This window comes from Martes martes (genome assembly GCF_963455335.1).
Source record: "Martes martes genome assembly, chromosome: 15".
NCBI lineage: Eukaryota > Metazoa > Chordata > Mammalia > Carnivora > Mustelidae > Martes > Martes martes.
The window spans coordinates 1,827,346-1,949,241 of record NC_137903.1 but is presented as its reverse complement, the minus strand read 5'-3'; the positions used below and the strand labels follow the sequence as shown (position 1 = coordinate 1,949,241).

Here is a 121,896-nt window from a genome sequence, read left to right as displayed (position 1 = left end):
TGTGGCTCATGTGGCTGAGCTAAGCTCATGTGTCCTCTCCTCAAATACTGGAAATGTATGGCTGGACTTGACCCCTCATTAAAGCTAAACTGACTTCCCCACAGAGAAATTTCCATGTGCCGTGTCTTGGTGTTTCAAGTTCAAAGCTGGTAGTCAGTCCTTCTCTGCAGTACAGCTCAGATTCCCCCACTCCGTCTTGAGGAGATGACCTGTCCGTTTCCAACCCCTTTATCCAGCCAACAGTAGTCTCCCATCATTTTATATTATCAACTGATTCCGGTCTCACGAGTGCCATTGTCCTTCCACTCCAGAATGCCTGCCCGTGGTGTTTCCATGACCTTACACGTGCCCTGCTGCTCTCTGAAGGCTTCCAACGGCTCTTCAGTGGCCCCAAGAGAATCAGAGCTTCTCGCGGCTGCCGTCAGCCCCACTGCCCGGGGAAAGCTGCCTGTCAGTTCTCAGCTCTCTCCATTCTCCCTCACAGCCTGTTGGGGAGGAAAGCTTCTTCTCCTAATTTCTGGTGACTTACTCTCCTACCTCGAGGTCCTTGTCCAAGCCCCTCCACGGACATGAACCCCCCCTTACTTCATCTCTCTATACCTCCACGCCCAACCCTTCATTACATGGCCCCCTAAGGCCACATCCTGCAGTCAGAGTCCAAGATGGGTACAGCTGCCCTCCCTAAAACCCCCCTCCCCTGCAGCCCCCCTGCAGCCTCCCTCCAGGCCCCCTCCAAGGACGGCTGCATTTTGCAAGGAATTATCTTAGCTGCCTTGTTAGATGGTAAATATCCCAAGACGGTCTCTACTGAGACACATATCCCCAGTGGCTCGCCCAGGGCTTGGCACCCTGCGAGCACTGACTGTGAACCAGCCACGTGCAGGATTCCTACGCACTGGGTTCCACCGAGGGCTTGCTGGGGAGAAAGGAGAAGATGCACATGGGAACTTCGTTCCACGATTCATTTAGTGAACTGGGGCAGGTGATTTAACAACAGGCTGCGGGATGAGGCTGGGAGGGTAGAGTTCTTGCTTCCCCTCCCAGGAGCCAGCTGTGTCATGGATGCTTGTAAATTTTCCAAAATAGCCATCTGCTGTTGGGCGAGCTGGGTCTGGAGCTGGAGATTGGCGTACATGCACTCCAGGAGTCCCAGGCACTCCGTGGGCTTGTGGTCAACTCCTGAAGGGAAAGCAGAGGAGTGCACCGGGGGCAGGAGGGAGACTCAGAGACTGTACCCCCGTGGGGAGGGCTCCGGTCTTCCCCGCACAACTCAGCCCACATACATCTGTGCTCGGCTGTCACCTACCCGGCCACGCTATTTTAACTGGAAAACTGTCACTGGGATTTGTTACCTTTCTCCTTTGCTATATTTTTTCCCATAGTACTTGTGATCATACAGCCTGTTCTGCAATCACTTATTTAATGGTTGTCTAAACCCCTCTCACTCCGGGAAGGCAGGAAGCTCTGATTCATTCACTGTTCTATCCCCAGCACCTCGAAGCGTGCTGGTGTCTATGTATTCAGAACATATTGATGATTGAGTGAGACGATCTGTGATCCTTCCACAGCCTGGTGCAGCGCGGGGTCAGCGGGGACCCGCAGTCCCTCCTGTTGTCTCACGTCACTTTGCTACTGTTCTCAACGACTACAGCCGGCTCCTGGGTAACTCTGGCAGTGATATGCCTATTTCTTCTGTATTTATTGGCCTTGGCCCCTTTGCTAAACTCTGAGGTCAGCAAACACTGTTGTCATGACCTGTCATATAATCTAGTGCCTGGTTAGGCTCCCTGCAGGTGTCCGAAACACCCACGGATTTCCCCACGGGAATGTGAGCGACTGCCTACCGTTTTCTTCCCTGGCCGCTTTCTAACTAAAGTTACTAGCAAGTAACACAATTTTCCTTCCAGTCCCGCCTAGCCCAGTAAATATGCGAATAAGGAAACCAACACAAATTGGCAGAATCCGGAAGAAAATGCAATCAGTTGACCTGAATAATCAGCAAACTGCCAGCGACCCGGGGTTGGTACCAGATCAACCGGGAAAGAGCTCAGGCCACTTCCTGCGTGCAAGCCCTCCCCCTCCAGCGCTGGGTCCCTTGGGGAACCGCCCCCCCCACCCCCGCATCCTTACCTGAGGGCGGCTTGGTTTTCTGGATGTTCAGGGAAGTGGCCGGTGGGGAACTTGCTGGAAGATTAATAAAGCTAGGGGAGGGTTTGGCTCGACAAAGAGGCACAGCATTACTTTCCTCTTTGGCTGGAACAAAATCAGAGGCAACTAATCAGAGTCATTTCTCACAAGGGATGGCGTTTCTAACTTGATCCCTGCCTTTGGTCTATGAACACAGGTACCAAGGCCCTGCGCTGAGTAGCTCCAAAGGAAGTGACGTAAGACAAACACAAAAGAAAGCACAGTGGGAGTAAGGGAAGCCAAGCAGGGATGGGCTCAGCTAACATCTGACAAGTTCTCGTGGATGTGTGCCACATGCTTACTCCTGTGCTAGACACTCGTGCATCACAGGGTCTCGAACTCGTGGCTTCCCAGGGACTCTTTGGGAGACGAATAGCACACCAATGATGAAATGTGAGATATAACCACTCACGGACCGGGGCGCCTGGGTAGCTCAGTGGGTCAGGCCTCTGCCTTCGGCTCAGGTCATGGTCTTGGGGTCCTGGGATCGAGCCACATATTGGGCTCTTTGCTCAGCAGGGCGCCTGCTTCCCCCCACCCCTCTGCCTGTCTGCACTGAACATGGAGCCCGGTACAGGGCTCGATCTCACGACCTGGAGATCACGAGCTGATCCTAAATTAAGTCAGATTCTCAGCCGACTGCGCCACTCAGGTGCCCCGAAAATGAGGCCTTTTATCTTGTAGTTATCCTAAGTCTGTGACTGGACGTAGAAATGGATGCTTTTGGAAAGGAACAAGAGCTCAGGCCAAGTCCGGGAGTCAGGGAAGACCCCAGGCCGGAGAGGGTATCTACCGGAAAAGATACCTCAAGTGGGGAGGAAAGAGGCTCGGGAGAGCAGGTGAGCCACGGGGGCCCTTCACAACAGCGAGTCTGAGACTTCAGGCTTTCTCCTGAACCCGGTGGAAAGCCACTGAGCCTTTTAGGATCAGAAAATGTGATAAAAATTCTATCTTATTAATCTACAGGAATTAAAAGAGGCTGGATGTGAAAGTTCTTGAACGGGGAAATAAACTTTGGCACAAATAATTACGTTACAAGGAAAAATGCATTTGTAGGGAGCAGGTCATGAGTCCCACAGAAGACATGTGTTAATTTTGTTTAGTGAGCAACACTGCCTCTGGAAAAACTACTCTTCTCAGATTCCAGGCCATTCTGGCGGGACCACACCAGGCCCTGCTCCCCAGGAGGAAAGGGCGTGGGACCCAACACAGGCCGACCACGGTATCTCATCCTCCTCGGCAATGTGGCTGATCCAAGCGTAAGCACGAGGGGCCAGGTGGGAGTGCACATATGGATTCTGCTGTCCAAGCAGCTTGCTTTCTTCTGATCTGCTATGCTGGGAAAATGTGAAGTTGGGGCAGAGGAAAGCTACTGAATCTGGCCAGCATGCCTTAAGGAGCAGACACAAGCAAGAGAGCACAGACAAGAGTGCAGCGGAGAGATGGACGGACAGACGGCTGCAGGCACCATGTCCCTCAGTGCGGTCCCGAGGCCCCCGCTCCTGCAGGGCCTTCTTCCCATTCTGTGACCATCTCAGCCTCCCTCTCAACTGCACAAGCCTCTGAATTTCCTTGTTTACCCAAGGGAGTCTGAGTTGGGTTCCCATCAGATTAACGTAACTCACATTTTGGACATACTGAATGAGTGGAGACGAGACAGTCCAAGTAGAAATGCCTAGAAAAACAGCCAGAGGTAGCACTGAGCTCAGGGGAAAGGTCAAACTGCCAGGCCAGCCCCAAAAAGGGGATAAAGAAGGTGCAAAAATAAATCAGCTCTCTAGAGTGAAAAAACAGGAGAGCAAAAATGGGACCTTGGGGAGCTCTTCCTCGGGAGTTTGAAGATGAGAAGGAAGCGGCCAAGCATACAGAGGCGGCGGATGGAGGGGCAAAGCGGCTGGGTCTCCGAGAGAGCCCGTGAGTCATTGCCAGGCCGAGATCAAGGGGGACAGAAAGAAGGAACCCACCGGTTCACTTACACACCTAGGAGACAGCTCGATGCCCGTGAGCGTCCACCACTGACGATGCCACAGCAAGCAGACCCACGTGGTTGCGACTCTCAGGGAGCTGACAGCCCTGTGGTGTAGACAGCCACTAAGCGACTGAGCACGTGCGTCATTCCACCCGGAAGTGCGAGAGAGCACCTAACCTAGAACCCATCCAGGCAGCCAGGCCAGGGACTGTGTTCCCCGAAGCGATCCTGTCTCAGCCGGGATCTGGGGATGAAGATACAGGACGGCGGTCTTCAGAGGAAACAAGCCTGGGGCAGAGGTGTGACACGTAGGTTGAATGAAGGAAGACGTCATGTTCTTGTCCTTAACTCCAAGTGCAACAGAGGAGGGGCCCCCCGGCAGGGGGCAGGGAGTCCTCACAGCCAGGTACCAGGCTGAGGTCCTCTCTACTTGGAGACTCACTGGGCCTATGAAAATGCAAGTCTGTTGGGGCGCCTGGGTGGCTCAGTGGGTTAAAGCTTCTGCCTTTGGTTCAGGTCATGATCCTGGGGTCCGAGCATCAGGCTCTCTGCTCAGCAGGGAGCCTGCTTCCCTTCCTCTCTCTGTCTGCCTTCTTCTCTGCCTACTTCTGTTCTCTGTCAAATAAAATAAAATCTTAAAAAAAAAAAAGCATATGAAAATGCAAATCTGTTTTATTCCGTACTACTCCTGGTGAAGGTGAAAGAAATTCGTCTTTGGGGTTTTTTTAGGCTGCGTTTGTGCATTTTCCAAGCCCTGCTGTAGGCCCATCTCCTTTCCCCCACGTCTCATCTGTCATTTGAAGGCTCGTGCAGGTTGGTACGAAGAAAGAAGCTGAAACTAGGAGTCTCGAGATTATTGTCACCATTGGAAAAAATCTAATGTTAACTTCCATACAAATGCACTTCTCCACAATTCAGTCCCTTCCTAGGTATAGGAGGATTTATTTTCCACCAGGTTGGAAGGTGTGAAGGTAGGAGGACTACTGACACACAATGCATGTGAAGGAACCACACCTCTGACAACACAAAGGGGAAGGAGGCTGGGAAGCAGCATCGGGACGCAGAACATAGAAAATAAAGGGAACAGGTGCTTTACGGACATTATCTATTTCTCACGATGACCATAAGAAGTAGGTAGTTTTCTCCACGTTTTATCTGAAAAAAACTTAAGTTAGGAAATTTGTTTCGGATTCCACAACTAGCCACGTGGCAGTGCTGGGGTTAAGTCCGGGCCTGGGGGCTCCATGGTCATGCTCTTTACCAGCCCCGATGACTGTGAAGGGAGTTAGGACTGTTCTGTCTAAGCTGTGACACAGCCGGCCTCTCCCGTGGGAGTCATCTACTCCACCCACAGTTAAGTGGCTGGCTCTGCAGTCAGCCGGCACCAGGAGTCTCCCAGTCCACTGAGTGGGACCGAGTGGGACTTGCCGCCCCCCCAAACGGAGTATCTGTTTACTCTTCTCAACACTAGGTCTCCTGGAATCCCTGCACATGAGGTCGTGTTCTAAGCAGTAAGACGGAAAACAAAGGAAGAATAATGTATGCCCTCAACGTGCCGTCGAGCAACCATCATGTAACAGATCCAGTTCTAGACACTGGGAATACAGCAATGTTCCCATTTATTTATTTATTTATTTTTAAAGGAAGGTCTACGCCCAGAATGGAACTCAAACTCATGACCCTGAGCTCAAGAGTCACAAGCTCTGCTGACGGAGCCTGCAAGGTGCCCCAGCAACGTTTCCATTTAATGGGAAACCGTAGAACAGCTACAAATACGTTCCACTTAAGGGAGAGAACAGGAAAAAAAAAAAATATATATATATACAACTAGAATCACTTTCCCAAATTCTGAGCAATTAAGGAGGCCTGGCTTTGGTGTGCGTGTTGGGGGGCGGGTGCAGGGCCTCGGACACACCTTTTCCGTTGGGACGGCCAGCACGCGGCTCCATCGGGACACCAGCAGGTGTGGTGCCTGGGGAAGAATCACAGCGTTACGCGCCCGACAACCCGCGCTATCGCTACTAGCGACAGTTCAGGCTCTCGCCGGCGCACCTCGGGAGGGCACGCGGGCAAGAAGGTCCTGGTCCGTGTCACGGCCAAATGGGCGCGACCGCGGAGTGGTCGGCGCTCTCACGGTCCCTGCGCTAGTTTGGAAACAGGCCCGTTAGCATTGCGCCCTCCCTTCAGGACAGAGCAGCCGTGAACTACGCCCAGACCTGCGCCAAGAGCCTCCCGCGAGCGGGGGTTCCACCAGGGCTCCGTCCCGCAGCAGCAGCCCCCTTCCTGCCCTGCGAGGCCCTGGCTCCCCACCATCTCGGTGGGCCGGGAGTGGGGCGCAGGAGGAGGGCGCGGGGGAGCCGGGACGGGAGCCCCGGGGGCGTGGGCGTCGGCGGGAAGCGCCTGCGGAAGGAGCGCGAGGGGCGCGCGCGGGGACCCGCCGCGCGCCCCGAGAAGGGCTCTGCCACCCAGCCGGCCCCAGAGACCAAGCTCCCGAGGCGGCCCGCGCCGCTGCTCCTCCCGCAGCTAAGGCTGGAAAGGGCCCCCCGCGGCCCCAGCGCACCCCACACGCCGGCCGGCTCGGGCACCTCACCTGCGCTGTTACTCTAAAGCCTCCCGCCCGGCACCCACCCTCGTAGTTGACACACATGCGCGGTGGCGCGCCGGCCAACTGCCCCGGCCTCCGCGCTTGCGCCGACCTGCGCGCCGCACGCGGCCGGGAGCGGCCACCCTACTGCGCAAGCGCCCGCGCCCTCCCCGTGCCATCACCGCGCGCTCTCCATCTAGCTTGCCCGGCCGTTCTGGCGTAGAGGGCGGGGCTAAGGAAGCCGATTGGCCGGTCTTCGTGCCGGTCAATGAGCTGGCTGCGGTGATTGGCAGCGACCCGGAGGGTAGCGGGTTAAGGTGTGAGCCTTGAGGAGGCAGCGTTTTCTGGGCTTCTCTCTGCTTCTCTCTCTCCAGAAGGTTCTGCCGGTTGCCCCAGCTCTGGGTACCGGGCTCTGCATCGCGCCGCCATGATGGGCCATCGTCCGGTGCTCGTGCTCAGTGAGTTGGGGGGAAGCCGGGGCAGGGACCCCCTTTCCGCCCCTTCCTTCCGCACTTCGCCGTGGGGCCCCAGCCCGGTCCCGCCGGGGTCCGGCCGCGCAGCTTTCCCGTCGTCGTGCGGCCTCGGAAGCCCTCTCTGCCGCTCCCCCGAGTGCCCCGAGCCCGGTCCCTTGTCTCCCTGCCCCTGGCCGAGCCGCCGGGCTGCGGGCACTCGCGCTCCCCGCGCCGCCGCACCCCTGCTCGCGTGGTTTTCGGTGCGGGGCTGGGGAGTGGGCTGTGGCTTGGCCTGGCCTCGGCGCCGTAGCCGCGGGGCCCCGCCGGATCGCCTGGCTCGAGCGTGCGGTCCTTCCTGGGGGCTTAGCAGCCTGTCCTCGTGGGATGGGGGAGCTAGGTGACGGGGGTGAGCTGCCGAAAAGGGGGTCTGCGCACAGCCAGTGGTACCCGCGGTCAGTCTCAGTGACAGCCCCCCGGGGTCCCCTCCAGCGACGCGGTGCGGGGGTCCGGCCTGGATGTAATTGGTCCCGCGGCGTCCTCTGCGCTGCGATCTTTCCTGCGGAGTTTTCCTGAATTCCTGTGTAAGGAGGGCCACCTCCATTGTCTTCCCTTGGGCTGGTCCCATTTTTCGGGTAACTTCTGTACCCCAGGTGCAAGCTCTTGTCCCTCCCTTAAGATTTTCGGTATACAAAATGCAATAACGCGATTTTCTCCGTTTTCCCTGTACCTAGGAAATAACTGTTCTCAGAAAAAAAAAGATTCACCCAACGGGGGCAAAGCCGCGTTCCTTCTGATGAGCCTGCCAGACAGTCCATGCAGGATTTTAGTTACCGCGGCCTGAAACGGGAATCTAAATTCTGAGGGTTCTGAGCCTGTAGATTTGATGGGACTGGGTGAAAATTCTACCCATTTAACTCGTAGGGAGTGTGTAATTTGAGAGAGGAGGGAAATCAGCATTATGTTGGTTTGGTTGGAGCCACTGGCTTGTCTCCATTGGGAGGGCCCAGGGGTGAGTGGTGCCTTGTGAAGCCTTTTTCAGGTCTGCGTTTATCCCTGGCACTAGTGGCTAAAACCGAGTAGGCCCCCTGTCAGAATATGTGCTTAGCTCTGGCTGATGGTAGGTGTCCCTGAGACATTCCTATCATATCCAAGCGTGGAGTGAGTGTATCTTGTACACCGAGCCCCTCTCAGAGCATATTCTCATTACACAGCACACCGTGGGGGCACGTCAGTAATCACGCTGGGACTGTCAGTGTGATTCCCTCTGCCCAAGTAGGAAGATAGGAACCCCCAAACTCCTTCCCTTTTTACATAAAGCAGTGATTGATGCTTTTTTTAGGTCAGTGGTCCTTTGAGAATCTGATAGCTCTAGAGTCTCTTCCCAGACAAGAACACAGTATCTCTCTATTTTCTCCTAATCTCCAGGAGTTCACCATGCCACTAGGGCCCATTCGTGGACCTCAGGTTATGAATCTGCTGTAAATACGTGAATGTTTGGTTCGTGGGAAGGCGATGACCAGGGTTCCAAAGTTGAAGGGTTAGGGATTGTTTGTATGCCAGGGGTTGACATAAAGAAGTAGCCACAAGTATGTATACTTACTTTTTTAACAGTTTTTTAAGGTATGTCGACACAATAACCTACATGTATTTGGAGGGTACGGTTCGATGAGGGTTGATCTTTGTTACATCTGTAAAACCTGTGTGTGTTTTTATTTTCAAAGGTCAGGGAATGGGAGTTTCTGTACAGTGGGTGAATCTTGGTCTGTTGCATTTTATTTTATCTGTTTTAGGCCAGAACACAAAGCGTGAATCTGGAAGAAAAGTTCAATCTGGAAACATCAATGCCGCTAAGGTAGTGTGCCTTTTAAGTAGTTTAAAGTTGATTAGTTTGCCTCCTGCCGCCTTCCCTGGTACTTTTGTATTCATTTGCAATTAGGCAGAAGAAAATGTCTTTTCAGGCCATTTCTCTTATGGTGGTAGGTAGAAGGATTCCATCCCACAATGAGTTAGGCCTAACATCGGGGCATAATTCTGTTAATGTATATTGTTTTGTAACCTGCTTGTGTCCACCTGCCATTCCCCATGAACTTGAGGGGAAGGACTATCTTCCCGTTAGCATTCCTAGTGCCCACTGTAGGTCCTGGCGGGGTGCTCAGCACATGCTTCCGGATGAAAGAATGAAACCGCCCCGGAGCTGATTTAGCGCAGCGTGGAGGCCCCTGTCGTGGGAAGAAATGCTAACGCGTGGACCCGCAGTTCCCTGAGTCATGGGAGCCTGAAGCTCCAGAGGCCACGTCCCCTTCTGCGAAAAATTCTTTCTGGATCCACCCTGAAACCGCTCCCGGGGGAGAAACAGCAGCCCCTGGGCGTGTGACGTCCTGTACCCAACGTGCCTTCTAACCGGTGGTACGTGTCTGTCATTCTCTTTTTGATAGACCATCGCAGATATCATCCGCACATGCTTGGGACCCAAGTCCATGATGAAGGTAGGCCTTTCCCTTCCCGAACTTTCTGACTTCAGGTTTCTCTTGTCTGTTACCTGGAACAGGTGTAACTTAGGTATGACTTCCTTTTGTCCTAGATGCTTTTGGACCCAATGGGAGGCATTGTGATGACCAACGACGGCAACGCCATTCTTCGAGAGGTGTGACTTTTTGTTTCGCGTTCCAGTGTTCGCTTCGGCAGCACATATACTAAAATTGGAACGTTTTGCTTTCTAACAGTTTTATAAAGGATCCGTAGAATTGTATATACATGATGGTTAGTTTCTTAGGACTGCTGTGGCTTTAAACAGAAATTTATGTTCTCATAGAGTGGAGGCTAGAAGTGCAAAATCAAGGTGTCAGCAGGGCCCTCCTCCTTCCGAAAGCTTGAGAAAAGAATCTGTCTTTGGTGCTACTAACATCTGATGGTTGACCACGGTCTGTGACATGCCTTGGCCTGTGGATTCAGTCTCCCTTTTTTTTTTTTTTTTTTTAAGATTTTTATTTATTTGACAGCAGGCACAAACAGGTGGAGGGGCAGAGGGAGAGGGAGAAGCAGGCTCCCTGCTGAGCAGAGAGCCCGATGTGGGGCTCGATCCCAGGACCCTGAGATCATGACCTGAGCCGAAGGCAGACACTTAACCCACTGAGCCACCCAGGCATACCTTGTCTCCTTCTCAGTTGTTATAGGTCATTCTCCTGTTGTGGCTCTATTATAAGGACAACAATGGTTGGATATAGGGTCTGTCATAATATCATGCAAGATCTAATTTGTAGATCTTGATTACATCTGCCAAGACCGTGTTTCAGTAACGTTCCCACTCACAGTTTCCAGAGGGTAGGACTTCAGCCGTCCTTTTGGGAAACACAGTTCAGCCGTAACAGTGGGGCTCCCAGGAAGTAAGCTACGAAAGAGGCTATTCTGTCTTTGAGAAACTTGAGTAGTTGAGTTGGGACACATTTTTCCCTAAAAAGAGGGGGACTTGGAGAGAGGATTCACTTAGATATTTTGGAGACCCCTTAAAATCATTTAAGCTGTAGTAAAACGGTACTGGATAAGGGAGAGAATATAACAGCTCAAGAGTCAGGACCAAGTAGAGTGTGTTCCAAGGTCTTTGAGTAGTGCTGATTCCGTGGCAATCTGTGTTTTCCTTCTCAGATTCAAGTCCAGCATCCAGCAGCCAAATCCATGATTGAAATTAGCCGGACGCAGGATGAAGAGGTTGGAGATGGGACCACATCAGTAATTATTCTCGGTAAGAGGATGACAGCAGTGCTGATAAGGGAAGCTCAATTGAAACATGAGGTTTTTTTTTTTCCTTTTTTTTTTTTTTTTATTTAAGATTTTATTTATTTGGAGCACCTGCCTGGGTAGCTCAGTCATTAAATATCTGCCTTTGGCTCAGGTCATGATCTTGGGGTCCAGGGATCCAACCCGACATCGGGCTCCCTGCTCAGCGGGAAGCCTGCTTTTCACTTCACTCTTGCTTCTGCGTGTGTGCGCTCTCTCATCCTCTCTCTCTGTCAAGTAAATAAATAAAATCTTTAAAGATACATATGTTTATCTGAGAGAGAGACAGAAAGAGATCACAAGCAGTGGGGAGGGGTACAGGGAGAAGGGGCCCATGTAGGACTTGATCCCCATGACCTGAGCTGAAGGTAGGCGCTTTATCTACTGAGCCACCCATGTGATCAAAACATGAAGTTTTTTTTTTTTTTTAAGATTTTATTTATTTATTTGACAGAGATCACAAGTAACCAGAGAGGCAGGCAGAGAGAGGGGGGAAGCAGGCTCCCTGCTGAGCAGAGAGCCCCATGTGGGATTCGATCCCAGGACCCTGAAATCACGACCCGAGCCAAAGGCAGCGGCTTAACCCACTGAGCCACCCAGGTGCCCCAAAACATGAAGATTTTTATCAGAAATAACATCTGTGTCCTATTTTGAGAAGGAAATTATTGCTAATTACAAATATTTAAATAATTAGTTGGTAATTTTTTGTGTGTTTTCTCCAAGTGAGCATAAAACATTTATCATAGTGTAGGATGAACTAAAAACCTGGTTGAACAAAATACAGTGGGTTCTTGTCATTCACGGTAAGTTGCATTCTAGAAAGTCACCACAGACGCTGAATTAGCAAACGCTAAATCGTCTCTCCTGGAGTAGACGCATGTCAGGCTCCTATGAGCCTCTTCACATACACTTTTTAATAAATATATATCTTAATTTATTCGTTTGGGTGGGGGGAGCAGGGGAGAGGGTGAGGGCAGAGGGAGAGAAACCCAAGCAGAGTTCCTGCAGAGACGAAAGCTTGGAGCCTGATAGGGTGCTCGATCCCACGACCGTGAGATAATGACAGCTGAAACCAAGAATCAGGTGCCCTTATACCTTACTTAATGTGAGGGGTTTTTTGTTTTGTTTTATTTATTTTTATTTCTTTTTAATTTTTTAGAAAGGTTTTATTTATTTGGGAGAGAGAGAGTGATCGAGCACAAGCAGGGAGGAGAGGTAGAACAGGCTCCCCGCTGAGCAGGAAGCCTGATAAGGGCCACAGTCCCAGAACCTTGGGATTAGGACCTGAGCCAAAAGCAGATGGTTAACTGACTGAGCCACCCAGCCTCCCCTACTTATTTTTTAAAGTAATCTCCCAGTTCACTAGGGTGGCTCAGTTGGTTAAGTGTTTGCTTTTGTCTAGGATCATGATCTCAGGGTCTTGGGATCAAGTCCTGCATTAGGCTCCTTGCTCAAAGGGGAGCCTGCTTCTCCCTCTGCCTGCCGCTCCCCCTGCTTGTGCTCCCGTGTGAGCCAGTGCTCTCTCTCTCTGACAGATAAATAGAATTATAAATAGAATAAACAACCAACCAAATAAATAATTACTCCCAGCATGGGGCTTGAACTCAAAACCGTAAGATCAAAAGTTGACGCTTTTCCAAGTGAGCTAGCCAGGCGCCCCACGGTTTGTTTTTTGTTTTGTCTCTGGTTTTTTTTTTTTGTTTTTTTTTTTTTAAGATTTTATTTACTTATTTTGCAGAGAGAAAGAGATCACAAGCGGGCAGAGAGGCGGGGAGGGGGGGTTGCATTGCAGGCTCCCTGCCGAGCGGAGGGCCCAGTGCGGGGCTTGATCCCAGGACCCTGAGATCATGACCTGAGCCGGAGGCAGAGGCTTAACCCACTGAGCCACCCAGGCGCCCCCTCGGTTTTTTTTTTTTTTTAAGACACCCTGTGGATGCTCCTGTGTGGCTCAGTCACTTAAGTGTCAGACTCTTGGTTTCAGCTCAGATCATGATCTCATGGGTCCTGAGGTCAAACCTGGCGTCAAGCTCCGTGCCGAGCAGAGTCTGCTTGAGAGTTTCTCTCTCCTCCCCTTTCCCCTCCGCCCACTTGCACAGGGGCATGTACACGCCTCTTTTTCTCAAATAAATAAATTTTTATTTATTTTTTAAAGGTTTTATTTATTTGAGAGAGCAAGGGATCACGAGTGGGGGGAAGGATAGAGAAGAAGCAGAGTTCCCACTAAACAGGGAGCCCGGGGCGCCTGGGTGGGGCAGGGCATCGCATCACGTGACTCAAGTGTTCATCTCAGCACGTGTGTGTGAGGAACCGTGAAAATGCCCCGATTTGGGCCTCAAAAATAACATTTTATCTTATTGATTTATTTTAAATATTGTATTTGTTTATTTGACAGAGACAGTGAGAGAGGGAACACAAGCAGGGGGAGTGGGAGAGGGAGAAGCAGGCTTCCCACTGAGCAGGGAGCCCGATGCAGGGCTTGATCCCAGGACCCTGGGATCATGACCTGAGCCAAAGGCAGATGCTTAGCAACTGAGCCATCTAGGCGCCCCTACAAATAACATTTTAGCCAGTTGTGAGGTTGACGAATGTTGACAGTGAGTCTTGACCATACATGTTTTAATAATTGGTCTTTCCGTTTTCTGTAGGATCATAAAGGATCTGAAAATGTGACGTTGCCTTTATTTCTCTGTGTGTTTTAAGTCGATGGAGAAATGCTTATAATCAAGGCATTTATTTTTTAAAATCTGATTTCAGTAATACATTGTTGAGGAAATGGGAACTCTTTTTTTTTTTTTTTAATTAACATATAATGTATTATTAGTCCCAGGGGTACAGGTCTGTGAATCGTCAGGCTTACACACTTCACAGCAGTCACCACAGCACATACCTTCTCCAATGTCCATCACCCTATCCCTCCCCCTGCCCCCCTGCTCCCCTGCAACCCTCAGTTTGTTTTTTGAGATGAAGAGTCTCTTATGGTTTGTCTCCCTCCTAATCCCATCTTGTTTCATTTTAAGGAAATGAGAACTCTTGTAACAGATGTCAGTTTATAATGTTGGCCCACATGCCTAGAAGTAGGGTGCATATAACAGAATAATTGTATGAACTTTTAAAGTGATGTTTTCGGTTATTTTTAGGAAGTACAGAGTTGGGTGGAGATGTAGTGCCGTCACCACCAACTAAGCCCTTGGTTATTTTTTGAGGGAGCGTGAGTTGGGGTTGGGGGGAGCAGAGGGAGAGAGAGGAGCTCCGGCAGACCCCCTGCTGATTGGAGCCAGATCCAGGGCTCCATCCTCTGGCCCTGAGATGACCCCAGTGGAAACCCAGGGTCGGACGCTTAACCGGGAGAGCCACCCAGGTGCCCACTAAGCACTTGTTCAGACCCGGTTCTTTTTGAGGAGTGAAAATTAGGTGTGGCTAGTTCTGTGCTTGGAAGGAAAATTCGGAGGATGCAAGAGGGAGGCCGACTGCATCTGCTTCCTCACCGTTGTGTGGCTGCAGATGAGCAGTAGTCACCAGGCAGAATTTCCTGGCTAATGACCTAGTTAAATCTCCCGGAGAGATTAGGGGGTTAAGTATCCACGAGTCTAGGTAGCTCTGATAAAACCCTGCCGTTTCTAGAGTCATTTTTCTTCGAAGCTATCCTGACTGTTCTCTAACAGGCCATACCCTTTTCTAAGTGAACTTATTCCAGCATCTTTTAAAATGCTTGAGTATTTCTGGAGGCACCTGGGTGGCTCAGTCAGTTAAGTGTCTGACTTCTGGTTATGGCTCAGATCATGATCTCAGGGTCGTGGGATCGAGCCCCGCATTAGGCTCCACTCTCAGTGCGGAGTCCGCTTGTCCCCTCCTCCCCTTCTGCCCCTTCTGCTACATGTGCACATGCGTGTGTGCGCTCTCTCAAACTGAATAAAGTCTTTAAAAAATAATTGCTTGATTATTTTAACGGGTATTTTGGTCACTTAGGAATTGGTGTAAGGTATTAAATTCAAACATTTGAGCACATGCCAAAGTACATTTGTTTTTGTTTTTGTTTTTAAGATTTTATTTATTTATTTGGCAGAGACACAGTGAGAGAGGGAACAGAACACAAGCAGGGGGAGTGGGAGAGGGAGAAGCCGCTTCCCGATGAGCAGGGAGCGGGATACAGGGCTCGATCCCAGGACCCTGGGATCATGACCTGAGCCGCAGGCAGACGCTTAAGGACTGAGCTTCCCAGATGCCCCTCAGAGAGTACACTTGTGAACCTTGACACATTTGTGTACATTTTTTTTTCATTTGTGTACATTTTAACAATCAGTGTTAGTGGGCAGGTAGTACAAGCAATTTGTACAAAAGACTTTTTTTTTTAAATTATTATAAAAAGTACATTTGTCTCTCCAAACTTTTTTATTAAGAAACAGGCTTGTGGGGCGCCTGGGTGGCTCAGTGGGTTAAAGCCTCTGCCTTCGGCTCAGGTCATGATCCCAGGGTCCTGGGATCGAGCCCCGCATCGGGCTCACTGCTCTTCAGGGAGCCTGCTTCCTCCTCTCTTTCTGCCTGCCTCTCTGCCCACTTGAGATCTCTGTCAAATAAATAAGTAAAATCTTAAAAAAAAAAGAAAGAGGCTTGTGTGTATGTATGTATCTGTATACGTATTTGTGTGTATTAGAAAGTAAAGACAAATTTTTTTTAGTAAGGGGATGTTTCACAAATAATCTCTCAGAGAGTAAATTTTGTAAATTTTTGTGGTTATGCTTCCAGGTATAAGGTTTTTATGTGTATTTTTGTTTTTAGTACAAACAGTTTCTCTGCCTCCTAGGTGTTGAGATAATCATAAACAAGTCCGTTTTCCTTTATACGTTTTTCCTTCTAGAGTCTTTGGGGGGAAAAATGTCTCCTTTTGCTTAGAAAACTGGTCACAAACGCTGATCTTGAAAGATCAAGTGAATAAACTGTGTGTTCAATCTTTGATCATTTATGCATGTCTAGTGAGGGTATTTTCTTTATGGATTGCCTTGTATAAAGTGTAAAATTTGGATTACAAAAAAAATTTTAATAACAGACCATTGGCATAGGTTTTGGGACCATCTATTTTAGGGAAAACGATAAGGTATTTTTAGAAGTCTCATGAAGTTGCCTTGAAATCTCAGTACTTAAAAAAAAAACACCACGATGGCTTGTGTGTCTCTTTTCAGCGGGGGAGATGCTGTCTGTGGCCGAGCACTTCCTGGAGCAGCAGATGCACCCGACGGTGGTGATCAGTGCGTACCGCAAGGCTCTGGACGACATGATCAGCACCCTTAAGAAGATCAGGTATTGAGATCAGAGACCTACCGTCCGCCGTGGGGACCTGGAAGACGGAGGTGTTCTGCGGTGGTGCAGGAAGGCTAGGCGCATCACCGGGGCTTTACACCATCCTGTGTGCGAGGGAGAGCGAGGAGGAGAGCAGAAGGACAAAGGACAATGACACAGGGCACAAAGCGGACAAAGGGAGTTGGGTTCAGTTCTTCTGAATGTCTCGGGTTACATGCGGTTTGCTTGTTCCGCTGTTAGGGGCTGCCCTGGAAAATGCACAGCAAAATAGACCTACGTTCTCAAAGCGTAGATGCCAGTGGGGGGAACTAATTATTCAGGATTTAATACTAAAGTGTCCTACCGTCACGTATGATTATGACTCACGCAGTTAATTCTCTAGTAAAATGCTAGGGAGGGTGGTAGCCGGCAGTTTTGCATTAAAGTCAGAAGGAGTGGGACTGAAAATTCTGTTCGGGTCCCATCTCGGAATCGAAGAACTTGCTGTTCGTCTGCTGTGTACTAAGAGGGTAACGATAGGAGTGTGGAAAGGCAGGACTTCTAAAATCAGAGGATGTTAGGTCGTGACATGATGCAGAATGTCTTTGGTTTAAAAATTCTGTGTAAAACCTATAATGATCTACTCTGACGTGGTTGGGTGTTTGGTACATAAGCCTCAAGTAACTTGGCGAGCTGTGTATTGTAGTGCCTGCTAAGAAACAGTGTATGTTAAAGTCTTTCTAGCACTTTTAGGGAATGTGGTGTTTGCCTGAAAGTATTGTTATGAAGTAAGCTGTAAGAATGTAGAGATAACCAAAGGATTTATTGCGTTTGTGGAGCTGAATCGATAGTTCTTATCAAACAATAATTGTCTGAATATCTTAGGTGATACTTGTAGAGCTGTTGTTTCTTCTCTAAAATCCATAATTCTTGGGGCGCCTGGGGGGCTCAGTCAGCAGAGCATCTTCCTTCGGCTCAGGTTATGATCCCAGGGTCCTGGGATCAAGTCCTACATCGGGTTCCTTCCTCAGCAGAGAGTCTGCCTCTCCCTTTGCCCCTCCCCCAGCTCATGCTCTCTGTCTCAAATAAGTATTTAAAAAAAATAAAATCCAGGGACTCCTGGGTGGCTCAGTGGGTTAAGCCTCTGCCTTCGGCTCAGGTCATAATCTCAGGGTCCTGGGATCAAGCCCTGCATCGGGCTCTCTGCTCGGCGGGGAGCCTGCTTCTCCCTCTCTCTCTGCCTGCCTCTCTGCCTGCTTGTGATCTCTCTGTCAAATAAATAAAATATTTAAAAGAAAAATCCATAATTCAACAACTATATAATGATAGCATATCATATGCCTTAACACTGTTACATGAAAATCTGGCTTAGATGGTATCCAAGGTCTTGTAGAACTTCAGTTTTATGGCTGCAGATAGTCTTACCACATACAAGTGTATGCTGCTGTTAGGAAAGACTGAACACAAACGCGCCGTGTGGTTCACCGCGGAATCAGCTGCTTGAGGATAGTGCAGGCCGAGGGGGATTACCAGGACGAGCTCTCGGCATTTACTAGCGGTGGGATAAGGTGTCAGAGGTAAAATGTGTTTTGACCCAAGTTATAAAAGTTGAGTTTATTTGGTTAAAGCAGAAGGTAAAGAACAGATCATTTTTCTGTAAACTGTTAAGTCTGGAGGGTCATCAGGCATGAGGAGAGACTGCTCAGATTTGAGATCGCTTCCAGGGACAGGTTAGTTGCAATCTTGTCAAAAGGCAGGGGGAGGGACAGTTCTGCCTGTTGGCCCCCCCTGGTCCCCAGGCTGTAGATGAGGGACCTCCTCGACCGTCCAAGCTGTCCGCTGAGCACACTGCCTGCCTCTTCCTCCAGTACCCCTGTGGACACCAGTAACCGAGACGTGATGCTGAACATCATCAACAGCTCTATCACCACCAAAGCCATCAGCCGGTGGGCCTCGCTGGCCTGCAGCATTGCCCTTGATGCCGTCCGGACGGTGCAGTTTGAGGAGAACGGTCGCAAGGAGATCGACATTAAGAAATACGCCCGGGTGGAGAAGGTGAGCTCGTCCGCCGCGCGCGCTTGCAGGACGAACTGCTTCCGAGCGTGAGTCGGCTCACTTGGGAGGACCGAGTGTCGTGTTTTTATAGTTAGAACATTTGCTGCCCAGAAAACTGCAGCTTGAAAAGAAGGTACCCAGGAGGTGTTCCCAAAATAGTTCTGCTTTTGGTGCTGTTCCTCCACAAGGCTTATGGGGACTGGAGAAGGGCTTCTCGGTGTCTCGGTGTCTGGGCCTCTTGGTGAGGCTGTGACCCAGGCCCCAGAAAGCGCTCCCCAGCTCCGCTCCTTGAAGGACCAAAAGTAGCATTAATAGCCATGGGCCTGTAGGTGGAGCCCCAAGCCTAAAACATCCGTGGGAATCTTCCAGGAAGTAGGAGAGAATCTTTTTGAGTCACTGAATTTCTTAGGGTCTCGGCTGACCTTCAGATCCGGGTCCTGGTCCCGTGATGGGTGTGCCTCCTGGAGGGAGAAGTGTGATTACAACTATCTTTTTGACGTTCGGGGGAAAAAAGCTATGTCAGAAACCTTCAGTAGTGCTCATTCGGGAAAGCCGAGTGTCTGGGAAGGGAGTTGAGAACTGGCTGCTCTTGGTTGTGGATGAAAAGTGGGTCTTTTGCTCAGATACCGGGGGGCATCATCGAAGACTCGTGTGTCCTGCGGGGAGTCATGATTAACAAAGATGTGACCCATCCCCGAATGCGGCGCTACATCAAGAACCCACGCATCGTGCTGCTGGATTCCTCTCTGGAGTACAAGAAGGGAGAAAGCCAGGTGAGGCTCCTGGCCCGCTTCCTCGCAGCGGGTGTAGGACCGTGACTGCAAATAGGGACACGGAAGTAAAGGCATGTTTGTTACCCTGCCTGCTGCGTCCGCAACCTGCGTGTATAGTTTCTGCTTCCCACGGGAATTCTTTCCCAGTGTTCGTACTGATTTCAGTTCACAGATGAGGGATCCAAAGCTCAGAGAAGGTAGATTAATGAGGAACACAACCGTCCTGACCAGGTCAGGGTCTGAACGCAGCTCTGTTGGCTTTGTTTCCATACTGCCATGCCGCCTCTCTTAACACGAGTAGAACATAGGGTCGGGGGTAATTCGTCTTGGGAACGCCAAGGAATTTTCAGAGGGAGGAGGTTCACCAGGCTTTTACTATGTGTGGTTAGAATAAAGTAACTGAGGGTCATTAACACAGGCATTGGGAGGAAGGTGTATTTTGTTGGTGGGAAGAATTAAGACCCAGATACTATGCACACTGACGGGCCGGAGGGAACATTGCACTGAGGGTCCGGGACCTCAGGCCACAAACGCCCCTGATTGCCTTTGCCTTTGACTTCTACTTAATGTGTAATTAAACGAAGGTGTTCACACAGAACTGTACTCCTGAAACCAATAGTACATTATGTGTTAACTAAAAAGAAGAAAAAAAATGAAGGCATTCAGCTCCAGTGCTAGAGCTGAACTGGCTTCCGAGCACTGGGCTCCTGGCTGGCAGGCCTCTTGCCAACCTGTAAATCCTCGGCTTTCCCCACCGCACAGACTGACATCGAGATCACGAGAGAGGAGGACTTCACGCGGATCCTCCAGATGGAGGAGGAGTACATCCAGCAGCTTTGTGAGGACATTATCCATCTGAAGCCCGATGTGGTCATCACAGAGAAGGGCATCTCAGGTAGGACTCCATTTGCTTTCCCTCCTGGTGAGTAGAAGAGGGTGGCTGCCCGCCCCCGCCCCGTTGGCATGGACCGCAGGTAATAGCGATGGTGTGGGGTACGTTGGGGATGACACCGGTTCCGAACCCAGGATTCCGGCTTCCAGTCTGACATCTCTGCTCTTGGGTTTACAGATTTAGCTCAGCACTACCTCATGCGGGCCAACATCACAGCCATCCGCAGAGTCCGGAAGACAGACAACAACCGCATCGCTAGGTGAGTTGGCCACGTAAAGATGAGATTCCTCCTTCCCATGTGTTTCCCTTTTGGAGCTTTATAATGTGGTTCCTGTTAACCTGAAAAGGTTTAATGTAGGACACAGTCAGCCAGATCGGGCATAGATGGGCATAACCTGGGTTTAGCTGTGTGCTGTCTCCAGAAAGGCTCCGGACCAGCAGCTGCTTGCTGCTGGCCAGCAGTGACCGGCTCAGGCTTAGACGTCTGTGGTCCCTGTCTCAGGGTCTGTCACAGCCTGTCTGCAGTAGCTCGGCCTAGAGCACGGCCGTCGGATTCCCTGACTGGATCTTCAGCTGCTGTTCATGCAGCTTACGACTGACTCGCTGTTTGTAGATTCTGTGTTCACGTACCATTCGTTTCTGATACTAATTTTTATGTTAAAAAGCTAAGTCTACCCCAATGTCAAGTACCAGATCCAAGTCAAGTTTTACACTTCCGCCAGCTCTGAAATGGCTCTGAGTGCACCCGGGTATAGAGGGCTGACCGTGGGCACGTGAGTGGGGGGAAACGGGCAGGTGAGTTCTGTGCTCAGTGGAGCGGAGTCAGACGTACACTCACGGACTCACTTTCCTCCCTTCTTGACTGGGCGCTGTCTTGAGTGCAGCTCCGTTACTGGCCTGGAGTTCTCATCAGGCCGTGTGGGATGCATCGCATCTGGAAAGGACCGTAACGTGGCACACACACTAGATGCGTCCGAGAACGCACTTGTCCGGTACTGAGGAGCCACAGAATATCCTCGGATTAAACCGCACCTGGTTGTCTCGTTGTTCTGGGTGTATTTGCAGTTTATAAGCCCTGTCAGTGCAAGGACACGTCACCTACATGTGTTTGAGAATCTTATCGCTGGGCAGCCAGGAGCTCCCGCGTTACGTAGCAGTGTTTCCAGCAATCCACTTTGGGCCTTACCCCCAGCCACTGACCTTAGGGGCCGGGAAGATGAGTAAAAGCACCCGAAGTCACATGCCCCCCAATCTAATCAACAGAGCCTGTGGGGCCCGGATAGTCAGCCGGCCGGAAGAGCTGAGAGAAGAAGATGTTGGGACAGGAGCAGGCGTGTTGGAAATCAAGAAAATTGGAGACGAGTACTTCACATTCATCACTGACTGCAAGGACCCCAAGGCCTGTACCATTCTCCTGCGAGGGGCCAGCAAGGAGCTGCTCTCCGTGAGTCTGCCTCGGGGGTGTGCGCGCCTGCACTGGGTCGTTCCGTTTCTTGAGAGAGCCCCCCAAGACCTAAAATCCTTCTGTTGCCCATTCATAGCCAATTTAATTTTTGATATGTGGCCACAAATACCTTTTTTTTTTAGTGAAAAATTTTTTTAAAGATCTTATTTGGGGCGCCTGAGTGGGCTTAGTCGTTGTATGTCTGCCTTCAGCTTGGGTCACGATCCAGGGTCTTGCGGTCAAACCCCACATTGGGCTCCCTGCTCGGGGAGAAGCCTGCTTCTCTCTCTCCGGCTCCCCCTGCTTGTGTTCCCTCTCTCACTGTGTCTCTCTCTCAAATAAAATCTCTTAAAAAAAAAAAAAAAGATTTTATTTGACACAAAGAACACAAGGAGGGGGAGCAGCAGGCAGAGGGAGAGGGAGAAGCAGGCTCCCCGCTGAGCAGAGAGCCTGATGCGGGGCTCGATCCCGGGACCCTGGGATCATGACCTGAGCCGAAGGCAGACATTCAACCAACTGAGCCACCCAGGTGCCCTGAAAAACAATTTTTTAGGGGTACCTGGTTGGCTCCCTGGGTAAACACGCAGCTTGATCTAGAGGTCATGAGTTCGAGCTCCACCTTAGGTATAGAGATTACATATGTATGTAATTTTTTAAAAAATTCCTAATTACAGAAAAAACATAAAAGTTACCATCTGAACCATTTTTGAGTGTACAGTTCTGTACACATTTACATTCTCGGGCCATAGATCTTCAGAACCTTATCATTTTGCCAGGCATACCCCTTCAGCAGTGACTCACCATTTCCCCAGTAACCACTGCTTCCTTATTTCTTAAGCTGATCTTACAAATACCACTTTTGTCCCGGGTTAGGTAACTTACCCAAAGGTGCACAACCAGTGCCTGCAGCGCCCGGCCCCCGCAGCACCGTTGGGACGGGACGGAGCGGGGGACTGCTCTGTGTCACCTGACTTCACTCCCCACCCTCTCGTGCACCTGTCGTCCCTGTGCTTCTGCGAAGCGCAGGGCGTCTCTCTGCCCCGCAGGGTTCTAGGGACCTTTCCAGCTGCCCTCCTTGATGGTTTACCAGACGTGGCAGTTAGGGAGCCCTCGAGTGCCTCTCATGTGTTCCTGAGTCACCAGCCTTGGGCTTCATGTCATCCGTTTGCTTTCCCAAGGAAGTGGAACGCAACCTCCAGGATGCCATGCAAGTCTGCCGCAACGTCCTCCTGGACCCCCAGCTGGTTCCGGGGGGTGGGGCCTCGGAGATGGCCGTGGCCCACGCCTTGACAGAAAAATCCAAGGCCATGACTGGTGTGGAACAGTGGCCATACAGGGCTGTTGCCCAGGCCTTAGAAGTCATCCCTCGTACCCTTATCCAGAACTGTGGGGCCAGCACCATTCGTCTGCTTACCTCCCTTCGGGTGAGTTCCTTCCCACGCTTTGCTCCTGACGGGGTGGGGAGAGCTGCTTGGTTCACATCTGTGCGTCTGGCTCTCCTGACAGCTTGTGCCTTCCGGTGTCCTCTCTCTCTCTCTCTGAACACTCGACGTGTTTGCAGTCATTGTCATCACCTTGTCTCATGTCACTGTTTTTGCCTTATTACCTGACGTTCCTGCCCACTTGTTTCTGGTGCTTTCCCTTGAGCCGTTGATGCTTCTTCCGACTCCAGGCCAAGCACACCCAGGAGAACTGTGAGACGTGGGGTGTAAATGGTGAGACAGGCACCTTGGTGGACATGAAGGAACTGGGCATCTGGGAGCCGTTGGCCGTGAAGCTGCAGACGTACAAGACGGCAGTGGAGGTGAGGCGCCTTGAGTGCCGCTGGGCCGCGGGCGGGCATGTCCCTGGAAACCAGCGCGTTGGGCTCAATCTTGAAGGATGGGCTTAGAAGACAGAGTGTTCCCCGAAGGTCTCGCGGGGTATCCTTTTCTGTACTCATCTTTAGCTCATGCAGAAAGCAAGGTGACCCCACAAGATGCGGCCCTTGCTGAGGGAGAGCTACGTTTTCCGTGCCAGGCTCGGTGAAGGTAGATGGCAGATAAAATGCTAACTATGTGGGAGGAGCTAGGTGTTGGGTTTTAAAGAAAACAAGCGCTCTTCCGTTCTCTGCTGACCTCTTTGGGGCTGTGGTTTTTCCCTAGACGGCAGTTCTCCTGCTGCGGATCGATGACATCGTCTCGGGCCACAAAAAGAAGGGGGATGACCAGAGCCGGCAAGGTGGGGCTCCCGATGCCGGCCAGGAGTGAGTGGCGGGCGCCGCGACCTCAACGCACAGAGCCGGCAGAGGCTCCCTCTTCCCTGAGCCAGACTGCCAGGGACACTGTGGATGTCTTTGCTTGGCAGGGATCGGGTTGAGGGGCAGCCCGGCCCCTTTTCTGTCCCAGCTCAGTTTGCAAAAGGCGCTGACGTGTAATTCTCTATTGTAAGCTTTCCATTTAATTTAGTTTGCTTCCGATGATTAAATCTAAGTCATTTGAGACAGTGGTTATGTGTTTTTCAATGTTGAGTCCTATCTCTGTCTCCTGGCAAAGGGGGAGGAGGAGAAGACCTTGCTGGGGGGGGAAGGGAGACGGGAAGGAGGGAGGTATGTGCCTCCCTGAAGGTGTTTTTCAGACTTCCCAATAGACGCTGGTCGGGAAGACTCTTGGAATTCAAAGGGTCGTACTTCCCAGCTGGAAGAAGCACCGCCTTGCATTCAGGACCCAGAGAACAGGAAGAACCTGTCCAGCCCCTGGGTGTTCCCGCGGGGGTTGTGTAGACAGCAACACCCAGTGCGCACTAGGGCTCAGGCATTTGCCCTAAAGAGCCTGAACCTGGGGTTTTTCTGTTGTTCCCTTTAACTTTCAGAATCCCTCCTGTCTTACCTGGAATGCTTTTCTTCCTGCCTGCCCTCTGTCCCCTGGCCTGCTGGCGTGTCCTGGTGCGCTCGAGTCGCGCCTCCGTGCTGGCGGACACGGAAGGTTTAATTGTGTCCCATGCCTTGTTCTTATCGAGAGAGGAAAACAATGGCGGGGATGCGGGAGGCCGGCGGGGGCTAGCCTGTGATTTCTTCAGTGTCCTTCCTCTTGGCTCCTGGGCCCTCCACACCCCCTTTGTCCTCATGAGTCATACAGTTAGCCCTCACCTCCTCCCCGGCCGCAGGCCTTAGTCGTGTTGGGCCGAGTGCTCGGTAGAAGGAGAACAGCACACGGTGCCTCCTGCCTAACGACACGCTCCAGTCCGCGCGTGTACTGCCCCGTCTCCACGGGGGCTCAGATCAGTCACATCCCCCTTTCCCACTGGGGCATCCGTCTGGCACAGATAAAGTCGAGTCAAGGGCCGCAAAGCCGGGAGAGGGCAGGCGAGTTTGCTGTGGGCGGTCTGGCTCTCAGCAGGAGAGGCCGTGCCCACGGCAGGAGGCCCAAGGGGGCCCCGGGGGGCCCTGGTCTGCTCCCGCGGCTCTGGAATAAGCCTGCCCTTCCTGTGCTGAGGGCCCCGCCTCTGTTTAATCAATCATTCTTTCAGCGCTCTAGGACCTTAGGGGCGAGGTAGACGACGGGGTCTTGAAGTGGTGCTCATGAAGAGCCTGTGGGTCTTTGCTCCCCTTTGCGATTTTCCCCGACGTCCATTCTGGCTGCAGTTGTCCCTGCCGGGCGTCGGGGTGAACGCTGGGGGAGCGTGTGCCGGCCTGGCCGCTGTGCTCAGACCCTTGTCCCCGTGAGCGCCTCTGAGCCGGACTCGTGGCGAGCTCCTCCTGTCCCAGCCTCTCCCTGCCGTGCAGGCTGCTTCCGTCACCACCCTGTGGGCCCCTGACCGTGACCGCAGCTTCGCCACCTCCTCGACTGGGCATGCCGCCCCCCTGCTGCCAGACTCCTCCAACCGGCCACATCCCGTTTTCCTCCTGTAAAGCAGCATTTTTGTGAGTGGTGGGGAGGTTTGAGTCCCCGACCACTCCGGCAAGACTCCAGTTTCTACTTTCCCCTGTCTTGGTAGCTCAGACGATACAAGCACTTGTCTCAAAATTGAGTGTTTTTTTTGTTTTGTTTTTTGTTTGTTTTTAGATTTTATTTATCCATTTGAGAGCGAGCATGAGGGGGAGAAGGTCAGAGGGAGCAGCAGACTCCCCGTGGAGCTGGGAGCCCGATCCGGGACTCAACCCCGGCACTCTGGGATCATGATCTGAGCCAAAGGCAGTTGCTTAACCAACTGAGCCACCCAGGCACCCTCAAAAATGAGTTTTTTGAGAAAACTTGAGTTCCTCTCAGAGGAGCCATTTGGGGGAAAATAAAATTAGATCCCTACTTCATTCCTGGTTTCCAAAATTACTTACAGGCATTTGAAAGGTTTCAATATAAAAAAGTGAAACCAGAAGAAAACCTGACATTTTAGAATACATCAGCGTGGGGGAGAATAATGGACATTGTGAAAAAGACAGAGTGGAGGCGGTGGGGGATGCGGTGATGTTGGTTCCCGTACAGAAGTTAACTTGAAAGAACTAGCACTTGGCGGTCAGGAAGGTGGGGCCTGCAAACAATCAGGCCAAGGTGTAACTACAGAGGAGTGACGAGCCTCCCTCCTGGGGACAAGCAGGCGGGCAGCGGCTGAGAGTGTCAGACCCTCCCGCACACAGCCTGTCGGCCGGTCCGGGAGAAACCTCACACACAGTCCGTGGGATCAGCCACGTAGCTTCCATATTTGGACTCAGATGCATATGAAATGCTGTCGGTACAGGGGTGTTCATGCCACAGTCTGCCACCGCGTATTGCTGCAAACCACCTCGGCTCTGGGTAGATGTATCCGGGGGACAGGCCCCCGCAGTGAGACACGCAAGTGGAGAATGCGCCGGGAGCAGAGGGCAGGCGACAAGGCACACGTGGGAAAGCACACGGCAGGCGGGGTTTGCCGCCGTCGCACGGCATCACACGTATGTGTACGTGTGCGGCACGCGGCACGCACAGAACAGCTCGGGTTTTGTTCTGCTTTCTTCAGTAGGCTCTGCACCCAGCGTGGGGCTCAAACTCGTGACCCCGAGACCAAGAGTGGCCCGCTCCCAGCAGCCTGCTGGGTGCCCCTGCTTGGTGCTCCTTGGGAAGGACAAGTCACAAATGCCACAGTGGTGGTCTCGGGAGGGAAGGGTGACACCTCCCTTACCTTAGGAAGTCTGAGTCAGGTGCATTTGTTATTAGTCAAAATAATTTTAAGGAAAAACACGAAAACAACAAAAAGGGGGTTTATTCAGCCAGACATAAACTCCTTTTGACAAATACGCTGTTTCCACCTCTTAGTTTGGAAGTATCTTACAAGGCAGAGCTCTTGTAGGTCAGGAAGGGCATGCGCGGGCTCCGCAGTCACGGACCGACCCATGGGGGCACCCCGTCTCCCCCGAGTTCTGTCCAATTCCTCTCCGCCTTCCCCACAGCACAGCGTATCGGGGTCCCCTGGGATCTTGAATCCCGACATCGTGGCCCCTTACAGGGAGCCAGCGTGGCGGTGGGGTAGGAGAGGTCCGGGTGTCTGCTGGGGGCGCCGCTGGGGACGACGAGCCGCCCACCTCCCCCACCTTCCCCCGCCTTCTCTCTCTCCCGAGCCTGGATCGGGGTTAAGGGAGGCGGCCCCTTTAAGGACTGTGCGAGGCCCCGCCCTGCGCGGAGGTCAGCTGAGTGAGCGCGTCACATGACTCTGGGGTCTCTTCCGCCCTCTGAAGTTGGGGCCCCATGTGCGGCAGTGAGGGGCCCCGCTGGCGCTGGGGGCGCGGTGCCCCCGGCCCCACGCTCCTCCTGAGCCTGCTGGCGTCTGCAGCCCCGCTCGGCCTGCTGGGGGACGAGACCCGCCGGGTGAGGGGCTAGAGCCCTGGGCGCTTCGGCAGACGCTGGCCTGGGAGGGCACCCGGGCAGCAGGGGGCGCAGGGGGCCGCTGGGGCCCACGGAAGCCGGTTGTGGAGGGCGGCGGCCCTGTCTCTTGCCCTGATGGCCCGGAGGGACCCAGGTGGGCCTTTTCCGCACCGCCCCCCCAGCCCTGCGCCCTCATCTGCCCGCCAGGGTCAGGGCGTCCGGGGCTCTGTCCACCTTTGTGCTCCTTGCCTCCCCCCATCCTTCCCAAGCGGCTTCACCCTGTGTCTCTTTCCCAATCTCATGATCCAGGTGTCCCTGGAGGTCATCCCGGACTGGCAGGGCCCCCCCCAGAACCTGCTCCACATCCGGGCGGTGGGCGCCAACTCCACGCTGCACTACGTGTGGAGCAGCACGGGGCCCCCGGCAGCCCTGCTGGTGGCCACCGACACCCCCCACAGCACCGTAGCCGTCAACTGGAGCCGCCTGCTGTCCCCGGAGCCGGACGGGGGCCTCACCGTGCTCCCCACGGACAGCATCCGGTTCTCTTCTGCCGTTGTCTTCACCAGGGTGAGGAGGCTGGGGAGAGCCAGGGGGAGGAGCAGAGAATTCCCTGGGGCGGGGGGGGGGTACTGAAGACTGTAAAAAATGGGACCCCGGGGGTGGGGGTGGTTCGTGTAAGGCGGGACACAGCAAGCCCCTCCCACGTCACCCCGCCCCCCAGCTGTTTGAATTTGACAACATCAACACATCGGAGGCGTCCGCCAAGCCTCTGGGAAAACCGTATCCCCCGTATTCCCTGGCTGAGTTCTCCTGGGACAACATCACCGACTCTCTGGACCCTGCCACCCTGAGTGCCACGTTTCGAGGCCACCCCATTCGTGACCCCACCGGGGCTTTTGCCAACGGCAGCCTGGTCTTCAGGGTAAGGTGTGGGGACTCAGAGGAACCCGGAAAGCGGGTTTGTGAGAGGGGGGAGGGCCTGCAGACACAGGCCCCTGCTTCCCATGCCTCCCCCACTCCAGGTGCAGGCCTTTTCCGGTTCCGGCCGCCCGGCCCAGGCCCCGCGCCTCCTGCATTCGGCGGACACCTGCCAGCTCGAGGTGTCCCTGGTTGGGGCCGCTCCCCGGGGAAACCGTTCCCTGTTTGGGCTGGAGCTAGTCACCCTGGGCCAGGGCCCCGACTGCCCTTCCATGCGAGAGCAGCGCTCCATCGACGATGAGTACACGCCTGCTGTCTTCCAGGTCAGGCTTCCAGCGGGGTGGGGGCCGCAGGAGGAGCCTGTGGGGCCAGAGGTGCTGATAACCACGTACCAACCAACAACGTAGTTTAGCAGCTTTAGGTGCTGGTCACTGTGCCAACGAGTGTGGCTGGAGGAGGAGACAAGGGAAGGAAGCTGGGCCTGGGGGCTGGGGAGGGAGCTGGGCACAGGCTTGCAGGGGACAGGGCTGGGAGGCACCCGGTGCTCCCCATCCAGCTCCCCCTTCTACAGAGGAGAGACTGAGGCTCTGTGCAAGTGGCCTTCGGTCCTGGAGGTGGGCGCAGGCCCCAGGCCAGCTAGTGACAGCTGGAGGCCGGAAGGGTCTGCACAGGGTGTCGTCCTCATCCTGTTGTTTGTCTTTCTCCCCAGTTGGACCAGCTGCTGTGGGGGTCCCCCCCGTCGGGCTTCATGCAGTGGCGGCCGGTGGCTTTCTCCCAGAGGCAGAGGAGCCGGGATTCGGCCCTGCCCTGCCAAGCTTCCCCACTGCACCCCACCTCGGAGTACCCTCTCCCCCAGTCCCCCATTGTCCGAGCCTTCTTTGGGTCCCAGACCAACTTCTGTGCCTTCAATCTGACCTTTGGGACTTCCACAGGCCCTGGCTACTGGGACGAACACTACCTCAGCTGGTGAGGGCCAGGGTGGGGCCGGGGCCTTGGGCGTAGACGTGGGGGAGCCCAGCCTCCTGGTCTTCCCACCTAACCTGCTGGCCTGTCTTTCCCACTCTGGTTGCCCTAGGTCAGTGCTTCTGGGCGTGGGCACTCCTCCGATGGACAGCTTGTCCCCGCTCATCTTGGGCATCATGGCGGTGGCCTTGGGGGCCCCAGGGCTCATGTTGCTGGCAGGAGGGCTGTTTCTGCTGCTGGGCCACAAGCAGTGCTCCGAATACCAGCCTATCAACTGAGGCCAGCTCACCGGGGCGGGGGATGTGCACTTCCGGGCCTGCCTCGCCGGTCTGCCAAATGGAGGGTCAGTGGCTCCCTTCTCCATCCGGCTTCCCTGCAGGACCTCAGAGACCACCCCCAGCTTCCCGAAGGCCCCCAGGGGTGGCTTCCTTCATCCTCCGGGGAGGGACCAGCAACAGGGTGATTGCTAGAATTGGGGGGGTCCCCTTGGCAATGCCTTCCCGCCCCTCGAGCCCTGTTTCCCGGGATGGGACTCGGGCCTAATGAGAGGCCTTCTGACTGGTTGGCCACCTTGGAAGGGACAAAATAGACTCCTTTTCCCCCCTAGGGCTTGTCTGTCAGCGTGTGGGTGTCATGGGCGGTGGGGGCGGGGGCTGGTTCCAGGAACCGAAGGCTGAGGTGTGGGCATGGGAGACTCTGTGTGGCCCCCTCTCTTCCCTCCAGCACGCCCCTCTCTGTCCTGTGGGGCAGGGGGTTCTGGACCAGTCGGCTCAGACCAGGAAGGGACACCCGAGAGTGGGGTTCAAACATGAACAGTGAGGGAGGACCGCGGCGGTCATTTATTGTCACACACATGTTCACACAGGGTTCACATCGGCCACCGCACCCAGCAGGCACCCCAGCCACCATGTGCGTGGGCACACGCGCACACACACCCCTGCCCCTCTCTGGACGGAGGCTTCCCCTCCCCTCTGCAGTTTGGAAGTGGGGGGTTAGGGGGCCTAACTGGGTCAGAAGGGAGCAGGCAGCAGCTCTGGGTTGGGGCAGCTTTAATCATCTTGACCGAAGCTAAAAGTCCTACAGGGGCCCGTGGTGGAGGGTCCTGAACCCAGGCCCGCAGGAAGACTTCTGCCAAACGTGCAAGTCCCATGCGACTGGATGCCCAGGCTTTACCTTGGGCACGGGCAGTAAGGCCAGTCTCCCTGCGACCCGTGGCACAGAGATGGTCAGTCAGCGGAGGCTCTGCCTGCGCGGCCTCACGGGGCCTGGAGCGTGGGGCGGAGGCCAGCACGGGGTCCTGGAGGCAGCGCCAGGAGTGTGGGGGGCGTTGCTCAGGAGGGAACCACACCCCTGCTCCCTGTGCCAGCCCCTGCCCTCAGCCTGCAGAGGGGGCATGGCCGTCCGCCTCTTCCCCTGCAAGAAACCAGCCGAATTCCCTCCCGACGGCCGAGGGCTCCCGAGGTGAAAGTGGGGAGGGCAGGGGACAGACAGGCAATCCTGGGGCTTGTCCCCCGAGGCACTGAAGCCGGCGGGGGGCGGGGGGAGCCGAGTGGGGGCCTCAGCCCCAGGGACGAGGCCTGAGGTCCAAGGCCGAGCGGGCGTGGTCAGGGTAGTCCAGGCGGCTCTCGGCAGCGGCGAGCATGCGCTCGGGCTCCACCACGAACATGTAGTACAGGTTCCACACCAGCATGGACAGCAGCGGCAGGAACGTGAGGCCGTAGCCAAAGCCTCGGAAGGAGCGGCCCACGGCGAAGGTCAGCCAGTATATCAGCCTGGGGGCGGCAGGAAGAGGAAGTACGTCAGCTGGCTGGCTTGCGGGCTGATGGGGGCAGCAGACACGACACAACGTGGGCCCTAGTGTGGACATCCCGCATCTCCAGGAGGCCCCCCGTCACTCCCTCCCTCTCTGCTGACTTTGCAAATTTAAGTCTAAAACTTCAGCGCAGGCGGGATACCTTTCTGTGGTTTGAAATGCAAAGGCACCGGCGAGTACCGTGAAATGGCCCATCCCGGTCCTCGGCCCTCAGCCGCCCGCCTCCCCCCCACCCCCCTCGGACGTCCAGTAACCCCGAGGCCTGTGAGTCAAGGCTTTATGTGCAGATGAGCAACCAAAGATGGATGTTCTTATCCCGTTTTGAAGTTCGGTAGCACACCGGACAGACCCTTCTCGCCACTGACTGTGTCCTGGAGGTTAGGGTTGTAGCCATACATAACCCACTTCCTCATCTCTCACAGCCAGACCGTACCCCATTGTACTGGTTTCTCATTTTGCAGGTGAAGAAACAAAGACTCCAAAGGGGTTAAGTAGAACGGGTCCAAGGTTGCACATCAGAGAAATAGTAAAACTGTGATTTGAACCCAAGCCTGATCGTCACCCTCTCTCCTGCCATGTTAGAGGACAGAGGGGAGAAGAGTAAGGAAGCCGCCTTCAAGGGGCGTGGAGCGAAAGGGATAGGCCTTTCCGCTCTTGGAAGATCCATCCCAAATACACACCCCTAGTGCCAGGAGGACAGGAGCTGCCTCTTGTCACGTGAAGGACCACTTGCCACAAAACACCCCTGCCTCCGCTCTCGCCCGTGGGACGGGGAAGAGCCTCGGCCCTGGGCTGGCAGCGGGACGCTAGGTTCCAGCGGCTGAGCCCTCCCCGAGCACCAGACTCCCGCAAGCTCTCTGCGTGAAGTCCCTTGTTGAAGCCCCACGCTCCGCAGAGGGTGAAGCCAGGCACAAGCGTTGAGCACCTTGCTCGCGGGAGGGAAGGACGGGCCCTGGGGGGACACACGGAGGGGCTGCGTTCCAGGCCCCATGGCTGCTGGCGGGCCTCCCCTGATCTGCTGGGCTTCCCTCTCTGTGACCCGGGTGAGAAGGGCCAGACAAGCGCCATGTCTGCTTAAGCCAGCTTCTGTCTGAGGCCGGCGCTCCCCGAGATGGACACGGGGACACGGGAGGGTGAGTGACACAGCAGGAACACGTTCATCTGGGGAAACATCTGGGAGAAAACAGGCTGCAAGACGGCCGGGAGGCTGGTGGGACAGCCAGCCACTGGACTCCAGTCAGAAGAACGGCACACAGACGCCAGCTCAAGAGCAAGAATGTTCTAGCAGTTGAAGGGACTGGGGTCCTGCATGAAAAGTAACAAAAGGAGGGACGCCTGGGGGGCTCAGTCATTAACTGCCTTTGGCTTGAGTCCTGATCCCAGTGTCCTGGGATGGAGTCCCACGTTGGGATCCCTGCTCAGCGGGGAATCTGCTTCTCCCCCTCCCTGTCACGCCCCCTGCTTGTGTGCGCCTGCTCGCTCGCTCTCTGACAAATACAAGCTTTAAAAAAAAAAAAAAAAAGAAGTAACAAAAGGAAATACTTTAGGGAAAAAACGAAAAGATCTGTGTGTGCCTTCAGAAATTCAAAAGTGCTTTCTGGGTTAGCAGCAGTTCACGTGGAAAGGCCCCAAAGGGTTTCAGGTGACTTCCAATGAAAGCGGAGGAACGAGAGCCAGCGTGGCTCCACGTGTATGACCAGGAGGCCAGTGCCAGTGACCACCGACAAGCAGGAGGCTCTCTGGCCAGAGGGAAGGTCACAGGACACTGCGGCAAAGGAAACCGTGGGCGGGGGGCAGGGTGCTGGAGTGGGGACATGGAGTGCAGGTGTCAAATACCTGAATGGTCCCGGGCAATTCCAGAGCCAAAGTCAGGACAGTGGTTTATAACGCAAAGAAAAGACTCTCTAGTAACCAGGGCCTTTACACAGACACGGAACTGAGCATCGGTCACAGGGGCTGTCTAACCAGAGGCCAGTGGGTGGGAGGTTGATCGAGGTGACACCTGGCAGCCTTTCCAGATTTGGGTTGGTCCTTGGCTCCCTAAAACAACTTCCTTTGGGAACACAGAGCGGATCACCTGCTGCCAGGTGAGGTCAGGTGCAAGGAAGAAAGCGGACTCACCGATCCAGGGGGCACATCCGGGCTAATGCGAATCCAGAGGGCTCCCTGCCCCCATCTCCCCAGGCCAGACAAAGTGCTGGGGTCCCTCCAGCCCCACCCCCTCCCCCAGCCCCACCCCTCGGCCAGCTCACCGGGAGACGGCAAAGAGACCAGTGAGCAGGGGGAGCAGTTTGAGGGTCTCCTGAGGCAGGTAGGTGGAGAGCACGGCCAGGTTGAAGAAGTACAAGATGAAGAGCTGCACCGACTGGGCCACGTAGCGCCGGTGGATCTCCACCTCCCGCCGCGGCTCCCCGAAGGGCCGCAGGGCGGAGAAGCACAGCAGGCTCAGCCCGTACACCAGCAGCCCTGGCGGGTGGGAGAGCGCGCAGGGTCGGCCCGGAGCCGCGGGCGGGAAGCCGGGGAGGGCTCGCGGGGGGGCCACGGACCCCGGTGTGGGCCGGGCGCAGGGGCCCCAGGGAAGGGGAGCTCCCGCCCCCGGCCCCGCTCCCTGCTCCCGGCCGGCTCACCCAGTATGATGGGGAAGGTGGCAAAGACCCCGCAGCGCAGCGTGTAGATGAGGCGGGAGCTCATGGTGGGCAGCCGCGGGGCGTCGAAGGGCAGGAAGGCATAGGCCCCGTACAGCAGGCCGGGGAAGAGAACGAGCGCGGCTCCCACCGAGGCCACGGCCCTCAGCCCCTCCCGGCCTCCGCAGCCCCCGCAGCCCCCGCAAGTGTGGCCCGGCGGCCTCACCATGGCCTCGGCCCACTTGCGCTCACAGGGCTCGGGCTGGGTGGCCCGGGCGGGCAGGCAGGCCCGGCGGCACTCGCCCTCGCCGGCCTCACAGCGCCCAGCCGGGTCCTCCTGGGGCCGCCGCTCGATGCACTGGAGGTCGATGGGCACGAAGGCCCGGGCCGCCTTCTCGGGCAGCAGGTTGGCATCATCTTCGGACAACTCCTCTAGCTTGGTGGGTGGCTCTGACCGGAGGGGCTCGGGCTTGATGTCCCGCCACCCAGGGGGGTCTGGGAACAGGGCACTGGGCGGGGGGCCGGTCCCCCAGGGCAAGGTGGCCGCCTCGCTCACTGTGCTGTCGAGACCATCCTCAGGTCCCTCTCCGGCCGTGGTAGACCCAGCTGAGGACCCCACCTTGGAGGACGCAGTTCCATGGGACTCGGCCTCACCTTCCCCTTCTGGCTGCCGGCCATTGGGGACCAAGGCCTGGGGTGGGCTCTTCTCCAGGGCCTCAGACCCCTTCACTTCCAGCAGGGCCAGGGTCTCGGGTTCTGTCATCCTGGGGCCTCACTCCTGGGGTCTACCATGAGGGCCTATCACCCTGGAGGGCACGGAAGAAAGCTCTGTCAGCGGTGTCTGGTTTCTGGCGCTCGGGACAGGTTGATGGAATTGGAACTGTCTGGGGCAGCTGGTCTCATGGGCTTTAGCCTCTTCTGGGACCTCAGGGAGAACATGGGGCCAAGAAAGGTGTTGAAAAGAAGGAGGTGGGAGGGAAGTGAGCAGCTGAAATGGAGACACCCTTTTCGCGTCAAATGCTACCCAGCAGGAGAGGGTGAGTCAGGGGGCACAGGCGCTGGCAGCTGTGGCCTCGGCCAGCTCCCACCCACACCTTCTACTCCCTCCACCAAAACCCCTGGGGTCATAGCCACCCTCATGCAAAAACAGGAGGAAGAAGGGGTGTCTACAGCTTTGCCAGGAGCTCCCTTCCCACCAGGGGCCTCCCTGCCCCTCCATCTTCAATCCTCCCCTTCTTCTTGTCGATCCCTGCTTGGAACTCTCCTGGTAACTGATACCAGTGATCTGCCTACAGCTGTGTCCCAAGGATCCGGCAGCGGCCGAGCGCCCTGCTCTTTCGTCTCCAAGGTGGGCACCTGGGCAGTCTCCACACTCTTCACCGGCCCCTGTCCTCTGTCCTCCATCTCCAGAGGGCCTGGGGCTGTCCCTTCCGAGATCTAGGTCTAATCATGGCTGTTCCCCATGCCTCCTCTCCTTTCTCCCCTCCCTGTTTCCTCCATCTCACTCCTGCTGGATGGGGTTGGGTCCCTTCCCTCCACCTCCTCAAGGGCCTTCTGCCTCTAGCCATGTAGACCCATGACACCCTCTTACTTTCCATCTGAAGAGGCAGAGGGTCCCCAACGTCTGGGAAGGAGCTGCCCGGCTCCCTGCTGGCTCTGCAAGTGTTCCTCTCAGTCTCTCTCCCTTTACCTGTGTCTCCAAACCTGTCTGACCAGAGCAGGTGGGGCCCAGATTAAAGGGGCAGGACCCGCCCTGCTGAATCTGCCGACAGAAAAAGCATTGTCGGAGGACATCGTCATCCTTTCTGAAAGTGGGGGTGCAGCTGGGCGTAAAGGTGAGTGTGCGGTCCAGGCACATGGGATGTGTGGGAGCCTGAAGCTCGGCAAAGCAGAGGGTAAAGAGTGGGTCTGTACATGAAAGGGGGCTTGGAGTAGGTTGGGAGACCCAGAAAAGAAGTGGAATTTCTACCGTTATCCATGACTATTTGTGGAGCACCTGTTTCTAGCCAGGCACTATTCTAGGCACTGACATAGGAGACAAGATGACAGGCAAGGTCCCTGCCCTCCAGAAGCTTGTTGTATTGGGGTCCCAGGTAATGAAGAGCCTAACCTGTCAGACAATAGAGTAGAGAAAAACCTCTTGGCCAAGATGACATTTGAGCTGTGACCTCATGGGAAATGAGGAGTGTCCTAAGGAGGGGACAGCAGGGGAAAGACCAGCCGAGGCCGTTTCAGGAACAGAAAAAAGGTCGGTGCAGGAGATGGAGGGGGAAGGGAGGTTATGTTCCCATTACAACTCACAAAGACCCCAAAACACCTTGCTTTGTAGCCTAGGTGTAAGGTTAGGAAAGCAATCAGAATCCAAGGTGACCTTCCAAGGCAGAGGGCGCGTGGCTGCTCACTCCCGCGGGGCCTTACCCCCCGAGCCGTGGGAGCTCTGGGAGGGCGGGACAGGGTCTGGGCCGCCCGCCCCGCATCGTGCGGCTGAGTGTGACTGTCTGCGGGGCTGCTGAGAGACGCGCGGCTGTGGGTCTGTGCGACGCGAGCCGGGGAGCCGCGGGCGCGGTCAAGGCCGGCGTCTCGGGGGGCCGTTCGCGTGCCGCCTTTCGAAGGAAACTTTCAGGTACACTTTGGTTTGTTCCAGTGACCGCGGGGGGTGGGGGGCGGGGAGGAGTCGGCAAGGATCCGAAAGAGACGCGGCTCCAGCGGGGGGTTGGGGTGAAGGGTCGGAAGGACGGACCGAGGGGCCACCGCAGGACAGAGCGGAGCCTCGCTCCCAGCTGTGGGCCCATCTGCCGCCCCCCGGCCCGGCTCCAGCCCCTCGCAGCGTCCGCTGTCCGCCCCGGGCGGCTCTGTCAATAAAGTTTTCCGCAGGGGCTCGCAGAAGCCGGAAGGAGGCCGCGCTGCCCAGAGTTAGTTCGGGCAACTTCCCGGGAGGGAAAACGAGCTTCGCGAGATTTGGCAGCATCCAGGCCGCGGGCCCGCCGCTGGGCAGCTGCTATCGCGAGACTTGGAGGGTGGAGGAGGAGCTGTCGCGGGCAGCCGCCTCACAGCGATGGCGGCCGAGCAGGGCCGGCGGCGGCGGCGGCTGCGGCTCTGGCCGGACACGGCAGTGGTGGCGGTAGCGGCGGGCGGCGGGGGCCTGTGACCGGGAGCCGCCCCGGACCCGGGCACCATGAGCCAAGGCCCCCCCCCAGGGGAGAGCAGCGAGCCCGAGGCGAAGGTCCTCCACACCAAGCGGCTTTACCGGTGAGGGGCCGGGGCGTGCGTGCGGCCGCCGGGGGAAGTGGGCGCCGCGGGGGCGGGGCCGCGGCGGGCGGGGCCGGGGTGCGGGGGGGCGCGGGAGGGCGCGGCCGGGCGGCGAGCGGGGTTGGCGCGGGGCCCGGCGGGGGCCGAGGCCGGGGGGCGGCCGGGCGGCCGGGGGGCGCACGTGGAGGAGGCCCCTGGCCCGGAGCCTGGGGCGGGCGCCGAGCTCTGCGGGCCGCGGAGGTGAGGGTGGGGTCCCAGGCGGGGAGAACCCGGAAGGGAGCGGCGCTCCGAACCCCGCAGGACGGGACGGAGGGGAGCGTCCCGGCCTGCAGTCCGGAGAGCCAGGGGCTCCGTGTGACCTTGGGCCTCGCCGTCCGCATCCTGGAGAGGACAGGCTTGGGTCGGGTACGCCCTGAAGTCCCTCCGGCTCCCGTTTTGCGGAGTTTGAATGAAAAGAGAGGCTGAAGACGAGTTGCGTCGTCTTGGAGGGGCCACGAAGGGCCGAGTCCGGAGTGTTCCTAGGTCACGGGAGCTCATTTCAGGGCACCTGGGCCCTCCTGATCACGAGCCCTGCTTCCTCCCAGCCTCCTGACTACAGCCCCTTGCCAGGCAGCGTCCGTTCCCAGTTTCTGGTTCCCGCAGCGCCACTCGCCCTCCGCAGGTCCTGGCTGCCGCCCCCATCCCTCTGCTGAGGCCGCTGTGCGCTCTTCCCACGCAGGGTCGAGGATTTTTTCTTTTTGGGGGGCAGCTGGAACGTGGTTTCTAGAACTGGGGCAGGATGGGGTGAAGCGTGAGACGAGGTTGAGGTTGCTGCTTTCTAGTAGAGGGTGAGGTTTGTAGAACAGGGGGCCCTCCGAGCGGTGGCCCCATCTTGGCAGTGCGGGAGTCCGGAGCCTGTTCTTTCCCTCCCCCGAGTCAGCATCCTGCCTTTCTGGCCTTGTAAGTCAGAGGCAGAGGGGAGTATAGGCTGCTCCAGAAATAGCAAAGTGATCCAATCCGGCAGCCCCTGGGCGCCCACTGTGGGCTGCCCCCAGCCGTCTCAGGGCGGGTGAGGAGCCGGCTGTGGCTGACACGTGTGCCTCGTCACGCTGCCGAATGTCAGCGCTGCCCGTCGGAGCGTGGGCCCTGCCTGCGAGATCCCGTACTTGTCTCCAGCTTTCAGCAACAGCCTGGTCATCCTTCTGATCGTTCACAGGCCTAGTTCTTCCTCAGCCCACTCCAGTACCTCACGGGACTGACGAGGTGATGTGGGTGCACATGTGGCTTACGTGCGCGTGCGTCCCTCTGCCTGGGACTGTGTGTTCTTGGCTTTGAGCGGGGTGGAAACAGGAGGCAGCAGGTCGCTGCTTTTATTCCTTATGAACGCAGTGGTGACTGTTGGAAGGAACCGGGGAAGGAAGGTCTGCTTTCTCTGCCCCAGGTGAATGTGTTGTTAGACTACGAAACTGCCACTCTGAGCTTCAGTAAATTTGGGAAATTCTCACCGTCCGTTTATAGACGGAGATTCTGAAATGTTTTAAGCCCCTCAGAAGAAGAGGCAGCAGTAGGAGGGCTGCTGGAAGGGCCACAGACACCAGTTAATTAATTAGGCTGATTAGCTGTTTTTAAAAAGTCATTTTTCGGGGTGCCTGCTGGCTCAGGAGTGCATGCAGCTCTTGATCTTAGGGTCACACCTTCAAGTCCCATGTTGGGTATAGAGATTACTTAAAAAAAAAGAAAGAAAGAAAGAGGAGAATCTGCAGTTAGAACTTTCCAGAGTAATGACTATTAAGCTTTCTTGGATTGAGAACGAAGGAGAGCTGCGGAGCCGGTCCATAAAGACATGTGCACACGCTCCTGAGGTCTGGCGTGGCACGGAAGTTCGAAAGCCCTGCCCTGGGGAACTAATGGGGCCTAGAATAAAGTCACTGATGGCCGTCTGACGGCCCTGGCATGGAGGGCCAGGCTGGCTAAAAGGGCTTGGCTCCCGTCTGTAGGCAGCCCAGAAGGCATTTGCAAAAGTGCTGAGCTCTCAAGATTGCCTGTGAGAAGGCCTGGAGTCCCCTCCCGCCTGCTCCTCTGGGTGCTGGCGGTCACTTTGCCCTGGGCAGGGCAGCCTCTGTTGGCGTCCCACCTGAGCCACCACAGGGAGCCAGCCTGCCGTGGCCCACTGTACCCAGCCCAGGGGCCCATGTCTCAGTGTTCTGAAACAGTCACCAAACCCTCCCTTTCTTGGTTGCTTGTGTGCCTGGAGCTGTTTCTGAGTTTCCCTGTTTCCACAGCTGTTACCTGCCTTCCTCTGGGTTTCCCCTTCTAGAGATGACACGTACCTCTGGCACTTCTTAGCCATCCAATGGTGGCATTTCAGTGGCCTTTTCTCGTGGTGTCTGGAGTCTCCTCCTGGCCTTACGACAAGAAAGATAGAGGCTGATACTTGCTGAGTCTGTGCACGTATGAGGCACCATTACGAGTGCTTTATGTATTCGCTAATTTAACCCTCGTGCAGTGGGCCGTAATAGTGCTTCCATTTTGTAGATGGGAGAACCTGGGACACAAGGAAATTAGCTCTTTCGCCCAGCACCCAGAGCCTCTCAGAGCAAACAAAGAATCCAGGAGACCTTGCTACTACACAGGATGCAGTGCGGCCCCCCTCCCCGTTCTTCTATACCCCACTAATTCAGAAATAGAAATTTATGCTAGGAAGGCCTTTCCTTTGTGTCAGGGACAATAAGTCCTTGGACAATGATGAACTCGTGTCCCGTTACTTGCTGAGCAGCTGCCGTGCGCCGGGGCCGCCCGCGAGTCCTTTCAGTTCGTCCTCACACAGTCCCCTGCGGCGGCTGCCGTGCCTGTCCCCATTTTTATGGACAGGGAAACTGAGGTTCAGAGAACTTAATTTGCCCAAAATTACAGACGTAGACACAGCCAGGGGTCAGAGTCTGCATTTCCTGTTGGCGTCCCAGCATAGGCTCTTTCCATTAAGAGAATCCAGCTTTCCCTATCACAGGGTTTCTCTGCCTTGGCACCTCGGACACTTGGGGCAAGATATGTATTGTGGTGGACTGTCCTGTGTATTGTGGGGTCTCTGGCAGCACCCACTGAAAGCCAGTAGCAGCTCCCCTGTCCCCCTGAGGCCCGTCGCAAGTAGTGACAGAACTGTCCCCCAGGGGAGAGGGCTATTCCTGGGGTGCGTGGCGACTGTTCATCTGGTTTTGTACAGCTTAGCCTGCCGCCTTCCCGTTTCCCTGCCCCTAATTCTGTAGCTTCTCTAGGATCAGTGCCTCCCCCACCCCCCTACCCCCACCCAGCCTGCCTGGACATACACAGGGCTCAGGGCTCTCTGCCTGTGCTTCCCTCCAGGGCCGTGGTGGAGGCTGTGCATCGACTTGACCTCATCCTTTGCAACAAAACCGCTTATCAGGAGGTGTTCAAACCAGAGAACATTAGCCTGAGGAACAAGTAAGCCGGAGACTCTCAACGACAGAGACTTAAGCTTTCTCTGCCTTTCTCCCCCGAAACCCTGTCGCACACAGACGCGTGTTCTGTCTTACCTCCTGAGCTCATGGTACGGTAATGGGCTGAGAACTCTGGCCTTCCTGAGAGAGGACGTGGGGACCCTTCACTGTCTCTGCAGCTTCTTCCTCTAGCAGCCTGGTGCCGCTGGATGGCACTGAGTTGGGGGAACCGGCCATGCTACCAAATGGCAGGAAAGAAGGATGGGGTTAAAGGCAGGAGAAAAGGAGAGAAGTGTGCAGGGCGCAGAGGAGATTATTAAAGTTCCTACTGCTCCCGCCTCTATCCTTTGGAGTTTCCACTGCTTTCCAGGACTGCTGTTTGTCCGGGGTCCTGCTGCAGACTGACCCTGGACGTCCCTTGGAGGCATGGGGATTTGTGGGGCGGGGTGTGGCAGATGCCTCCCTGCCCCAAGGATGGTCAGCCTCCCGTGCTGCTCTGTGCCCTCAGGCTGCGCGAGCTGTGCGTCAAGCTTATGTTCCTGCACCCAGTGGACTATGGGAGGAAGGCCGAGGAGCTGCTTTGGAGGAAGGTGTACTACGAAGTTATTCAGCTCATCAAGACTCACAAGACGGTAAGGGGGGGGCCCAGGTTTTGAGAAGAAAGGTGTCCAAAGAGGGAAGCTGAGAACGGAAGAGACAGTTAGGAAGGTGGGCCAGGACATGGTTGGAGGTAGCGGAGCCACGGAAAAGAGGCAGGAAGGAGGGAGGGGTCCGATGTAATTAGGATTGGCCGGGGGAGCCTCCTCCCAGATGGGAAGATGAGAGAGGTGGATCGGAGGGTGTGGGGTGACTCGTGAGTGAAGGAGGATGTGGGCGAAGTTCCAGAGCCAAGAATCCAAGTTCGTTTCCTGGTGAGAGGACTGGGGTCAGGGAGGGGAACAGCCCTGTGAGCTCACGGCTTAGCAGCCCCTCCGCTTTCCCACCATCCAGCACATCCACAGTCGGAGCGCCTTGGAGTGTGCCTACCGGACGCACCTGGTCGCTGGGATCGGCTTCTACCAGCATCTGCTTCTCTACATCCAGTCCCACTACCAGCTGGAACTTCAGTGCTGCATCGACTGGACCCACGTCACCGATCCCCTCATAGGTCAGTGACATCCGACCGGCGGGCTGGGAGCGAGTGTGGGCGCCGCCGCGTCGGGCCTCCTTATGCTTCTGGGTGCTGTAGCTGGTGACCTGGCCGGGCGCAGAGGATTCTAGCCAGACCTGCAGATGGTCCGTGGACTTCGGGTTTCTCGAAACAAGCGCTCGAGGTTGGGTGAAGACCTGGAGGAAAGAGGGGTTTCCGTTGGTCGGGGGTGCAGATGAGGAGGTGTCCGAAGGGCGGCCGGGATGATTGCGAGCAGGCCCGTCACTGGAGGGTGGAAGTAACAGCATTTGTGTTCTTCTTGCCCTTGAATTTGCTCAGCACTGTGTGTGTTTTCTTTTTTTAAGTATTCATTTATTCATTTATTTTCATAATCTCTACGCCCAGCATGGGGCTTCAACTCACGACGCCAAGATCAGGAGCCTCCCACTCCCCTGACTGAGCTGGCTGGGCGCCCCCAGCACTGTCGCTTTAGCTTCAGAAATTGTTTCCTAGCTTTTTTGTACGTGTTGAAAGTGTTAGAAATCTTTGGGATTGTGGACGTTCCTTCAAGATAGCGCTGGTGTCCGCGGGGCTGCCCGAGGGCCCGGCGACGGTGCTCGACCTCCTTCCCTCCTCATCCAGCGTCTGGCCCCTCACGCTCCTTCCCTCCTCCTGCCTGTGCCCCTGCCCTGGCCAGACGCTGTCTGTGCCACCTCGGGGGATTCTCCTGTCAGAAGCCCAGCGCTGCATCTGGTGCATTTACAAAACATTTAAAAACAATGACGTAACCTAAGACCACCCTCCTAGACGCCATAGCAGATGGCCCGAGGGGTCCAGAGCCCCCTCAGTCAAGAGCCCTCACTTCAGAGGCTCCGTTCCCTGAACTCAGTTTTTCTCCTCATTGATGTGCTCGCATCCGGCTGATTGAGGACGCCTGTAGAACGTACTAGGAAGGGCTTCTCGGGGCGGGTCTCGTAGCCAGCAGCGTGGTGACGTGGTGACGTGGACAGAGGGGAGCGGCTCGAGCCAGTCTGCCTTTCGAGTCCTGGCTCTGCCGCTCACCAGTGTGACGTGCTTCTGGACTGCCGGGTGGGAGCAGTGAAAGTCACCCTCTCCAGAGGTTGCTGTGGGACCCGTTGACACCAAACAGCACTTAGACCAGTGCCTGGTATGTGGGGAAGCTGCCTCCCAGAGAGCTCGAGCTCTCTGAACTGAGAAGGGAGAGCTGAGAGCCCAGCACATCGGCTCCGGCCACGCCAGTCCTCAGGCACGGCAGGTTCACCTGTCCCCTGCACGGGCAGTCTCCCCAGTAGGTGGCCTTCTCCACGGGCCTCCTCCCCCAGGAAGCCTGGGGCATCTGCCTTGGCCTCTTGTACATTTCATCCTTTCCTGCAGGTTTCCCGTCTCTACCCAGACCTTTCCTCCTCACGTGGGAAGCTTCTACCCAAGGCACCCAAGACCGCCCTGACACTTGGCCTTCCCCTCTTCCTCCTTTCTAGAAGCCTTCCTTTGATGACCTTTCCCATCGCCTTCCCCAGGAAACTGTCCTGGCCTGAGGACCCTCGCCCATCTCTTCCAGTTCCTTCCTGTCCTGTGAATGACCCCTACCCGCGAGCCTCTGTCTCTCTGCCTGGGTCCTGGATGCATGTCTTCCCTGCCTCCTAACACGGGGTTTCAGGACGAGCTTTGGATTCTCGATCTCCTTTCTCCACCTAGGAAAGCTGTTTCCCGTTAGGTAGAGGGCTGGGGAAGGGGCTTCTGAGTGTCCCTTTCTGTCTTTCTCAGGATGCAAGAAGCCAGTGTCTGCGTCAGGGAAGGAGATGGACTGGGCACAGATGGCATGCCACCGGTGTCTCGTGTACCTGGGGGATTTGTGTAAGAACCGGCACTCTCGTTTGGGCAACGGTTTGGGCTCCAGGACAGGCGGGAAGCTGCTTCCGTTGTTGGTACCAGCTTGTCTGTGACGGGAGAGCAGGAGGACTAGTTTGCGGTCTGTGACTAACATGTTCCCTGGTCACTGCTCCTCCATGAGCTAGAAAGGACCAGTGACTATGGAAGAAGGAAATAAACCCTGAGAAAGTCTGGGTGATAACTCAGGTTCAGTAATGGGTTAGGCAGATTTTTTTAGTTGGGCGTGTTTCTCCTTTGGGGTTTGCTTTTTTCGTTCTTCCTGGACTCCTAGAGGAATTGAAGTTCAGCCTCCTGGAGGGTTTCCCTGCCCGGCAAATGTTCTCAGAATGCAGGAGTACTCTCTTGCCTGCTGGGCCCTGGGCCTCTAGTCCTGGGAGCTAAAGGTTCCTCATTAGGCTATTAGATACATTACTTTTTGTCCCCGAGGCTTTTCCTCCCTGCCTCGCGCACTCCTGGCCCCCTCATGGGCCCTGTGTGCAGAGAGAGCCAGCTGCTTCGCGTTAGACAGGCCGAGTGTCCTCAGTAGCGTCTTCCCTGCAGGATCAAACAGCTGTATTCCAGAACCCACTACCGGAGGTCCTCCCAAGCAGTTGCGTCTGCGGCGGGTACCCGGGTCCCCTTCCGTCGGCAGGAGATAAACAAGAGCCTGTTTACAAACACTAAACATTCCCCACACCTTGAAGCCCCCAGCAGGGAAGAGGGAGTTGAACGACTGGCCCACGGTCATGCAGAGTTAAGATTGCAGCCAGCCTCGTAGCTCAGGTGTCTTCCTCCCAGGGTCTTCCTACAGCTCCACAGAGTGGACTCCCGGCCGAGGGGAGGTTTTTCTGAAACACGGCAGCATCACGTTTCCTTCCTTCTGTCTCCTGCAGCGCGTTATCAGAATGAATTGGCTGGCGTGGACACCGAGCTCCTAGCTGAGAGATTTTACTACCAAGCCTTGTCAGTAGCTCCCCAGATTGGTAAGTGGCATCCGACTCGGGCCTCCCTACCCGGCAGCATTTTTCAGCAGGAAGACAACGTTGAGAGGGCAGGCAGGCCGCACTGGCTCTCCTGGGTCCATCTCGTGCTCGGTCCCGTCACAGTTTGCCTTGGTTGTGTGTCCTCCCTCTCGAACACAGGCTCGAGAGAAATGCAGAGTCTTGATCTAAGAAGGAGGGAGGCAGAGGGGAAGGAAGAGAAGATGACTCCCTTGTCTCTGAGGCCTCTGTAGAAAGAGGAAGGGACACTTGAGGGACAGTGGGAGCAGGGGGAATGCTCCATTACCAGAGAGGTGGGGGTTTGCTTGTAGTAGGAGAGCTCAGGGGTGAGAAACAGAGCTGGGGTAGAGGAGAGGGCTCGGGGTTTCCGGCAACCCTAGAGTTGCCGCAGCCGCCGCTGACGGAATGGCGCCCGTTGGGGCTGATCCCTGGCAGGCGAGGCCGGAAATGAGTCTCCAGTCAGTCCCCTGGGGAAATCGGATTGGCCGCTCCTCCCCGGGGACGCTGGTGTCCCCTACCGACCGGGTCCTCCTCCTCCCCACAAGGCCATGAGTTTTCCGGGTGCTCAGCAGTGCTGGTCATAGCGGCGGCGGGGGAGTGTCATGGCACAGACCACATGACTTCTGTCTCCCTCCAGGGATGCCCTTCAACCAGCTGGGCACGCTCGCAGGTGGCAAGTACTACAACGTGGAGGCCATGTACTGCTACCTGCGCTGGTGAGTATCGCCCGCGGGCCTCGCGTCCCAACTGCTGCTGCTTCGCTCCCCCGCCCTTTCCTCGCTCCTGCTTGTCACGGATGCACCTGGATTGGAAGGCGCTAGGGCTGCTGGGAAGTGCAGGATGGCTGTCTTGGGGGCGGAAGTCACCGGGGTGTGGTGGACGGAATGGGGTCAGGGTAGCGGCTGTCGAGAACGGTACAACCGTCGGGCTTTGGTGTCCCGAGTGACCATGGCGACAGTGTGGGAGGGCCTGCCGAACAGCAGGGTGGCCCACTGCTTCCCCAGTGCTGACGCGCCCTTAGAATAAGGAGCCTTGGCTTCAGGATGGCTGAGCTGAGTGAGCTTAGGTCACCGAGTCGCCAGAGCCAAGTGGACGTGTGTCTCATGGGTTGCTGGGTGCCCCAGTGAGGTAATGGTCAGGAATAAACCGCCTGGGCCCCGGCGGCAGCCGCCTTGTCGGGGCCGATGGCTCCATGAGAAGCCAGATGTTTCCATTCACCAGATGTTTCACAGATGCTGTGAACTGGGCTTCCAGGCAAGGGGAGTGGAGGGAGCTGGTCCTTCATAAGCGTGTGGGCCGCGTGCGGAAGTGTGAAGTGAGCGTCTGCCTTCTCATTCCCTGTGCCATGATCTGTGGTTCACTTGGTCCAGGAAGCCTTTCTCCTTGAATCAGCACAGTGTCTGCTCTTGGGGCGCCTGCCCCCTGTCCGGGACCGGCACAGACCGGCCCCCACGGCTGCTGTTCTTAAATACAGGTGACCAGGTTTGTGGGCTTCCGTTGCCTCCTCCCCAGTTCTCTCGTGCCTTTCCGGGAATGCCCCCCTTACTGGTCCTTGGTCCCTTATCACACTCGTGACCATGATTGCGAGTGATCACTTCCAGAGAGAGCCTGGCACGTCCAGGTTTGGGAGGTGCCCGTGGGGGCCCTGCATTGCTGTGTTAAAGCACTCATGTCTCCCGTTTGTGGGTGAGGCATCTTGGTGGGCCCCGGTCAGGCCGTTCTTTGCCCCCCAGTGGCCTTTTCTAGGATCAGTCATTGCTTTCAGCAGCCCTGGGGGCTGCTCTGTCTGGAGCGAGGCTCCTCTGGACCCCTTCCCACCCCGTGTGGTTTCTCTTCTTGGGAGAGGTGGATTTCGTACATGGTGGCTCAAGGCTCTGGACATTGGATTGTGACCCAAGACATTTGCAAATAGAACCTGCCCGTCTCTTAGGGTCTGGAAACCGGCAGTCATCTGTGTGGTACTCTGGTGGTCAGAGCAGCTGCCCTGCATCGTCCTCTCCCCCCACCCCCAATTTAAGGCGAGGACACATAGAACCCACTTCTGGACGAAAGGAGTGTCCATGATTTTGTGACTATCTCTTATTCACCAGTAACACATATTTCTTCTTTTCTGTGCCCTGCTTCTTATGACAAAAGTACATTAAAAACAGCCCACTGTCCTGTTGGTGTTGTGGGTGCTGCTGTGAGGCAGGCTGGACTTGGAGCCTCGGCGCTGGCTCGGGACCGCGGGGGCTGGCGCAGTGTCCCTGCTCGTCATCCCGGCTCCGTGTACACGTGCATACGTGTGGGCAGCATCGTGCTGGGCCTGGCCCGTGGCGGGCTTCTCTGCACACTCTCGCTTCCGAACCGGTGTCTGAGCACGGGAGCTGTGTGTGCACACGCTTGTGCGCGGCCGGCTCGTTAGCTGCCGCTTGTCGTTACGTGCTCTGTGCTGCCGTATTTCAGGGACGGTCCCTGACAGAGCAGAAGCAGTTATTCTGCTTACGGAGGGAGCGAGGTGTTCCATTCACCGTGTTGTCTGGAAGTTGCGTCTGTGTACTTTATCCGGAAAGATGGCCTTGTCCCGAGGCTGTACACAGAAAGGGAGTCTGGGGGCAGCGTGCGTTTGCTCCAAGTACTGTTCCCCCAAGCGCCTGCAGAGCGCCGTCCCCTTCCGGGGCTGCACGGTGCACTCTGTGTCTCCTTAGCATCCAGTCGGAGGTGTCCTTTGAGGGGGCCTATGGGAATCTGAAGCGGCTGTACGACAAGGCGGCCAGAATGTACCACCAGCTGCAGAAGTGCGAGACCCGGAAACTCTCTCCCAGCAAGAAGCGGTGAGTAGGGCCCGTGGGGCTGGGCCGGTGGGACTGGAGGGCCTCGGGAGCGTGTGCCATTTCCCCTGGGCTCCTCTTCTTCCAGGTGTAAAGACATCAAGAGGTTGCTGGTGAACTTCATGTACCTGCAGAGCCTCTTGCAGCCCAGGAGCAGGTGAGCGCCAGAGGGCGGGCCCTTGACCTGCATCCTGTGAGCCCCCTCCCGCCCGGGGTGGCTCTCTGCAGTCTCCCCCATACCCCGCTGTCTCCCCCGTGACCCGCAGCTCCTCTTGCCGGTCCCGGGCCACATCACTGACCTCCTTGTCGCTCCTGTCCTCCTGCAGCCCGGTGGACTCGGAGCTGACGTCGCTCTGCCAGTCAGTCCTGGAGGACTTCAACCTCTGCCTCTTCTACCTGCCCTCGTCCCCCGGCCTCAGCCTGGCCAGCGAGGGCGAGGACGACTACGAGGGCGGCTATGCTTTCGTCCCCGACCTCCTGGTCTTTCAGATGGTCATCATCTGTCTCATGGGTGTGCACAGCTTGAAGAGAGCAGGTGACTCCCGTGCCCCGCCTGCTCCCCCGCCCCCACCCGGCTTCCTCCCCGGGCTGCCCGCCCCGCCTGCCTCACTACTCGGCTGGGGACCCCTACGCTGAAGGAGCTGCTGGTGAAGGAACGAAGGCAACAGCCTATCCACGCTGTGCCCCCCCCACCTCAGGCCCCTCCCACAGACACTCGGTCACCACCTGGGCCAACAGGAGGGACAGGGTACTTAGCCAGTGACCCAGACAGAACTCCGACTTTGTTGTCGGGGGCAGTGGGCCAGTTGCGCAGACCTTCCTGGCAGCGGCACACGTGGAGCAACGTCGGGAGGAAAAGGGTGGCGGGCCTGGGTGTGTGGGGGCCGGGGCTGTGGGGAGCCCACCTGAAGGCGTGAGAGCCAGGGCAGATGGCGTGGGCCCACAGGACACGCTTGCCTGAGGACACACACAGTGAGCTGGCGCGTCCCAGGCGGCAGGATGACCATGCAGGGACCCGAGAAATCCTTTTTTCTTAGAAGAAGCTTTGAGAAGTAGTTGGGTCCTTGGAAGAGGGAGAGCAGGTGAGATGGGGCTGGAGCTCACAGCGTCTGCCCCTCCTGAGCCTGGGCCGCTCATGCCCGGCTTTCCCGGCTTTAGGGTCCAAGCAGTACAGCGCAGCCATCGCCTTCACGCTGGCCCTCTTCTCGCACCTCGTCAACCACGTCAACATACGGCTACAGGCGGAGCTGGAGGAGGGCGAGAACCCCGGGCCTGCGTTCCAGAGCGACAGCACAGGTGCAGGCGGGGGAGGGGGTTGTTCCAGAGCCACGGCACAGGTGTGGGGGGTTCCAGAGTGACGGCACAGGTGCGGGGTGGGGGGGTTCCAGAGCGACGGCACACGTGCACGTGGCGGGGGGTGCGTTCCAGAGCGACAGCACAGGTGCAGGCGGGGGTGGTGGTGGTTCCAGAGCCACGGCACAAGTGCAGGCGGGGGGAGGGGGGCATTCCAGAGTGACGGCACAGGTGCAGGCAGGTGGGAGGGGGAGTGCGCATGGGCAGGTCAGGCTGGTGTGCGGTGACGGGAAGGGGAGCACGTGGGGGCCTCGGGAGGTGGTGAATCGCTCCAGTTTGCCCCCAGGCCTCACCTGACTGTCCTCTTGGCATAGATGAGCCCTTGGAGAAGGAGGAGGTGCCAGGCCCTGAGCCCCCTCCCGCAGCACCTCCAGCGGGTGAGGTCAGAAAGAGCCGGAAATTTTCCCGCCTCTCCTGCCTCCGCCGCCGCCGCCACCCACCCAAAGCAGGAGATGACAGTGACCTGAGCGAGGGCTTTGAATCGGACTCCAGCCACGACTCTGCCAGGGCCAGCGAGGGCTCGGACAGTGGCTCCGACAAGAGTCTCGAAGGTGGGGGAACGGCCTTTGACGCTGAGACAGACTCAGAAATGAACAGCCAAGAGTCCCGGTCAGACCTGGAAGACATGGAGGACGAGGAGGGGACACGGTCCCCAGCCCCAGAGCCTGCTCGGCCCAGGTCAGAGGCTCCCGAGTCTCTCAATGGCCCCCTGGGCCCCAGTGAGGCTAGCATTGCCAGCAACCTGCAAGCCATGTCCACTCAGATGTTCCAGACCAAGCGCTGCTTCCGACTGGCCCCCACCTTCAGCAACCTGCTCCTCCAGCCCCCGGCCGAGGCTCACGCCGTGGCCGGCAGCAGGCCCTGCGTCAACGGAGATGCGGACAAGCCCTCGGAGCCAGGTATCTGGGCCTCTGTTCCCACCACTCTGGTCCGTACTTTCCGCCATCCCCTGAGGGAGGTGGCTTGCCTGCCCGCCCTCGCTGCGTGCTCCGTCCGGTCCGGTCCAGCAGCGTCGCCCTCAGAGTCCCTGCTGCTGCTTGCAGTCTGCCCCTTCTCCCACACGGCCACTGCCACTGGCCCTCGTCCCACCAGGGACCTCTCTCCCGGGGGGTCTTCCCTGCACGGGGGCACCCGGTGCCCGCTCTCTGCTGGGTGCCTGGCTGGCTGTCGTCGGGTGCGTTGTTGAACTTTCACGGCAGCCTTGTGCAGCGCGAGTTCTCCTCCCTCTTCTGAGCGCTGCCCCTTGCCCCTAACCTGACGCTTGGCTCCTTCTTACTGGCCCTCTGGTTTTCCCTCCGAAATCACGGGGTCTGGCATTCTTCGGAGGCTAGGGGAGAGTTTCTCCCTGTGGGCTCCTGTAGCCTCTGCCCCGCCACAGCTTCCGGGCCTTTCCCACTCAGGCATCTTTGTCTGTTGGCTTGTCTGTGTCCCCAACGAGACCGTGAGCCTCTTGGGGGCCGGGCACCGTGGGTCTGGTCTGTCCTTGGATCATCAGTTCCTAACACTGAGCCTGTGTGAGGGGGGACGCGGGAAATGCGGGGATGAAAAGCTCGGAAGCCCGGGTGCGGGGCGGGGAGAGCGGGGGGCGGCCTGCTCCACACTCTGACCCGCCCGTGAAAGTGCTGGGGGGCAGGGTCGTCCTTTTTTTTATTTAATGTAGTTTATTAGTGCACAGCTGCGTGAGAGGGGTGGAGCAGAGAGGGAGGAAGACTCAGTGCCGAGTATGGGGCCCTGCACCGAGCTGGATCTCACAGACCCTGAGATCGTGACCTGAGCCGAGACCAGGAGTCAGACTTAGCCGAGGGAGCCCCCCAGGCGCCTCGGACTGTCGTTGAATTCTGTCTGCCTCTTCTCCCTCTCCAATAGCTGTCCTCTGCTTGTCCGCTGTGCTTCTTAGCAGAGAGTAGGTCTTTTATAAACACCGGTTGAGGAAATAGCTGTAGACCCCCTCACAAGGTAGCTTGAGACCGAAAGCACCATATTTTGTTTTATTTTTCAGTGGGCTCCACGCCCAGTGTGGAGCCCAGCACAGGGCTTGAACCCCTGACCCTGAGATTAAGACCTGAGCTGACATCAAGAGTCAGACACTCAACCGACTGAGCCAGCTAGGGGCCCCAGGAAGAGACAGTTTTTGTTTTTCTTTTTAAGATTTTATTTGTTTGCCAGAGGGAGAGTGAGTAAGCACAGGCAGGGGGAGTGGCAGGCAGAGGGAAAGGGAGACGCAGACTCCCCACTGAGCAGGGCGCCTGACTCGGGGCTCAACTCTGGGACCCAGGGATCATGCCTGAGCTGGAGGCAGACCCTCCACTGACTGAGCCCCCCAGGTGGCTCAGGAAGGGTGGAGGCACCAGTTTCTCAGCTTAAGAGCATCCGGCTGGTGGGCGTGGAAAGATGAGGCAGGGGAGCGTGGTGAGGTCCCCATCTTCCCCATCGGCACTGTGCTCCGGGGTGCGGGCAGGCGGCCCCTGGCCTGGAGCTGAAGCCCGAGGCTGCGTGCCTGCTGCTCATCCCGGCTCCCCGTCCCCCTCCCCAGCCTCCGAGGAGGGCTCCGAGTCGGAGGGCAGCGAGTCCAGCGGGCGCTCCTGTCGGAACGAGCGCAGCGTGCAGGAGAAGCTGCAAGTCCTGGCGGCTGAAGGCCTGCTTCCCGCTGTGAAGGTCTTCCTGGACTGGCTGCGGGCCAACCCTGACCTCATCGTCGTGTGTGCGCAGGTGCGGCTCTCCGGGGCGGCGGGGGAGCTCAGCCGTGGGGGGTACTGGGGGGCCCCTCCGCTGGTTCCATCACGACAGACGTTGGGCACCTGCTTCGGCCGGTCCGTTACGCTTTCTGTAGGGACGGGGTTAGGCGTGACCTCTGCCCTCCGGAGCCTGTGGCCCGGGCTGGGACCCAGAGTCTGTGGACAGGGAGAGCGAGAGCTGCTCGCTGCACCTTGTGCCCCTCGCGCCGGGCGTCACGCCAGTCGTCAGGACTGGGGTCAGTGAAGGCGTGTGTGAGGGCCGGCCTCGAGCCCTGTCCCGGAGTCCAGAGGGAGGAGTGGTGCCTGGGAGACGGGCCCGGGGGCGGCAGGACCGCCAGACAGGGTGGAGGCGCTGGGGCAGGGGAGCAGTGGAGGGAGTGGCGTCGGGCCAGGGCTGCGGAGGCGGGGGCTGGGGGGTGGGGGGGGCAGGGGGTGCCTTCTCAGGGTCTGTCTCGAGCCTTGAGGGCCACGCAGTTTTTGTCCAGTGTTGCTTTATCCCAGGGGCGCGTCTGCCCTGCTGTGGGGGACCCCTCCCCCGCGCGTCGCCCTGTTCCTCAGATGGGAGCTGGGGTTAGGGCCAGGCACACCCTTGGGCGTGTGCTCGTTTGTGCTGGCAGCGGGTTGCTCACTCCCCTTGAGTCATCAGGAGGTGTGCTAGGGATGGGGTGTGGGGTCACGTCCCCACGCGGGTGTTCCAGGACGGGCACATGGAGGGCAGAACAGTGGGGAGAAGCCGCCTCCGGTGCTCGGGTTTCTCCCACTCCCAGAGCCCAGTGTCCTTCCTGTGGCCTCAAACCTTCTCCCCCCGGTCTTGCTGCTGGTGATGAGGTTCAGCCAGGCCCGTGGGCCCCCTTCATTCCTCATGAGGTCGGCTCCCTGTTTTCTAGGAATCCCCTCCCACCCCCCCGGGCTCTTTTGTTCATTTTTCTGTCAGCTCGCTCTAGGTCGGTGCCCACAGCCCCCAGACCCCCCGGCGTCCTGCCTTTCTTACCGCTGCCCCGCTGCGGGCTTCCTTCCCCGCAGAGCTCTCAGAGTCTGTGGAACCGCCTGTCTGTGTTGCTGAACCTGTTGCCAGCGGCCGGTGAGCTCCAGGAGTCTGGTGAGCGAGTGCCCAGCACTGCCCTGCTCTCCCTCTCCCTCGTGGCCCCACGAAGCCCGGCCCCCTCCCTGGTAACCCAGCCTGGGGGGAAGGAGGCTGACGGGGCTCTGGGTCCTGCCGTCCTGGCACACGGCGGCCGTTGCGGTCTCCGCGTCTCTGCTCTCCTCAGCACTGCCCCACTGTGGGCAGGTGGCCTAGTTGGCCAGGCAGGGTGCTCCCCGGGGAAGGCCGTGGGGTGGACAGGAGCGGAGAGAGGCAGGCCTGGGGGCCAGCCCCGGTCACCGAGAGTCCTCCTGGGCCTCCAGAGCTCATCCCCCGCCGCCGCCTTCGAGCTGCGTGGGTGCTCCGGTTCCCAGCCCTGGCCTCAGCCGAGAGGGTGCACGTCCTCCTCGAGAGCCCTCGTCAGGTCCACGCTGGGCTCGGGGAGCCTTTCGCAGCGGAGCACACTGCTCCTGCGCCTGCCCCGCTCCTGCAGCCCCACCAGTCCTGTGGGACAGCCCCGTGTGTCCACCTCCCTGCTCTCCAGGGGGAAGGGCCATGTCCCTCGGGGGGTTCCCATAGGGCAGGTGGTCTCAAGTGGCTTCTCCCCAGGCCTGGTCCTGTGTCCCGAGGTCCAAGACCTTCTTGAAGGTTGTGAACTGCCTGACCTGCCCTCCAGCCTGCTGCTCCCAGAGGACACGGCCCTTCGTAACCTGCCGCCCCTCCGGGCGGCCCATCGACGCTTTAACTTTGACGCGGATCGGCCCCTGCTTAGCGCCTTGGAGGAGGTGGGGATGGCGTTTCTGACACCAGCAGCTCTGTTCATCCAGCCCCGCAGTAAAGCCAGTGGCCCTCCCGTCCAGGGGGCAGTGTCCTCAGGGCTGGGCTGGGCGTGCTTCCTTCATGAGCCCCCGGGCTTGGCCTCCTTCCTGTGGGATGCTCGTGGGTGATGCTCGTGGGTGTCCTTTCGCAGCCTGCCTCCACCCTGTCCGGCTTTTGCGGAGTGTGGAATGGGGGGCTGTTAGGGCTTAGGAGCTGTTCTCAGGCACTTTTCCGCTCTGGGGCCGGCATCCTGTGAGCTGGACAGGACGCCATCAGAGAGCTGGAAGGGGCAACGCTGCCTGACGGTCACCCGGTCACCCGTGTGTCCGCATCCCTGCGCGGGTTGCCTGGGGACCGCCGGGTAAGCCGAGCAGACAGGCACCCAGCGCCCTCGCCGGCACACAGGGGCCTTTTGGTCCCTCCTCTCCAGCCAGAGGGCCTGGGCTTCATCTGTTTCATGTTTTAGGGTTTTAGAGAGGATTCTTGTTTGAGGGGGAAGAATAGTTTTCCTAACCAGAAGAATAGGCTGGAACTGTTGGTCTCGCTGTGTTCCCTCGTTTTTCCACTTGAGGAGGGAGGTGGCAGGAGTGCCCAGGTCCCCCCACGCTCAGCCCACTGTGCTGCCTTTTCTGTCTCCGCCTGGTTCCTGGTTAGCCAGTCCCGCCTGGAGTCTCCTTTTCTGGCAGCCCAAAGCTCTGGGTCTTGGGGCTCCCCTCTCCCACCCCACATACCACCGGCCTTTCCAGGGAGCCCCTGCCCCTGCTGCGGGGGCCGGGGGGGGCGGTGTCTGGGGGCCCTGCCACGCCTGACCAGCTCCCACGTCCCCACAGTCGGTCGTGCGCACCTGCTGCATCCGCAGCTTCGGGCACTTCGTGGCCCGCCTGCAAGGCAGCGTCCTGCAGTTCAGCGCGGAGGCCGGCATCTTCGTCAGCATCGCGCAGTCGGAGCGGGAGGGCGTGCTGCAGCAGGCGCAGGCGCAGTTCCGCATGGTGAGCCCTGTCCTGGGGGGCGGGGCCTGCATGGAAGAGCGAGGGGAGGGGGCCGCAGGGGTGCGGTGCTGCGGGGAGTGGTGTCCCCCCCCCCGCCCCCCGCCCGCAGACAGGGAGGGAGCCCAGGGAAGGAGCGATGCTTTCAGTAGAGGCAGCCTGGTCCCCCTCCGTGTCCAGACTGCCTGGGCTGGAGGCCGGTCCCTGTCCCCTCCTGTCTGAGCTCCCTGCTAGGTTCCCCCACGGGTTCCCTGGCCCCAGGGGTGCGGGCCTCATGGGGTTGTTGTGACGCCAGAACGAGCATGCATCTCGGGCACGTGCATGCAGGTGCTCCTGGCGCTTCCTCTCTTGCGGATGAGGACTGGGGGTGGGGGGAATGGCCGGACCCTTCCCTCTGGGACGCCCAGAAAGTAGGAGGTGGCCGGGGTTAACCTCTTCTCCATTCAGAACCTGGTCCCCAGACGTTGACGGAGAGTCAGCTCTGTGCCAGGCCAATCTGTTCTCTAGGCCCTGGGGTCACGGCAGTGAGCGAGCAAGGTCGTTTGGTCTCGGGGGGCTGATGCTCGGGAGCACGGTCTGGGCTCTGCACTGGGGCCTGCACAGCTGAGCGCAGTGTCCCCCCAGGCTGGATGGCGGCCTGTTTCGGGGGGCAGTGGGGAATGTCTGGCACTGAAGCATGGCCCACGTGTCTCTGCAAACCTTGAGGCTCTTCGTCCCAGGCCCGTCCCCTCCTCCCAAGCTGCAGGCCTCCCCACCTCTCTGAGCACCTGCTTCGCACGGACAGCGTGCGTGGCTGGGAAGGGGCGCAGGCGCACCAGAAACTCCCTTCTTTGTGGTCTTAAAAGCAAGCTCGTTTTGTTGAAAAACAAACCTGTCGTGTTAAGGGTTTTGTTGCTGTTCTGTAGAGGAAAACACATAATTACAAAGACGTTCACGGGGAAATCACACAGCTTTAAAAATGTTAGTTTTTGCAGACATTTCCTTTAGGTTAAAACTCCAAGATTCCCATCTCAGGGACAGGGAGCCGCTGAGAGCCCCTCGTGGTTGGTGCTGGACCCCAAGGTCCCGTTGCCTGCCGGGGCTGCCCCAGCACTGCTGAGTGGCCCATGTCCACCCCAAGGGCGCATCCCTTAGCAGCAGCGTGCCCTCCCCGTGGTGACATCTGCCAGCACATGCTGAGAGCTTTGCGAGCCGACTTGGCCCGGGACAGCGCGTTTGGCCCTGGGCGCAGCTCAGTGAGGGGGCGCTTACCCTCTCCTGTGCCCCATGACGGGACACAGAGCCACAGAAGAGGGATTGTTCGTGGCAAAGCCAGGCCTCTGGCATTGGGCAGACTGGCTCTTCCTTCTGAGCTGCTGTGGCCGTGGCATCTGCCTGGGTTAGGGACCTAGCTTGCCTGTGGTTCCTCGGGTGTCCCCTGGGGACGGCCGAGGCCCACGTCTCTGCGCCACTGGCCTGATGATGCCAGAGGCCGAGGCTGGTGCAGCTCTCCTCTTCCTGGACCCAGGTGGCGGTCCCTTCCTCCACCCTCGGCAGAGCGGACCTCACAGTTCAACTCCAGCCTGGAAGGCTGCTCCCCGGGCTTGCTTCCTGCGGTGCCGGCACTGCCTGCCCTCGCCGGTCTGCCGGCAGCGCCTGCTCTGTGCCTCCCTCTCTCTCTCCTGCGCCCAGATGTCTCCAAGGGGCCATTTTGTCACGCGGGCCTCTGGAGGGGGTTAGGCGCATCTCGCACGACCATCGTGTGATTGTCACAACTGAGATGCTGGGATGGTCGCAGTACTGTTAGCCCCAGACTTTACTTAGATGTCACTGGAGTCTCCACTGACGTCTGTTTTCTTTGTTGTTTTTCTAACGATTTTATTTATTTGAGAGAGAGCAAGCCAGCAGGAAAGACAGAGACAACACAGGCAGGGGGAGCGGTGGGCAGAGGGAGAAGCAGGCTTCCCGCCGAGCAGGGAGCCCGATGCGGGCTCGATCCCGGGACCCTGAGATCATGACCTGAGCCGAAGGCAGCCACCACCCTGGTGCCCCAGATGTCTGTTTTCTTTTCCAGGCTCCCACATTATGTTGGGTTATGTGTGTCCTTGGTCGGCTCTGGGCTGTGGCAGTTTCTCAGTCTTTCCTTTTGTGACCTAGACACTTGTGAGGAGTGTCTGTCAGTTGATCTGTAGGGCGCCCCCAGTCTGGCTCTGTCCGCACACGTTGCGGCCCCGCGCTCTCGGGGTTGATGCAGTTGTACAGGTTACTGCTGTAGAGCATCGCTCCGAGGACGTCCCTTCACCCATCAAAGGGCCTTCGGTGCCGTACCCCCCGCCCTCTGTCCTTTGTCTCATCTTTAGACCACGTTAGGGAGCTTGGGCTTCGTCCAGAAGACAAAGGGAACCGTCAGAGGACTCAGGGCCTCGGTGCCCAGCGGCCGGTGTCTGGGTGCCGGCGGGGAAGGTGGCTGGGGCGGAGGCAGGGGCCGGGGAGGATGAGGTGGGAGGAACCAGCTTAGACGGGGGTCACACAGCGGAGGTGAAGGGGAACGAGCGTGCGGTGTGCGGGGACTGCGCAGAGCAGAGGGGGCAGAGCTGGCCGCCGTGCTGCTAGGCGCTGTGTGTGTGGCCCCCAGGCGCAGCTGCTGCTCCCTGCCCCGGGTGCCTGGGCCGGCGAGAGCTGCGGCGCGGGTCCCGGAAGCCCTTCTCTGCCAGGGGAGCCGTCTGTCTCCTGAGCCTCCCCCCCTCACTTAGCGGGGGCGAGAGCGCCGACCTCACATGATGCCTTCCTGTCTCAGACTCTGGAACTCCTCTCGGATAATCTGTGAAAGCTCTTGATCACTGGGGAAGGGACTGTGGCCCCGGCTCTCGGTCCCAAGCTTAGCGCGCGTTTCGCCTTGTAGGCGCAGGAGGAGGCCCGTCGGAACAGGCTGATGAGAGACATGGCCCAGCTGCGGCTGCAGGTAGGCGGTCGGGGCCCAGCGGCAGCCGCTCTGCATCTGCTCATTGGCCAGAGCCCGCGGCAGATGCTGCCCGGCCGCTGCCCCCGGCTCTGCCCCCAGCGCCTGTTCTCCTTCCCCGCCTCCCCTCCCCGCTCTTCCAGTGTGACGCGAGCCCCTAGGGCTCTGCTCGGTCTCCCCGCCCTTGCGCACCGGCTCCCACTTGAAGCAGGTCACCTCCCAGACTGCCTTCTGCCCTTTCCTCGCTGGGCCTCGGTGGGCCCTTTGTGCCTTCTCTGTTCGCTTTTCCTTCTCTTTCTCTTTACGTTTCCTCCTTCTGCCTCCTTTTCCTCCAAGGCCTTGGTACAAGGAGCCCCCCCCCATCCCCCTTGGCGGCAGGAGATGCCCCACGAGATGCCCCACGAGAGCCCCCTTGGGTTCCGTCCTTCACGCCCAGGCTGCAGGGCCCGTGCAGCCCCACGTACTCTGCCCTCTCTCCCCAGCTCGAGGTCTCTCAGCTGGAAGGGAGCCTGCAGCAGCCCAAGGCCCAGTCAGCAATGTCTCCCTACCTCGTCCCTGACACCCAGGCCCTCTGCCACCACCTCCCGGTCATCCGCCAGCTGGCCACCAGCGGCCGCTTCATTGTCATCATCCCGAGGACAGGTAGGTGTACTGGGCGGTGGGGGGGGGGCAGGGTGTGGTTAAGAGAGACTTGGGGCTTGCAGTCGAGAAGCGCTCCCGGAGGCCCAGTTCGCACACTGTGGCCTCGGTCAGGTCCCGCCGTCTTTCTAAAGCTCGGTCACTTCGTCTGCGGAATGTATGTGACAATCTGTTAAATGCTGACTCACAAGACGGTTGGGAGAAACGAGAAAGACCTAAGCGCACGCACTTGGTAGACCGTGAGCTCCGCTGATCGGAGAAGGTCCTATTTTGGAAGAGCCCTGGGAGCCGCCGAGGAGCCCCGGTCCCTGCCTCTCCTGCAGTGGGTGCTGGGGGTTCCCTGCGAGCTCACCTGTTCCGTCCTCCCCCCCCCCACCTCGTCCGCCAGTGATCGATGGCCTGGACTTGCTGAAGAAGGAGCATCCAGGGGCCCGGGATGGGATCCGGTACCTGGAGGCAGAGTTTAAGAAAGGAAACAGGTGAGTGTGGGCCTGGCCAGGCTGTCTCCTGAGCCCTGGGTCCCCGTGGGTGAGAGACACACTTGCAGTCCATGCGCACTGCGGCGGGGAGGGAGGGGGGCCGGGGGAGGGGACAGAGATAGAATTACAGTCAGGGTCTTAGCTGTGGGTGCAGGGGGGGCAACCTGTTGTCGGACCACCGAGCTGTTGTCTCTCTGTCTCTGGGGCAGACGTGAGATGAGCGTGAGATGAGCGTCATAAGGGAGCGGGGGCAGCACCCCCCACCCCCCCCGGCTCCCAGCTGCTGTTGTAGGGTCGTTGATCAGGGCTCCTGGGGTGGGACGGCACAGCCAGGCAGGGACTGCTGAGGCCCGCACAGGCCCCCCCTTCGGGGCTGCGGGCTGGGGGAGTTGCGGGCGGCGGGTGCAGCAGAGGGACAAGCTGGCTCCTGCTCCCTGGCGCCCCCACTCCCCGGCACCCCAGGGGCATCTGCCCCTGCCGGGCCAGGAAGCACACAAAGCCTGCTTGTTTGGACCTTGTCTCCAGAAGCCCTGACTTGAAAAGCATCTGTTGCTCCTCCCTTCCCAGCTCCTCCCCCGGGAGGAACCAAGGGATCGATGTTATCAGGAGGAAAAGCGAGCCGGGCTCAGGGGCCAGGAAGCTCCTTTGAAATGGCTCCAGACGGGAGCCGGGACGGGAGCAAGGTGCCCCTCCCCTCCCCTGGGACACAGGGACGTGCTTTAGGGGAGGTGCCCTGCCTCCTCTGACCGCCCCCCCTGCCGCAGGTACATTCGCTGCCAGAAAGAGGTGGGGAGGAGCTTCGAGCGGCACAAGTTGAAGCGGCAGGACGCAGATGCCTGGTAAGGGCGGCCCCGCCTCACCGCTCTCCCGCCTCTCCCCGGGCTGGACGGTGCTGCAGCAGCTGGTGGGACCAGCCTGGGGCCGTGCTTAACCCGCCAGGGCCTCCTGTGCGTGTCCTCTGGGAGGGAGAAGTGGCCCCAGCCCCAGAGCCCCTTGGTGTCCCTGCTCAGGGTCCCTTTACCCACTCTCCACGGGACACCTTCTAGAACCACTGTCCCTCTCTGCCTGGTTTCTCCTCGAGCTCCTCCTGCCCTCCCAGTCCCCAGCTTCTGGGGCTGCTGGTACTCAGGCTGGCCTCACGCTGCGGCTTGGCCTGCCTCCTCTTCCTCCCTACCAGGACCCTGTATAAGATCTTGGACAGCTGCAAACAACTGACTCTGGCCCAGGGGGCGGGTGAGGAGGACCCCAGCGGCATGGTGACCATCGTCACAGGCCTCCCGCTGGACAACCCCAGTGTGCTCTCAGGCCCTATGCAGGTCGGTCCGCAAGGTGGCAGGATGGGGGTGAGCGGGGAGGTGGTGCCCGGGCCGACGCCCTCCTCAGACCACCCCATGCACTTGCTTGTCTCGCTTCCGCCATCCCTTAGGCAGCCCTGCAGGCCGCAGCACATGCCAGTGTGGACATCAAGAACGTTCTGGACTTCTACAAGCAGTGGAAGGAGATTGGTTGAGACGGACCCCCATGCCCTACAGTGGGGCTGCGTCCAGATCTCTCCTGCCCTCCCTGGCAGCCAGGACCACCACCTGTAGTCACCCCACCACACGCAGACGCACGCACGCACGCAGGAAGGAAGCCCAGCCGCGCACAGGCCGCAGGGAGGGCCCGGGAGCCGCAGGGAGGGCCCGGAGCCGGCTGAGAGGGCGGGTCTCCCTGTCGCCAAGATGACGTCAGGAAAGTGAGGGAAGTGCTGGGAGCAGGAGAGGCCTGGGGGCCCCCAGCCAGCCCTTCTGCCTCAGCCCACCACTGTCCCCAGGGGCAGGGGGCAGGCATGGGCGTCTGTGTCCCATCGGAGTGCTTTGTGGACCTCTGAGGGGAAGGGACAGCAGAAGGGCTCCTCTTCCTCCCTCAGGACGCAGGGTGATTGGCGCCTGGAGTCTGGACCCTCCGGCGCGGGGGGGAGAATTGGGTAACACCCGACATGTGGGTAGTTCTCTGCGGACCCTTCCTCTCCTGGAGGACTGCCCGTCCTCTCCCTCTGTGCAGGCAAGGCAGCTCCGGAGCCTTGGGGACTCTTCCAGAAGAGGGGCCGGGAGCTGCCGGCACCGACAGCAGGGCCAGGGCTCACCCCCTCCTGCCGCGGGGACCGCGCACCCAGCTGCCCCACTTCTGCTTCCGCTCTGCGTTTGCCCGGCTTCCAGGGCCCCGAGCAGGTCACTCTGTCTGCCGGCAGTCTGGCCCGCAGGCCAGGGAGGGTCCCTGGGGCCCCCAGCCCCACGGTGGTGGCCCTGCGTGGGGGCAGAGTGCGATGCCGGGAAGAGGAGAGGGGAGCGGTGCGAGGCCCGGGAAAGGCCTGCGTGGAGGTGGGCCGCAGGAGGGAGACGCCCTGAGAGCTGCCCGGCCAGGGGCTGCTGGCCCGGTGGGGCGGAGCATGGGGTTCACTTGCGCGCAGCGAGGGGCGAGGTGAATGTGGGAGCCGGGATCGGGAATCGCTCAGGGCAGCGGGCTTTGCAGCGGGCACAGGCTGTCCAGAAGGCTCTGGCCAGGAATGCCTTGGCCCCTTGCCCTGGGGCTGGCCAGGAGCTCGGCCAGGGGTGGGGGATGCCGGGGGTCTCGGCTCTGCGCCCCCCACCCCAGCGCTAGCCTAGCTTTCCGGGCTGTTCTCAGAGGAAAGCAGGCTTCTTGCCTCCTTCCTCTAAGACAGCAGGTCTGGGACAACCTGGGGGCAGCGGGGTCACCCCCTCTCCCAGTCCCTGGCAGAGACTGAGACTAAAGCATCACTTAATAAAGACCCCTCGAAGCCCAACCCTGTCTCCTGGTGCCGTTCTGTCCGGTTGTATTGGGATGTTGGCACTTTCTTCCTGAAGTGGCGTTTCCAAAAAGTTTCTTCTAGGTGAACCTCTCAAAGCAAGAACCCAGCAGCTCGGGTGAGAGCCCCAGGGATGGTTTTGTGGAAGACTGCGTCAGGTTCGGTGGCCCTGTGAGCGGCCGGTAGCCTTGCCGGGGTGCTGGCGGGGACTCCTGCAAGGACAGCAGCTCCGCTGGGGCGGGCGAAGTGTGGCCCCAAGCTGGGTCCCGTGAGCGGGGCCGAAGCTCTTCCGCGGGGGCAGGGGGCGTGCGTGGGGGCCCGGAGACCAGCCTCTGGGGCCTCAGCCCTTGCCCCCCCCACCAGGCAAGGACTGAAGCGTCTGGTGTGTCTGGGGATAAACAGGCGTAGGTTCCCTTGTGGTTCAGCCCCGTTTCCTGGAGGGGTTCGCTCTGGACTCTGCCCAGCACCAAAGCTCGGGGAGAGGTGCTTTCTGAGGTCACAAGTCAGGATTTGGGTTCCCAAGCCCAGGCGCCCCCCTCCCCCCACCGCCCTGCTCACGGCAGAACCTGGACCCCTCGGCGCACCCCCTGGTCTGAGGAGGGCGCCATGTCGCCCTGGCCAAGACCGGGCTGGCTCTAGCCTGGTGTGGCCCGTCTGATGTCCGTGGGCTTGGGTCAAGCTGGAGGGGCTGGCTGTGTGCAGGAGGCCGAGTGAGCTGCCTGCTAATGGGGCTGGGCCACCCCGCGCTGCTCCCTGGGGGCTGGACAAGGCTGGGATTGTTCCCTGGCTCCCCTTTGTCTCACTCCCCGCCCAGGCCTGGCCGGCCCGCCCGCCGCTCTCTCCCTCCTGTCAGCTTGGCTGGCAGGAGCCTGGGACTCTGCCGGAGGAGCCCCGGGCCTGCTGACCCACCGGGTGGGGAGCGCCGGCCACGCTCTGGGTAAGGAAGCTCACCTGGGGCATGACACCTGCTCTGGGGGACCAGAGGTGAAGCGCCTGCCCCAGACCCCTCCTCTGTTTCAATGGCTACAGCACACAGCCCTCCAGAGACCCCAAACCCTACCGCTAAGGGAAGGGACCCGGAAGGGAGCTAGGCCCTGGCATCTCCACCCGCTCCCGTCCCCCAGGGAGGGGGGCAGCACGCAGGATGGATCGGATCACCCCCATCCCACTCCTGGGAGGGGCTACGGGACCGGGGAGGCCTCATCCAAAAGCCGGGCCACAGGGGCTGGAGACCGGGTCTGCCTCTGCCCAGCAGGGTCCCCAGCACCCAGGTCAGAGGCAGAGGGCCTGGCGGGAGCAGAGGCCCAGGGACCGGCCGGCGGTGAGGTCCGGAGCGAGGGGCACACACCCAGACCGCCGCGGCGGGAGGCAGGAAGAGGGGCGGGGCAGGGCTGTATTGTTGCGGCGCTGTTTTGGCGGCGGGAGGGGGAGGGTCCTGCTCTCCCTCCCCCGGGGCAGCTCCACCCGCCGGCCGGCCCAGCCCCTCCAGCGGTGCCAAGGAATGTGCCTGGGCGAGGCAGGAGGGGCCGCGGAGCCGCCGCCACCCGGAGGCAGAGCACAGGTCTGGAGCTGAGGGGTACGGGGCTCAGGAGGGTCGGGGACCCCCGGGGCACATGTGTAGTCTTTAGAGAAGAGCCAGGCTCGCCCTAATTCGTCGCGACTCCCGGGCCGTCCGGCCTCCCCCGGAGCTCTCGGCGAGCGCCATCAGTTTCCGCGCTCGCCCGGCTCCGTGGGCCCGGGACGTTCTGGGGCGGGGCGGGGGCTGCGCGGATGCTCGCTGCACTGACCTGCGTGACCCAGGCCTCCCCAGAGACGGGAGCTGGGGGTGGGGACCCGGACCCGGGGTTTGGGACTACTAACCGGGGCTGCCTTCGCGCGGGGGAGCGCCCCGCTCTCAGTCTGTCCCGCGCTGAAAGTGAGCAGCCCCTCGCACCCGGGGAGCGGAGCGCTCCAGGCGGGGACGGGGGTCACGTGGTACGACGGTGGACACCAGCTCCCGCGCGCACCTGCGGGCCCAGAGCACTCCGGCTCCCGGCGGCCAGGCCCGGCCCGCCTCGGGTGAGAAGCGGCCCGAGGAAGGGGGCAGACACCTGATGCCCTCACCCCGCGCTTTGTCTCCAGGTCACGGCGTGGAGGTGCCGGGCCACCATGCTCAGTCTCAAGCTGCCCCAGCTCCTCCGAGTCCACCAGGTCCCTCGGGTGAGGGGCTTGACCCACCAGCTCCCCGTCCCCAGGCTCCCCGCTCTGAGCGGCTGGGCGTGGGTGTGGGGGGCTCCTTCCTGCAGGCATCCCTCCGCTCTCTAAGGAACCTGCTGGCGACCCCGCCCCAGAGCCCAGGATGCTCGTCCACCCAGAGTCCCCTTCTTCCCCCCGGCCCCACCTCACCCCTCCTCTCTGGTCCCCTTCCCACTGCCTCCTCGCTTTCTCCTCGGCTCTCTGGGTATTTGGGACCTGCGGTAAGGCGCGGCTCTGAGTTGGCTTGGCTTGGGGCACTCTCTTCGACGCCGCTTGCGGAGGTCTCTCGCGGAGAGAACGGGGCGGGCCCAGGGGCGCCCCCCGACCTTGTGCCCCCCCCGCCCCCGCCCAGGTGTTCTGGGAGGACGGCATCTTGTCTGGCTATCGCCGCCCCAGCAGCTCGGCCCGGGACTGCGTCCTCAGCTCCTTCCAGATGACCAACGAGACGGCCAACATCTGGACTCACTTCCTGCCCACCTGGTGAGCGGCGCCCCGACGGGGTCCCCGGGGGGCAGGGGCCGTCGGGCCCGCGGGCGCGGCGGGTGGGCGGCGGGCCTGAGCACCTGCCCGCCGCAGGTACTTCGTGTGGCGCCTGCTGGCGCTGGCGGGGGCCCCGGGCTTCCGGGCGGAGCCGTACCACCGGCCGCTGCTCGTCTTCCTGCTGCCCGCCTGCCTCTACCCCTTCGCGTCGTGCTGCGCGCACACCTTCAGCTCCATGTCGCCCCGCGCGCGCCACATCTGCTACTTCCTGGACTACGGCGCGCTCAGCCTCTACAGCCTGGGTGAGCCCCGCGGGGCCGGGGCGGGCCCGGGACGCCCTGGGGGCGGGGCCGGAGCGCTCCGCGAACGGACCCTCGGCGCTCTAGGGGCGGGGCCTGGGACGCCCTGGGGGCGGGGCCGGAGCGCTCCGGGGGCGGGGCCCGGGACGCTCTGGGGGCGGGGCCGGAGCGCTCCGCGAACGGACCCTCGGCGCTCTAGGGGCGGGGCCTGGGACGCCCTGGGGGCGGGGCCGGAGCGCTCCGGGGGCGGGGCCGGAGCCCTCCGCGAACGGACCCTCGGTGCTCTGGGGGCGGGGCCGGGCGCGGGCACTCCGGAGTGGGGCGGGCGCGCCCCGGAGACCTCAGCTCCAGCCCCGCCCCCTTCCTCCCCAGGCTGTGCCTTCCCCTATGCCGCCTACTCCATGCCGGCCTCCTGGCTGCACAGCCGCCTGCACCGGCTCTTCGTGCCTGCTGCCGCACTCAATTCCTTCCTGTGCACCGGCCTCTCCTGCTACTCCCGGTGGGTTTCCCGCCAGTGCGGAGGGGGAAGGCGGAGGGACAGGACACAGCTGGAGGCCCCAGACACACTGGAGGCCAGCGATGGCGATGGCGTACCTGCGCCTCGGGCTCTTGACCGACATGAGTAACAATGGCCCGGCTTACTGAGGACTCCCCGGTGTCGCTCCGGCGCCCCAGCACCGGACCTGCGCCCTCTCCTTGAATTCTCACGGCCACCTTAGAGTGGCGGGCGGGCGGGTGTCTACCGCCTTCAGGGATGTGGTCACTTCCAGAGGCTCCCAGGCCCTAAGGGCTTTCACGGCCGCTAAGCTAGTGACAATCCATCTTGGCCAAAGGACCCCTGACCTTCAGTGACCACGCGCGAGCAAGGGTGGTAACTAGCCTTTCCCTCCCTCAGGTTCCCCGAGCTGGAGAGCCCTGGGCTCAGTAAGGTCCTCCGCGCGGCCGCCTTCACCTATCCCTTCCTGTTCGACAACCTCCCTCTCTTCTACCGGGTAAGGGAGCCCAGGGCTCCTGCCCTCCCCGCTCCCCAGACCCTCACTCCCGAACGCCCTCCCGACAGCTCCGCTCGTCTTCTGCCAGCTCGGACTGTGCTGGGACAGGGGCCCCGGCTGCGGGCAGGACGCGCTGAGCGCCAGCCACGGCTACCACCTGCTGTGCGCCCTGCTCACTGGCTTCCTCTTCACCTCCCACCTGCCCGAGCGGCTGGCCCCGGGACGCTTTGACTACATTGGTGAGCGCTCGAGAGTGGTGCCCATCCAGGAAGGGGTGAGGGGAGACAGTATCCCAGGGCAAAGACCGAACCGAGGAACGGCGTACCGCAGCCCGGGAGAGCACCCAGGGTCCAGGCACACCCCCTCCCCACATGACAGTGGAGCCAGCGGCAAGGGTACCGGGGGCCTCGTAGGTTTTCTTACTCCCCGTTTAGGGGAGCAGCCCGCCCAGAGGAGGAGGTAGTCAGGGTGGCCCTGGGAACGGGGAATGCGCCCTGAGACGCCCGCCCCCCACAGGCCACAGCCACCAGCTGTTCCACATCTGTGCCGTGCTGGGCACGCACTTCCAGCTGGAGGCGGTGCTGGCTGACATGGGATCTCGCCGAGCCTGGCTGGCCACGCAGGAGCCCCCCGTGGGCCTGGCGGGCACGGTGGCCGCGCTGGGCCTGGCAGTGGCCGGGAACCTGCTCATCATTGCTGCCTTCACAAGCTCCCTGTTTCGGGCCCCCGGCACCTGCCCCCTGGTGCAGGGCGGCCCCCTGGAGGGGGGTATGAAGGCCAGACAGCAGTGAGGCCCCATCTCTGAGCCTGCCCTGGGGGAAGGCAGAGGCCAGGCCCCGGTGCTGGGGAGGAGCCCAGACTCGGGCCTGACGGGTGGGGCACATGGAAGCCTGGAGCCAGGAGTGGCTGCGGAGAGAGGGCAGAGGAGAGGACGGGGCCGGGGCGCTGCTGGCAGCAAGCCAGAGGGGCAGCGAGGGGGTGCTCAGCGGGGCCGGGTAAGTGCTGAGGGTCGGAGAGGGGCAGTGCGAGTGCCAGGCTGCAGCTGGCCCCCAGCTGAAGGCTGGGGACGGGGAGGTGCTGAGGCCCTGACACCTGGTCCCGTTTCTGGCTGCGAGTCTCTGCCAAGCCCGGGGAAGCACTAACAGGACTAACCTAGACCCCCGACCCCACGCGCTCGGCCTGGAGACCCGCCGCCGCCCTGCCTCCCCCACCAGGCGGCTCTCTGCCCTCGGGGAAGAGGCTGTCCCGGTCACAGCCACGCGCTCCAGCTGTCGGGCCTTTGGGTCTGTGTGGGTGTCCCGGGTGGTGAGGTGGGCTGGGTGGGGGGAGGGGTGCTGGGCTAGAGGGGGGGACCCTAATTAGATCTTTAGAAAGTTCCCTTCGATGCTTCCAAATAAACCAGTCAACGGCAGATGTGGGGGAGCACTGAGACTGAAGAGGACCGCCTCCCCACCCCCTCCACACCGCCCCCAAAACCCCACAGTCGGACAAAGACTCGTGGCCCCAATTCCTCTTCCGGAGTTTATTCTGGAGCAGCGGGATGATGGGGACCGCACCCTTGCGGGACGGGGGGGCAGGGGGAGAGGCGGGGTGCGGGGGGGGGTGGTGCGGGGAAGGCTGCCAGCCGGGCTAGGGCCATCGCGGCGCCCGCTCTAGGCCCCCGTGCCGTAGAAGCGCCGGTAAGCGTCCTGGAAGCCGATGTGGTCAGCCAGCTCGTCGCAGTCGGGGTTGAGCTCGCAGACTTCCCTCCTGGGCTCCAGGGGGTCCGGGTAGAGAGCTGGGGCTCTGACGCACCGAGAGAGGGGCATCAGCCTCCAGGAACAGCGCCCACGGCCCCTGGGCTCCCCGCGTACCCCCAGGCCTGGTTTGGAGCCACGGGGCCCCGGACAGCACTCACCCCGGCCCGAGATCCAGGTAGCGCCGGAGCCTCCTCACCACCTCGCTGCCCTCCCGCTTGGCCACGAAGGCTGTGGGGCAACAGAGGCGGTTGTCGGGGGGCTCGGGGCCTGCGGGGTGACCCGTGCACCCCCCCCCCCACGGGCCCTGCCTCATACCTGCTCCTCTGCGGGACTCTGCACCGCTGGGCTTTGCATCTGCAAAGGAGAGGGTCTGGTTCAGCTCTGCTCATCCCGGCCCCCACCCCCAGGACAGAGCCCATAGGAGGGAGGGCGGCTGGGCGAGCAGCAGGCAGGGGAGGGGAGGGGAGGCCTGGGCGAGGCGGGCCACTCACCGGCCGGGCCCGCCAGACAGAGCGCAGCCAGGGCCAGCAGGGTGAGGACCGTCACGGGCCTCATGGCGGGTCTGTCCTGTCTGTCCGTGAGCGGCTGTCGGGGCTGCTGGGCCTCAGTTGGTCTCTTGCCGCGGCCAGCACCCGCGCCACTTATACTCCTAGTTGAGCCCCGCAGGCGAGGGGGGCGCCCCCCCATGTTGTGGGCGGGTCTCAGGGGACTGTGCCAGGGCCGTGTGGGAGTCATCTGCCCCAGCTCTAAAGGCCAAACCCCGAAGGAAGTGGTTGGAACCGGAGCTGCCTGGGTAGGCCCGGCCCCTCCCCAGGGGGCGCACCCCAAGTCCCCCCCGCTCCAGCCTCAGTTTGAGCACCAGTGGGCCAGGCCGGGGCGGGGGAGCCTGGGGGGTGAGGGGGGCTCCGGGTCTAAAATAGGCTCCGGGAGAGCCGGGCTGCCTCCGGAAGCCTGTGATTTGCACTGCCGGCCGAGGGCAGGAGCCAAACCCCAGGGAGGGGGAGCCCGAGGCAGCGATGGCCTCGTTCACCCAGAGGCAGGGCAGAGGCGCCCATCCCCGCAGGGACGTCAGTGGCAGGCCCGGTGTAGGGGCGGTGGGGACCCTCGCCCGCAGCCCCTCGCAGGGGGACAGGAAAGGCCTGTGAGGAGCAGGGAGATGGAGGCTCCTCCGGTCCTCGGGCTGCCCGGCAGCCTCCTCGAGGTTGACAGCTGGGACCTGTCTTCCGCGACCGACGTCCAGCCTGCAAAACCCCACCCCAGCGCCCCTGAGGGCCACGTGCCCCCAGCCCGGCCTGGAGAGGCTGGGGGAGGGGTGTCCTCGTGCCGCCTCGCTGCCTACCCCGCGGCCTGCAGCCGGGCAGGAGGGGGTCTCCCGTGTGAATGCCGCAGCCCTGCTGGGCTCGGGGCAGCCAGCAAGGGTCCCTCGATATCTGCCTGCGTGTCCCGTGTGTGTCCCGGGTGCCCCCAGCCCAGCCTCCCGGGGGGCTTTTCCTGTTCCCCATGTGTACCCGTCCACTTCACCCGCCAGTCCGAAGATATGCCCGTCGGCCCGTGTGTGCGTGTGCGCACAGGCGCTCATCACGTGCGAGACGGAGGGAGGCCTGCCCGGGGCCTTCCTCACAGTGCACCCGAGTGGCAGACAAGGGGTGGACCCAGGGGGTCCCGGTCTCCGGGCTGAGGGGCTTTGCTGCCCTCCCTGCACGGGACATGCGGTGGTCAGCGGCGCCCCCACCAGCCCGCCCCCGCCCGGAGGCGCTCAGAGCAGCGCGGGGGACCTTGGCCCCGGGAGAGACTGGGAGAGGCCCAGGGGAGGAAGCGTCCTCGCAGATTACAGTGTAGAAGTGGAGGAAGTTTATTTACGGACATGAGGAGAACATGGCAAGGGCCCTGGGGCTGGCCGGCAAGGGGGCAATCAGGGCGGCCTGAACACAGATGCCCCGGGCCAGGTCCGGTTCGCTCAGGAACGGGCGGGGCAGGCGGCTGGCCCCGACCCGCAGGACAGAGAGCCCGGGGCCTGACTGCCGGCGCGGGAGCTGGCCCACAGCCCTCGCGTCGGAAGAAAGCAGGGAAGGGTCTGAGGGGGTGTGTGTGTCTGTGTGTGACCCCAAGGCAGAAGGGCTGGTCAGGCCTCATCCTCCGGCTAATTCCATCTGCGCTCAGGGACTGGCCACCACTTCAGTGGTTCTCAGGGGCAGCCGGCCCAGGCCCTTGACCTTGACTGCCCTCTGTTCCTGGTCCGCCGGCCGCCTCCTCACTCGGGCTCCCCCAGCACGCCCAGCAGCTCCTTCTGTTCTCTGTGCAGGGCCTGGCAGCAGCAGGGGGGGACAGACAGCATAGGAGAAACCGTAAACCTTCCCCTCCACTCGGCCTGACCCCAGGCCTCTTTCCCCCAACGACATGGAAGGGGTCTTGGCTCAGGTCACAGGCCCAGCAAGGGAGGGGCAGGCAAAGGTCTCTGTGGAAGGTGTCCCCGACTCAGCTAGTGTTTGAGGCAGGCTGGCGGTCGTGGCCACCGATGCTGGGTCTCCCCAGAGCAGCGCCCAGCATGAATAAGGGCCCCCGAGTGTCCCCTGACACCAGCAGGGTCGCAGCCGGGCCATGGGCTGGGACACAGACAGCCCCGCAGGTGCCACACGGAGTCGTGCACCCAGCTCGCCAGGGCACCCACCTCCCACGCTGCGAGGCTCTCTGGCTGCGTTGGGGCTGCTGCGGCTCTGGGCAGGGGCTGTGCGCCCCGCTCTGAACACAGAAGCTCTGAACGTCAGGGCTGGCCGGTTTGGAAGTCGGGGCCCGGACAGGAGAGCGAGCCGTGGCCTCACGGGGACGGAGTGGCAGCAGCGGGGAGCACACTGACGACTCAGCAGGGTGCCCCCAAGAAGGCCCGGGTCAGGACCCCGTGGGTACCTGCTGCCCGGTGCCCGAGAGCCAGGGAGGGGGTGAGGGCGGGAGGAAGTGAGCAAGCCACCGGCCCCGCTCCTGCTGCCAGCTCTCCGAGGCTCGGGGACCCGGGAGCCAGGGATGTGGGGACCCACCGCGGCGAGGAATGGAACAGGAAGGCCTGCCCCGGAACCCGCAAGTGGTTACGAGTAAAGACGGGCTGCGCGTCTGGATGACGGAGCGAGCCCAGCCGTGGTGCCCGCAGCCCTGGACCGGAGCCACTTTGAGCGAGAGGGAGGGAGAGAGGGGGAGAGGGAATCCCAAGCAGACTCCCTGCTGGGTGCAGAGCCACGGTGGGGCTCAGTCCCACGACCCCGGGAGCACCGCCTGCGCCGAAACGGGGTCGGACGCTTGACAGACTGCGCCCCCGGGCGCCCCCGAACGCACACGCTTGAAAGCTCCTGGGGGGTCTCGTGGAGAACCCCACGGCCACAGGCCACTGAGCCTAACAGGAGGAGCCCATCCCTCGGGTCGCCACCTGCCGTCGGGCCCCACGGCAGGGGACGCGTGCCGGGGACACCCACCTGCCAGGCCTGCTGCCGGGCCCGGGCCTGCTGCTCCAGCCGCTCCAGCCGCCGCCGCCCCGCCAGCACGGCCTCGGCCAGCCGCCGGTTCTCCGCCTCCTGCCTGCGCACCCGGCGCTGCAGCGCGTCCCGCTGCTGCAGGAAGTAGGGTGCAGCGGCGCTGCGCACGTCAGCCTCCGGGACCCCGCTGGGGCGCCTGGGTGGCGGGGGTGGGGGGAGCACGGGTGTGGGTGAGTCTCGAGCGGGGCCGGGCCCGGCCTCCACCGGTGCGCTCGCCCGCCGGCTCTCGGCTCGGGCGCCCGGGGCCCCCTCCTGCCGTTCTCCCCGCCCGCCAGCCGCAGGCGCCCCCCTGCCACGTCTAACGCTCCCGGGCAGGAGGCCACCTTCCAGCCGCTGCCTCTGCCCACGGGACCCTGCGCCCCCGCTCCTCAGCGAGTGGGGCTACCCTGAGAGGCCCAGCCGGTGCCGGCTACCTGGGAAGCTACGGCAGGCGGGTCTGGAGGTGAAAGCGCGGGTCCTGAACGCCAGGAGTGAGAACAGGCTGGTTCCGAGGGGCACGGGGGTGGAAGCCACCAGAGGTTCTTTAAAAAATTTGTTTTTCTGGGCGCCTGGGTGGCTCAGTGGGTTAAAGCCTCTGCCTTTGGCTCAGGTCATGGTCTCGGGGTCCTAGGATCGAGCCCCGCATCAGGCTCTCTGCTCCGCGGGGAGCCTGCTTCCCGCTCTCTCTCTGCCTGCCTCTCTGCCTACTTGTGATCTCTGTCTGTCAAATAAATAAATAGAATCTTTACGTTTTTAGCTCTAAAACCAATTCTCTTGTGTGTTAAGGTCATAAAACATAAAAAATTGGAAGGTGTCAGAAAGGTGTTTCCTGGCTCTGGCCTAAATTCAGGCAGGGGGCGTCTGAGGAGGCAGGAGCTCAGGATCCCCCCCATCCTGTGTGGGGCGCCCCCAGCCACGGGAAGGTCAGCTTTGGGGGCACGCTGCAGGGGTCCCCTAAATACTGTGAAATGGACAAGTGACTAAAAGCCGGCCGGACAGGCACTGCAAATCCACCAGGTGGGTCCCGAGATGAGCCCCCCGCGAGGACGGCCTCCCCATGGGCCCTGAGCCCCCCACAGCATGCGCCGGCTCCGGGGCTCGCCTTCCCCCGGGGGCCACGCTGCTCACCAGGCCGGCTCCGCGCGGTCTTTGCCTTCTTCCACGATCCTGTCCAAGGCGTCCAAGACCGCCTCCAGGTTCCCCTCCGCTTTGATCTCCGAGATCTCCTCCTGAAGGGCAAGCGGGCCACAGCTCAAGACGCCGACAAGCCCGCGGGGACCACACGCGCAGCACTGGTAAGATTTTGGCTAATTTCTGTGTCTTCATACCAACATTCCAACTTCTCTCCGTGTGGCTTTAATAATTAAGGACAGAAAGTACCAAATGGACAGCAGAGCCTGCCCAGCCCCTCGGGGTGCTGCCGCCCGAGCCCAGCACGGTGCCGCGGACACAGACGGGCATGGAGCCCTCTGGAGAGACCACGGTTACTTCAACACGCGCACACAGCCCCGGCCTCTTTCGTACTCCCCGCAGCAGGCCATTCCACGACTGCCCACGGTTATGTGTCTCCTCTGTGCCCCGGGCGCTGGGGACGCGGGGAGGACAGGAGCCGGCGGGGCAGCGGGCACGCGCCCCTGCCCCGGCCCACGAGAGCGGGGCCACCCCAGAGAACTGACAGTGGCCACAGCAGCCTGCAGCCACGGAGGGCAGAGCTGAGCCCTGGGGACCCCGAGGGCCAGCACCCCCTGCTGGGCTCCTTGCCACTCACCCGGACAGACGCCTGCAGCTGGGCGACAAACTTGTCGTGGATCCGCTGGGTCACGTCAGGCTGCAGCTGGCAGAGGCGCTTGTAACAGTCGCTGAATCTCTGGTAGCTGGCGGGAAGGACAGACAGCAGGCAGAAGGTCAAGCGCACGGCCAACCTGCGCCCGGCCTGGCCACCCCTGCCTCCCTGCCGCAGGGGCCGGCCGGTCAAGTCCACGGCCCAGGGGAAGGCTGTGGCTGTCATCCGCAGCCCCACTCAGCCGCACCTGATCCCCAGGGCCCCCACCGCCCCACAGCAGAGCCCAACCGAGCTCCGGGGTCTCCCCTTATGGGTGGGTCACCCCCGTCCAGCCACGGTGCCTCAAATCACCGGGAGCTAAGACTCTGTGCCGGCCACCCCCACAGTGTCCAACCCGCTCCCGGGGGTGCTGCTGCGGGGGTGGGCCGCGGTCCTTGAGCAGCTCTGGTCACTCCAGCAGGACAGGACAGGCGGCCTCTGGCAGAGGTTTCCTTCCTCTGTAAAGGAGCCACACGGGAAGGAAGCAATGCCCCTCTGTGGGAGGGGACGACCCGCGCAGGCAGCAGTGGCTCCAGCTCTGGGCCTCCATGGGGACCTTGGCCTGAGGGCAGAGCTCATGCCCTAAGGAGGCTGAACGGAAGAGGGGAACTGGGGTGTCCGAGGACATCATCACGCGCTGAAAACACCACACCAGAGCCACCAGAGCACACGTGGACGTGGGGACGGCCGCTTGGGGGGGGCACTTTGAAGGCAAAGGTTCTCGGGATGGTCTTTAAGCTGGGGTGGGGGGAGCTCAATGACCCGCAGGAAGTGTCTGAGCCCGGAGCCCCCAAGCACACAACAGCCCACACCTGTGCTCGGTGGGGGATAGGACGCTCCCCAGCCGTGTGGCCAGACTGGGGGGCCACGGGACACACAGGGTGTTGGGTCCCTGGAAGCCCGCGCGTAGCCCCCCCTCGCTCGGGGTTCACTGCTGGTCCCCCCTTTCTCATGGCTCCCGGCCTCCCCACCCAGCTCCTGCCCTACACAACGTCTGTGGAGCGGGTGACACCTGTGCGTGCACGGGGGCCTGCGAGGGACACCTGCTAGTCTGCAGGAAACCTGTGAACCTGCCGTTCAACCGCCCCAAACACGAAGTCCTGTCGTCTGCCAGTAAATGATATCAGAAGCAAGGCTACCCCCGCCTCCTGGCCCAGCACCTTCCTGGTGCCCAGCACCTTCCTGGTGCCCCGGGGCGGCTGCTGTCCTTCTGCGACTGCGGCTTGAGCACTGACACCTTGGAAACTGGCACACGCAGGAGGCCAGGCCTTTATTTCTGGAATGCCACCTGCAAGCCTCTGCCAGCGGCTCCGTGCGAGGGGACGGTCTCTCCCTGTCATGATGGTCCCCACTGGACACGGGCACCTGTGGGGGCTAAACCTTGGCCCCTGTGAGCAGGGGCAGGGACAGAGGGCGGCACCCTTCAGCCTTGGCGGGGCCCCACGGGTCTTGTGTTCTGCCAGCATTTGCCACGCAGTCTGTGGCTACACGAGGAATGTGGCGACGCAGGACGTCCGGCCAAGCGGGCTGGAACTGAAACTGGGTAATTGCGGCTTGAGAAAGACTTGGCTTGGACACCGGAGATCCTGTTCCTCCTCCGGGCCCGCTTGGCAGAGGGTCTGAGTGGGCCCCTGTCCTGTGCTCCGGCATCCGGTGGTGGTGGTGGCAAGGATGCGGGGTCCAGGGACCAGGGACAGGCCACCGCCCACCAGCGCTGCTGTGGGGGTCACTGCATGGCCCCGCTGGGCTCCGAGGACTCAGTGACGGCAAAGCCCACACGCGCGGATCCCCGGAACAGTGACCGCCGGCCGCACGGGAGCGGAGGGCGGGCAGCTGGACTGCAGGACGGGGTGGGGGAGACGGGAGGACAGGGATCCTGGCTTTGTTTGACACTGCGATGTCACTGCCACGCCTGCTTGTGTAAGGCCCACGGCACGACGCTGTGACTCACACACGGTGAAAGGACGACCACGAGAAGTACAGCCAACACCCACCAGCTCACACAGACACAGAAAACCGGAGAGAACAGCTTCTCCTCGTGGCAGGCGCTCTCGCGGCGGATGCCCTTCTCGGAGCGGCACGCGCCGCGGTCAGGCCCATGGACACCGCGTGCCCCGGGCGTCCTCACCCTCTAGCCGATGCACGTGCCTTCGTCTGCCCTCCTCCCACCCCCTTCTCCCCACCCCACGAGTTCCTGAGAGCAGGGACAGGCTCAGGAACAGTTTAAATGCCCTTGTGACTCCTAAAAACATACTTTCAGAGAAAAGCAGGTCAAGTGATGCATTTTGGAAAACATTCGGGGCCGTCACGCCCCCTACACTGTCACCTCCCTGCATCTCCAGCCCAGCGCCCCGCCCCCCCCAAGCCAGCGGGTGTGCACATCGGGCAGAGGAGTCCAGCCCCGGGGGGACCTCTCTGCAAGCCCCCTTCACCCCTCGCTGGGACGGTGCCCCGGCCTTGGCCTTCCAAGGGCACGCGAGGGGCCAATCAGCTGCGTGTGGCTACGTGCACCGGTTCTGCGGCTCACGGCCTGTCCGTCTGCCTGGGTTCAAACCCTACCTCCACCGCTCGTCGCATGGGTGACGTGTGACAGCGTCTGCACCTTTCCGAGCCTCATCCGAGCCTCAGGTTCTGCTCTACCGGGCGGGGGAGTAACTGTCCGCACTCACAGAACTCCCGCGAGGCACGTGTGTGACGCACCTAGCACCGGGCCCCGCGCACCGACGGGCTCCGCCTTCCCAGTCAGTGGCACCGATCCCACCGCAGGCCTCACGGCGCCCGCACAAGTGCGCAGAGGTGCCCAACAGTAAGCTGGCTTCCGGGAGTCAAGAAGCCTCCCGGCAGATGGCAAGGGCTCCCTAACAGCGTCCTGGTGGCAGACGCCTGCTCGAGGCCAGCCCAGCAGCAGGAAGATCCCACTGGCCCCACGACAGAGGAAAGGCTAAGTTGTGCACCACCCCCCAAAAGAGGGCTATATTTATCACCAAAGTCACTGTTTGAAATGTATTTACTAATTATCGAAACACAAATGACTGTATTAACTGACTTTAATCTAGTTCTTCTCTTACACTCTTTTACGTTATTTATTTTAAAAGATTTTATTTATTTATTTGACAGAGAGAGACACAGTTGAGAGAGGGAACACAAGCAGGGGGAGCGAGAGAGGGAGAAGCAGGCCTCCCGTGGAGCAGGGAGCCCAAAGTGGGGCTCGATCCCAGGACCCTGGGATCATGACCCGAGCTGAAGGCAGACACTTAATGACTGAGCCACCCAGGCGTCCCTTAAGTTAGTTTTTAAAGTAACCTCTGTGCCCCATGTAGGGCTTGAACTTGAACCCCGAGATCTAGAGCGCTCTGCTCTCCAGCCCACGCTCTACAGGGAACTGAGACCCCTGCATGGTCTGAACTCAATGAAGGAGCACCTTATTAACTACACTAAAAACTCAAACTGACTACCACACGAGTTTTTTTATTTTTTTAAAGATTTTGTTTGAGATAGCGCGCAGAAGCAGAGGAGCGGCAGGTAGAGGGAGAAGCAGGCTCCCCGCGGAGCAGAGAGCCCGATGTGGGGCTCAATCCCAGGACCCGAGATCATGACCCGAGCCAAAGGCAGACCTGGACAGACTGAGCCACCCCAGCACCCCATATCACGGAAGTTTAACTTAAAAAAATTACCCTCAAAATACTGAAGCCCAGAATCAAGCCCCCGCGGCCGGTCAGTGCAGGGCTTTGCAGATGGCTCCGCCACTGCCCCGCCTCGCGCTGGCTTGCAGCTCTAAGGGGCCCCCCCAACCCTGTGCTTGTGGCCCCGCTGAGCGCCCCTCCACCGACCGTCCACCAGAGGGCGCCTCGGCCCCAGCCCAGGGATGGGGCGCTCAGAGCTGGCAACAGTGGCTGGGGGGTCTGACACCGCCCACCACCGCCTGTTGCCCCGCTCACGGGCAGGTGCTTGTCAGTGGCTCCTTCCTGCTGCCCCTTCTCGGTGCCGGTGCCAGGCTCACCGGGCAGCCGCCAGCCTGAGAGGGCGGAGGGAAGCCAAAACAAGAAATGCTCTTTGAGGACAGCACAAGTCTGTGATGATGACGGCTGTGGCAAAAAGTTGGCTTTTAAAAACTCATTTTCGGGGCGCCTGGGTGGATCAGTGGGTTAAAGCCTCTGCTTTCAGCTCAGGTCGTGATCTCAGGGTCCTGGGATCGAGCCCCGCATCGGGCTCTCTGCTCAGCGGGGAACCTGCTTCCTCCTCTCTCTCTGCCTGCCTCTCTGCCTACTTGTGATCTCTGTCAAATAAATAAACAAAATCTTTAAAAAAAAAAAAACTCATTTTCATTAGGGGTGCCTGGGTGGCTAGGGGTCTGCCTTCCCACTGGGTCGTGATCTCCGGGTCCCCCGCGTCTTCTTCCCGTCCCTCTGCGCCTCTGCTCGAGCTCTGGCTCTCTCTCACGTGAGGACACAGGCCCCTTGTAACCTAAACTTTTACTGCTTGGAAACTTCAGAAACTACCGGAAACTTAATAGTGAGAATCTGAAATTGCGATACTTTTTCTGAAAAAGACTTCTTCTGATTTGATAAATATTAACAAAAAGATTTTTAAAAATCCCTCAAAATAACTGTACAGCAGCCCCCTTACCCACGGCGCACGCATGCCGAGACTCTGCCTGAGACTGGACAGCGCCGAGCCCTACCGCGCTGCTTCTCCTGTGCGGACACAGCACCATAAAGCTTAGTTTATGAACCAGGTACTGTAAGAGGTGAACGACACTGTAACAACAATCGTTCTGTAAAACAGCCTCATAACAGCAAAACTGCAGTGAACTCACGTGAATGTGGTCTCTCCACAGCCCCGTATCTCCAGTAGCTGCTGCGAAGGGGAGAGGCCTGGGGGCGCAGAGGCACGGCTTCCCACCGGGAGGGGCTCTGCTGTGCCGCTCCGCGGGCTGGGAACCAGGCAGTGGGGCGCAGGCAGAATACCGACCTGGGCTGGGCCAGGCGTGAGGAGGGGGGACCGAAGGCACAGAGAACCCAGACCTGTTTCCCTCCCCAGCTCCCGATGATGGCACCACCCTGCACCCAACCACTGCACGATGGGAGTCCTGGCGTCCCTGTCCCTCCTCTCCCCTGTGTCCCAGCCCCAGTCGCCTCTGTCTGCACCGCCTCAGGCCGCTGTGGCCCCTACCAGGCAGTTAGGCACGGGACTCTGGGCGGAGGAGCTTTTCAAGGTCAGACAGAATGCCTCAGACTTCCAAAAAAATGGAATGGCTTAAAAAAACAAAGACCAAACTAAACCAGTAATGGTCATTTGTAAAAGACTATAAAATGTAACATGTCAACTAGTCAACTGCAATTTTATTTTTTTAAGATTTCATTTTTTTTAAGGAATGTCTATACTCAATGGACAGGCCTGAACCTACTACCCCAAGACCAAGAGGTGCACACGCCAGCCACTGAGCTGCCGGGCGCCCCTGCATCTGCAACTTTAATACTAGAGAAAGATCGTACTCATGTGGGGTCTGCATGCTTCCCTCCATAACCTGGTTTTAAAATTTGACATCATAATGTGACCATTTCCCATGAGTAGAGATTATTCAAAATGGAATTTTATTCTTTTAAAAGATTTTACTTATTTATTTGAGAGGGAGAAAGAAAGCACAAGGAGGGGGAGGGGCAGAGGGCGACGGAGAAGCAGGCTCCCCCTGAGCAGAGAGCCCAACGCAGGGCTCGATCCTAGGAACCTGATATCATGACCTGGGCTGAAGGCAGATGCTTAATCCACTGAGCCACCCAGGTGCCCCCAAAATGGAATTTTATTTTATTATTATTTTTTAAAAGATTTTATTTATTTGACAGATGGCGATGACAAGTAGGCAGAGAGGCAGGCAGAGAGAGAGAGACGAGGAAGCAGGCTCCCCGCTGAGCAGAGAGCCCCATGTGGGGCTCGATCCCAGGACCCTGGGATCATTACCCGAGCCGAAGGCAGAGGCCCCAACCCACTGAGCCACCCAGGCTCCCCTGGAATTTTAAATACCAGGAGAATATTTTCTTTTCTTTAAAAAGATTTTATTTATTTGACAGACAGAGATCACAAGTAGGTAGAGAGGCAGGCAGAGAGAGAGGAGGAAGCAGGCTCCCCACTGAGCAGAGAGCCCGATGTGGGGCTCGATCCCAGGACCCTGGGATCATGACCTGAGCTGAAGGCAGAGGCTTTAACCCACTGAGCCACCCAGGCACCCCAGGAGAGTATTTTCTTAGTCTGAGCTATTATACTTGTGTAACCACCACTCTTCAAATGTTGGACATTTTAGGTGATTTTCAATTATTTCCCACTGAACATGTTCCTATGATAAATACCTTATTTATTTATTTATTAAATATTTTATTTATTTATTTGACAGAGATCACAAGCAGGCAGAGAGGCAGGCAGAGAGAGAGAGACGAGGAAGCAGGCTCCCTGGCGAGCAGAGAGCCTGATGCAGGGCTCGATCCCAGGACCCTGAAATCGTGACCTGAGCCGAAGGCAGAGGCTTAACCCACTGAGCCACCCAGGCGCCCCTAAATGAAGAACATTTTTATATGTAAACAAATAAATAAATAACGGACAAAACATCTGAATCAGCAGTTCTCCAAAGAAGACACGGAAGCGGTAAAGAAGCGCGTGGCCCGGCTCAACCCTGTAGTCCGGAGGAAAGCGCGAACCTGCGGCGCATCAGACGCCCCAGGGCGCGCCGCTGCGGGCCACCAGCAGACAGACCGCCCGTGAGGAGCGCCGGCGAGGGTGTGGGCAAATGGAGCCGGTGGAAACGCAGAACAGCAGGGCTGCGCCGGAGGACAGTCTGGCACTTCCCCAGACGGTGAAACCGGGAGGGGAGTGACAAACCAGGAGGGGAGTGACAAACCGGGAGGGGAGTGACGACACGAGCCAGCAGGGGCCTCCCCGGCAGAGCGGAGCACACCTGCTCGGCGGCGTGCGCTTCCCAGCGCCGTTCCTGACACACAGTCCCGGGAGAACAGCCCCGCCGTGTGCCAGTCAGGGCAGCAGCAACGAAATGGGGTGGGAGAGCCACACAGCAGAATGCAATCCAGGCATAAAAGGACGGAAATCCTGACACGGGGACAGGGACGAACCCTGAAATCCTTCCTTATGCAAAGTGCGAGAGGCCGGCCGTGTCAGGCGAGGCGCGGTGCGCTCTGTGTGGACGGAGGGTCCAGACCAGGCAGGTGCACACGGACAGAGGGTAGACGGTGACTGTGGGGAGCTGGGGGAGAGAAATGGGGAGTGACTGCTAACGAACACGAGCTTTCTTTCTGGGGCGGTGAGAATGTTCTGGAACTAGAGAGTGGCGATGGGTGTACAAGTCTGCGAACGTGCTGTGCGCCACGAGGATAAATGTCCCGGCATACGAATTAAACAACTTCTTCCTCCCCGGCTGCATACGAATTAAACAACTTCTTCCTCCCCGGCTGCCTGAAGCCTGGCCGCCATCACGAATGACACGGTAACTATCCGGACCAGGAAGTTCATGACCAACCAACTACTTCAGCGGAAACAGATGGTCCCTGATGTCCTTCACCCCGGAAAGGCAACGGGACCTGAGACAGAAATTTGCGAAAAACTAGCCACAATGTACAAGACCACACCAGATGTCCCATCTGCATTTGGATGTAGAACTCCAGATTCAGGATGGCTGCGGCAGCGGAACCGGCTCTGGCACGATTTATGATTCGTGGATAACGCAAAGAAAAATGAACCCAAACACAGACTCACAAGACATGGTCTATATGAGAAGACAAGGCAAGAAACAGCGAAAGGACACCAGGAACAGAACGCAGACGGGCGCTGCGACGGCCAGTGTGGGCGCCGGCAAAGAGAAGTGAGCTGGAGGCTGGACGAGAGCAGGAGCAGAGCCACCGCGGAGCCTTCGCCTGTGATGGCTGTGCAGACTCCGCACGAGAGGAGTAAACTAAGACTGTTAGAAAAAAACAAGAATTAAACAACTATGAAAATATAAAAGATAGCAAATCTGTAGAAACCAGGAGTAATCATATGAAAATTAACAGGATTTATTTTTAAGATTTTATTTATTTATTTGCCAGAGAGAGAGCACAAGCAAGGGGAACGGCAGGCAGAGGGAGAAGCAGACTCCCTGCTGAGCCGGGAGCCCGACAAGGGGCTCGATCCCAGGACCCTGGGATCATGACCTGAGCTGAAGGCAGAGGCTTAACAACTGAGACCTCCGGGCATCCCTGACTTTTTAAAAACCTCTCAGAAAACCAGAAACACACAGGGACTTTCATAGTTTTTCAAAAATACATAGCCAAAACTGTTTTTTTTTTTTTTTTAAAGATTTTATCTATTTATTTGACAGAGAGAGAGATCACAAGTAGGCAGAGAGGCAGGCAGAGAGAGGAGGAAGCAGGCTCCCTGCTGAGCAGAGAGTCTGACACGGGGCTCGATCCCAGGACCCTGAGATCATGACCTGAGCCGAAGGCAGAGGCTTTAACCCACTGAGCCACCCGGGCGCCCCAATACACAGCCAAAACGTAAACGCCGTGGAGAAGAAGGAAGAAGGCAAAGGCGATGGCATCACTGTTCACTGCAAATCCTTGAGGACGATGTGGGTGAATCTCACAAAGGCAGCGTCGAGGAAAAGAGTCCGACATAAAAGATCACAAACTACAGGATTCCTTCCATTTAATAAAGTGTGTGGGGGGAACCCAGGCAAAATTAATGTCTGGTTCCCAAAAGGCAGGAAAGTGGTTACCCTTCCAGCTGAAGGTGAAGACGGGAGGGGGCGCATGGGCACTTTCTGGGGTTGTTTCCGGATCTGGGTGCTGGTCACAGAGGTGTGCTCATTCGTGGAAATGGTATCAGGCCGAACACTGATGACCTGCGCACTCTGAGGGAGGTTACACTTCAGTAAGCGTGGAACAAGACTGCTGGATACAATTATCTCACAAAAAGCAATAGTTTCTCTAAGTCATCAGTAACCAATTTTTGAAAGAAAACAGAAAACGAGAGAATATTCACGACGGTAACAGAAACTATCAAGTACGAGGTAGTGACCTAGTAAGAATGCGTGAGTTCTTTAAAGAACGTTAAAACTCTGTAGACCGGGAGCCCGGGTGGCTCAGTGCTTAAGCGTCTGCCTTGAGCTCCAGTCATGATCCCGGGGTCCTGGGATCAAGCCCCACTTCGGGCTCCCTGCTGAGCGGGGAACCCGCTTCTCCCTCTGCTGCTGCTGCTCTCCCTGCTGCGCTCCCTCCTCCTCTCTCAGCCTCCCTCTCTGACAAATAAATAGAATCTTAAGAAAATGAGTCTGAAAAGGAAAACCTGGAGGAAACGAGGAGGCGGCTGCGGGCAGAAAAGGAAAGCCACGTGACTGACAAGTGCGACGAGGGTCTGTCCGAAGCTGCGAGCAGCGGGGCATGCGAATTACCACACTGTGCAACAGCCCTGTCCAGCCTTCGGAGCGGCAGGTGGTGGACACCCATGCCGGTGAGGTTGGAGACGGGAACAGCTTTTTTGGAAAGCAATCTGACAAGGCAGAGGCAGCTGTGAACCCCAGAATCCAGGGTCCCTCTCCATTACCTTCGTGCAGAAATGCCAGGACTCGTGCAAAAGCAGGAACGAGGACAGTCGCCCAGGCAGGGGCTGTGGAGGACGGGCCCAGAGGCGGCCAGGGGTCTGCGACCGGCTGGGTGAGCGCCGGATGCCGGTCAGGGAACGAGCGACCCTGCACCACAGGCACTTAGGATTCGTGGTGAGAGCTTAAAGCCAGCGGTGTTCAGTGGAAACGGTCCCATGCAGCCCGGTTATCACTCACGTACACTTACACACGGGCACGAAACATGTTTTGCAAGGAGGCAAACACACCAATGTCCCCTCCTTGCACTCTCGCTAACCCAGATGGCCCCGTCCCCACTCCTCTACCCCGACTCCCTTCTCCTGGCGGCACTGGACACCGGCTCCGCGAGAGCAGGCACCCTCCAGCCCGACCGCACAGCCGGCGACGCTGCGGCAAGTACTCACCCACCAACAACCGGAGCGCACAGCCCGCGGAGAGTGAGGCCTACGGAGAGGGGAGAGGAAGACACGAACGGGGGCACGAAAACGAAAACACCTGAAACAAAGGAGGGACCTCGCGGGGGCCGGCCTTGGTGGTGGCTTACGACGGGTCCACAAGAACAACTGCGGATGCTTTACCAGGTTCCCTCCTCGGAGAACTGCTCCTGCGCGGAGGTCTCCAGCTGCCCCTCCCCAGCAGGCCCGACGACCTCAGGGTCTTTGCACAAGCCCCCTCCTCGTCCGTAGCCCTTTCCCCGTCGCTCCCTCCTCCAGGTGCCGCTCGGCGTCACGTCCCCTGCGGCTCCCTTCCCGCGCCGCCCTCCAGCCCGGCGCCCGCCCACGGTCTCGGCAAGCCCGGCGCCCGTTCCCCGCGCGTCTGCCCGCAGGGACGCGCGGCGCCCGGACCTGTGCGCACTGCAGCCGCGGGCGCAGGGACGGCCGGCGCTCCGTGCGGGGCCGAGGCGCGGGGAGCCCAGCCGCGGGGAGCCCAGCCGCAGCCCACCCGCCCCGCTGGCCCGCGCACGGGAGGCCAGCCCCGCCCCCCGCCGGCGCGCGCGCGCGACCACGTGACCGCTGGCGGAGCCCGGCCAGTCTTGACCCGGGCGCGAGGCCACGTGACCGGGCCGCCGCCGCGCCCCCTCCCGGGCCTCTCGCTCCCCGCCCCTTACCTCCCGGCAGCGACCAGCTTCTGGAGGAAAGTTTCCACCAGGGTGTCGAGGAGCTTCACCCTCGGGATGGTGGCGCCGGGGGCCACGGCTGGACACGACCCTTCAGGCCCCTTTTCCTCGCAGCCGCCGTCGGCGTGGACGCAGCGCGCTGCGGCCATGTTGAACCCTGACCGCCAAATCTAACGGGCTCGTTCGCCCCGCCCCCCGGGCTCCCCGATTGGCTGGCCCGGCACCGGGCGCCTCCGGTTGGAAGCGGCGGGTGTCCGTCACCGAGCCGCGGGGGCGGGGCGGCGCGCTCGGGCGGGCAGGCGAACTACGCGCAAGCCGACGCCCAGGGCTCAGTAAAAAGGTTTAATCACACATCAGAGACTTCGTACAGTGCAACAGTGGGTGTCCGCCGCTCGTGTTCACAGCAGTCCAGTGTGCCAAGCGCCAGCTGCACCTGCGTGCCCGCCGCCCCGTGTCCCACGTTCCTTCCGGGGCGGGCCACGGACCAGCCCGCCCGCAAGTCCAGCGGCCGCCGCCTTCGGCCCGCTGCTCCGTAACCCGAGGCCACCGGCCCCCTGACGGGCTGGGTGGGAGCCCAGGGGCCGGGGCCCCCTGTCCGAGAGGGAGGTGGGCAGAGGGAGAGATGGAGGGAGGAGGGAGCGATGGACAGAGGAAGAAAGAGGTGGACAGAGGGACAGCCGGACAGAGGGAGAGGTGGAGAGGGTGGGGGGGAGGTGTGCGGCACCCCGCATGGGGAGCTCGAGGGAAAGCAGTCTGAGCGCACGCACACCCCCTCCTGCCACCGCCCAGCCCGCGTGGCCAGCGTGGCCAGCGTGGGGCCGAGGGCAGACAGGCCTCTAGGGAGGAGGCATGGGGCGGAAGCGCAGAGACTGCAGGGACAGGGGCCCTGGCCTCCACCCTGCTGGTGGCTCTTGGGCAGGTGGGTGACTGAGGGGCAGTGGGTCAGAGTCACCTGTGCACCCTGGTGTTGGGGGGAGCCACTGGGGGACACCTGACAGAGGAGAGGGGACACAAAACCAAAGGGAGGTGAAGGGGGTTAGCCCTCGAAGATCTGACAGACCCAGGTGGACAGAGGTGGAGAAGCGGGGTCTGGCTCTGACCTGGCCAGGGAGACAGAAGGGGGCAGCCGTACAAGAGTCAAGGCCTCGGGTAGCTAGCACCGTTCACGGCAGTGCGGCCTTTCCCGGGGTGGGACCAAGAGAGGCAGGAAGGCTCCTCCAGCCACACGTGTGCCTCGTGCGGGTGCAGCGGCCTGGGTGGCAGCGGGGCGCGGGGAAGGAGGAGTGCCGGGCGGCCGCGCAGGGCAGTGTCGGGCTGGTAAGTGCAGCGGTCGTGGGCAGGTGGCTTCGTGCCCCGCTCCTGACTCTCCCAAGCGCCCCGCGGGAGGCCTGTGACCGGGAAGACTCTTCACTGGGATGAGGAGAAGAGAAACACCAGCGGTTCCACGACTCGGAGGCTCCCACTGTGAGGCCTGTGTGTCCGTGAGTCCCGCTGACCCGGGTACAGATGCGGCGGCCCCACTGCCCAGGGCCGGGAGCTCCACTGGGCTGCCCTGGACCGGCTGTTCTGTCCGCCAGGCAGGCCCTCTAGTCACCCAGGGGCTGCTGGCTCGGAAGGAACGTGGACAGGACAGGGAATCGGGATTGAGGGAAAAGCCGCGTTTTCCACCTGTCTGAGGAGGGGGTGGGCTCTGACTGCAGGATGCGCGCTTCAGCAGGACTGACAGTACCTAGTTCACAGGTGTTAAAAAAACACACACAAGATAAAGGATCGACATTTGTCCCCGACCTAATACCTCTCCAAAGAGAGGACAAGTGCTCTGGAACACCAGAGGTTCTCGCTGCTCCTACTCCCTGCGCGGAAGAGTCTGGCCCTGCGCCCCCAGCGCCCCATCGGCAGGGAGCAGCAGAGCGGTCCGGCGGGCAGCTCCGTCCCGAAGTACGCGCGAGCAGGCCCGCGGAAGGCAGCGGGAGAGGGCTGGTGGCAGCCGACGGAAGCGGGGCTGAGGGCCCAGGAGGGAGACCGGTGACGGGAAGCAAGCTCTATGTACAGCTCCGCCAGGGTCTCAGGGACACGACGGTGGGGGAAGCCAGAAGAAGGGTTCGCAGGGCGTGGGGCGGTGGCACTGGACGGAGGGTTTCCTTAGGACAGGGCTGAGGACCGGGACTGAGCCAGGGAGCCCAGTCGGGCAAGAAAATGAGAAGTCATGGGAGAGGGGGTCCCGGTGTGGAGCTTCTTCAGCAAGAGCCATTCCGTCTCTGCCCTGTCCCAGACAGGCCCCCCGGGGCAAGGCTGCGGATGTGGGGCGGCGGGGAGCCCGTCGGGGGGCAGCGCCACCCTCCCCACGCCGCCCCCCCCCACCCAAAGCAGCGCGGCCACCAGTGGGCTTGGCTCCCGCGTCGGGTTACCAGTGTCGGGAATCGACCAGCTCTGGCCGGAGGCTCAGCTTCTTGAGGCTCTCGTAGCCCACCACGATGACGATGGTGGAGGGCGTGGCTGAGATGATTCTGGCCGAGAGGCCCTTCATGAGGCCCCAGGGCCCCTCTTCGGCCATCAGCTGTCTGAACGTCAGGACGATGGAGCTCTTGCCTTCAACCTGGAAAAGCAACACAGCGGAAGGCCGTCGGCTGTGGTTGGAGCCGCTCAGCACAGCCTCCCTGTGCCTTGGGGTCCGGGGCGGGTCCGGGCTTGGGAGCAGCAGGGTGGCCCGGGGCTGCGTGTGGGCCCCGGTGCCGGCCCGCCTGCTGGGATCGGATCCTGCTCCCCGCTCACCGGTCACCGACAGCACGGCCTCGGGGGAGCGTACTCTGCGCTCGGGGCCCTCGCGCGTGCAACAGCGACGGAGCACCCCCCCGCCCCACCGCGGTCGTCTGAGCGGTCCTGCTGGTAGGCCCAGGCGCCCCGTTACTGCGAGCTGTTACCGCCGTCAGACCGGCGCCTCCGCCGTGGCCCTGCCCTGGCTGCGTCCCCCCTGCCTCAGGGAGACCCGGTACTCACGGCCCCGCCACTCTGTCCTTTCCATTCCGACCACTTCGGTCCCTCAGTCCCCGAGGCTGGACTCCTCCCCTCACCCTGGCACCCAGACACACCCCGAGACCCCTGTTCCCTGCCACACTGGAAGTCCGGCTGAGGCTGGAGTCTTCTCTGCTCTTCTCGACAATCCTGCCCCCTTCCTGTGCCCCCAGACCCCGCCACCAAAGCACACTTGGTCCCACTCAGACCCTCAGCCCGCGCAGGACACCAGCTCTCCGTGTCACGCCTCCCCGGACTGGGTGATGTTCACAAGGCGATCAGCTCTGAGCATTACCCCCTCCCCCCCAGCTCCCACAGCACCCCTCCCGCAGCACCCAGCTGCACACTCCGCTCTCCCTCGGCAGCACTCTCCTCTGCCCGCCTCTGCCCCCTGCCCTCCCGCAGAGCCACAGCGGGCAGGGCCGCTCAGGTGAGCCTCAGGGCCTCCCATGTGCTTTGTCCCCTCCCACCCGGCAATGCCTCAGAAGCAGACACCTGTCCTTTCCCTTGGGTCTCCTCGTGGAACACTCGAAATAAGCCTCAGAAGAGGAGGAGGGAACCTGTGCACTTTGTTATCTGCAAACCACTCAGATGCGACTTGATTCGTTCAAAAGTCGGGGGGGGGGCGCCTGGGGGGCTCAGTTGTTGGGCGTCTGCCTTCAGCTTGGGCCATGATCCCAGAGTCCTGGGATCGAGCCCTGCATTGAGCTCCCTGCTCGGTGGGAAGCCTGCTTCTCCCTTTCCCACTCCCCCTGTTTGTGTTCCCCCTCTCGCTGTGTCTCTCTGTCAAATAAAAAAATAAAATCTAAAAAAAAAGTGTGTGGGGGCGGCATTCCTTCCCAGGGACAAGTAAACCTAGATTTACTGGCCACCTCTGTCCCGGCGTCCTGGTATCAGGGAAGCTGACTTCAGCTCCGAGCTGCTGAGTTTCTTCTCCTCCCCTCCCACCCTCCCAGTGCCACCGCTCTCCTGGACAGCTGTCCTCCTACCTACCCACCGCAGACATCAAAATCCCCCATTCTCCCCACCTAAAGCTTCACACCGCAGCCCCTGCCACCTGTATGTGACACACCCAGATTCAGACTCTGCTTCCTTGGACGAGGTGCCGGGGAGCTATCTTTGAGCTGAGGGAGGACAGGGACGATCATCCCTGGACAGCACCACCAAGGGCTCTGTCAGCGTCCCCGCTGAGTCTACATGGCACAGTCCGTGAGGCCTGCCCAAGAACAGTGCAGAAAACCCAGCCCAACAGAGAAGCCAGACCTACCCGCCGAAACGGACAGACGTCTAATAGCCACGAACCTGCGATGTAAGGAAAAGCTGTCCTATCGGCAATGCTAACAAGAGGCCAGGCAGGGAGGAGCCCGGCGGGCATGGCCACAACAGGAGCAGGGGCATGCTGGGACTGGAACAGGTGTGCAAGGCCAGGAGCAGGACGTGCGAGGCCACAGACACCACGAGGGGAACACTAGGGGCTTCGACATGCTCAGCTGGTTTCTGCAGACGCGAGCCGGCTGCGGGAAGGGGCCTGGCTGACAGGCCAAGGCCAGCTAGACTAGAAGGCCATGGCTCAGAGGTCAGGGGGGCGCGGGGGAGCCCGCAGGTCACCCACCCTTCTCACCCGGGTGGAGGCCGGTCTTACCTGCACTCGGGTGCGGATGACGTCCATGGGATTGGTGAGGATGGAGGCAGTGGCCGCAGCCAGGGGCCCCGAGACAGCCTGGAAGACGATGTGCGGGCACTCCTTAGGACAGAGGTATGAGAGCTGTTCTGGAATCGAGGGAAAGACAAGGCCTCAAGACGTGCGGCGCCGCGCGGTCAGCCCTCAGGCTGCTTCTGTGCCCAACGAGGACGAGCCCTCTCCAGCCTCAGCCTCCCCGGACCCCGGAGCGCCCGTCTTCTCTTCCTGGCTCCCATCAGAGCCCACAACACTGATGGCTCTGAGGGCCCTTGCGGAAGCCGCGCTGGGTCCATCTCCCACTCTGAACACAACAGTCCTCTGGAGAAGGGGTTTCAGAACCTCTCTGCACACCAGTTCCTTTCATCTGATGGACAGAAATCCTCCCTGGTGTGAAAACCTGATGACTGTGCTCCAGTCCTCTCAACTCACGGCCAGGAACGCGCACGGGACCCGTCTTCCCACGCACGCACGAGGAAGGAGCAGGGTGACCGACGAGGGCGCGGGGTCTCTTCCCCGCATCCCTGTCCTGACCTTGTGTGTTCTGGGCCGCGTGAATATTTGTACTGTACTTTTAAATTCCAGTTTCTTAGCATACAGCATTATGTTAGTTTCCGGTGTGCGATACAGTGATTCAACAGTCCTATATACTGCTCAGTGCTCATGACACTAACCCCCTTCAGCCCCCATCACCTGTTTCCCAGCCCCCCCACCTCCCCTCTGGTGACCAGCAGTGTGTTCTCTAGAGCAAAGAGCCTGTTTTTTGGTTTGTCTCTTCTTTTCTTTGTCTTGTTTCTTAAATTCTATGTCTGTGTGAGATCCTATGATACCTGCTTTTCCCCGACTGGCTTATCTCACTTAGCATTATAACATCTAACTCCGTCCATGTCATGGCAAACGGTAAGTTTTCATTTTTTTTAATGGCTAATACTCCATTATGTATATACCTATGTGAATTTATTTTAAAGATTTTATTTATTTATTTGACAGACAGAGATCACAAGTAGGCAGAGAGGCAGGCAGAGAGAAAGAGGGAGAAGCAGGCTCCCTGCTGAGCAGAGAGCCCAATGCAGGGCTCGATCCCAAGACCCCGGGATCATGACCTGAGCCGAAGGCAGAGGCTTTAGCCACTGAGCCACCCAGGCACCCCTCTATGTGAATTTTTTTTTTAAGATTTTTTTTATTTATTTGACAGATAGAGATCACAAGTAGGCAGAGAGGCAGGCAGAGAGGAGGAAGCAGGCTCCCCGCTGAGCAGAGAGCCCGACGCGGGGCTCGATCCCAGAACCCCGGGACCATGACCCAAGCCGAAGGCAGAGGCTTTAACCCACTGAGCCACCCAGGTGCCCCTATGTGAATTTTTTTTTAAAGATTTTTAATGTATTCATTAGAGAGAGTGAGCGAGCACAAGCAGGCAGAGGGGCAGAAGAAGAGGGAGAAGCAGGATCCCCACTGCGCAGGGAGCCCGTGGTCCCATCCCAGCCCATGGTCTGGGATCATGACCTGAGCCAAAGGCAGATGGTTAACTGACTGAGCCACCCAGGGGTCCCCTGCCATATGAATGTCTTTAAAAATAAAAACAATAACGAGAGAAAGTCATATCCAAGAGTGAGATGTTTTCTCCAGGCTGTATCAAGAAAGCAGAGCTCATTTCTCAAACTGCTGATGGAGATGGCCAGACTCACCCACTCCCTGGTCACTGGGAAGCTCAGTGCGGCTGAACTGTTAGCTTTACCCTCTCTAGCCGTGAAAGACAAGAGCTCGCTTGTTGAACAAAGGCTCCCTGAGTGGCCACCGTGGCCAGCCGCCCCAGGCCCCGAGGATGGAGGAGTGAATAAACAAGACCGAATCCCATCCTCAGAAGGTTTCTGTTCTACTGGGGGGACACCGGCAATCCCCAAAACCCAAAGACAGAGCTACATCAGAAGGTCACGGGTGTCCCCTGTCGATAAGGATAAAGCAGGAGAGGGAGACAGGGAATGCGGAGTGCTGGCAATGCAGGGGCTGCCGTTTTAAACACGGTGGGCATGGAAGCTCTCTCCAAGAAGGCTCGAGTCTGAGCCAAGACCTGAAGGCGAGTGCAAGCCCTATGGATCTGTGCAAAGAACTTTCCAAGCAGAGGTAACATCCTGTGCAAAGGCCCTGAGGCAAGAGCGTGCCTTAAGTCTTCAAGGGCAGCAAGGCCAGTGTGAGGCTGAAGCTCTGGCTTCCGCTCTGCGGGAGGCTGGACGCACGGCAGGCTCGCCATCGCAGGTTCTGTCTCCGTCTTCTCTCTACAGCTCAGCTGCCATAGAACCTTAAAGAGTTTTCTTCTCATGCCCTTACTTTTGGTCCTTTGTGGCCACCTAGAGATCAGGGGGTAGGCATGAGGGCCTCTAAATCCAGCAGCACGGGAGGACTCCGTATGGCCTGCCAGAGCTGCCTCCCCCCGCCACCTGAGGCTGCTAGCCACCGGTCAGCATAAACCGAGAGAGTGACCAGCATAAACCGAGCCACGTGCGTCCTGTTTCTCCAGAGAAGGAAGCATCTCGCGGCCACTGCGAGGTGGCACTCGGCTCGGTGCTGCCAGCCCCCATGGGCCTGTCTGCACTGGCCGCTGGGCCTGCAAGCCACAGTAGGCTCCAGGTGCCAGCTGTAGTCATGCACCCAGACCATGTTCCTGGGACTTCAGGAGAGGATGAGAAAACAAAGAGGGAGGGAGGGGGGGAGGGGGCAAGAGTTCCAGGTCTCTGCTCTCCACTACTCGTCCAACAAGCGCTCGCGGGCATCGAGTATCTGCAGAGCAGATGGTAAACCCAAGCTCGCTTGGTTTAAGTCCCTCCTGGCCACGTGATTTTGGACAGTAATATAAACGTCTGTTTATTTCACACTACCGGATGCCAGGCACTGCGCTGAGCACAGGACACACAGCAGAGAAATGAACCTGGAAGGGCCTTCATGGGACTCACATTCTGCTGTAGGAGCTGTGAGTCAAGGATAAAGTGATCGCAAATCGTTACGACAAATGCTGTGAAGGAAACAAGCTGAAAAAAAGAGAAGGAGCCCTTTTTCCAACTGGATGAAGACGTCTTCTGTGCAAAGGTGGCATGTAGGCTGAGGCCCGGAGCACAAGGACGACAGGGGACAGGGCCCTCCGGGCCGAGAGAACGTTATGTAGAAAGGTGAGAACAGAGCTTGGTGTGTTTCAGGAACAGAGAGAAGGACAGTGAGGACGGAGCGGAGCGAGGGGAGGGAGGCCCGCCGCGGGGCCGGCCCGGCAGAGCGGCCAGATCATGGAGGCCTGCACTGGCCACGGGCACACTCGGGTGCTTACTTTGTAAACTTGTGTTTACATTTAAATACATTTAAATACATGTAAACATGTATTTACATTTATGCTAAATAAATGTATTCTAAATAAATTTATTCTAAATGCTCAGAAGGCACCATTGGCAGATTTTAAGCAAAAGGGAAGGACAAGAACCACTCTACTCATTCAACAAGTATTTACGAGGGGCGCCTGGGTGGCTCAGTGGGTTAAATCCTCTGCCTTCGGCTCAGGTCGTGATCTCAGGGTCCTGGGATCGAGCCTCGCATCCGGCTCTCTGCTCAGCGGGGAGCCTGCTTCCTCCTCTCTCTCTGCCTGCCTCTCTGCCTACTTGTGATCTCTCTGTCAAATAAATAAATAAAATCTTAAAAACAAAAAAAACCAAGTGTTTACGAAGTACACGTGTCCAGGAGACTGTCTGGCAGGTGGTTTGTAGTCAATAAATGTCAGTTTCCTCCCCCTTCCAAGAAACTTTCCAATCAACTGTATCTTAATTGTATCTCAACTGAAAAACGCATTAGGAAAAAGGGAACCTTTCCACACCGTGGAAGAGAGAAGGCGCACACGAACGGCATCAAGGCAGGCGGTGCAGCCGCCGAAGGAAGCTTCAAGGAAGGCCAGCGGGGCTCCAGGACAGACAGGTGGTTTCGGGGTTAAGAAGGGCTCCAAGGAGAGAGGCAAGGAGGCAGTGAGCAGCACTCACGTACGTCACGGCGTCACAGGGCCGGTGCACCTGGACGGCCGAGAGGAACAAAGCTGGGGTGGGAAGATTTGTGCGTGATCTGGCCTGGCTACCGCGCACACCGCACCAGGGGACACTCCGCTGTAAAGGGCGGTGGAAGCCAGGCTGAAGAGATGGGCCAGTCCTCGGCCAGCAGGGGGAGCCGCTGAGCACCACACCCAGGGTTTGCAGAGTGACTCCATTCCAAGTGTGGTAGGTGGGATGGGAGACCAGCTAGAGGGCTGGCGCAGCAGCCCGAAGGCTGGCCCCTGAGGCCTGGTTTCCAGGGAAGGCAGGAGAAATGGACAGAGAGTAGGAAAAGACATTCCGGGGTCACCAGGACCAGATGTGGGGACGAGGGAGTGACTGTGTCAGTGACATGGAGAATAACCTGGCCACTGAGAGAAGGAAGTGAGTCAACCAGCTTGGGGTGAAAGAGAGTTTACTGCATAGTGTTTCGGATGTAAATGCATGCGTCCAAGTTGGGAGGCCCAACAGTCGGTGTCTGTCCAGAGCTCTGGAAAGTTAGTCTAGGGACAGACACAGATTTTCTGACATGGCAGAAAAGGACAAGTCAATTGTAAATGAAATTACATGAGGAGAGAAGGGCAAAGACAGATGCCAGAGAAAATGCTCACATTTCCTAGAGTTCTTCTTTGTTTCTTTCTTCTTCTTCTTCTTCTTCTTCTTCTTTTTTTTTTTTTTTTTTTTGCGAGAAAGAGCGCACGTGCACAAGCAGGCAGGGGGGCAGAGGGAGAGGGAGAAGCAGGCTCCCCACGGAGCAGGGAGCTGGATGGCTTGATCATGACCTGAGCCGAAGGCAGAGGCTTCAACCGCCTTCAACCCAGGCGCCCCTCTTAGAGTTTTTCTTAACATTAAGATTATCAGGATCTGTTCCCAAAGGATCTGAGGCAAAAGGTCAGGGGTGGAGTCTGGGTAGGTGAATTTTACCAAATATGCAAGAAGACTGTGCTGAACAGGAGAGAGAAACAGAGCTAGCAATAAAGAAGGCACAGCCAGGAGAATAGGAGAATCACAAACGTGCAGTCCCGGAGGGAGAGAATGACAGGTGAGGAAGGCATTATGAAGTTTGGTTAGAAAGGTCCCGGATGGACTGGGCAGAATGCCCATGGCCAAGGCTCAGAGCCCACAGCAGGGACTGCAGAGGCTGCAAGCAGACACCGTCCTCATGGGAGTCTGCTGGTGGCCCAAAGCCGTGGGTGTCAAGGGTCACGGGCATGCTCAGGTCCTGTTCTTGGTAATGCACTCTGCCTTCCAGAAGGAAGTCTGGCAACATGCTTATTGAGGCCCTCAAAAATGTTATCTTTGGACCCAGTAATCCGTTTCTGGGAAACACTTAAAAAGAAGTAAAATGTCTTACGAACAAAAATACATTCTAGGAGCGGAGGGGTTCCAGGCCCTTTGACACCCTGAATTTAACAACTCTGAGGAAAGGCATCCAACGCAAACACTCATCTGAAATTTGAAATTTCCTCTTCAGATCCCAAATATCCCGAGAATTTTGTCCTTCCTCGCCTTCCAATTAAAGTCCACGAACCCCCATTGATTAAGGCAATCAACATACTTGATGTTCTAGAGTCGTCTACTCGCCTGAGTCCCCCCACGATGACAGAAGCTCCCCGAAAGAACCCGTGTCTCATTCATCCGTGAGCCCTCTTGGGATCAAATGTTTGTTGGACGAACACCCCGTTCTTCCCTGAAATCCTCCGCTCTGGCTTGCACAGTGCCCCACCCGCCCCGCCTCCGCTCCCTCCCACCCGTCCAAACCCCTGCTCTCCTGCCCCCCACTTACCTGCATAGAAGTGATAGAAGGGCCACCAGACAGCACTGTTTGGGATGTAGGTAAGCAGTGACGCCACGTACCCCCGGTAGAAGCCTCGGAGCCCGTCGGCCCGCAGGATCTGCCTGATGATGTCCTTGGTTTGGCCAAAGGCTACCACCCCTCGTCCCTCGGGGCTCGCTCGCACTTGGAAGCGGCCCATTCCCTCACCCTTGCGTTGCATCATCAGGTGCTGGGACACCACATCGATGGGCACCGTGATGCTCTGGGCCACGAGGGACGCCGAGCCGCCGGCCACCAGCGACTTGACTGTGTTGCTCTGGCTGTAGTCAGCGACAAACTTCCGGGTGAGCTCGTACGTGGTGACGTAGCACTGGCCGGAGATGAGCGTGAAGGTGTTGACCAGGAAGCCCCGGTAGAGGCCAGTCACACCATCGGCTCGCAGGATCTTGACGAAGGCATCGAAGGTCCCGTGGTAGAGGCTCTTGCCTTTCTGGACCTGCAGCCGGGTGCGGATGAGGGTGAATGGGTAGACGCTGACGCGGATCATCATGGTCATCGCCACCCCAAACACGTAGAACTTCTTCTTGTCCAGGTGCTCCCACTCTATGATCTGGATGTTGCGTTTGTCCTCCATGGCGCCTGCAGACCTGGGGGTGCGAGCGGGCGAGAGGCAAGGAGGCCAGGGCTTTGCACTCTGCCCTGCCGGTTAGGCTCCGAACCCCGTCCTCAGACTTCATCTCTGGGGTACCTGCCTCCCTGGAGTTTGGATCCCACCCAGTCCAGCTTGGCCGGCTCTCGTGCCCAAGTCTTCCTTCGTGACCCCTTCTCTCCTTGGTCAGCCCTTCCCCAATTCCAGAAGCCGCCCCTCACTTCAGTGACTCCCGCAGCTCCCCTCCCAGCTCGGCTCCCTGCCCGGGCTGAGCAGACCACCGATTCCAGTCCCTGCCTCCTCCCCGGGCCCTGGAGTCGTAGCCCATGTGCCCCCTGCTCTGCTCACCCAGGCAGAGCTCAGGATGCCGCGCGGAGAAACCACCTGGCCAGGGGCAAGGCCTCCAGGAGGGATGAAGGGATGTCACTGAGTGACACTTAGCAGGTTCCTAATGCTGAAGGGAAGCCAGTGCTCCATTCTGGCCGCTCCAGGGCCTCCCAAGGAGGCACCGCCTTGACCTCTAACCCTCAGCAGGGTGCTTCTTTCCTCACCATTTACCCGCCGGCGACTGGGCCCTCGGAGCTGCCGGGACTCACACTCACTACACTCATCTTCCCTGCAGCCTGCATTAGAAGAAAGTCTGCCCCCCCTCCCCCCGCAAAGGATAGAAAGTTAGCAACAAGCCAAAGGTCAGAGTCCTCTTTGGTTATTAGATAACTCACTCTAGAGACAGGGAAGAAGCAGCAGAGAGCAAAGAGGTTTCCCTGAAGTCTGGAGAACCACAAGGCCCAGGACAAGCCTGACGCTTCTCACCCCTACGCACAGAAATTGTAACCTCTGTGCTGTACCATGAGGGGAGACCCAAGCGATAGGAAGATACCGACTCTGGGGGCGCCTGGGTGGCTCCGTGGGTTAAGCCTCTGCCTTCGGCTCAGGTCATGATCCCAGTGTCCTGGGATCGAGCCCCGCATCGGGCTCTCTGCTCCGTGGAGAGCCTGCTTCCTCCTCTCTCTCCCTGCCTGCCTCTCTTGCCTACTTGTAATCTGTCTGTCAAATAAATAAATAAAATCTTAAAAAAAAAAAAAAAAAGGAAGATACCCACTCTGCCGTCCAGACACGCACAGTCTGTTTTCAAAGACAACAGCATCCCTCCGGAAAACGGATCTAAGACTCAGACAGAAACCAGGCCAAAGTACGCCACCGTGGCTCTAACATCAGGCCCGGCCACCACCGAAGTTCTCCAGCAAAACCAGCACTAATGCAATACCCATATGAAACCAGGACCTTCCAACTTAAGAACTGTCCAGCAACGGGTCATGATCTACTGCGCATGCCCTGAGCGACAACGGAGCGTGTTCCCGCACGGGACACCGGGCATTTTTGGCCAGAGTGGAAACGGGAAGGTGGAACCAGCATCGAGAAGTCAGGGGCTCCCCGGGCTTTGGGAGAAATCCCGACACAGGCTCGGAAAGGAGGTGGCCACATTAAAGGGACAACTCTAGACGCTGAAATGTCCCCGAAGCCAGTGCCTTGGCCAACCTCCTGTCAAGTGTCTAAACGGAATCCACCCTTGACGACCACATCTCCCAGTCAAAGGTCCCAAGTAGCCTGAGGAGCTTCTTGCTTTGCCCCGGAAGTCAGCAGAGAAGCACAGTGAGCTTTCCGGGGAGCCCCCAGCCTCACCCCCAGCTGGACTGTGTCACTGTCACAGAAGGCCAGGCTGCCTGCAGGGCGAGCCAAACACCTGTGCCCTGAGGGAGAACCTCAGCTTCCAGATGAGGCAAGTCGAGGACCCCTGCAGGGCAGAGCCAAGCGACAGAGCAGGAAGGCACGCACACCACGAGAGCAGCAAACGATGACTTAGAACAACCAGCTCCGCCCAGGCGGAGCATCTAGGATGTGGGAAATAACCGAAAGGAAGGCTACCGTGTCACCTGCTGCGGGCAAAAGTGGCCCTTCCTCCCCAGCCTCAGATGGGGACACCCACCAAGCCCCACAGTCCTCTCCTCTGAGGCCTTCAAGAGAAGGTGCTCACTGTCACCTGCCCAGAGTGTCTGGTATCCAGGGTCCCAAGGTCATGTTTCCAGCACCACTGGGCGATGAGCAGAGAGAGACTCAAGGATTTTCCGAATACCTGTCACCTCGTGTGACCTTAGAACCTAACCTGTGCACAGTTAGACACTTCTGCTCCATGAGGACACGGCATCAGATAAGGTAAAAGGAACAGGTCCAAGGTCACGGTGGAGGCAGGATATGAGCCAAGATTTCTCCTCTACTGACCATGCCTTCTACTCCATGGGAAGTGAGGAGTTCCGACACAAGTCACACTGCTCAGTCTAAAGCTGGGTCCCTCCCACCTGTGGTAGGCAGCATTAATGCTTTGATGGCTGCTGGTCACTCAAGGGTTAAAGGGTTAAACATAAGCTCCTGGGCCTGCAGATGACCAGAGATTTCTCTCAGCTTTGCTCCAGAGAAACCAAGAGCTGCCTCTGCTTTCCCAGTGTGCTGGTGGAGGGACCGAGCTGAGGGGCTGGCCAGCACACTGCTGTCACCGGACAAATACGGCAGGGCTCAAGCAAGACGGCCTCCTGCCGGGCTCGTGCAAACTGTGCTAAGCAGGACAGAAAGGAAGAGCAGTGGACTCGTTCTCAACTTGTCGGGCTCAATCATAAAGAACCACTAACTCCTGACAAGAAGTCCGACGGCGGGACCCAGTGCCCCATTTCTCTGCTTTCCTCCATCCTTACCTGTGCCTATTGATTGTAAATTCCCAGAAGGAAGGGGGGACTCTCCGAAGCCAAGGCAGGTGTCTTCTACAGCTGCCATGGTGACCAAAGCCACTAAGGGTCATGCCTCAGAGGGAGAAGCTTGTACAGCTGAAGGCGAGAAGGCCCCGTACGCACTCCCTCTTACCCTTCAAAAGCTGCGGCTGCCCCTCAAAAGTGGGATCCCAACCTGCTCTTTGTTACATAACCTCCAAACTTTCTGCTGAAATATCAAAACTAGTTCCTCCCGTTTTACCCGACGGAAAATCCTCTTGGCAGGCACCTGTACGCACACTGCCTCTGGGCTTCCCTTCTCCCAACTCAATCAGCCCCCGTCCTTTCTGGCTCTTTCCCCAGACCCTTACTTGTGTGCACAGCTCCGAATCTGAATTTCCTCCCATCTTTCAACAACTGCCCAGGCACAAAGTTTGAAGTGCTTCCTATGGAACCCAACAGATGACCCAGGACACCCCGAAGTCATCAGACGAGATGTCAGAGGCAGAGCCTCCGCTACTAAGCCCAGCAGGGGAAAGGGACAGATTGGTGGTCTCTGCACATCTCCCTTCCACTTGCACTCTTCCTGACCCAGAAGCATCACACCAGATCATTCTCTAGGTTCTGAGATAAGACTGGTTCAGGACAAGGCAGTGCCACCTGGAAGGCCAGGGTCATGCAGTGGGAAGAACACCCCTACTCAGGAGGTCCGAATTCCACTTCCATTACTTACTGGTACGATCAGAACCATGTCGCTTCATTGAAACTCAGCTTCCTCATCCGGGAAGCGGGACAGCCAGGCCTGCCGCACATATACCAGTGTGGCGGGACGTGGGAAAGCATTTTGTAACAGGGAAGCATCTCTACCACTGCCGCAAGCTCTACTGGACAGCGCTCCCCTAAACCCTGGCTGCTCAGAGCCGCGCACGCACTGGCTGCCAGGGACCGGCTGGGAGCTTGCAGACAGACAAACTTAGGCTGCAGGCTAGCCCGTCCAGGAAGAGCCACATGTCAACGAGCTCTCTGGGTGACTACCGTGCCCAGCGTTTGGAAAACACTGCTTTAAGTGACGACTGTCACTATCGGTATAACGATGACAGAGCTGCTCAAGAAGTCCAGGACCATTACGACTCTATCCTGACTTGTCACCAGAACTGGGCCCAGCGCTGGTTACCAGACGCAGGCAGAGCTGTTCCCGCGGCCACCCGCACCAAAGCGAACCCCGTCCCGCAGCTCTGGACCCACACGCTGAGCTCGGGCCCCCGATTCTCAGCGGAAACAAGGCCTCTGCGCCTCTTCTGTCCCTCACTCTCCCACTGCATCTGCATCCAGACTCCTCCTCTCCCCGCACGAGCGCGGACACATCTCCACGCTCGGCCACAGCGACGCCTCCGACCCCTCCGACCCCTCCCTCGAGGCCGACCCCCCCCCGTCACGGAGCGGTCCCACCCAGCTCTCCCGGGGTCGTCCACAGGCACCCACGCGATCCTCATCACAGACACCGCACGACAGCCGTCCCGGCAGCGCCTGCCCGGGCCCCCCGCACGGCCGCCCTCGGCCCAGGGCTCGCTGCCGGCCGAGCCACGCCCCTCGCCCCGCTCCCTCCGCCGCGCGCTCCTCCGACAGGAGCAGACGCCTGGCCGCAGCCGCCCCTCGGCCCTGGCGCTGCGAGGCCGGCTCCCGCGGAGCCGCAGGCACTCGCCGCCGCCGTGACAGGTCCGGGTCCTCGGAGACCTCCGCCGTCAGGCGCTCCGCGCCGCCGGCTTCTCACCTCCTCCGATCAGGGCGGTTCTGCCGCGACTGAGGCGAGCTCCGAACCCGGCCCTTTAGGCCACAGCGCCCACTCGAGCCTCCATGCCCGGCGGCCGCCGGCCCCCGCTCGCATCTTCCTCCATCTCGACCCGGCTCCCGGTACTGCCGGAACCGGAAATTGGGACACTGTCAGTCCCGCCCCCCCGGGAGGGGGCGGGGACACGCCGCGGGCAACTCCACCAATGGCGTGCTGAGCCTTGAGCCTCTCCCCCGCCGCCCCCGAGGAGGTGATGGGCAGAGCGCGCGGCCATCTTGGATTCGGGCAGAAGCCACGCCTTCGTTGGCCTCGTCATGCCCTCCGTTCTACGGCGCGTGCGTGTCCTTTCTCGTTCGCCGAGCCAAGTCACCTGGCCCTGCTGGAGGATCCCGTTGTAAATGGGTCACCTTGTGTTTCGGGTCTGTTGGAAATCTTAACTCCAAATCTAATCTGTGATTTTTTGCGTGACTTTTCTCATCTGTGGAGCCAAAACAGTAGAGGCCGGTGTGCAGCAGGAAGGACTGAGGTTAGACAACCGACTCTGAGGCTTGAGAGCTCAAAAAATTGCAGGAATAGGGGCCATTCTGGAGGTGGAGTAAATGACATTAGGGCGTCTTCCGGCTCTGAAACTGCCTGTATTTGGATTTTAAGGGAGAGGAAGAGCTCTTTAAATGAGGGCCTGGAAGAAGACCTGGGGTGGAGAGTGAGTTCCCTTCAAAATGGGATTTTCCACAACTCAACAGCAAAAGCCCAACGGCTCGGTGGACAAAGGGCTTGAATAGACATTCTTTCCTCCGTCAGTTCATTAGCAGGCCCAGTCTTGCATTTGCACAGACCCCGGAGCAAGCTCTCCTTCCCTCACCCGTCACATGCAGCCCGTCCTCAGACGCCGTGGGCTTCATTTCTGTTTCTTTTTTTTTTTTTTAAGATTTATTTATTTATTTGTTTGACAGAGATCACAAGTAGGCAGAGAGGCGGGGCGGCGGGGGGCGGGGAGAGCAGGCTTCCTGCTAAGCAGAGAGCCTGATGTGGGGCTCGATCCCAGGACCCTGAGATCATGACCTGAGCCGAAGGCAGAGGCTTAGCCCACTGAGCCACCCTGGTGCCCCTATGGGCTTCATTTCCAAAGTCTGTCCGGAGCTCGGCCACTCCCCACCAGCTGCATGCTGCCTGCCTGGCCGCAGCCACCACTCTCACCTGGATGACTCCTGCAGCTACCTCGCCGGTTTCTTTGCTTCTCCCCTTGCTCCTGCTATGTTCTAGTCAGAAGACAGCAGCAGGGTGATGCTTTTAAATTCTAGGTCAGATTCTGTCCCCACCTCTGTTCAAAATACTCCAGGGGTCCTCCATTTATTCAGAGTAAAAGCCAATATCTACAATGGCAAAGCCCTACGAGGTCCTACGGTCTCCCTCCAACCCTGCACAGTGAGTATCTTTCTCCCTTCCTCTACTGCTCTCACTTCAACTCAGGGCCTTTGCACTGGCTTCTGCTTACATCTGGAAGCTCTTCCTGCAGGCACCCACGGAGCCTGTACTCTCATTTACTGCATTGTTTCACTGTTCAAACCTCATGTTATCCACAAGACCTACCCTAGATCTCCTATTTGTAGACACTCATTCCACTCAACCTTCTTCCTGCAACTCAACTTTTTCCTTTATAGCACATCACCCTCTAATATACCCTACCTGTTTGACTATCTCTGTCATCTGTCTCCCACACTAAGATGGTTGTCTGTCTCCCACACTGGGATGTATGCTCTATGATCACAAGAATTGTGTCTACTGGGGCGCCTGGGTGGCTCGGTGGGTTAAGCCTCTGCCTTCGGCGCAGGTCGTGATCTCGGGGTCCTGGGATTGTGTCCCGCATCGGGTTCTTTGCTCAGCGGGGAGCCTGCTTCCCCCTCTTTCTCTGCCTGCCTCTCTACCTACTTGTGATCTCTGTCTCTCAAAAAAATAAAATCTTTAAAAAAAAAAAAGAATTGTGTCTACTTTGTTCATTGGTGTGCCCTCAGCACCTCACAGTGCCCATCACGTAGTAAGTGCTCAGTAAATGTTTGAGTGAATGAAAGGATTTCAGCATTGAGACTATATGCTAGGTACACAGAAACCCGGTGAGGCAGCAGCCATGTATGAAAGGGATTACAGCGAGGTGTGCCTAGGGCACTAACTCTGCACGGTAGGTTTGAGAACAATCCAGAGGGGATGATGTCCCAGGGGGAAGAAACAGCATGCCTCAAGGAACGCCACTGTTAGTTCCGTTAGGCAGGAGGCTACTGATCTCTGTGTCACCAAGGCCTGGAATGACACTGGACACTCAGTAAAGGTTCCTGGAGAACGGTCCCAGGTGCTCAGTCGCTGCACGTAGTAGGAGGCTTATGCAGAGCAGCTGGAGGGAAGGCACGCTGTCCCCAAAGGTCATGCTGGAGTTCTTTAGTCTGGATTGAGTGAAAAGCCATTTCATGTTTTTTTCTTCAGATTTATTCATTTATGTATTGGAGAGCATGAGCTCGCACGTGCTCGAGCAAGGGGAGCAGTTGCAGAGGGAGAGGAAGACAAAGAACCCCAGGCAGGCTCCCCGCTGAGCGTGACGACCGCCGTGGGGCTCGATCCATCGCACGACCAGGAGATCACGACCTGGCTGAACTCAAGAGTCAGACACTCAGCCAACGGAGCCCCCAGGTGCCCCAGCCATTTCAAATTTGTGGCAGAATCGTTTCTAGCAAGCTCTTCTTGACCCTGGCCGGAGAGTGGAGTCTGGATGGGAGTGGCGGAGAGGTGGAAGGGGCCGGTGGGGGGTCGGCCCTGGCTGCCTCGGTGAGGGACGGCGGGGGCAAGCGAGGGGCGGGGGAGGAGGTGGGGTGGGGACCCAGTCCCCAGGGAGGGGTGGGAGAGAGGAAGTATAGGACGAGCCCCAGGCGTCCACACTGCGGTGTGACTAGCCAGCGTGTGACTAGCCAGCACAGGGGAACATGGGAGAGGGGGCGGGTTCGGAGGGGAGGACGAATTGAATTTGGGACATGTTGCGTTAGAGATGTCTGGTGTGTGCAGGTGGAGGGAAGCAGTAGCTGGAAGGGCAGGCAAAGCACTGTCCCCCTCAATACCTCTTCCCCAGCTCGTAGCCAGCTGTCCCTGCTGCTGTGTTGTAAGCCCCGTGCGGACAGGAGGTAGGCCTGGCCACGTCACGTTCTGGACCACGGCCGGGGTGGAGTGCATGTTCGCTGAACGGACAGGTGGGGGGATGGATGGGGGGGTGGATGGGCGGGGGGTGGATGGGCGTCCTTCGTTAAGAGGTGGGAGAGGGAGCAGTAGGTATGGACACACTGTCCAAGGGATCTTTTTTTTTTTTTTTTAAGATTTCATTTATTTATTTGACAGAGAGACACAGCGAGAGAGAGAACACAGGCAGGGGGAATGGGAGAGGGAGAAGCAGGCTTCCTGCCAAGCAGGGAGCCGATGAGGGGCTCGATCCCAGGCCCTTGGGGTCATGACCTGAGCTGAAGGCAGACACTTAATGACTGAGCCACCCCGGTGCCCCTCCAAGGGAGCTTTTAGAGGAGAGAAGAATGATGCTCGTAGGAAACTCAGAGGCTGGGACAGGCAGGCAGGCAGGCAGGTAAGTGAGCGAGTGTGCAGCCGGAGACCAGAGGACAGGTGTTGCAGGAAGAAAAGGTCACCAAGGTCAAAGGCTGCACAGAGGTCACGTAGGGCCAGCCAGACGGAGGCTGTGCCGTCACAGATGGTGAGACTCTCCAGAAACCTCCTGTCGCCAGGCGTAGTGCCTCGCGCCTCACGCTGCGGGCTGTGGGGTGGCCTGAGATGCCAGCCCCCCCCCTCCACGTCCTGGGCCCACTCTCAGCGTCGCTCACCGCTCACATTCTTAGGGTTGGCTGGGTTGGCTCGGACACCTCCTGAGTGAGGCGGACAGTGAGCACCAGGGAAACCCCGGGGAGGAATGACCACCAGGACTGGGGCCAGCTGGGAAGATCGCATGGAGGCACCTAAATTGTACCTCAGAGGGGAATGAGGAAAGAGACGTTTCCAGAGTAATGTTGAGGGGAGGCAGTGAAGGGCAGAGAAAGGATGCACTTCCGGACGCCTCTGGCTGGCCTGGAGGAGGACATCCGGCGGGCTTGTCCTTGGGCTGGCTGGAGCCGGGAGAAAGCTCGCTGAGCCGACGCCTGCTTGGCAGCAAGGGTTCCATAATGCTTGAAGCAGGAGGGGCTTCCGGTACCTTCCTTCCTTCGGAGGGTGAGGGACTGCGGCGAGGACAGGGACGGTAGGCGGAGTGCAAGTTCCCAGCAGCCCCGTTGTGGCCCAGCGCCCTCCGCAGCTCCCCGGCTCTTGGTCTAGCGGTCCCCGGGGTGGGAGGGGGCGGCTAGAGCCACAAGGCGCATCTGGCAGGTGCTTGAACAGCAGAAGCCGGGCTCGGGCTAACAGTGCGTTCGGTGACTGAGGAAGACGGAGCCATTGGGCCGGGGGGAGAAGACATTCCTAGAGAAGACGACCCCAAAGGCACAGAAAACGGGGTCTGGAGGAGAGACTTGCCCACCGGTGCTCACTGCAGCGGTGTCCACCGTAGCCGAGAAACGGGACAACGGAGGGTCCTCCGGTGCGAGAGCAGGGGAGAAGCGGCAGGACACATGACCAGGGGAACAGTGCTCCGCCCGATGAGGAAGGAGGTCCTCCAACATGCGTGAGCCTTGAGGACGTCATGGGGAGAGCCAGTCGCAGAAGGCCAAATACTGTGCGATTCCTCTCACAGGACACACCCCACGGAGCCAAATTCACAGAGAGGGGACTGGTGGTTGCAGGGCCCAGAGGGGCCCGGCAAGGGGGAGATGCTGTTCGAGGGGCAGAGACCCGGGGCCGCAGGAAGGCAGGCTCTGGCGGCATCACCAGCAACGCGAGCGCTGGCAACACTCCGCGGCGGTCGGTGAAGGGGGTAAACCACGGGTTGTTTGCTTTGAGCCGCGTCACAAATAAAAACGTTAAGGAAAAAGGAGAAGCCCCAGAGAAAGAGTCATGGGCGTGTGAAGTGTGAAGGTGGCAGAGAGGTCAAGGCCCCTTGGGGCTTATGAGTCGCTTCAGAGTCATTGGTGCAGACAGGTGGGACAGAAAGTCAGAGCACAGGGGACCTGAGAGGGCGAGGTTGTCCCTGGGGGAGCCGTGGGTGGGCAACCAGAAGGGGCCCTGTCTGGGTTTAGGTGAGAACAGGAAAGAGAGCCCGTGGGCGTTGGGGGGGCAGAGCCCTCCTTAGTTTGGACCCTGCAGGGAACACCCAGCGCAGGTGTCACGGGGGCGGGGGGGTAGGGGAGAAGGGAGGGGAGGAGCGGTGGAGTGCAGGCAGTGCTGGGTCTCGGTGAGAGGAGCCCCCAGGGGAGCCCCACACAGGGCTGTTGTCGGACTGGGGAAGGGGATGCCCCAGCTGGGGGTGGCCATAGGGTCTCTCCATAAATTCAGTCCGCCAAGAGTGGACACCGACCGCGGACATGGGGAACGGGATTGGGGACAGCGGGGACAGCAGCTGCCCAGACAGGGAACGGTGTGCGTGGGCGATGATGAGGAAAGGGCTGCAGGGTTGGTTCTGGGCGGGCAGCCGGCATGGCAGAAGAGGTGGTTTGCCCTTGGACAGCCCTGGCCCCACGGACCTGGCGCTGCTCCCCGCTGAGGCCCTCCGCTGCTGCCCCCTCCATTCCGCCGTCCTCTGCGGCCGCCTTCTGCTCCCAGAAAACAGCACGAGTCGTGAGTTTTGTCTTTTTAATAAAAAATAAACTGTCTGTGACAAGCGGTTTTCTGGATCCCAAAATAAAGGAAAGGGGAGAGGAGAGGGCTCGAGAGGTCAGCCAGAGTGGAGGAGGGAACAGGCTCAGATTACCCCGTCCTGCCAGCCACGGCAGGGGCCACAATCCGCCCCGGCTGAAACAAGGAGGAAGGTGGTCAGGCCTCCAGGACTTTCCAGGAGTCAGCAGCGCGGCTCGTAAGGGAGCAGGAGGGGCAGCTCCGGGCAGGGACCCGGAACAGCGGAGCCTTGGTGTCCGTGGCGGCGGTGGCGGCGGCCCCCCGTGGGGTCTCCGGGCAGCGGGCAGCGGGCTGCTGTGTCGTTCGTACCTCGGTGTTTGTTACCACGGGGGCCTGAACAGTCCCGGGTCGCAGGGGCTCCTGGAGTAGCGTGTTTCTGGAAGGTCTTGGAACGGCCGGAAATGAAGGATGGGCTCCAGGTCTTGTTTGGTCCGGGTCTGGGACGGCCGGTGGAGAGCCCAGTGCGCAGAGGAGGGACAGCCCATGGTTCGGGGAGGGGGGTCGCGGGTCAGGCCGCGTGTCCGGCCCGCTGAGGACCACCGGCGGCACGACAGGAAGGCGGTGTTTTGTGTTCCTGCCTGTCCTGGGGCTACACTGCTCCGGGTCCCCCAGGCAGCCCAGCTGGGCACCCCGCCCTACCCTACAAGGCCGCAGCCCTGCCCGGAGCCTAAGCCACCTCCGTGCCCAGGTGGTTGTTGTCAGCGTCCACATCGCCGGCGGAGGTCCTGCATTCCTTGGGAGGCTGGAGGTGCTGCTCCCGGCTCAGGGGGGCCTTCTCCCCTGGGGGCAGGGTCCCACAGCCCTGCACCTTGCCCCGGGCTCGGAGAGCCCCCAGCGGGGAGGCAAGGAGGAGGAGGAGGGCCCCTGAAAGCACTAAGGCCAGGAGCACTGTGACTGTGAGGAAATGGGGCCAGTAGGACCGCTGGGCAGCCGCGGCGGCCCCAACCCCAACCCTGGTCAGTGGGGCGTCCACACGCTCCCGGGGGATGCCTGCCAGCTCGGGGTCCAGGGCCAGGGGCTGGTCCTGGCTGTGCACCCAGTAGGAGACCACGGGGTGAGAGAAGCCGTTCTCTGTGGCCCAGCACTGGTACAGGCCTCCTACCCCGCCCTGCAGCAGCAGCACCAGGGAGCCGTTGTAGACCGCCGAAGAGGCTTCTGGGATCTCGGCCACACCTCGAGTCCAGCGGTACGAGGCCAAGGCCGAGAGGTGGGGACAGGGGAGCTCCAGGATGGAGTTGGGCGCAGCCTGGACTTCTTTAACTGGAGATGAAGGAAGGGGATTCGGCTAAGGGCAGGGGAGCGGGAGGGCAGGAAGGCTCTACGGACATCTAGACCCTGACTCCCCTCTCCCCCTTCCAGTTCAGCCCCCAAACTCAAAGCTGAGCCCTCGTCTGTCTCCAGTCTGGCCCCCAGACTAACCTTGGTTCATCTGACTCCAACTCTGACACCAAAACAGACTTCAGCCCCGATCCGGAATCCCCGCTTGGAATTCCCATCCTCCCGCCCGAAGCCAGGCCTGAAATCCTCGCCGGGTGGGGCGTTGGGCTCGCAAGCTGGCGGGCGCTGGGGGAGCAGCCACGTGAGCCTCCCCCCACCCCCCACCCCGGTTCCACACTCACTGATTTGGGGACGGCTCTGGGGCTGGTGGCTCCTGCCCATGGGGCCAGTGGCACATGCCCACCCCGGATTCCCTTGCTCTGTGTCCTGTCTCCAGGATCTCCTGCGAAGGCAGAGAGCACACCTCAGGCCTTGAAACAGACCAAAGTGGGAAGAGGATGGAGGACGAGAGGGAGGGGGGCGGTCAGGACAGAGAAGACGCAGGTAAACCCGGGCAGCTGGGGCAGCTCCAAGACCCCTCGCTTCAGCCCACCCCAGGAGGAGCCTCGGCCCCAGGAGGGACACCCCGGGCGGGACCATGCCGCACACGCAGGGTAAGAAGGTCCCAGAGGGCCAGCCTCCACTGCCGTCCAGGACCGGCACTCACGGGATGGGGCTGGGCACCAGGCGGCAGGTTCTGGACTCGGGGTCCCAGGCACAGTGGGGGTCCCGGGCCAGGACACAGTCCACGCAGCTCTCATAGATGCTGCAGTTGGCTCGGGGAATCCTCCAGATGCCCCCTGAGAAGCCTGCAAACACTGCGCCCTGGAAAAGAGAGGGACAGTGACCTCTGCACCCCCCAGTAAGGACCAGCCCCCCAGCCCCGCCTCGTCAGAAGGGCCCTTGCCACCTGCTCGGGGGCCAGCAGCAGGTTGCGGACAGGTTCCGGGTCGAGGAGCAGCTGGATCTCCTCCACCAGATGAGCACCGCCGCCCCCGCTCACCACAGCCTTGTGGAGGGCCCCTGTGGCTGTGGAGAGACAGAGGGTGGAGACCGTCACCTCCTCCACCAGCCCTCGCGCGTGGCCTCTGACTCCAGCCTCCTCCAAAGAGAACCCAGCACGGCGCATCAGGCTGCTCCCTTCCATGCCGTGGGGCTGACGGGAACTCTGTTCTCAATGGCTCAGAAGCCCTTGCCCCTCTGTCTTTCCTTTGCAAGAACCCAACCCACACCCCCACGGACTTGGGGCCAAGGACAGCCACGCGCTTCTGCAGAGACCCCGGCAGCCGCCACCCTCACCTCCACCGAGTGTCCCTCCTCCAGGGGCCCCAGTGAGGTCGCGCTGACCGCGTTGTTAGAAATCGCACCGCCCCCCCCGGTGTTGGCTGGGGTCCACCCTCCCTCCAAATCAATTTCTAATCTCAAAACACACTAGGTGCGTGGCTCGTGTGCTACACGCATTGTCTGTCTCCAAGCGTCCCACAGGCACGGAGCTTTTGTCTGTCCTGCTCTCTGCCGGAACCCAACAGGCACGCAGCGGAGACAGTGGCTGGGACCGGCGCACCTGTAGCTTTCTTCCACGACGCTCAAGGTCATCTCCCCCCACCAGGCCCTCAACACACACGCCTGGTAATCTTGCACGTTCCCCTGCTGACTCTCTCTCCTTCTTTCCACACTGACTTTTGAATTGAGCCCTTCCTCCTCACACCTCCCTGCTTCTCCACCCCTCGTCCCCAGCCTGACCCCTTGTCCTCCTCCTGTACCGAACACCAAAACCTGCCTGTGACAGCCACCTCTGCTCCCTGCCGGACACCCACCCCCCGCCTTATCTTCTTCTACTTCCTCACCCCATCCCAGCACGGGGGCTGCCCCCCACCTGCGTCCTGGACTCCAGCTTCCTCCTCACTCTGCAACGTCACCTGCCAGTCACCCCTGACCCGCCAGCTCACTTCCTCACCTGCTGCCTCTCTCCCGGAGCCTGAGGACCTTCCCATCTTAAAAAAAAAAAGAAGTCTGCTGGCAGGAGCCCCCTCCTTCCTCCAGTCTCCCCCTCCCTGATTCCCTTCACAGCCAACTTCCTGAAGGACTGTCCCCCACCCCCCCACTGGCTGCTCCCAGCCATCCGCCACCAGCTCCCTTCTTCACGGCTCTACTGGGGCTTCGGGAGACAAACAGTTCCTGGTCCGGCCATCAAAGCCCTCTGTGCTCTGTGTCCGTCACCCCCTCCAGACTTGAAGCTCAGACAGGGTGGACACTGGGCTGTCGGGTGATCCCACTGTATCCTAGAGCCCCTCGGGGCGCCAGACACATAGCAGGTGCTCAGCAAGCGTTTGCGGAATGAGAGCGGGAGCGAACGAAGTCCGAGGTTTCCCTCTGCAGCCTGAGTCGCAGTCCCTGCTTGGTCACGGCGGGACATCGGGAGGCTTTACTCACTGGTGCCCAGGTACAGGACCAGATGGCTGTGCCCGTCGGCGCCCTGGGCTGTCTCCACCGCAAGCCTCGTGTACTCCACACCAGACTTCACCAGCAGGGGAGTCCCCACCACCTGCTCGTCCATCAGGAAATGGTCCTTCATGAAGGTCAAGGCTCTGTCGGAGGAGGGGCCCACGGAGCACTGAAAGGGGAAGGAGGAGCCTCGGGTCAGTGCTCTCTGCCCCACAAGCTCACTGTTGCCTTCCGGCACCCCCGCTGGTCCCTCTCTCAAGGCAGTCTTCATCTCAGGACCCTGGGGCTGCTGAATTCCAGGCCCTGCACACAGCACAGCCCGTCACCGGCTCAGGGTGCCCCACTCTGTCCGCGGCCACTGTGCAGATAAGTCACTCCCCCTCCACACACTTCCATTTCCTCATCTGCAATGTGAGGTAAGAACATCTGTGTTTCATTCTGATGCCAGAAGGAGCACGTGCACCTACTCTCACTTCCTCCCCCTACCCCGAAAAGAGGGGGACGGGGCAGGGGGAGAGCAAAGGCAGAAGGAGGGTGAAAGCTGGAAGTCAAACGAACAAAGATGGTAAAAGACTGAGTAGGAAAAAAAGGAAAGAATTTTCTTAAGCCAGCCCCGGGGTAGCCAAAAGAGTCTGACTTACAAGGCAGACTCTCTGAAGGTCATGAATGGCAGCGGCCACCTCTGAAAGTTGGGGGTGGGGGGTGGGGGGGCCGCGTCAGGAGGGCAGGCTGGGGTCCCACATGCGGGGGGTTGGGGGGCTGGCCCTGCAGTGCCCCGGGCCCAGGACTGGAGGCTCCTTCTCTGGAGACCAGAAAGCAGAGGGTCTCTGGGCACGGGCAGCAGGCACACGTTGAAAGCAGGGGGAGAAGGCGGGGAGACCAGTGCATGTGGGGATGTGGTCCCCCGCCCTCCCGGCCCCCCAGGGCCAGCAGCCAAGCACAAGGCTGGAAGAGGGCCCCAGAAAACTGGCTGCAGGTCAGAGGTAAGACCTGATGATACTGACGCGGAGGACCCCTGAGAATACCGCCCAGCCAGGCCACCTTCCGCGGGGCATCGGGGAGCCCCCGCTGGCGGTCACATCCACGGAAGAAGCTTCCGGAGAGCTTCACGGGCCCTACTCATGAGAACAGAGAGCCCGGGGCCATCAGACCCGTGAGTTAAACCATGAACACAAAAGAGACCAAAACAAACCAATGGAAAAAACAAACGAAAAGCTAAATGACCCAGAGGAAACAAACCCTCTCCCAGCAAAGAACTACCGAAGCTACGCCCCTGTGGAGCTCTGATTGGACTGAGTCTCTAGGCCCAGCCTCCAACGAAGGCGCGGGAGCAACGGCAACTCCGCCACAGAGACCCGGAGGCCCCGAGATCTAGACTGAGAAAAATTCCACAGGACAAGCAAATGGCAAGAGAAAAGAAGACAGTGGAACGTACAGATTAAAAGAGCCTTAAAAGAACAACAAATCCAAGGGGCGCCCAGCGGGCTCTGTCGGGAGCGTGTGCTGCTCTCCATCCCACGGGGCGAGTTCTAGCCCCACGCTGGGTGTAGAGATTACTTCAATAAGTAAACTTAAGGGGCGCCTGGGTGGCTCAGTGGGTTGGGCCTCTGCCTTCAGCTCAGGTCATGATCTCAGGATCCTGGGATCGAGCCCCGCATCGGGCTCTCTGCTCAGTGGGGAGCCTGTGTCCCCCCCTCTCTCTGCCTGCCTCTCTGCCTGTCAAATAAATAAATAAATAAAATCTTTCAAAAAAATAAAATAAAATAAGTAAACTTAAAAAAAAAAGAGGGGCGCCTGGGTGGCTCAGTGGGTCAGAGCTTCTGCCTTCGGCTTGGGTCATGATCCCAGGGTCCTGGGATTGGGCCCCTCATCGGGCTCTCTGCTCAGCGGGGAGCCTGCTTCCCCCTCTCTCTCTGCCTGCCTCTCTGCCTACTTGTGATCTCTGTCAAATAAATAAATAAAATCTTAAAAAAAAAAGGAAGAAAAAAACAGCTAATCCAAAGTTACATATCTTACTTAGATTTTGATTCAAATAAACTGTATTTTGGGGCACATGGGGGACTCAAATGGTTAAGCGTCTGCCTTCGGCTCAGATCAGGATCCCAGGGTCCCAGGATCAAGTCCCCAGTCGGACTCCCTGCTCAACAAGGTGTGGGCCCCTGTTCATGTGTGTTCTCTCTCTCTCACTCACTCCATCAAATAAATAAATAAATAAAATCTTTAAAAACAAAAGAAAAGAATAAAAAAAAAAAAAAAGAGGAAGCCATGGGTGTCAGAACCACGAGGACTTCACGGAGAGATACAGAGGAAATGCCCAGAAGGATGAGAAGGGAAATTCTAGGATGGCGGCAGTGTGGGGGCGGGTCTGGGCTGCAGCTCACGGGAACCACCTCCCCGAAGGCAAACCTGTTAGAATGCCCAATGCATCTGTCTTCAGAAGAGATGCAGATCATTGAGGAAGCGTTTGGGGCAGAATTAATGATAAGAGCTTAGAAAACAAAGCAGCGAAAAGAGGAAAAGAAAAAGCAAATTAAGAAAGTAAAAGAAGAAAAAAGAAAGAAAAAGAAGAGAGATAGTGACACACCCCTGGGAAATTTTTTAATTATGCAAAAAGGAAACGTAATCAGGGCCTGCTTCCTGGCTCAGCTGTGCATGAGTCCTGATCTAAGTACTGATCTAACCAAAATTACTACAAAACTCTGCTGGGACATGACGGCTGGGTGCAGTGGTGTGCTGGTAAAGCAGTTCGGGGGTGGGGTGGCGGGCAGCCCTAATTCCCGCGGGTCTCAGGCCACTGGTGTCATGTCAGCACACATGGGCTTGGAAAGAGATGCCTCCAAACGTTTCTTGCTGGCTGCTGCAGGCCAGCGCCTATATGCCTGGGTGGGGGTGAGGGGCATAGGGAAATCGTCACCACCCAGAATGGGCATTCGATAGATCCTACTGAAACTCAAACATCAAGAAGGAGTAATAACAGTGTGTTAGAGATTTGGAGATAAATACAAAAGGTATCAGCTCAGCTAAAAGAGGTTGTCCCTCTAGAGAGGGAAAAGTGTAGGACACTGCATAGGGCTGTTTTTGGTAACTGACCACATAGATCTGTAAGATTCTGTAAATGCTATCTGTATACAACTCTAATCAAAACATAGAAGTTAAATAAGAAAGGCAGAATCAGATCCCCAAGCAGTTCTTGGCACAGCCGGGGCTCCCTTGTTTCCTCCATGATACGCCCGGGTACTTGGGGTGCACTTAGCGGCGGGGGGACTTCTCTGTGTGTAGGATGCATGGACACCTGTGAAATGCGGGCCACGGGAGCAGGTGTGTACCTGAGCAGACAGGACTGGGTAACATTTATCAGACACTGATCGTGCCACGATGGGTACTTCCATATGTAGGACATGTGTGTATCACTGGGGCGGAGGACTGCTCGGTATGGGGGGTGGTACTCACGCTGCCTGGCCGGGGACTGATCTCGGGGACCCCGTAAGTAGTCCAGCGTGACGTCTCTTTGTTCAACTCCTTGTACTTCCCCTCAAAGACACGCTTGATGTCCTTGAGAGAGAAGGCACAGACAGCAGAGCTCCTGGTCCCACCGATCTGCCTGGGGACAGCCAGAGCAGACCCGGTCATCTCCTCTGCTCTACCAGCTCCAGGCCTGGCCCACCCCTGTGAGAAAGCCCTGGAGGGCAGAAGTGTGGAGGGCCCAGTTGACCTACTGCTGTTTACTCCCCCCCGCCCCGCCCCGCCGCCCCCGCGAAAAGGGCCAGGAGAGTCCCTCACTCTGGCTCATCTTAGGATTATCCTTAAGGATAATTAACTAGGGCTCAGGTCTTGGGGTGGCTCCTTCCTATCTTGCTCAGGCTGGACTGTACCCATTGGAGGGGCCATGGAACCAGCCCCTGATGATGAAGCCCTGATCCTTTGGGTCTCCTGGGTTCCTGGTCCTCAGACCACCAACCAGAGCCTGACTATGAGACTATTTTTATTCCTTCAGCCCTGGTCTGTGAAGACAGGTTTCTCTTGTTCCCTTTAGCCAGACTGTGGCACACCCCATATTCTCAGTTCCGGATGCCACTGATACCAGCCCCTGCTGACAGCAGATATCTTTGGTACCTGACATACGGTCAGCAGACACCTAAACACGGTGGGGCCAGATCACAGCAAATCAATGAACTTTCCCCAGCCTCCAAGCAATGACTATTCTTATCTTAGTGACACTGATAGTCTTTCCCTCTTTGCTCTGGCCATTAGGAAGCTCAGAGCTAAATTTGTAACCGGCATCCCAACACCGCACCAGCGACAGCCATTTGTGAAGCGCTGACCCCACCCCTGCCTTCTCCTTCTCCTCTTACTCGCATTTCCTCATCGGTTTGACCTTATCTGGTCTCAACGTTGCCCTTCCGTAAGCCTCCTATCCTTCTTGGAAGCGGGCAGGTGATGATCCAGAAAGGACCTCTCTGAGCCTAATTTTCCACCTCCACGAAAGTCAGATTCCTGGGACGTGGTGACGGGTCCGTGCCTTCCTGGGTGAGGTGCATGCAGTGGGCGCTCCGGGCCCCGCGACGCGCGGGCCGCCCCCGCGTCCCCACCGCCCTGCTCACCACTGAGAGCTGAAGGTCGCGTAGACGCTGGGCTCGGCGGCGGCGGCGGCGGGCAGCAGGACAGCGTGGCGGATGACGTTGAAGGGCAGCTGCCCCGGCTGGGAGCACAGCAGCGGGGCCTTCAGGAACGTGGTCCACTTCTTCTGCAGCAGCTTGTCCCCGCCCACGTCGTTCTAGGGCCGCGGGGGCGGGGTCAGGGACGCCTCGCCCCGTCGCCCCGCCCCCGTCCCGCTCCCATTGGGCCCTGGGAGCTCGGCCCCGCCTCCGCCACCTCCCCAGTGGCGCCCCCGACGGCCGGCCCCGCCCCCCGCCCGGGCCGCAGACCTTGCAGACTCTGGCCACCCGCGACGTGTGGAGCTTCTCGAAGAACTCGAACTCGCTGGCCGTCTCCTCGAAGAAGAAGTACACGAAGTGCGTGGAAGGGATGGCGGCCACGAAGGAGGCGTCCGCTGCGGGGCGGGGCGGGGGGGCTTAGGATTGGGACACCCCCACCCCCACCCCACCCCACCCCCGCCGGTTGTGCTGCGGGTGGCCGCCCGACGGGACGCCCCGCGGCTGGCCGCCCGACGGGACGCCCCGCGGCTGGCCGCCCGACGGGACGCCCCGCGGCTGGCGGGAGGTGGCTCTGGGGGCGCCTGCTCCGGGCCGGGAACTGCACCCCTCCCCGAACAGGCCTCCTGGCCCAGAGGACCGCGGAGTGCGGGAACCGCGGCTCTCGGGCCGGGTCTCCGCGCTCAGGGCAGGGCCAGACCTGGGCTGGGGGCTCGGGTCCTTACGCTGCAGCCAGCGGAGGAAATTGTCGGTCTTGAGGACGGGCTGGGGTCCCAGCGTGCGGATCAGGATGGGCTCGCTGCCCAGGAAGTTGTTCATGGTGCCAGAATAAAGCATCCCATCTAGGGGAGAGGGCGGGAGGCGTCCTCGTTGGAGGGGGCAGCTTCCTGGGGCGCCCACAGCCCAGCTTGTAGCCCCCACTGAGCACCCTTGCTAGGGACTCCTGAGGCAGGGAAGAGCCTCCCTCCTCGTCCTTCTGCGCGCTGGCCTTGTCCAGCCCTTCCCTGGCTACTCCCTCGCACGCCCAGCTGAACCCCCTGCCAGAAAGGATCCCTCCTTCCTCCCCAGAGGTGGTGGAGCTTTCTGCTTCCACGCCTTGGTCCCACTCTTCTCTTCCTGGAACATCTTCCCTGTGCATCTACCCAACTTCCGAAGGCCCACTCAAAAGCCAAAGGCCACCTCCTCCAGGAAGCCAGGGTGGGGAGTCTGTCGTGGTTTGTGTATGGAAGGGTGCAGACAGTGATGTCTCTATAATCTATGGACAAGTGGCTGAGCCTCAGGCCTCTTCTCTGCCCAAGACCCTTCCCAGGCCCCCCGCCTATGTGAACCTCTCTCTACCTCTCCCTCCACCTCCTTTGTGTTTGGGGAGCTGGTGTTTGGGGTGCTGAGTGCCCCTCTGAACTAGTGCTCTGATGCTCCTGACTTCCCCTCCCTCTGTCCCCTGCCTTTCAGGAAACTGTCAGCTTCCATATTTCACAGAATGACCCGGGAATGCAGCTACTGGGAACCTGATACTCACCTGTCAAGACAGCCGTGTGCTTATGGGCAGGGTCAAAGGGGCTCTGGCCTTTCCCCTCCACAACCTTGTCCTCGGAGATGGGCAACAGGTAGGAATCTCGGAGTTCCTAAAGGGGGGGAGAGGCTGGGGGCCAGAACGCCAGAGTCTCATGTCTGGGAAATGAGGGGCGTGAGGAGGGGAGAGGGATGTGGAGGGGAATTGGGGCCAGGAAGCTCACGAGGGCCCCACATCCAGAAGAGCAGGGTTTTCCAGAGCTAGAGAGGATGGAGGGGGGATCGGGGGCGGGGTGTAGGTGTGAGAAGGGATGCTCGGGTCTGGGTGCTGGTGCCCCATGACTCACAATGAAGGTACAAGCAGGGCTGAAGGCAAAGGTGCCGCAGGTGTACAGATGCGTGGCATTGAAAGAGACCAGGACACGGATAAAGTTGAAGCACTGTGTCTGGGGAGACAGAGAACCCGGGTGTCTGGCCACTTGCCCCACACGCCTGGGCCCCATGGCTGCCCCCCAACTTCCTGGTGGGGAGAGGGCCCAGAATTGCTGGGGGGGGGTCCCTGGACGTCTTCACAGAACGTGATGCAGGCGATCGCCTTGGAAAGAAGCCTCCTCCACTGCCTGCCCAACCAGATGTTGTCCAGTGATGGTCTGGGGACTCTGGGGTTCCCCACCCAGAGTCCCTACACCCCCACCTCCACTCACCTCATTGCTCTTCTTCTTAAAGACGCATTCACTCTTTTTCCGGTCACTGGCCGGCCAGGGAATCTGCAGCGGTAGGGGTCGGGAGGGAGAGGACAGTGAGGTCTTCTGCTCTGGCTTTGACCCGCTGTCCTCTCCTCGGTCTGCTTTGAAGCCACCAGCAGGCACGGTGGTCAGTGCACGCTGATGAGCTATAATAACACCAGCCCTTGACCTTGGCTATTGCCTGGAGGATACCGGTGCTCAGGAGGGTGCGGCTCTATGGGAGAACCCAGCCTGTGGAATGAGACCCGAGTTTGAATCCAGGCTCAGCCACTCCCTGGGTGAGGGGTCCTGGTCCATCACACAGGCTTCCGGAGGGCACAACCAGAGTCATATGGAAAGTACCCAATACCCGGCGGGCTAGGCAGAGCGGCAGTCGACAAACCACACGTTTCCTGGGGAACTTGTTTAAAATGTCAGCTCCTGGCTCACACCTCAGAGAATCTGCATTTTCAACCAGCATCCCGTATGCACAGGTGGCCCAGAGACCACACCCTGAGAGACGCAGCGAGGGAGACGAGGGAGAGGCTCAGGGACCCTCAGCTCCGTCCCTCCTTCCTTCCCCCTGTCGTCCTCACAGTGTTCCCCACGGGAAGGTGACTATGATTTGACACGGAAGCTTCGGTGATTTCTGCCGGCGGGTGGACATCGTACTATTGATGTAACTCCAGCCCACGTTTCCTTCAGTGTCAATGATTTCCATATCAGCCATTTTAGCAATTAATGCTATTCGGCCAGGGTGCGTGGTACCAGCAAGTAGTGAGGCCACGGTGGCGTTTCTTATCTGCTCTGCAGACCAGATACCTGTGTCGGGAATGGCTGATCGCCGCGGGTTAGAGTGGACAGCGCTTGCGCAGTGAGTCGTGCGTGGGCAGTCCAGGCCCCGGCAGCTGCCGGCCCCCCCCCACGCACCCGCCCCGCACCCTTCATCCCCGGCCTCCTCACCATGTTCTTCAGCTTGGGCATCCCTGGGTCCTGGATATCCAAGGCCAGAATGGCCTCTCGAGCCCCCACATAGAGAGTGCCTCCGTCATCGCTCAGGAGCAGGGTGTCGAAATCCTGGAGGCCCTTCTGATGGAAGAGGCTGAGAGCCCTGCGTCCCTCCCCTGTTGGGAAGTGATGAGAAGGGGTGAGTGTTGAGGCGTGGCTGGGCAGGCAGATGATACCTGAGGTCAAGGGGGGGTGGGGAGAAGTGTTGGCAGGGTGTGCTCCCCGGGCCTTGGAAGCTGGACCCGCTCTCCATCAGCGGCTCCCCTTCCCCCACCCCGACGCTGCCGGTAGCGTAGGAGGTCTGTGTTGAGCCCATAGGGGAGACAAGAGGCTGCCAGAGACGGGCTAATGACAATCTGGAACTGGGGCAAGGTGGCCTGCACCCAAGAGATAGACAAAGGGACAGGAAATCGAGCAAGGCACATGGACATTCTTCCAGGCGTGGGGGGCGCTGGGGGCGGGGGAAGGATGCCCTGATCCTCCCCCAGGGAGGAGCAGGGGGAGCAGAAGGCAGATGAGCAGACAAGAAGATACTGTGAGCCACATGGGACACGGTGTTTTGGGGTAGCCGTGGGTTGTAGGGTCACACTTGCCAACCCCCTTCCTCTCCTCTAGCAGGAAGCTTCAGCCACTAGAATCACAGCCAGAGGCTGAGCAGAGGGGACCATATGTCTTCAGAGGCCCCTGTTGGCATGGCTGGATGTCACCTGGGCGGGGGAGGCGAGCTGGTTCCAGGAGGGACGCGCCAGCGACGGGGACAAGCTCCTCCACCCCCACACAGGCGCATTGGCACCTCGGCCCTCGCTGGAGGACCGTCTCGCTAAGACTTACTTCTGGAAGCTCTGACCATCTCAGGACCAAAAGGAGAAGCTGGCAAGGTGCTAGGAGGGGCGGCCTCCCCCAGAGCTCACAGAAGTGACCCCCCTTCGCACGGCTAGTTGCTGACATGCCTCCCCACTCGAGCCTGTGAGCCCCCTGAGCACGGCCGAGTCTTGCCTCCTTTGGTAACCCCAGCACCCACAGCACCCACACCTCCTGCAGGGCCCAAGTCCTCCCCGGACCTTCTCCCTGGAAGTGGGAGGAACATGAGCCCCCACAGCCTCAGCAAGAAACCAGCCGACAGGGGCGCCTGGGGGGCTCCGTGGGCTAAAGTGTCTGCCTTCAGCTCAGGTCACGATCTCAGGGTCCTGGGATCGAGCCCCACAATGGGGCTCTCTGCTCAGCAGGGGGTCTGCTTCCCTCTCCCCCTCTGCCTGCCTCTCTGCTTGTGATCTCTCTCTCTGTCAAATAAATAAAATCTTAAAAAGAAAGAAAAAGAAACAAACAAACAAACAAACAAACGAACCAGCCGATAGCGTCCCAGGGCCTGGACCCCAGCAGGCTGCCCTGATTCTCTTATTCCTGGGGTCCACGGCACTGGACACGGCGTGGTCCAGCATGGTCTGTGTGGTTGTCACGTGCCTGCCATGTCCTGGACCGCCAGGTCCACGGATAACCTCCTAGCACGGGCTTTGGTTTGGGGAGTGTGTGAAAGCAGCTAGGGTCTGGAGTGCCCAGCTTGAGGACCATGCCGGCTGAGGACGGAAGGAAAAACCACCTCCTCCGAGAAGTGCCCCGGTCCCTCCCGCCCCTCAGTCTTTCGCCACACTGTTTCTTCACTCCTTCCTCAGTCTCTGGCACTGCGAGACCACAATCTCCCCACCTCACCCGTCCCTTGCCTCCCCCTCTCCCTTGGTCTCCGTCCTCCTCCGCCCCCCAGTTCAGCCCCATCGGGCCGTCAGACACTTACCTGCGCGGTACGTGATCCTGGGCAAGGGCTCCTGCCCTCCGCCCCCTGCAGTCAGCGGTAGCGGCACAGCCAGGAACAGCTGGGAGAGGAGAAGGCCCAGGAGGCTCCAGGGGTCCCGGCCCGGGGCTGGGAGGGCCATGCTCAGCGTGAGGCTGTCACCAGATGGCTCTGGGGAAACAGGCGCCCGGGCACTCTCAGCCTGAGCCATCCTCACCACATCCCCCGCAGGGGACCAATGGGAGAGCCCCAGGCAGCAGAAGTGGGGGTGGGGGTGGGGGTGCCGGGGAGGGGACAGCTTCCTTTGCCGGGTGCCCGCACAGTCTCACTTCCATCACCCCCAGGCGCCCGCCCGCTGCCTCACGCCGCCCTCTGGGTCCCAGTCCTGCCGCCAGGCCGCCGGCCCGACCTCCGGCCACCACTGGCCCCGCTCTGCCTTTGCCCTCCTTTACTCTCGGGAAGTCCTCCTTGCTGTCTCCTCCTTTCCTTCCCTTCCCCATAGTCCAGACCCCAAAGTGCTGCCCCCGGAAGGGGAGGTCCTGGAGAGCAGATTCCTGCACTTAAAATAGAGGTGAATCGGGTCTCTCCCCGCACTTGACGATCAGCGCGTACCCTGGGGCTGCGCCTTCACCCCTGGCCTCGGGTGCCCCGGGCGGGCCTGCTCTGACCGCTCCCCTTGGCCCAGCCAGGCGCGGGTCTGCAGGTGTTTGATGCCCAGACCTACCTGGCCCCCTCCTTGCAGGGCGGCGATGAGGAGCCCAGCAGGCTCCCGGCACTGCCGGAACGTCCGCAGCTGACCCTGGAGTCTGTCTCCCCGGGTCGCTGCATCTGTGTCCCCAGGATGGTCCACCCCCAGCCACCCGCCCCTTCCTGCATACCCCTGAGCTAGCCACAGCGCAGAAACCCGGGTGTCCGGACTCTGGGGTGGAGGGGGTCCCCAGGTCCCGGAGGCGGGGGACAGAGGCCTCAGCCCGGCTGGGCCGGGAGCACGGCCCTCCAGGTGCCCATCGTGCCAGAGCCAGCCCTGGGAGTTCTGGAAAACCAGAATTTCCACCTCTCGAGTCCTGACAGATCCCTGGCTTGGGCTTGGGCGGAAGTGGGGAGGGGTGGGGCGGGCAAAGAAAGGAGACTCGCCTCTGTCTCCCCTCCTCTCTCTCCCTGTCCGTCCAGAAAGCTGAAAAGGCCAGAAAGTTTGTGGGTCATGTCAGCCACCCCTCTGCCCTCTGTCGTGCCACATCCCGTCTGACCAGACCAGGAGTGATTTCTCTTGCTCGAGCCCTCCCAGCTGGGAGCCGTGACCCGGGCTTTGCTGTTCCTCTTTCCGCTCGCCCGCAAGATGAGGTCTCCTCCCGGCTGGGGGCCTGGCCGGGCCTGCAGCTGGCGGACCCCCAGGCCCCCACTTCCAGCTGAGCCTCCGGCTCTTACCCGCCGCTGTGCCGACCCAGTCCCTCTGCAGCCTGGTCTCCGTCCCCTTCGGGGCAGCACAGGCTGGGTGGCCCAGAGCATGTCCCGTCTGCGGTCACATCTCTGGGACACACCGCTGGGGCGCCCAACCCCCCCCATAGCTCACCTGCCCCTGGAGGCCCCCGGGGAAGCCTCATAACGCAGAGTTAATGACACATCTCGCACCAAGGGCTCACAGCCCGTGAAGTGGGGAGTTTCCGGCCTGCTCAGCCCGAGACCGGCTGGCTGCTGGGTGAAGAGCACGGCCACCCCTGGGCTGACCTGACTCCGACCCGCGACCCAACTCCTTCTCAGACGCCCGTCCCTCGGGCGGGGAGTCCTTCCTGTCCTGCCAGCCCTCTGGCCACGACGCAGCCCAGATCACCCCCTAGAAGTCCCTCCCGGGGACCCCAGCCCTCTTTCCCGGTCCCTCTGCTCCCATTTCTCTTCCATTCTCCTGGGGTTGGTCTCAGCCAGGCTCCCCCAGACAACTGTCACAAAGGTTGGTGGCCAGGTCCTTGGGAGAAGCGGGGGAAGGGGCGGCAAGCCGCTAGAGAAAGCCTGTCAGACCCCCAGAACCCTGGGAACTCCCACCTGGACCCCACCTTCTGTGCCTCCCCACCTCCCAGCCCAGACTGGGACCTGCCCTGGCCCTGGGCCTCTCTGCTCCAGCAGATTTGGCTAATCTGGGTCACAGGGAGGAGTTCTGGTGGGGGGAGGCGGGTGGGGGAGGTGGGGGAAGCAGCTCCAGCCCGACGCCCTGCTCCTGCCTCCGGAAGTGTTCGATTCAACGCGCTAGGCTTAGCTCCTCCGTCCCCAGGGACCCAGGAGTTTTCCTTCTGGCCCGGGACCGTCTTTCCCAGCCCCTCCAGCCAACATGAACAGTTTGCCCTATTGAGCTCTGGCCTGCCGAGAACTTCTGTAGCTGGCCACCATGGTAGTCCCATTTCCCAGGTGAGGCGAGTGAGGCGCAGGGAGGCTCCCCAGGGAGAAGCCAAGTTAGACTCAGATCTGAATCCCTTGGGCACCCAGTGCCCGGGGAGCACTTACTCCCGCTGTCCTCCCTTAGCTCAGAGCCACTTGGGCGGGGAAGACAGCTGGGATGGTGCGTGCGGCCAGCTCAGGCTCTCCTGGCCGACAGCGCGGATCTCAGGGGACTCCCAACGCAAGAGGGAACAGAAACCTCTCTGGCGGGCAGGAGCCCCACACCCAGGAGGGCCGTCGAGGTCGCAGGAAGACCCAGACCAGGAGGAAGGGCACGGCACCCCGCCCGGCCGCTGCCCCTCTTGCATGGGAGGCCCTGGAGTCAGACTCCGCGTCGGCACCGTCGCCCGCTGTAGCTGGGGAGGCCGCCGCCGCCGCCGCCGCCGCCGCCGGGCTGGGGTCAGGGCCGCGTGACCTGGGCAGGCGCAGGAACCCGCGTTCAGAAGGGCCCCCGCGCGCCGGGTCTGCTGCTCTCCGGAGGCCTCCTGAAGGCGGCTGATGGTTTCACGTCTCCCTCTGCATCAGGCCGGCAGACAACGTCGCAAGTCCTGCCTACAGCCTCGAGCTCCCCCCCCCCCCGCAGGGCCCCACCTCCCCCCTGCCTGTCCCAGTGAAGAAACCAGGGCCCAGCGGGGGAAGTCTTGGCGAGGGTCCTGCAGGTGGGGGGTGGCAAGAAGGGGTCAGGTGTTCAGGGACAAGGCCTGAGGGGCCGTGATGTTGCATAGCCCCAATGGGGGGATCCTCCGACTCCTCTCTCCCCAGCCTGGGCACCCCCCAGTAGCAGCAATGCTGAGTTCAGCCGTGTCCCCCACCCCGGGTCTACCTCCTCTGGGGACTCCTCCCCCACGGCCCCTCGGTCACATCAAACAGCAGACCCTTCCTGCCACGCTTTCTGGCCCAGGGTGGAGACTAGCTGTGGGGATTAGAGGTGGGAGGGGAGATGGAGGTGTCGTTCCCCACCCTACCCTGTGCTCATCCCTCTGCACCCCTACCCTGTGCTCACCCCCTGCACCCCTACCTCGTGCTCACCTCTGCACCCCTACTCCATGCTCACCCCCGACCCCTACCCCATGCTCACCCCCCTACACCCCTACCCTGTGTTCACCCCCCGACCCCTACCCCATGCTCACCTCCCCTGCACCTGTACCCCGTGGTCATCCCTCGTACCCCTACCTTCTGTTCACCCCCTGCACCTCTACTCCATACCCACCCCCGTATACGCCTACCCTGTGCTCATCCCCCTGAACCCCTACCCTGTACTAATCCCCTGCACCCTTATCTTGTGCTCACCCCCTGCACCCCTACCCTGTACCTGTATCCTGTGCTCACCCCCTGCACCCCTACCCCGTGCTGATCCCCTGCAACCCTACCTTGTGCTCACCCCCCTGAACCTCTACCCCTCTACATCCCTACCCTGTGCCCACCGCCTGCACCCCTACCCTGTGCTCACCCCTCTCTCCTCCCCATCCTGTGCTCACCAGAGAACTCTGGTGCCTCAGGGCACATGGATACCTCACTGAGAGGGGCTCCAGGAGTGGGGAGAAAGGCTTTGCCAATGACCTAGCAGGTCTAACGCCCCCTAGCCTCTCTCCCTTCCGGCCTCAGGGGCAGCCCCAGAAGAGCCCAGTCATGGGGAACACCAGCCTCCTGGCTCCCCTTCCTCCGCCCCACCTGCCCTGCCCCTTGTTGCCCTCTTTTTATGATCACAACCAAGTCAAGTCAACTTATGCAGAGCAGCCTACTGTGTGTCAGGCACTAAGGATGCTCCCGGCTTCCACTCCCCCAGCATCCCCGTGCCTCTTCCCGCCCACACTGTCTC

General features: G+C 59.6%; 9 protein-coding genes across 16 annotated transcripts; 4 read left to right on the top strand and 5 right to left on the bottom strand.

Moving 5' to 3' along the window:
• Nucleotides 1-867: 867 nt before the first annotated feature.
• On the bottom strand, nt 868-6,878 carry TSACC (TSSK6 activating cochaperone). The gene is made up of 4 exons (XM_080824948.1): nt 6,747-6,878; nt 6,072-6,128; nt 2,131-2,253; nt 868-1,179 (listed from the first exon to the last, which is right to left on the bottom strand). Exons 2-4 carry the CDS (start codon nt 6,103-6,105, stop codon nt 962-964), a joined length of 375 nt encoding a protein of 124 aa, XP_080681074.1. The 5' UTR covers nt 6,106-6,128; nt 6,747-6,878; the 3' UTR covers nt 868-961.
• An 81-nt stretch (nt 6,879-6,959) lies between these two features.
• On the top strand, nt 6,960-23,884 carry CCT3 (chaperonin containing TCP1 subunit 3). The gene is made up of 14 exons (XM_080824003.1): nt 6,960-7,198; nt 8,983-9,044; nt 9,628-9,678; nt 9,774-9,836; nt 10,835-10,931; nt 16,144-16,261; nt 18,109-18,295; nt 18,919-19,068; nt 19,831-19,963; nt 20,138-20,219; nt 21,224-21,404; nt 22,583-22,828; nt 23,077-23,208; nt 23,549-23,884. The coding sequence occupies exons 1-14, from the start codon at nt 7,168-7,170 to the stop codon at nt 23,651-23,653; spliced, it is 1,638 nt and encodes a 545-aa protein (XP_080680129.1). The 5' UTR covers nt 6,960-7,167; the 3' UTR covers nt 23,654-23,884.
• Nucleotides 23,885-27,052: 3,168 nt separating this feature from the next.
• GLMP (glycosylated lysosomal membrane protein) lies at nt 27,053-29,705 on the top strand. The gene is made up of 6 exons (XM_080823760.1): nt 27,053-27,220; nt 27,527-27,784; nt 27,939-28,139; nt 28,240-28,458; nt 28,845-29,101; nt 29,211-29,705. Exons 1-6 carry the CDS (start codon nt 27,101-27,103, stop codon nt 29,374-29,376), a joined length of 1,221 nt encoding a protein of 406 aa, XP_080679886.1. The 5' UTR covers nt 27,053-27,100; the 3' UTR covers nt 29,377-29,705.
• Nucleotides 29,706-29,895: 190 nt separating this feature from the next.
• On the bottom strand, nt 29,896-35,232 carry TMEM79 (transmembrane protein 79). Its single transcript, XM_080823761.1, has 4 exons — nt 35,127-35,232; nt 33,539-34,341; nt 33,164-33,377; nt 29,896-30,870 (listed from the first exon to the last, which is right to left on the bottom strand). The coding sequence occupies exons 2-4, from the start codon at nt 34,296-34,298 to the stop codon at nt 30,657-30,659; spliced, it is 1,188 nt and encodes a 395-aa protein (XP_080679887.1). The 5' UTR covers nt 34,299-34,341; nt 35,127-35,232; the 3' UTR covers nt 29,896-30,656.
• A 502-nt stretch (nt 35,233-35,734) lies between these two features.
• Nucleotides 35,735-60,879, top strand: SMG5 (SMG5 nonsense mediated mRNA decay factor). 2 transcript variants are annotated; one of them, XM_080825231.1, is made up of 22 exons: nt 35,735-35,783; nt 40,124-40,222; nt 40,727-40,850; nt 41,209-41,365; nt 43,133-43,222; nt 44,131-44,220; nt 44,876-44,954; nt 46,926-47,051; nt 47,137-47,205; nt 47,375-47,583; nt 48,207-48,344; nt 48,716-49,300; nt 50,935-51,110; nt 52,160-52,235; nt 52,827-53,002; nt 53,867-54,025; nt 56,904-56,963; nt 57,443-57,602; nt 57,988-58,078; nt 58,843-58,917; nt 59,256-59,394; nt 59,505-60,879. In XM_080825231.1, the coding sequence occupies exons 3-22, from the start codon at nt 40,752-40,754 to the stop codon at nt 59,586-59,588; spliced, it is 2,838 nt and encodes a 945-aa protein (XP_080681357.1). In that variant the 5' UTR covers nt 35,735-35,783; nt 40,124-40,222; nt 40,727-40,751; the 3' UTR covers nt 59,589-60,879. The 2 variants fall into 2 exon arrangements, with proteins under 2 accessions (XP_080681357.1, XP_080681356.1); XM_080825230.1 differs by lacking the exon at nt 35,735-35,783 and adding an exon at nt 36,585-36,784.
• Nucleotides 60,880-61,720: 841 nt separating this feature from the next.
• PAQR6 (progestin and adipoQ receptor family member 6) lies at nt 61,721-66,377 on the top strand. Of its 4 annotated transcripts, none has more exons than XM_080825103.1 (8): nt 61,721-61,821; nt 63,006-63,083; nt 63,472-63,599; nt 63,696-63,901; nt 64,271-64,397; nt 64,794-64,890; nt 64,979-65,129; nt 65,407-66,311. In XM_080825103.1, exons 2-8 carry the CDS (start codon nt 63,033-63,035, stop codon nt 65,679-65,681), a joined length of 1,035 nt encoding a protein of 344 aa, XP_080681229.1. In that variant the 5' UTR covers nt 61,721-61,821; nt 63,006-63,032; the 3' UTR covers nt 65,682-66,311. The 4 variants fall into 4 exon arrangements, with proteins under 4 accessions (XP_080681229.1, XP_080681226.1, XP_080681227.1 ...); XM_080825100.1 differs by lacking the exon at nt 61,721-61,821 and adding an exon at nt 62,381-62,445 and having other exon boundaries at nt 65,407-66,377; XM_080825101.1 differs by lacking the exon at nt 61,721-61,821 and adding an exon at nt 62,381-62,445 and having other exon boundaries at nt 64,794-64,822; nt 64,959-65,129; nt 65,407-66,300.
• A 15-nt stretch (nt 66,378-66,392) lies between these two features.
• On the bottom strand, nt 66,393-68,186 carry BGLAP (bone gamma-carboxyglutamate protein). Its single transcript, XM_080825099.1, has 4 exons — nt 67,121-68,186; nt 66,945-66,983; nt 66,788-66,857; nt 66,393-66,675 (listed from the first exon to the last, which is right to left on the bottom strand). Exons 1-4 carry the CDS (start codon nt 67,362-67,364, stop codon nt 66,543-66,545), a joined length of 486 nt encoding a protein of 161 aa, XP_080681225.1. The 5' UTR covers nt 67,365-68,186; the 3' UTR covers nt 66,393-66,542.
• A 273-nt stretch (nt 68,187-68,459) lies between these two features.
• On the bottom strand, nt 68,460-98,529 carry LOC308356254 (solute carrier family 25 member 44). Of its 4 annotated transcripts, none has more exons than XM_080825097.1 (8): nt 98,389-98,529; nt 93,219-93,856; nt 87,342-87,469; nt 85,096-85,283; nt 71,898-72,003; nt 71,258-71,358; nt 70,091-70,286; nt 68,460-68,934 (listed from the first exon to the last, which is right to left on the bottom strand). In XM_080825097.1, exons 2-8 carry the CDS (start codon nt 93,841-93,843, stop codon nt 68,881-68,883), a joined length of 1,398 nt encoding a protein of 465 aa, XP_080681223.1. In that variant the 5' UTR covers nt 93,844-93,856; nt 98,389-98,529; the 3' UTR covers nt 68,460-68,880. The 4 variants fall into 4 exon arrangements, with proteins under 4 accessions (XP_080681223.1, XP_080681220.1, XP_080681222.1 ...); XM_080825094.1 differs by lacking the exon at nt 98,389-98,529 and adding an exon at nt 94,410-94,497; XM_080825096.1 differs by lacking the exon at nt 98,389-98,529 and adding an exon at nt 94,410-94,441 and having other exon boundaries at nt 93,219-93,705.
• Nucleotides 98,530-104,147: 5,618 nt separating this feature from the next.
• On the bottom strand, nt 104,148-117,816 carry SEMA4A (semaphorin 4A). Its single transcript, XM_080825140.1, has 14 exons — nt 117,654-117,816; nt 115,820-115,980; nt 114,836-114,898; nt 114,479-114,577; nt 114,139-114,244; nt 113,345-113,461; nt 112,893-113,017; nt 112,569-112,741; nt 111,418-111,568; nt 107,956-108,136; nt 106,433-106,551; nt 106,190-106,347; nt 105,825-105,925; nt 104,148-105,465 (listed from the first exon to the last, which is right to left on the bottom strand). Exons 1-14 carry the CDS (start codon nt 117,790-117,792, stop codon nt 104,873-104,875), a joined length of 2,286 nt encoding a protein of 761 aa, XP_080681266.1. The 5' UTR covers nt 117,793-117,816; the 3' UTR covers nt 104,148-104,872.
• Between the last annotated feature and the right edge of the window lie 4,080 nt (nt 117,817-121,896).

Bases quoted from the DNA above. Each gene is read 5' to 3' on its own strand.
- TSACC (XM_080824948.1), bottom strand. From the start codon at position 6,105: ATGGAGCCGCGTGCTGGCCGTCCCAACGGAAAAG. The intron at 2,254-6,071 runs GTGTGTCCGAGG...ATTTTGTTCCAG, and splicing joins TGGCCGTCCCAACGGAAAAG to CCAAAGAGGAAAGTAATGCT. The intron at 1,180-2,130 runs GTAAGGATGCGG...CTTTCCCTTCAG, and splicing joins GAAAACCAAGCCGCCCTCAG to GAGTTGACCACAAGCCCACG.
- CCT3 (XM_080824003.1), top strand. From the start codon at position 7,168: ATGATGGGCCATCGTCCGGTGCTCGTGCTCA. The intron at 9,837-10,834 runs GTGTGACTTTTT...TTTCCTTCTCAG, and splicing joins GCAACGCCATTCTTCGAGAG to ATTCAAGTCCAGCATCCAGC. The intron at 10,932-16,143 runs GTAAGAGGATGA...GTCTCTTTTCAG, and splicing joins CACATCAGTAATTATTCTCG to CGGGGGAGATGCTGTCTGTG.
- GLMP (XM_080823760.1), top strand. From the start codon at position 27,101: ATGTGCGGCAGTGAGGGGCCCCGCTGGCGCTGGGGGCGCGGTGCCCCC. The intron at 27,221-27,526 runs GTGAGGGGCTAG...CTCATGATCCAG, and splicing joins TGGGGGACGAGACCCGCCGG to GTGTCCCTGGAGGTCATCCC. The intron at 28,140-28,239 runs GTAAGGTGTGGG...CCCCCACTCCAG, and splicing joins ACGGCAGCCTGGTCTTCAGG to GTGCAGGCCTTTTCCGGTTC.
- TMEM79 (XM_080823761.1), bottom strand. From the start codon at position 34,298: ATGACAGAACCCGAGACCCTGGCCCTGCTGGAAGTGAAGGGGTCTGAG. The intron at 33,378-33,538 runs GTGAGCCGGCCG...CCCACCCGCCAG, and splicing joins CACCTTCCCCATCATACTGG to GGCTGCTGGTGTACGGGCTG. The intron at 30,871-33,163 runs GTGAGCTGGCCG...TGCCGCCCCCAG, and splicing joins GGTCTCTTTGCCGTCTCCCG to GCTGATATACTGGCTGACCT.
- SMG5 (XM_080825230.1), top strand. From the start codon at position 36,711: ATGAGCCAAGGCCCCCCCCCAGGGGAGAGCAGCGAGCCCGAGGCGAAG. The intron at 40,223-40,726 runs GTAAGCCGGAGA...CTGTGCCCTCAG, and splicing joins AACATTAGCCTGAGGAACAA to GCTGCGCGAGCTGTGCGTCA. The intron at 44,221-44,875 runs GTAAGTGGCATC...GTCTCCCTCCAG, and splicing joins GTCAGTAGCTCCCCAGATTG to GGATGCCCTTCAACCAGCTG.
- PAQR6 (XM_080825100.1), top strand. From the start codon at position 62,386: ATGTGCCTGGGCGAGGCAGGAGGGGCCGCGGAGCCGCCGCCACCCGGA. The intron at 63,600-63,695 runs GTGAGCGGCGCC...TGCCCGCCGCAG, and splicing joins ACTCACTTCCTGCCCACCTG to GTACTTCGTGTGGCGCCTGC. The intron at 64,891-64,978 runs GTAAGGGAGCCC...GTCTTCTGCCAG, and splicing joins ACCTCCCTCTCTTCTACCGG to CTCGGACTGTGCTGGGACAG.
- BGLAP (XM_080825099.1), bottom strand. From the start codon at position 67,364: ATGACTCCCACACGGCCCTGGCACAGTCCCCTGAGACCCGCCCACAAC. The intron at 66,984-67,120 runs GTGAGTGGCCCG...TCTCCTTTGCAG, and splicing joins CTGTCTGGCGGGCCCGGCCG to ATGCAAAGCCCAGCGGTGCA. The intron at 66,858-66,944 runs GTATGAGGCAGG...GTTGCCCCACAG, and splicing joins AGAGTCCCGCAGAGGAGCAG to CCTTCGTGGCCAAGCGGGAG.
- LOC308356254 (XM_080825097.1), bottom strand. From the start codon at position 93,843: ATGGAGGACAAACGCAACATCCAGATCATAGAGTGGGAGCACCTGGAC. The intron at 71,359-71,897 runs GTGAGTGGCAAG...CTTGCCCTTCAG, and splicing joins AGCTGCAGGCGTCTGTCCGG to GAGGAGATCTCGGAGATCAA. The intron at 70,287-71,257 runs GTGAGCAGCGTG...CCCGCCACCCAG, and splicing joins GACCGCGCGGAGCCGGCCTG to GCGCCCCAGCGGGGTCCCGG.
- SEMA4A (XM_080825140.1), bottom strand. From the start codon at position 117,792: ATGGCCCTCCCAGCCCCGGGCCGGGACCCCTGGAGCCTCCTGGGCCTT. The intron at 106,348-106,432 runs GTGGCAAGGGCC...TCTCTTTTCCAG, and splicing joins TGCTGCTGGCCCCCGAGCAG to GGCGCAGTGTTTGCAGGCTT. The intron at 105,466-105,824 runs GTGAGTGTGGAA...CTTCATCTCCAG, and splicing joins CCAGAGCCGTCCCCAAATCA to TTAAAGAAGTCCAGGCTGCG.